The sequence below is a fragment of the Girardinichthys multiradiatus genome, chromosome 8 (genome assembly GCF_021462225.1).
Source record: "Girardinichthys multiradiatus isolate DD_20200921_A chromosome 8, DD_fGirMul_XY1, whole genome shotgun sequence".
Classification (NCBI taxonomy): Eukaryota; Metazoa; Chordata; class Actinopteri; order Cyprinodontiformes; family Goodeidae; genus Girardinichthys; species Girardinichthys multiradiatus.
The window spans coordinates 6,175,183-6,319,361 of NC_061801.1; the positions used below are offsets into that span (position 1 = coordinate 6,175,183).

Consider the following 144,179-nt stretch of genomic DNA (forward strand, 5'->3'; position numbering starts at 1 on the left):
TCTCTCTCTCTCTCTCTCTCTCTCTCTCTCTCTCTCTCTCTCTCTCTCTCTCTCTCTCTCTCTCTCTCTCTCTCTCTCTCTCTCTCTCTCTCTCTCTCTATCTATCTATCTATCTAAACAGAAAAATTGTGAAATATTTCAAAAGACATATACTGACTGAACTGGTTAGATTGGTATAGGTTTAAATAACACCAGTGATCAGTGTATTTTTAATGCTGGCTTTGTCTCCTCCTCCCAGAAATCAGCAGGCTCCTCCCTCTCCTCACCCCTCCCTCCTTCAGCTGTACCAGTCAGTCACAGCAGACAGCTGATGTGCTGTCGATCTGCACATGTGCAGTGGTGTCCTGTCAGAGATCCACTGGGTGTCCATTATTACCTTTGTGTGCTCTGGGCATGGGGTCTTTTCTGTGCAAGCAGTTCTCTAGAGTTGATCTGTCAGCTTCCATAACATCAGAACAATTTTAGCATACGTTTTCATGGGGCACTGGTGTTAGTGATGTGGTTGTTTGATCATATTTTCTTGGGATCTTTCCTTAAATATGGTTAAAAGTGTCTGAATAACTGATGCAGATAATCAACCATTTGTCTCCCTAAGTCGTGTTTTCCTGTGGATCCATATCACCCAGCTGTCCAAACAGGGTTGTATCCCTTTCCTCCACTCCGCGCCTGCAGATATTTATAGAGTGTGCCGGCCGTTGTGTGCTTCTTCTTTTCGTGTGTGTGTGTGTGTGTGTTGCTCTATTTCTGGTTCTATTGCTACATGCCCCCCTCATTCAGTCATACCCAGTGTAAGTCTGTGGTGGTGTCTGTGTGACAGCAGGACTTTTCATTTGGCCCTCACAGGATCCGCCATTAGCTTTCTGGATCTCTGAGAACTTTCTTTGCCGTTTTGGAAGGTTTCCAGCCCTGCAATCCTGTACCTGTTTTGCGTTCACTAAATTAGAGGTAAACAAATCTTTTATTCTGGTGGAGAGAGGGTCATTACAGAGTTATATTAAAATATGGGTCTGGAAGATCCCCAGCAGGAATTTTCCTACAAGAGCCACTTCAGAACATACTTATAGGTTCAGCCAGTGCGTCCCTGTTGTTTTAGCAGACTTCCCAAGGTTAAATAAGAAAGCTGAAACAGCTAAATGTGGATATGAGAAAGTGAAGAATAAATAAGAATGAAAGCCTGTAGATGGTTTGGTTGAAAATTGTGACATTTACCGCTAAGCTGCACAAGCTAGTTTCATAGATTCACTGGTTTAAAATGAGCCAACAGCTCTGTAGGCAACTTTGATTTAGAAACTGGGCATAGTGACCATTTATATCTATAGGCTGTTTTTATCCTTGCATCCTTTATGATTGCTGTTTTGGTTTGTGCTTCAATAATTAATTTAAAATATATATATATTCAAATGGGATTTTCTGAGTAGTGTAAAAACTGCACTAGCTATTGGAGGCTTTCAAGGTACCAGTCATAGCTTTCTGCAACAAAACAAAAGTCCTTTTTTTGTGGCTGACACACTTATTTTATTTTTTGCTCACATCTCTATGGTTTGCTACAGAACAACTGATAGCACTTTGTCCGCCTCAAAAGCCTTTTATTTTAGTAATATCTTAAATTCATGTTAAAATCCAATTTCTACAGCTGAGCTCTTCTTCTTAACTTCTTTAATTCTCTCTGACATGCTGGTTTTAAACCTCTGGACCAAATCCTGAATGGTGATGATCCATTCTTTTCTTTCTTGGTGCTTAGTTTGTTCGGTTCTGTTTCTCCACTTGAACTGACCACAGGTTTTCTATGAGATTAAGATCACTAATTTGGATGAGAAGCAGCCCCACACTGTCTCAGAATGACTGCACACAAGGCTAGTGGCGGTTCTCGGCTTTTCTTTTCTAGACAAATAATTTACAGATGTTTCAAATAAGCAGAACCTTTACTGCCTGCAGAACATAGGTCTCCGCTGGAAGTTTTGGACAGAAATAGCTTATTTGCTGCCATTTGTTTCACAATGCTGCTGTTCAAAAGCCCTTGATTTAAACAGATTTTTTGAAGTTCAGTTTAAGTTTAATAATATTTCTGTCTCATTGTGAGTCTGTTAAAGACTGAAAAAGTCCTCCGAGCAGTTGATCCATCTAAACAAGCAGACTGAAAGAGCCCAGAGCCTCCATCAGTCCAAATTAACAATTAATTGGCCTTTCTGCTCTACCATCACAGGCATGTGGAGTTGGCAAAGCTCTACTGGGAATTTAACTGGAACTGTGTACTGAAGCTTAAATTGAGATTTTAAGCAACAAACTGTCCAAGTGGGTTTGGTGTGAAACAAAAGATGAATAATTGAAATAGCAGCTCATGCCCACTTATAAGTATGGTGGAGGATATATCATGCTGTGGGCTTTGTTCTCTTCTGCAGACCCTGGGAACTTTCCTGGAGTTCTTGGCATTACTAATTGTTTAAAATAGCAAGACATTTTGAATAATGTTTTGATGGGTTCCTCCATTAACCTGAAAATGGATCCTTCTTAAAGCTTCTTAGAAACAAGGTTGGAAAATGCTTTCTTAAAAACGGGACTTCTCCGCAGACAAAAAGAGACTGTGAAACATCTCAGCAACAGCAAACTTAATCTCAGTGATGGGTGCATTTGTTTTTTACCTCGGCTCCTCTCTGACTGATATAGCCCAAGAGGCATAAAAGCTCCATAAATTCCATCTTTCTAATTTCTTCTCTCCCATATTAGGTTGTCTCACACACACACCACCACTGGCTGACATCACTGTGATCCCTCCTCCCCACGACCACCATCACACATCCCCAAACACTTCCCTCTTCCTTGGAGCAACCATGGCATTGTCTTCACGCTTAAAGCTGTGGGAGCAGAAGGGAGGTGCAGAGCGACTGCATGCTGTGTTAATTCTAGCTTTAAAATCTAATCTCTGCCTTTGCGTGTGTGTGTGTAGTGGGATGAAGCTTTGATCACACAGTCAGTAGGAGCCTCTGTTCTGATCCTGAGTCACTGTGGCATGTCACTGGGCAGTTTTAGTGTTCTAGTCATCCTGCATGTTCACTCCTCCATTTATAGCTTTTTAAAGCTGCAACATATTTGGGACAATAAGTGTGACCTAAACTGGTTCCATCCATGAAAAAACACCTATGAAGAAATAAGTGAGGTAATTTAGAGCACAAACTTAATTTTCCTTGGTCAAGATCTGATGCATGAGTCAGTCAGAGTTCTGAACAATTACTTAGAAGCTTATGAAGCTGTCAGGAAAATCTGACCGACAAAGAACATAAAACCGGTCATAAACCCACTGTTAAGTTAAACCTAATCAGTGAAATTGTTCTAAAAAAAAGGGTGTGAGCTGGTTTGAAGTGGAGCTACACATAACATTCCAGCCAAACATTTGAGTTTGCCCTCATTCCTTTGCAGTATAGGCTTATTTACTCAGAAACATGATTTCCATGAATTTAACAATTAATTCTGCTGGTTATTCATAATCTTCCTTAAAAAAATCTTTGAAGGTACGGCATGAAAACTCTTGACCTCTGGCATGCACAATGTGTTTTAAGCTGCGTGGTTGATTTTTTATATCTTGTTACATCACAACCACAAACGTCTGTGTATTTTATTAAGATTCCATAATGCAGTCCAACACAAAGTAGAGTATAATTGTTAAGCAGAAGGATCATGAATATTTTTCTAAATGAAAATCTGAAAAGTGTGGCGTGCATCTATATTAGCCCCCCTGAATTAATACCTACATTGCTAGTCTTTTTGGGGTGAGTCTCTACCAGCGTTGTACATGTAGAGACTGATGCTGCCACCACCAGTATGTTTTACCATGGGAAAGGTGCGTTCTGGGATCTTGTCTCTTCCAAGCACAGCATTTTACATATTGGTTAAAATCTTCCAGCACCCACTTTCTTGATGTGTACCCTACATGGCTTGTGGCAAACTGCAAACAAGACTTCTCATGACTTTTTTCACAACTGCTGTCTTTTTGCTGCTCTTCTCTGAAGGCCGTATTTCTCGAGTGGGCAAATAACAATTGTTAATTGAATAGCTTTTCCCACCTGACCCATGGATCTCTGCAGCTCTTCCAGAGTAACCATGGGCTTCTTGGCTGCTTCCGTGAATAATGCTCCCCTTGCCCAGCATTCCTGTTTAGGTAGATGGCCATGTCTTGGTAGGTTTGCAGCTTTGTCATTTTCTTTACATGTTCAGACAATGGGTTGAATGGAGCTCTGTGAGACGTTCAATGCTTAGGTTCTTTTTCTATAACATGACCCTGCTTTACACAGGTGGACTCCGTTAACCAACTAAGTGACTTCTCAAGAAATATTCTTTTTGTTTGGGGTTGTCAGTGTAAAGGGGGCTAAATACAATGCTTGCCACACTTGTCAGATTGCTTTTTGTAACATGTCGGAAATATATATATATATATATATATATATATATATATATATATAATCAGTGGCGGATGCTGGTCGCTCAATTTCAAGATCACTGATTCGCTCATTTTGCTGTGAATCCCTTTTTGATTCACAGCAAAATGAGCAAGATCACTGATTCGCTCATTTTGCTGTCAATCAAAAAGGGATTCAGCCTCAGACAGATCATCCAATCATCATGCAGAAGCTGAGCGTCCGGGCCAGCCGAGGCCAGCCCACTGCCCCATAGACCCCCAGAGACGCTGAGCGTCCGATGGGCGGGACAAAGCCCAGCATTTTTGCTTCGCTATTGAACTCACTGTTTAAATAAATAAAATATCCTTTTCTTTTCAGCCTAAAATTGTCACATAAAATCCTGAAGAAATATGTGGGACAGGTGGACTAAATGTACTTGAGCACTGTACAAAGTGCGCATTATGACATCATTTAACATTTTAAACACACTAGTGTAAAAAGGTGGAACACAAAATAATTTTTCAGATAATGTACATCTTTGTCAGCATTGTTACCTTTATATTTATTTCCCCCCCCAAAAAAGCTTTAGTATCCTTGACCTAGTGGACCTAGCAGCATAAATTATAAGAAAAGATAAGAACTTGCTTCTGATTAAACATTTGAGTTTATTTGAAGTATTTATTTGAAGTATTTAGAGAAAGTGACAGGATGATTTTAGGTAATCATGTTTCATTTAGATGCTATTACAAACCGTTGTGTGTAATCTTTTACAACTATCTCAATAATGGATAATGCCTATTTTTTACTTTTGTTTTTTGTCTAATAACATTCCATTTAACGTTGTTAATCAGAATTCATTCCAGGACCAGTTTCCTTTGGACGATTTTTCTAAAGACTAATTTAGAGCAGGATCTACATGAAAGTGCTTGAAATACCTTTCACCAGACTGTTGGAGCACTTAGATTCCAGTTAAAGCCAAACGCTTTATCTGCAAAGTGGTAGACATATTCAGACTCCTGATAGCAGATTAAGACAGCTTAGAGCAGTGGTTCTCTAAGTTGGGGTTGCAAATCAACAAGTCAACAAGGTCTCAATATTCTTTTTCAGAAATAACACAAATTAACAAAAAGGATAAAACATCATACTGAGCATTTTATTGTTAAATGTATGCCTAAGCAATGTCTTAATGCCCCATAGAGATCTGGACTAAATTTGGTACACATTTAGTCTAAAACTGAGAAAGATTTGTGTCTTTAAATGTTTGTTTGAAATCTAAATGAAGACCCGTTTTTTTTTTACAAATACTAGTCATACAATATATATATATAGATTTATAGAGATATTCTTACCAAAGATATTCTTACCAGTTACTAAGGAGCCTTGCAAAAGTATTCATAAATCTTAAACTTTCTCATATTTTGGTGCATTACCAACACAAATGTCAGTGTATTTTATTTGCATTTTATCTGATAGACCAACACCTAATATTGCATAAAATGAAGTGGAAGTAGAATTGTACATGGTTTTTAATAGTTTTTTATGTAAAAGTATCTGTTAGGGTTTGAAAACTTTTGTATTGTTTATCACTCATGTCTGCTCTAAGTGCTTTTCCCTCCTTACATGTCACAGAAAGGGAGATGGGGAGAGGAATGAGTTATGCTTTTATCAGCAACATCTAGGGACTGGTACCGAGTCCTCATTCCCTCTCTCTGTTTAAAATCCAGACACATGAACCCTAACCTTTCTGACCCCCCCCCACACACACACACCCTGAATGTTTGTTGAACTGTGTGTGAACCAGCATGTATAAATAAAGAGAGAGGGTGCCAACACTTTGTAGTCTGTACTGCAGAGCTACCCTTGCCAGTAAATTGACTGTATTGTTCTTGCTTCTGAGTTGACTAAATAATACCTAACAGTATCCATAAACAATAATTTTCAAGTATTGCTAGAGATTCTCAGTTGGATATAGGCCTGAACTTTGACTGGGCCATTTTAACACATGACATGCTTTGATCTGAACCAGGGGTGTCCAAAGTCTGACTCAGGCACCAATTGCAGCACCCAGACTGATATATATTTTTTTTACTCTAACTGCAATTCAAGAATTATACATATTTGGCCCAACTGCACTAGTGTTGGATGCAGATAGAGACGTTTTATTTTATTTTTAATAAATGTTAAATTCAACACAGTATTCATCTTTGACCACATCTATCCAGTGACTTTTACTTCATGTTGCTGCTTGTTCTCTAATGTTATATAACAAACCTCTGCGGCCAGAAACAGAACAGCTGGATTTATACAAATATTAAATTACACACGTGGACTTGATTCACTAATTAGTATGTGATTGTAACATGACAAAATATGAACAGGTTTAAGTCGTATAAATGTTTTTGCAAGGTACTGTAAATTTTATTTTTGTCTGTTTAATTGCTTTTTGTCAAATGTGACACAAATGCATTTAATTTGATAAAACTTTCAGCCAAGCATGCTGATTTGTGCTGTCAGTATACATTACACAATGACTTCCTGTTTTTGTCCATTTCTGTCTGATTCTATTAAATCCTAAAACTACAGATAAAGGAGGAGAACAAACCGGTGGCCACAACTATCCCACCACCACCACTGTCAGTTCTACCAGGAGGCATCATAAAACAGCTCGTCAGAGATTCAGAGAAGGAGACCAAACATAAAGAGCCAGAGGTCAAAGAGGTCAAAGAGGAGAGAACAGTAAGTCAATGACTACTTGTACAAGCTTTAGTTGGTTAATGCACTCCCAAAACACTAAAAGACAGCTAATTTGATGACATAATAAATGCAAAAAAATATTATTTCAAATCTCATATCATTGTGTGTTGAATTCCTTTTACCTTCTTTATGTGCTACTTCCTGAACCTGTGCTGTCTCGTACCCAGGTTTATCTGGGTTCGTTCTTTGCAAATGAGAAAATCTGAGCTAAATGGTGCAAAACATGAAACACCTCGATATTGTCTGTTAAGAAAACGAATAAAAAAACAACTATGCTGTTTACTATAACTTGTGTTTTTATGGGTAAAGAAAAACGGAGAACTACAGGACGAAAAGGAAAAAAAATGGATAACAAGAGCTCATTTCAATAAATTTTTGAAGTTTTGTTTTTGACAAGTGGTCTGACCAGGAAGCTCTATCTGCCTAGCATACGCCACGTAGAGAGCCGTTCGTGTACACAAGTGTTCATCAACTCTTAATTTCTTCCTCAATTCAGCCGAACAAACTGAGCGACAACCTTGTGCAACAGTTCCTTGTCCCAGATCAAACTCCACCGATCCTCGAGGCAGAGATGGCTCTGCGGGCTGAACAGGTCAACAACAACAAACAGAAACGGTCCAACTCTGTCCAATCGGATGGCAGGCCCTCATCTCAGCGCCACATAATGACTCCGGAGTCTGACAATAAACTGGAAAGCAGACAAACTTTAACGCCAGAGCCCCCAAAGCAAAACCAGCAACAGGAAAAGAAGCAAGAAATCATCAGCAAGAAGTCACTGCATCCCGAATGGAACACGAAGAGGATAGAGGATGTTGAGAAGGTGGAAAGAAATGAGAACGGGATTGAAGAGAGACAAGTACCTGAGGGAAGACAAGCTGACACAACTGTAAAAGAGCAGGATAGGAAAGAGGTATGTAAGTCTGTTACATCATTTTAAAACGGACATTTTATCTTATGTATTTCTGGTGTTTTTACTTATGTTCCAGATCACACCAAATTAAGACACTATTACTACTACGCTCATGACTACGTCATTGAGTTTTTCAGGCTGCAATTTAAATGCAACAAATACCTGTTAGGCTGTCAAACAAAAGCATTGTATTTAATGATAAAGAAGAATAATGAGGAGGAACAAGCACACAGTTTATAATATACTGTAGGTTAAAAAGGATTGCGCAAGAGCGTGAGGCTCTGGCTTTGAGATATGCTCCAAGCCCAATCCGAGTCCTCGACATCTAATGTGTTAACAGACACTACAACATATTCCGCTACAGCCCATCATGCTGCTGATTATCTGAAAAAAAAAAACAAACAGAAAAAACACTGATGGTGTTTCCTCCTCTACTACTTCAACACTGGAACTGATTGTGGAATTCAGAAAACGTCCACAGGGAAATTCCAAAGATGCTCACAAGATTATGCAAAAATTATGTTGAAGTGGTACCTTTGATGGTAACTTTATATACTATACTAGCTATACTAGCGTGCTATAATCCTCTTGCACATAACTGCATCTGAGAGAGTCCTATCATGCCTGGGCGAGGATGTGCGCCTGCTGGGTAGGATCATCATGAGGATGTCCTGCTAAGGGTATGGTGAGGGCTCAGAAGAGTAATATTGTTTATGCAGAAAATTGACTTATATAGTGTACAAGGGCACATGAAGGTTTCCACGAAAGTGAAATAAGCTGTGTTGCGTAAGCTGGGCAACTCATCCTGAAAGTTCACTACAGAAAGAATATGACAGATTCATCTGCTGCAATATGATTTTCTATACCAGCTTGTTATTTCAGGGTTGCAAGGGAGGAGGGGGGGGTGGATGCCTATCTCTAGCAGTCTAGTGGCAGGGTACATCCTGGATAGGTTACCTGTCCATCACAGAGAGATACAGGAAATATTCTGTTGACATGTTTTGGAGAGTAGGAGGAAGCTGGAGTGCCCAGAGGGAACATACACATGCACCAGGAGAATATGTAAACTCCATACAGAAAGACCACAGGCCTGGATTCGAACCCAAGACCTTGCTGCAAGGCAACAGTGCTACCACTGTTTAGCTGCCAAAACCTCAACTTACATAAATGAACAGAAATGTTCACTCTGGTGTTTCAGCTATGCTTAGATGTATGTTGTTCAGTGAGACAAGTTAAGTGTTAGAATCCCTTAAGGCATCAGCTGAGTTTTCAAGGTAAAGGCATGAGGTTATAGTGAGTACAAGTTTAAAGCAAGGAGAAAGGCCAGTATTACATCACTAATGATCCCCTCAGGAGAACACAGGAAGGTTTTCCACATAACTGGTTCTAACTTGATATTATATGTGAAAAGAACAAATGATTTCTGAATCTAAACTACAGTTAAGCTGGACCTAGAGAACCTGCAAGGGAACATGGGTAATCTAGTAAACTAGTTCTTCGGCAATTATGTCGTTTTAAATTACAAAATGTGCATCTTTTCTTGCCAAACTGTTAAATGATGAACTTCTAAAGTTTGACAGTCCGGGGTGTATTTGAATTTTTATGTGCATCTTTCTGCAATCCACTTATTGCTTATCTTTCTTTTTGTTGATTATCATTCAACATCTATAACAAAAATATTACTGCCCAGATGCTTTATAGAAAACATGGCGAAGAACAACAAGTAATCAAGAACTGTTAAAAATCTGTATCTCTACAATGTTTACATTTTTTCCAACCTTATTTTGATTTTATTCCACATTTTTAACAAATATAACTTAGAAACTTAAAAAGGAAGTCTCTTTGGGGAATTTGATGATATTTCAAATTAATGAAACCATTAGAACTCTAATTGAACAATACATTATGTCAAAGCATAACCGTACAAGAAATTTATCTTTTGCATATTGAAGGTTCAAGGTGTTTAAATGGACTCCTACAAATATCCAAAGAAGAAATACATAAATAATATGAATGGTTGTGTTACATATTTTATGACTTTTTTTCTTGATTTGCTATTTTTCCTGTCAGGTGAGGGACATGTGGTATGAGGTTGGACCAGTGTGGTATGTTCACAAGGATGGTTTCACCCACGGTGAGTTGCGAAGACAACAACTTACACATGTGAGACAGTCATGATTAAACAGTATTTTTTGATGTATGCATAAGAATGGTAAAAAGAAAACTCTTATGTAGCAGGACATACAGAAAATGGTCTGGTTTTTAACAGGTTAAAAAGTATTTTCAGTGTAACCTCAGGTGTACAACACACAACTGTTTATGTGTAATGTTTTAGTAAAGCTAAAATGGAAAAACTGTGTGTGAAAACTATACCCTTTAAACAGAAAGTAACCCCCACAATCCAAGAAACTGTGGAACCACATTTGGCAACAATAACTCTCAGTAATCTTTTTCTGTCTAACTTTATCGATCTTTAAAACATTTCTGGAAGGAGTTTTGGCTAACTCTTCTTCATAAAACATTGTTTCATTGTTTCCATTACCTAACCATGGCCAAACTCCGGCTCTCTTTTTAGAGAAATGAATCTTTCTTCTTTTCTTCCAAATAAGCCATACTTGTTCAGTTTTGTTCTAATTGTATGGTCAGAAACTTTCACATTTAACAAGCCAACTGACTGTGCGTAAACAGAGACATTGAAAGTCAACCTTAGCCACCTTTCAAACACATTTAGACCCGAGTAGATGTCCGTGTATAGAGGTCTTTTTCAGCCACGATGTTAGATGGAAGGCTGCTTTGTCTATTCTGTCTATCCAATAAATCTTTGTTCAGGGGATGTGGTCTGTAGATTCTGAGATGGAGCGTTTAGTTTGGTTTTGCATTTTCTCTGAGCATTGAACAATTTGCACAAATCTGATGGGAAGTCCACCCATGGTGCTTAAAGAATAAAAACAATTTTACATTCTTAATATTTTGATTATTTTATCAATGCTGCTATAGGTCAAACAAGTCTATGAAATTGAGTCAAAATATATGTTTTTGAACAAGTACTGCTTTTTCATCATTGCAGTGTTTGAAAAGCAGCTAATTGGTGGAGAATTACCTTACATCATAGTCCCAGGGGCTGCTATCCTAATCTTTCCAATAAAGAAACAGTGTTAGAAATGTATCTACAATGTATGTAACATCCATTGCTTTTTTATCATTACAGTGTTTCAGAAAAGGCTAAATACCCATAGTCCCACAGTCCCATGACCTTCTATCCCCTTTTTCACTATAAGAAATCAGTGATACACATTAAACTTCGACAAGTTTTTGAATGACTATTGCTTTTTCATCATGCAGTGTTACAAATACAGCTAACTACTGAAAAATCATTTTAGTGTACAATCACAATAGCCTTTATCCCTTGTTTCATGATAAAAACCTAGTGTTAGAGTATGTAATTAGTTATTAATTCAAAATAAAGATTCATTATTTTGTCATAATCTAATATAATAAATTGATTTAATGTTGCATAATAGAAATAAATGCACAGAATTTACCATTTCTACAATTGTACCCAAATTATACATATTAGTAATTAATGCTAATATTACTCATTCCTCAATGGCCTAGTGTTGCTAAAAATCTTCAAACCCAAAATTTTGAAATAACGTTTTGAATTTTGGTCAAATTCTGTCTATTCTGATATATCAGCTGTAGAAGAGACTATTAAACCTATATATTTTTGTTGTTGCACAGCCTAGTTTAGAATCAGACAATTTACTGCATTTACCTGCGAAACTTAATGCAGTCTGCCCAGTACACACATCCGCTTATATGAACCAGATGAATAGTTCATACACCAACCACTAGATAGTGGCAAAACACTTCAAATAGTATCCTTAGTATGAGAGGCATATGTATAAACCAACATTTGTGGCATTTATACCCCAATAAAATATATTAATATATATCAATGTATACACCACCTTGGCTTCATTCAAACTGGAACACTCATGAAGCTAATTTGCGTCACTTGTCCAGGGGGTTAGAAAATGCTAAAAATGGGTTCCAAATAATGACAAATACAGCTATATTGTTTTTGTATGAATGTTATGCTTTCCAGATGTATTTATTCAGTGAAAAGGTTTATCCAGATGTTATGTGTAGTGATTTCTTTGATTGCCAGTTAAGAAGAATTGTTTTCTTGTGGATAATTAGAGAAACAAGGAGTGGATAAATTTTGATAAATTGTATTTTAGCAAACAGAGGCTCGGCAAACAGAGGCTCGGTGAAACAAGAACACTGCCGGTCAAATTGGTAGAGACAGTTTTTTTTTTTCTCAGACTGAGCTGTACATTTGATCCACCAGATTTAGTCTTTATTATATAAATAATTGTTCTATTGTCCAAAGTTAGCACAGGTTTGAAAATGTAGCTGTCTTATGTGAAGTGCTAGCTAAACTTGATTAAAGCAGTATCAGTGTTACAATTACTTTAACACATTTACCACATTTTCACTCACAGCTGTTCTATTGAGATTTTTCTGTTTATTAAATAATTGTTTTGGTACATTTGGAATTTGACTAAAATAATAACTATTTCTGCTGTTAACACGATTACCTAATAATGCCATGGTCTGATTGTTTTCTTACACTAGAACAATACTTATGAGCAAAGAACGCTTGAAATTATTTGAACTTGAGGGGGATGTTTTCCTGCACATTTGCAACATCTGCAAATGCGACAAGTACTTTGGTCACTTTATGTGAATGATTTATGACTGAGCAGTAGCAGTTTTGTCACAAGGCTCAGTATGTCATCATATTTTGTTTAGATAAAAAAAAGAAGGTTCATCGGCTTAATAAATAAAAATCCATTAATTATAATTTATCTGGTAATTTGGGGAAACAAATGGTTAGAACCAATCTTAAAAACATCCCATTTATTATTTTGATGTCAACAACAATTATTTGACAGGATTTGTTTATTGTACGTTAACAACATCAAAGTTTAGTAAAAACTTGTTGTTGCTTTAGTGGACTAATCATACAGCTGAATGATGTTAGCCACCTTGTCTAAACAGACTCTATATCACCGGTAATGTGATTTGGGATTACTAAAATCATCTGTTAATCCACACACAATCTGCAGTGATCCAGCGTTTTGCATTGGCTGGATACCATGTTCTAGATTAGTTACAGCTGCTCTTTTTATCCAGCCCTGCTCTCGTGTCAGGGTGCCCATCTACGCACTGAGCCAGTTAGAGCCGGGTTGGCCTGACCTGTGAGCCCAATTCTTACTGTGCAGAACATTCTGATGGAGGCTCACCTACAGACGAATAAAGCCACCTGCTTGTTTGTTTATGTAGGATTGTTTTTTTATTTATTTTATTTTCTGTTGGTGACAGAGCCTCACTTCTTTTCTTTTTAGCCACTCAGCTGAAGCCAGATGAAGGCACACCTGAACTTCCAGATGGTCGGGTGAGAGTCCGCCTTGAGACAGACAGGTCGCTCCATGATGTCACAGAGTTTGAAGTTGAGAAGGTGACCTTTTTTTATTTTGAAAGCCTACATTTTCAAATGTCCACTTTGTACTTTATGGCAGGCAAGTTAACAACATCAACATATAGTGTATGGAATGCCAATACAGTGATGTGTTCTCCATATCTCCCAATAATTTGCTTTAAAGCAGCCAGAACTTCTTTTGAAGGGGTTTTGGTCAATTGCTTATCAAATGTTCTGAAGGTCCATTAGGAGCTTTTACACAAATGTTCACAGTAGCCAGTCTTGGTCAGGTATAAGTACTAACCAAAAAGAGGTAAATACAAAAAGCAGTTTTTGTATTGTACCTGGCCATCTGTAGCCTAACCCTAATACTTGGCTGTACCATTCTTGAAACCCTTAATTCTAGAATTGGGCCGCTCAAAGTGTCAGCAGGATGGAGTGGCTCTGTTACATTTAATTCTGCTTAATTCTCAAATTCCTCTTGTGGTGGATCCATATTTATTTTTTTTGGATGATTGTCCTCTCTGGTATCGGATGCTGTGCAGCTGGAAGGATTTTTGCAGAACTTTTTTACTTTTGGACATTTGTTATGATGCATAACCATGGCAACGGAGTTTTTTTTTTTTTTTTGCTGTTTGGCTTCCTCAGACCTGCTGTAAGACAGACCGCTACAGGAGATCCTTCCTGGCCACAGCCATCAGCATCTACAACGACTCTTGAAGAGACCTATATGAGCTATAACAGCATTTAATTTCCCCCTTTTGAATTTGATTTAAACGTGGAGGAATTGTGGCCCACATTGTTTTAATACAATGTTGGGTTTTCATGGAATGACCAGTCTGTTTGAGGTCATACCACAACATCTCAATCTGATTTAAGTCCAGACTTTGACTAGGCTACAACAAAACATTCATTTTTAGCTATTCAAAGGAAGTGACCTTATATTCAGTGTATTGCTGCATACTTCCAATGTGTCTGAGCTTAAGACCACCAACTGATGGTTAGACAATCTCCTTCAGGATTGTGTGGTAGAGAGCAGAATTCATGATGTTATCGATTACAGCAAGTTGTCCAGGTCCGGAAGCAGCAAAGCAGCCTCAGACCGTCACACTACCACCATTATGTTTGACATCAGTATTCTTTTTCTGAAATGCATCTAGTTTTTAGCAATTAGTTTTAAGCTGCATATAACAGGACACACACCTTCCAAAAAGTTTCACTGTTGCTACATCAGTCCACATCAGTCCACTTTCCTAAAGTCTTCAGGATTATCAAGATGTTTTTTGGCAAATGTGAGATGGGTCTTTGTGTTGTTTTTGGTCAGCAGTGGTTTCGGAGCTGGAACTCCCCATTGAAGACATTTATGCCCAGTCTCTTATTATTGAATCATGAACATTAACTGAGAGAAGTGAAGCCTGTAGAATTTTAGATGTTGTTCTGGGTTGTTTTGTGACCTCCTGGATGAGTCAATGTGTTCTTGGAGTAATTTTGATAGGCCGACTACTGGGAAGATTTGCCATTATTCCATGTTTTCCCTAATTGTGGATAATGGTTCTAACTGTGGTTAACTGGAGTCCAAAAACATTAGATACAATCTTGGCATGATGTGTTGCTTTTGAAAATTGTTTAGCCTACTTAATGCTGTCAGACAGGTTCTATTTAAGTGATTTTTTTGATTTTACAGCTTGGGTCTGGGTGTGACAGGTAAAATGGAACTAAAAATACGTAATTAGCCACAGTTAATTCATGATTTAACAATGCGTTAGAACAATTTGTATGATGATCTGCAACAGATGATTTAAAGTAATTTTTTATAATCTACTCAATATTTTCTGTATAAAATGCGTGTTTAATATTTTAATAAATATCTACCAGCAGAGGGGGGTCGCTTAGAATTATTTTGGTTTAATCGGGATTCAAAATGTGTCAGATTTCATAGGAGTCAAATGGTCCAAATGTGGATCGTAACCAAACTAAACTGAAAGACAGCATTTTAAGAAAATGATTTACAATCAAACTAAATGGGACATTTGAGCATTTATTATTATTTTCTTGGAAATCCATAGCTGCAAAAAAACTCATAAAAAACTGATATACAATGTTTGAAGAACATGCTACAAAATGGTTTGTTTACAAAATAGAACAACATGCCTGCAAAATCAGGTACAAACTGGCAAAGACAGGCTGAACTAGAATACGCCCCATGATAAACATTAAAAGTATTATGAATAACTATATTATAAACCATAACCTGAACTCCTGTAAGGCCTTATGAGGTAGGATTAGGTTAAATTTGCCATTTGATTATTTTTAAATGCGCAATCTGCAGAACAAAAAAGTTTTAGATACATCATTTAACCTAAACACTGCCAGACATCATTTTGGCTTAGTGCTCAAATTAAAATTGACAGTTTTTTTTTTATTTCAGCACCCCAAAACTTACTATAAAATTTTGCACTACCATCATGGAAATGCTTTGTAGCACTCCCAGTCCCATTGAAACCTCCTACATTGTGCAGAAGAGGGTTCAGTAGCCCTTTAACACAGTGTTCCTCTGCTTTCCCAGTGTAACCCACTAGCGCTGGACCTGTGTGAGGATCTGAGCGAACTGCAGAGTGTGAATGAAAGTGGAGTTCTGCACACACTGACCAGTCGAGCTAAAGCCAACATGCCCCTCACTCATGCTGGACCCAACCTGATCAGTTTGTGGCCTCCAATTCAGACCCACAGCAAGGTGAGCTCCTAAACATTGTCCATTAGGTGAGCACATTAACATGAAGATCTACTTTCAGCAAAGCATGTTGGAGTTTTGTTCAGATGGTGATAAAATTAGTAACAAAATGTCAGCTGTTTGTATAACAACAATTCTACATATGTCTATTTTCATACACAGTTTTCTCCCTCTTTCTTTTTCTTTCAGACGCCGAAGTCACGGCGAGGGGAGTCTGTGTGGGACGCCCCTCCTGCTCTGGCTTCACTTGTCAAACGGGTGTATTTGTCCATGGTTGGAACCAGGAGGGACCACAGTGTGTGTGCACTGGGACGCAGCGGCACAGGCAAGACCACAACATGCCAGGCTTTCACACATGCTCTCCTCAAACAAGCTGGTACAGCTGGAGAGAACATCAGCGGTGAGCACCCTGCCTCTAAAACTGATATAAAAGAATCAAATACAAATATACAGCACATTCCACAGTCTTTTAATGCAAATGTTTGTCTCACCAGTGGACCGTGTGCATGCCATGTTCACCATCCTGAGGTCTTTCGGCTGTGTGAGCTCCCAGCACAGTGATGCCTCGTCTCGATTTGCGATGGTCTTCTCTCTGGACTTTAACCACGCCGGTCAGGTCTCCGCTGGACACCTGCAGGTATGCATCATGGACAAACGCAAAAACTAACAGTCAAACCTACCAAAGCTGATTTCCTTGTGCTGTTTGGCTCTCTGCTGAACAGACTATGATGCTGGACAAATGGAAAGTGTGTCAGATAACTCAGAGCGAAGGCAATTTCCTGGTCTTCTCTCAGATGCTGGCAGGACTCAGCACAGAAATGAGGTAACGTTTAAAATCACAGAGCTCATCACATGTTATAGAAAGGATTTATAGAAAGGATTAAGTCTCATGTCTTCTCTCTGTTACCATAAAGTTACATTTTCTACTCTCAGATTCTGACAGAAGGAGTTTCTCACTACATGCAGTCACAAAATACACAAATCAACTAATTAGATTACACATTAAATCAGAATAAAGTTTTACTGTTTTAGGTCGGTTGATTATTTAGATTTTGTAAAAATATTAACAAGAATTTGTCAGATTTTACTTTCTGTAAAATTAGAAGTTTACATACAGTGGGGAGAACAAGTATTTGATACATTGCAGATTTTGCAGGTTTTCCCACTTGCAAAGCATATAGAAATCTTTCATTTTGGCTGGGTGGGGTGGGGTGGAGGAGGGGTATATATGAAATATAACATATTTTATACACTTATGGCATATAGAAAAAAAACTGACTCTGTGAGTCTAGAAGACCTGGATTTGAAGCATCTGTAGCACCTGCCGGAGGGTGTGCAGTATCCTATGCACCTGTTTGCAAAATACTTTAAAGCTTTTAGAAAATGTCAGAACTGAGAGCCTGACAGAATTTGGAAGTACTGTCCTTTTATTTTGGGATTACTTGAACTTGTGCAAAGAATCTAAATTCTGAAGGTCCCAGACCTGTTTTACATCTGTCTTTGTATACCTTCCACTATTGCTCCCCTTGAGCATGTCCTGAATAACTTCCTGTATATTGTTCCCCAGGACAGAACTGCAGCTGCACCAGCTCCCTGAATCCAACTCTTTTGGTATGCTGCAGCCCACCAAGGTACAGAAAGTGCAACTGCACTGTGCGCTTCATTCTGTGTTAGATGATGCACACAGATGATGTCTAATACAGAATTGGGGAATGTGTATGATATAGGGATATGATACAAAGCAAGGACAGCAGTAGGAGCTGCTAAGTCAGGTGCAAAGAGAGCAGAGACACCGGATGCCCTTCTGACCTGAGAACTATTTTGGTCATAACATGTTGCGGATGGCACATAAGAACTCTGCTTGTATTTAATGCCCTGAATGCATTTGGACAGTCTGGATGAGAAACGTGACAGAAAGCTCAGTCAGATATAAGGGAAATCTTTTAGACATATGCTTATGATCAAAATATTAAAACTGAAAAAAACCTGCAAGTATTTAAACTCACACTGATGGGTCTTAACCAGGTTTTAAGCTTTGCTTTGAAATGCAAAAAAGAAGAAGCTAGAAACAAAAAATAAAATTATTTAATGAAAACCTTATTTTAACTCAAACAGATTGTTCATCAGCTGATTTTTGGGGCTTTAATTGTCCTGGAAGACATCCTCTAACAGACAGATCATCCAAAACAGCAGCGGTGTCTGATAGCATTTATTGTTCTTCGTGCCTTTCTCTCACAGATGCCATATTTCGGTAAGTAGGCTGCAGTCAGTATCAATATTTACCTTAGTCTGGGTTGAGGATCTGCTTGTGTCTTTGGGAACACTATTGGATCGTCATGCCCAGTACAGGTGACGTTTTCTGGATATTACTAATTGTATGTTTTATCCTTAACCTTGCATGTGTAGCTGAACAATCCTACTACATCAAAAGACAGCAAGCCATTTTGCTCTTTGTGAAAGCCAAACAGGAAGAACAAGAAAATCTGATTGATGCACAGATTTTGACTTTTAGGGCATTGGTCTTCAACTTCTAATAAGCTGATAAATATTCTGTTTGAATGCGCTTTTAAACAATTTGCCGACTCTATTTTTTTCTCTCCTTTAGTTTTTTATGTTTGCACATTGTCGCTCTACTTACAAACCTGGTTACTATCCACCACCATGAAATGCAATTATCTTTTCCCCAGCTTTAATTTGTTCAGTGAGTATATAATAAGGACATTTGTTTTGGTGAATACTGTAAGATGTAATTCATGTCCCTTTAATTCCTCCGAATGCACACGTAGACCGTGATCTGAGTGAATCTATTTGTATGATATGACACGGCACAGTGATCTGTAATAGGGGTTTGTGGTTGCGTGTTTAAAAATTATATGGGGGGAAAGAGATCTGTAAGGAGAAATCTGCTTTATCTGCACTGCACAAAATTTTGTAGACATAGTAAATACCCAGAAGAAACTTTTCCTAGCTCTGCGGTGCCCTTGTAAAAGATTCCTACAGTCTGCTGTAAAGTACAGTTTTTATTTCCCATACCAGATCGCTCTCTGATGTGTAACAGGTGCCTTTTAAAAATAAAACTGGCTCTGTGCTATAGTCAACTAGCACATTCAACCAGCTTAATCCACACCATTCATTAGCAGCTGGTGTGTCACTGCTCTAACCTCAACATGTGAAACACAGCTGCAGTCTGTCTCAGTGAACCTCAGCAGCAGCAGGCGGTTGGAGGACCAAGGAAATCAGCTGTTAGCTGTTCTCATAGCTGCACCGATTACAGCTGAAGATGACGTGGCTCCCACTCAGGCTGTACCCACACCCATGGCAATAAGTGACTTGTTTGGATGGGAACAAAGAAGCTGTGATCACTGATTTTGTGTGATCTCAAAAATTAAAGATCTGCAATTGTATAAAATGTTTCAGAAATGTATATATGTATTTTTTAAATTAATTTTCTTTCTTTCTGTTTAACTGTGCAACATCAGTAATATAAGTTTTAATCTTCTAATGATGTAACAGCCAGACGATGCTTTCAGGGTGGATTGATTCATTTTAATTCATTTTTTACTTATTATTTTGAACTTTTTATTGACTGACATTTAGGACTGGATCATATGCATAAACCTTTATTGCTATTGTTTTGTAATGATGAATACTTCATGAATGTACGTTTTCTGGCCCAATCACCATACCAGAATATCCCTTGAGATAAACTTCTTATCTGATGTAAAAGCTTCACTGACAAAGAGAAGCTGCGGTATGTCTGCCTGCAGGTACACGGATTATGAAAAGATCCATGAGGTCCAAATCAGACATCACCCATGTTATTAAATCTGAATTTTGCTAAAAAGCATTTCTGTGGAATAGGTTTTCTAAATATATACTGTATTACAGAAAGAAATCGTTACTAGAATGATGAAAATGATTTTAGTGTCAAATTTTAAAAAGGTTCTGGTTTTAGTGCTACTAAATGGTACAACTCTGCCCCCTGCTGGCAGAAATAAATATGAACAATAGAAAAAATTTCGTTACGTAACCAGACAAATACTGTTATGTCACTCACTGGATTTTGCCACTTCTTTAAAAGAAATACCAGTAACTAAAATATGTTAAAGATGTTATTTTTTATAAACAAACATAGCTTAGAATGTGTTGTCAAGTTAGGTGCTACTTTCATAAGTATAGCGCGAACAACACTAATGAATGAAATAGTAGTCTTTGTTAATTTGCTGATGAGTTTAAAGTGTTTCTGTAAGTATGATGTACAGAAAGAATAAAACTAGGAAAAATCACTAAGGAGATCTATTTGGTCTGTGATGTGACTCAACCGTTCTTTCACCTTATTAGGCAGCTGAGTTTCAGAGGCAGCCTTGACAGACCACCAACAACCTTCTCCTGTCCTTCTCTGGGTATGTGCTTACAGGTTGAGGAAAAACAGCGAGCATCTGTTGCCTTCACCAAGTTGCTGAGTGCCATGGAAACACTAAGCTTCTCATCCAGAGAGCAGAAGGCGATCTGGCATGTTCTGGCTGCTATTTACCACCTGGGAGCTGCTGGGGCCTGTAAAGGTGACACATTAAATAGGCAGCATCAACAGTCACACACTAAGCATCTCCCTGAGGTAATCACAAGTACAGGTACATCTAAAAAAATTTGAATATTATAAAAACGTTAAAAATTCATCAGAAAGATTCCAGGTCAATTACATATATTCCAAACTGATCCTAGTCATTAATAAATATAGTCAAGTTCAGTTAATTATTTAAATAATATGAGGTCCACGGGCCCCTAGATGTGCTTAACAGGTTAACCACAGTTAAAAGGCTATGAAAAATAATTGAGATGCCCAGAAATCTACACCAAAGAAAATATTAGGGATCTGATTTGGTCATTTTACCATTACATATGAGGTTGTCCTTAATGTACCTATCTGGGTCCATTCTTTGAGACAGAGCTGACTGACATCATGTCAAAGAAGTGCTGAAGTTAAATATGACCTTTCATCTTAAATCCCTTAGGACGTGAATAATAATATGTTGATAATTGCAAACATTGTTTCCGATCCCCAGCCTGAAACAATTAACGCCCAACCCCAAGAGACTTTCCTTGTTATTAAACATACTTTTTATTAGGTCTATTCTACTGTACAAATCACATGTCTTCACAAAAATCTTCTTAATCTAATATAACTTTATTCAATCATCCATTAAAAATGGACTTTAAAGAAAAACCCGAGTTCTACCAAATGACCAGATAGAAGTTGCTGAACTGAGCAACATGTTGTCTGTAAGCACACTTTATGATATAGTTTTCTCTCTTTGTCTGTGCAGTGGGCAGGAGGCAGTTTGTGAACTTTGACAGTGCTCAGGCAGCCAGCAGCATCCTCGGATGTGAGGTGGAGGAGCTGGACACTGCTGTCTTCAAACATCACCTGCGACAGCTGCTGCAGAAAGCCACCGGAGTCAGCAGAGAAAGGAATGAGTCTGAAGAGGGTGAGAGTCACAAATAGAGGATAAACACTCACAAAAGGCGTTCCTGCTGAAAAGCAGAATGATGAAGGAAACAAGGGAGAGAGTTTATCTAAGAGTGATGGTAACACTGTGGGTCACCAGTAGATCAATCCTGAGAGGCTTTTTCTCTGAAAACCATGAAACAAAGATGGTTGAGACGTGGAACTCAAGAGATACTGTTTTACCTGAAACAAAGAAAATACACGTGTCATTAAACTCATCTACTTATTTGGCACCGGTTTGTGCAGGTCCCCGTTTAACAGCTTCACAGTGTGTGGATGGAATGGCTGCTGGACTCTATGAAGAGCTCTTCACTACCATAGTCTCACTCATCAACAGGTATGAATGCATCTCAAACCTAACCCAGGTCTTTCTGAACACATTATTACAAAGATGTCTTTTTTGTTGTAAACACAATGTGATTGTCAGGTACCAGTCAGTAAAGCATAGAGGACACAGGTGTTTAATTCAAAAAGGCAGATTTTATTTACCCAAAAATATGAAAAATGGTCAACAAACCCAACACCTAGACAGGCAGGCCAATAAAAGAGGTCAACTCAACAAACTAGACAAAAAACCATGACTAATAAAACCTCAAACAAACATAAGATGAACTGATCTACTGAACTAACACATGAGGGAACTTAAATATCGGTTTAGTTAAACTATATTACACACAAGGGGAAGACAAAATGGCTGCCACATAACAAACTAACACAAAACAATTAAATAAACTCAAAACACCCCTCAGCAGTACTTCAGGTCCCTTAGCCCTTAACCACACCTTTTACCAACCAGGAAGGAGAAGCCAAACCCTAAAGTAACTCAAAGAGAAAGGTATTAATACAACAAAAGGGCATTTTGTTGATATGTGCACACTCCATATAAACATTGTAAGGTGTGATGGAAAAATAATCTAGTTTAAAAAAACAAACAATATATTGAATGATGAGGAAAATATATTTGAAGTAGTGACTACAAAGTAAAGTAAAGTGAAAAAAACTAGTGGTGAGGTGTGGATCTTACCATGTGTGGCTTGCCATCACAGTGATCTAATCTGATCGCTAAAACGACTGTTTTGTAAGTTTCTCTAACTTAACATTTATTTTCACCATGTGCAATTTTTGGTAAAAGTTAAGTAAAACTTGAGACAGGTTGTGTATTTCCTCACTTTATGGACTGAATGCATTGAAATGAAAAATGTTTCCACTGTTGCCATGCATCAATTGCCTGTTTGGTTAATTTGTTCTGACAACTGGAGTACATTTCTTGCAAAAACTTGAGCAAATGGGATGCTGGTTATATTTTGTGGTCAGAGCTCTAAACGGTGAGCAGCTGGCATTAGCCTCTGTGATGGTGGTGGATACCCCAGGCCTGAGGAACCCCAGACACTCTGCTGAAGAGCGAGGTGCCAGCTGGTCCGAGCTGTGTCACAACTACCTGCAAGAGCGGCTGCTGGAGTACTACCACTCACACAACTTCATACACTCACTGGAGAGATATGCACAGGTAACATGGAGCAATAAAACCACAAATTTATTTTAATTCATGTGATTTTATGTGATAGACTGACACATAAAGTAGTACATAATTGTAAGCTGGAAGGAAAAGGCTGCAAAGGTTTGCTGCAGTTACAGCTGCAAACCGTGTTGGGTACATCTTCACCAGCTTTGCACATCTAGAAACGGAAGTGTTTGCACATTTTTCTTTGCAAAATGGTTCAAGCTCAGTCAGATTTGATGGAGAGTCTCGGTTTTCAAGTCTCTCAAGTGTGTAGCTCTACCAAGACAACATGTGAAAAAGCTGAAGGGGTGTGTATACATTTGTAAAAGACTGCATGTGCTTTTATAGTAAAAGTTTTATGTCTTCTATTTTCAATATTTAACATAAGCAGCTAAATCTGCTGCTTTATGACATTCAGTAAAGTCGGTAATGAAAGTTTGTCATGTAGAGGCATTAAGCTAAAAACATCTAGTATTCAAAATTAGAAAAAGGGCACTGAGATGTCTGTTAAACATCTGGCTATGAAAACTGTAGGTAGTAAACACTCACTGGCCACTTTATAAGATACAAACTGCTTGTACCAAGTTGAACCCCCTTTTGCCTTCGGAAGATCAGAAGATGGTTATACTGTGGTCATAAAGGGATGGACATGGTCAGCAACAATATTCATGTGGGCTGTGGTCTTTAAATAATGCTCAGCCGGTACTAAAGGGCCCAAAGTGTGCAATGATAATATCCCCCGCAATGTTGCAGCCGAAATCCAGACTCATCAGAGCAGGAAACATTTTCTCCCGTTTTGATCAGCCTGAGAGAATTATACTTCAATTTTGTGCTCTACGTATTTACTATCTGTGTTAACAAGCTAGTGAGTGTATATACTGTATAGCCTAAAATGGACACATTAAAGAAAATGGACAACAGTTACTAAGACCTCATGGTATATAAACTGTTGTTAAAAGTTATTTCTCATGGATTTTTAGATTGACTTTTTTTTGAGTCTTCTGCATGTGTGCTCATTCAGCATTTTAGTCTTTTTTAACCTGTAGGTGTTAGAATCTACCAAAGAAATAAACACACAAAATGTGCATCTTTTGGCCAAAATGATGACTAAAATGTGTGAGTGCATTGACAAGAATGCTGTGACCTAAGAGCTCTGTGTTTTTGGTGCAGGAAGGGATTCATGTGGAGTTTGAGTGTCCTGAGAGCAGTTCTTCAGAGGTTGTGTCTGCCATTGATCAGTCGCCTCCGCAGGTACAGCTGCATGTAAAACACAGGAAAAATTAACTACACAGTTTCTTACCCTGCTCCCTGCACTTCATACATGATGTCTATGAAAACCCTCAGACACAAATGCAAATCTGTGACTTTGTTTGACCTTCCATCACATAAATAGAAGATAAACTGTGTTTTGTAAATTATATTTACTAATGTCTTTAAATAATTTAAATTATTGGTTCTCTTTTTAGAACTAGTTTCACCTCACACAGTTTTCCAAGTGGCACCATGCTGTTAAGACTTTATGAAACAGTTTTACTTTTTTATTTGTTTTGTTACAAAAAAGGTGTAGAAAAAGGAGTGCAGATGTTTAACTTTCCAAGTTGGAAAAACACACAGGAATGTCCCCTAAAGACACAACTCAGAGATAAAGAAGGGGGGTTTATCACAAATCTCCCACCTCAAAATCCAATATGGCTGCCCTTTAAAACATTGACAGCTTATTTTCCACTTCTGGTATTTTGTATCTTCTTAAGTCTTTCATGCCACAAATACATGTGTAACCTCTATTTTTAAGATTGTTCTTTTAGTGTTTGAATTCATAAAATGCTGAGACATTTATTGTTATTAGCTTGTTTGCTAACATAAATTAGCCCTGGCATTAAGTCCAACAGTTGGTAAATTCCACTCATTTTCTTGCTTCAAACCAGAAGATGGTTAAATTTGATGTTATTCTGTGATCTAAATTACGTATTCAGGGACAAATGGAACACAGTGTAAGTAGCCAATACTTGTTCTCAGTATTTATTGTATTTATTTACCTTTTGAAGAGCTGAATCCCAAAACCTACCTTTGATTCCTACATCATACCAACAGACGTGTAAGTGCGACCAGTGGTACTTGCATCATTGATGGTGAAGAGCCCTTCACTTCTTAGATTTGCTGTTCACATCTGAGAATATCTAAATGATAATGAAAATAAAATGACCACAGAAGACTCAAATTGTCAGACAGTCCTAATTAAATAAAAAAAAGCTGTCTAGTTGATTTTGCAGTGTGGTTATGTGTTTTAGGTCCGGGCAGCAGATGCGGACCCTCGAGGTCTGCTGTGGGTTCTGGATGAGGAGATGGTGACACCTGCCTCCTGTGAAAGTGTAGCCCTGGAGAGAGTCTTTCAGTATTACAGCAACACTGGTAAATATGAAACACACACACACAGAAACATACAGAAAGCCAGAGAGGATCCCTGTGTGTATGAGGAGAGCAAGAGCTGTCTGTAGCAAGTGTTTTCATTCAATGTTACATAATTCGAGTGTGTCTGTCCTTGCAGTACGTCAGTGTGAGCAGCCACTGCAGTGCGAGGTGAACCACCTGACAGGCTGTGACCCTGTCCGTTATGACCTCACCGGGTGGTTCAGTCGGATCCAGAACAACCCGTCCTCCCTCAATGCCATTACTCTGCTCCAAAACTCCACCATGTGAGTTTGGAAACCCAAAATTATCTGTGTTATGTCTGAATGTGGCTTTGTATTATATTTACATGCTTGAAGGCCAGTAGAAGATGGACAACCTGCCCCCATCTTTACTTATTTAGACAATATTCATTCATTATTTAAAAATCTCTCTGGCAGTTATTAGTACCCTAAAATATTTATTGTCCTAAAGATAGAATATTTGAAAGCTTGTTCCTGCAAGGTAATCCCTTATGGTCTCAAAAATAGATAGAAGTTTTCTGTTATTTATTGTTTTTGCTCTTTTTTTGTGAGATGTTTGGCTAGTAATGTTGTGATGAAATGACTCATTGTTCACCAAAAGGGTCCCAGCCTTACAGTACAACGTGCAAACTGCAAACAGAAAACCGACTGAAATTATTATGTCCCTTTGCGTATCTGCAATGAGCTTCCTTGGAAAGATTTGCTGCCTTAGGGAAAAATAATGTTCTTCCTACACGTTTAAACTGTAACAGAGACTTTGATCATTAACTATGCACTTTTTTTTTGACAGATTGAAAAATTCTGCAGCATAAGTATTTAAACATTTGGGCCACTGCTTCAGAATCAACACCAGTACAATTCAAGTGTGGCAGCAATGACCCAATAATAACATTGCTTAATCCCATGCTGTGCTATGCAAATGCTCTGTCTGCTCCGATGACGATTCTTTCACCTCGGCTCCAACTGACAGATTTTGACTCACATATTTATTCGTTTAGCTGGCATTTATTTGACCAGTTAATAATTCTCACAGACTCTTGATAGGGCATTGGTATTTCATGTCTAGATCGTTAAGTATAAAAAACATGATGATGGCATCACAGCAAATGCTCTCTGTCCTGACTCACCAGAAGTTTCACATTATTCATCCTTATAAACGTGTGTTATCCAAAACAGGGGCACATGGAAACATACTTTATTTCTTTATGTTTTGACCCACATAAGATGTTTTTAGATGTGCCACCATAGATGTAACAGTGAAGTGTGACAATGGATTTACTTACTTGTAAAGTGACATCCCCTGTTCTACTTGCAGTGTCTCCTGGATACACAATCTTAACATTAGTTTATATACAACCATTTATATAACCTGAAACATCACTTTATTTTATTGGGATTTTATGTTATTGATCAACAGAAAGTGGTGCATAGGTGTAAAGTGGAAGGAACGTAGAACAAGGTAAATCTGAAAAGGGTGGTGTGCATTTGTTTTCAGCCCCTCTGAGTAAACACATTACCTTTTTGCTGCAGTTACAGCTGCCAGTCTTTGGGGGTATGTCTCTACCAGTTTGCACATCTACAGATTGAAGTTTTTGCTCATTCTACTTTTCACAACAGCTCAGTTGGGTGGAGACTGTTTGTGTGCATCATTTTTTAAGTCTTGCCAGAGATTCTCATTTAGATTTAGGCTTGCACTTTGACTAGGCCGTTATGGCATATGTATATCCTTTGTGCAAAGTCTATTCCATTGTAGCTCTGACTGTATGTTCAGGGTGGCTGTCCTGCTGGCAGGTGAATCTCTGCTCTGGTCTTCACATCAACTCTGACCAACTTTTTTTTCCCTGCTAAAGAAAAGCACCCCACAGCATGATGCTGCCATTAGCATCAGCAGGGATAGGGTGTTCAGAGTTATGTGCACACCCAAATATACGGGTCCTTCTCAAAATATTAGCATATTGTGATGAAGTTCATTATTTTTCATAATGTCAAGATGAAAATTTAACATTCATATATTTTAGATTCATTGCACACTAACTGAAATATTTCAGGTCTTTTATTGTCTTAATACAGATGATTGTGGCATACAGCTCATGAAAACCCAAAATTCCTATCTCACAAAATTAGCATATCATTAAAAAGGTCTCTAAACGAGCTATGAACCTAATCATCTGAATCAACGAGTTAACTCTAAACACCTGCAAAAGATTCCTGAGGCCTTTAAAACTCCCAGCCTGGTTCATCACTCAAAACCCCAATCATGGGTAAGACTGCCGACCTGACTGCTGTCCAGAAGGCCACTATTGACACCCTCAAGCAAGAGGGTAAGACACAGAAAGAAATTTCTGAACGAATAGGCTGTTCCCAGAGTGCTGTATCAAGGCACCTCAGTGGGAAGTCTGTGGGAAGGAAAAAGTGTGGCAGAAAACGCTGCACAACGAGAAGAGGTGACCGGACCCTGAGGAAGATTGTGGAGAAGGGCCGATTCCAGACCTTGGGGGACCTGCGGAAGCAGTGGACTGAGTCTGGAGTAGAAACATCCAGAGCCGCCGTGTACAGGCGTGTGCAGGAAATGGTCTACAGGTGCCGCATTCCCCAGACCTGGGCTACAGAGAAGCAGCACTGGACTGTTGCTCAGTGGTCCAAAGTACTTTTTTCGGATGAAAGCAAATTCTGCATGTCATTCGGAAATCAAGGTGCCAGAGTCTGGAGGAAGACTGGGGAGAAGGAAATGCCAAAATGCCAGAAGTCCAGTGTCAAGTACCCACAGTCAGTGATGGTCTGGGGTGCCGTGTCAGCTGCTGGTGTTGGTCCACTGTGTTTTATCAAGGGCAGGATCAATGCAGCTAGCTATCAGGAGATTTTGGAGCACTTCATGCTTCCATCTGCTGAAAAGCTTTATGGAGATGAAGATTTCATTTTTCAGCACGACCTGGCACCTGCTCACAGTGCCAAAACCACTGGTAAGTGGTTTACTGACCATGGTATCACTGTGCTCAATTGGCCTGCCAACTCTCCTGACCTGAACCCCATAGAGAATCTGTGGGATATTGTGAAGAGAACGTTGAGAGACTCAAGACCCAACACTCTGGATGAGCTAATGGCCGCTATCGAAGCATCCTGGGCCTCCATAAGACCTCAGCAGTGCCACAGGCTGATTGCCTCCATGCCACGCCGCATTGAAGCAGTCATTTCTGCCAAAGGATTCCCGACCAAGTATTGAGTGCATAACTGTACATGATTATTTGAAGGTTGACGTTTTTTGTATTAAAAACACTTTTCTTTTATTGGTCGGATGAAATATGCTAATTTTGTGAGATAGGAATTTTGGGTTTTCATGAGCTGTATGCCAAAATCATCCGTATTAAGACAATAAAAGACCTGAAATATTTCAGTTAGTGTCCAATGAATCTAAAATATATGAATGTTAAATTTTCATCATTATATTATGGAAAATAATGAACTTTATCACAATATGCTAATATTTTGAGAAGGACCTGTATTATATTATTTGTTCTATTTGACCCATTAAAGTTTGTGATTGTAATTTCAAAAAATTTGGAAAGGTGGAAATTGAATACTTTTGCAAGGCACCATGCCTTCATACCAGATGTCTTTATTGAAGCATATGTTTTCTGGTTTATCATATATACTGTCCCATATAAAATGTAGAAATGTTAACTAAATTAAAAACAGACTTTTATAAATGTCACTAAAGTGATTTCCTGTAAACCATAAAACAATGTTCCTTTGATTTTTACTCATCAAGTGTTACTGTGTCACTGTACAGCCAGCTAAAATATACCAACAGGACTGTCCGCATTGTTTATACATCGTTCCATCCTTCATTTAAGTCCGTTTCCCACAGAAATGCCTTCATCAATTTGGATTACATCACTCATTGTTTTGTCAGAAATGATGAGCAGCTTCTCTCATTGCCTTTCTTAGAGAGGTTGTGAAGACCATGTTCACATCCAGAATCTCCCTGCCCCCTCTATATCGAGGCCTGGGCGGGTTGGAGGGTAGCAGTCAGCGTGCTCTTCAGAGAAATGGGACCATCCGGAAAACCTTCAGTGGCGGGATGGCAGCAATACGCAGACACTCCCAGTGTATAGCTGTGAAGCTGCAGGCTGTAAGTGTGACATTACTGTTGATATGTTCTAGGAATATTCCAGAAGTATTAGAACTTCCATTGTCTCACGTTTTGTCCTGCAGGATGCTCTGGTGAACCTGATCCGTCGAGCCAGGCCAGTGTTCCTGCAGTGTGTGAGTGCAAAGTCAAACGGTGGCAGTTTGGATGTCCCAGCTCTCAAAGCGCAGCTGCACTCCACTCAGATTCTGTCAGCCCTTCAGCTCTACCGCACAGGTTGGCATGCTCGTCTCAAAGGAGCTTCTGTCACAAACACAGTTCAGAGTTAAATGATCATGGCCAGCCAACAAAAATTATAATCAACAAGTATTATTCTACAAATAGTGCAACCCAGTTTGTTAAGTGGTTTTGGCCATTCTAAGTCAGTCATACTATTCCCCAAATACTCACTGCCCTTCCAAATATGGAAAATAGCATTACATTGACAAAATGGCCTGGCTGCACTTGTATATTTATCAAGTACGAGGACTCCTAAGCGCTTTACACTACAATCAGTCATCAACCCATTCATACAATAATTCACACACTGACAGTGTGCCCTGGGGCAAATATTTGGGTCCAATCTGTGGTGTACTAAAATTCAGTTATGACAAAAGTATGATAGATAAAGATAATTTGTAAAATTTAGCTTGATTCACATGAATATTGTCAAGAATTCTGTACGATGTACAAGAATCTATTAAGAGTACTGCACAAACATTAAGAATCAGTTAGGAGTCAGTTAATATGGTGAATGCTAATCATTTAAATCCATTACTATTCTTTAACATTTGTCGGATTTTCCATTAAGATTTAATAAAAAGTAATGAGGGACTAGCAGGAGTGAATATTATTTGAATGGTGACTGTTGATATTTAGAAGTTAAATGTTTTAAATGAAGTGACTGTTTTTGCCAATAAAATGTAAAAACTAAGGTGCTTGTGTTTGGGACATAAAATAAAAAAAATGTTTAATTTAGTTTCTGTATACATTTTACTGTTATTTTTGTTTGTTAGTTTTTTTTAACCTTTTTATTAAATATTTTCACTATTTCTTATTTTGTCCCTGAGTGGTCAAAATAATGCTTCACGAATACCCGATTTAGTTAAGAACATAAAGGACTGCCTAAAAAAACGATAATAATGTAAGAACTAACTGAGATATTTTGGATTTAGGTGTTCTGCAGAAACTTTTTGAGCAGCTCAAAATGTTTGCCATGAAATCCAGATGGCTCAAGCATTAGAGAACTGACTAAGAATAAAATATGAATCAGTTACGAATTCAGGAACTTGTTACTATTCAACTAAGAATCCTAAAATTTTGACATTCTTCGTGATTCATGGTAATCGTCCGGGTGCAATAGTCCAAGCCCCTCTAGACTGGGCACAGATTAAATTAGTTTCAATACATCTATACTGATAATAGTGAGCACAATATTACTTAATTCAAGAAGATATAAGCCAAAGGAAATTCATTTACCCACCAGTGCTGTAAGAATTTTACTCTTGATAAAATGGGTCCAAAAAAAGGACTTCAGCAAGAAGTCTAATATAAGGTGAAAATTAGTACTGCACAATATATCAATTAATCTTTACTCCAATATTAATATGTGCGATATCCAAATTGCAAAGGATTGTTTGGAGGTAAGTCATAATATTTCAAATGCCATGCATTAATACTTTGCATGCCAATAAATGACTTTGAAAGGACTCTCAATCTGCAAATGAACAGTAAAGAAGTCCTAAAAATAGTGTAGATTTATTGGTAGCTATAAAGTTACATGTTTTGGTTAGGAAAGGAGTTTTTGATTATTTTTATGATAACATAAATACAGACTTGCATAACTCCATAAAACACTACCCTATATACAGTACATATAGAAATAGCAACAGATTCTAAACCAATAAAAGAATTTAAGTATTCATCTAAAGTCCATATTTTCCAGTGTCTCTCTTTGTCTACAGGTTATCCAGAACACATGACAATCAGTGACTTCAGGTGCCATTTTCAGGCGTTATCTCCTCCGATTATGAAGCGTTACGCCTCAATCTTTGTCAGCCACAATGAGAGAAAGGTAGGAAAACAGGTCGCTGGAGTTCACATTTACAAAAAAAATCCAAACTCAAAATGAATCGACTTTTTTCTGCTCTATTAGGCGGTGGAGGAGTTGCTGGTTGAGCTGGACGTAGATAAAAAGAGCATCGTGGTTGGTGCCAGCAGGGTGAGAACATGTTTCAAACCATCAGACCTCAAAACAGGAAACAGTCAATAGTGATTTAAAGATATTTTTCTCTGTTGGGTCTAAGGTCTTTATGAAGAGAGGTATGCTACAATACCTGGAGCAGCAGAGGGATCAGCAGGTCACTGGTTGGCTGGTTTACCTACAGGCCGCCTGTAAAGGACACCTGGGACGTCAGAAGTATCGCAAGCTCAAGGTGAGTGTTGCTTCTGTCTAGCTCACTATGTTGGAGCTCCAGTCTGTATTCTAACACTATTCCACATAAATATCTATATTCTGTCAAATTACATCCACAAACTGATTGACCAACATGAAGTATAACATCTGTAAAGAAGAAAGGAAAATTTAACATGGTTTTCATTTTTTTCAAATATGTACATAGAAATGTTTTCAGCCTTTACTCTGACACCTCTCAATAAAATCCAGTGCAACAAATTTACTTCAGAAGTCACCTAATTAGTAAGTCCAGTCCACCTGTGTGTAATTGACCTTCAGCATGAATGCAGCTGTTCTGTGAAGGTCTCAGAGATTTGTTAAAGAAAATTAGTGAACAAACAGAATCATGAAGACCAAGGAACACAGCAGACAGGTCAGGGATGAAGTTGTGGAGAAGTTAAAAGCAGAGTTAGGTTATAAAACAGTATCCCAAGCTTTGAGCATCCCACAGAGCTCTGTTTGTCCATCATCTGAAAATGGGAAGCTGATGGCAAAACTGCAAACCTTCCAAGACATAGCCACCTATTGTATCTCTAAAGGAGCTGCAGAGATCCACAGCTCAGGTTTGTGAATCGCCCTGAATACACAATCACCACTGTGACACAAGGTTTTGGCACCATCATGCTTTGAGAAAATGTTTTCTTAAAAATTTTTAGGAAAGGCCCAGTCACATATATTAGGTGCAGGTCAGTTGCAACTGCCTCAGTGGCGGACTGTGGGGACACCCGCCTCAGGCGGCTGGCATGCCAACAGCATGCCATCATTGAAAGGAGTTCCACGATCTGCTGTGGTGCATACCAGAATGACAGTCCAATCCAGTCTGACACTACAAACACAGAGCATTTTTCCCGATGTTTCCTGTCGAATCACTACTTCATCATGCGTCAATGCTCCATCTATCTGTCACCTGGAGAGGGAGCTGCCTGATGGAGGGCATAGGTGATCTAGAGGAAGCTGAAGCTCACATCCCAGCATCAGGAGGGTTGTAAAATGGCCTGTCATAGTGTGTGCCGTTGCTGTGTAATGATGCAGAGTGCTGTTCTGATGAAAATGGGAGGTAATCTGCCAGGTATGCTCTGAGCCCCTTATTCAGGGTCTGGTTAAACTTCTCCGCACCGTCGTTGGCTTGAGGGTGGTAAAAGGTGGTTCTGAGGTGTTTGATATATCTCTCTTTCACAAAGGCAGCAAAGTCTGCCAAAATGAATTAGGGCCCAATTTCTGTGTTGTTGGCATCGGGCACACCCTAAAGAGGGATGGATGTTGTAAGCCACCAGGAGGGAGCGTTGTTGCTTAGTTTGCCACAGATGTTCACAGGGATGTGTGCCCACAGAGTCGATGGCCATGGCAGGGGTTGCAAAGTTGGCGGTGGTCGTACCACTGATAAGGCAAGCTGTGCAGTCTTTCACCATCATCACTCCCTGCCAGGCATAAAGTGTGTGGTGAAGTTATATGCCTTCAGCCTCTCTGATCCAGTGGTAAAGGTACTGTGGCTTGTGTCCGGATCCAAGCTGGGCAGGAGGGCTCAGGTGCAGGATGACATCGACATTCGAATAGAGTGGGCTCAGGGCATCTGCGGTCAGGCTGAACCCCACAAACTCAATTGCAGGTGTTGCGAAGATGCACTTCTCCCTGTTTAATGTGAGATTGTGACAAGCGAGGACATCAAGCACCCTGTAGAAGCAGCAATTGCGCCAAGGGCACATTGCTCCATGCACCACGATGTCATCCAGATGCACAACCTTGCCTTTGATACTGGCAAAGATGGTGTCCATGATCTTCTGGAAGAGGCTGGGGGCCTTGGTAAAGGTCGAGCTAAGAGAAGAATGTTGAGCCATTGAACCGGAGAGCTCCTCCACTGTGGGCAGTGGATTTATATCCAGAATCACTGCTTTATTCACCTGCCTGAGATCAACGCAGGGGTGCAGGCTTCTTGTCTTCTTTTTTGCCACCACCAGATTGGAGATCCAGGGCAAGGTCTCAACGTGCTCGATGATGCCAGCATCCAGGAATTTCAAAAGCTCAGCACTGATGTTATCACATACAGCGAGGAGCAGCTGATGCAAAGGTTGAATAATGGCACACAGCGTGATTGATGAGTGGCTGATAGTTGCAGGTAGTGAGGCAGCCCAGCCCATTAAATAGCAATGGCCAGCGGTGTTGCCAGGGTTTGTTCACCGACAGTATGGTGGTGTCTGTGTTGTCTGTTATGGAGGAGCCCAGGGCACAGAATAGGTCAAACCCGGTGAGATTGGCATCATGGCGAGACAACTGGGAAGTGAATCGCCAGGACAGTTCTGTAACCATAGCATACAGAGAAGGTGACGGTGTCAACCATGCTGATTTTGGTGTGTCCATTGCCATTCAGCGCCTTTGTGCCCACCTTGATTGTCTGTCAGGTAAAGAGCTGCCGGGCTGTCAACTCGAGCCGTTATGAATGTCTTGAATGACTCTTTCCAGTGGGGCTACAGAATTGGAAGCTCACAGGGCAGAACGAGGAATAGAGACAGAGGTGAGAACGAAAGCTCAATCTTCATCACCAAAGTTATATTTAGTAATACATGGATGACTGTGTGCCTACAGTATATATATATATATATATATATATATATATATATATATATATATATATATATGTACATATGTATGTATGTGTGTGTGTGTGTGTGTGTGTGTGTGTGTGTGTGTGTGTGTGTATGTATGTGTACCTGGACCTGTAATACTTTCAACCTGTTATCTGCTGAGCATCTTGGTCTTCAGCTTCACTGTAGCCTAAATAAGCAACAGACATCCTTGCTTTGTATATAGGTTTGTACATATCTATGCTTCCTCTCACTGTCTTTTCAACAGCTTACCTCAGATACATAAAATGTACAGCCACCTTTATTTATTATTTTCTTCTGTTGCCATAACAACATCTTCCTAGGTGGACTTCTCCGGCCCTCCACCCTGTGCTAAGATAAAAAAAAAAAAAAAAACTGATTCTGATTTATATTAACGCTGAAAAAAAAAATTTGTTGATCGATAAGGCGATAAATACCATTTAAATAAAATGTATTATAACAGAAATGAAGAGTTATTGATTCAGTACAATTCAGTTTATCTATATAGTGCCAATTCACAACACATGTCGTCTCAAGGCACTTTACAAAGTCAATTCAATCGAATCATACAGATTTCAAGTCAGGTACATTCATTCCAATTAATCCTAACTATCAAACAATGCAGTCAGATTTAGTTTATTATTCAAACTGGTTAAAAAGTTTCCAATCAAATGAAACACTGCAGATTGCATTGAGTCGGTGACTTGCAGCCTTCAATCCTCCTGGATGAAGATGTAGAGAGAGTGGACAGTCACTGTTGTTGACTTTGCAGCAATCCCTCATAATGAGCAAGCATGTAGCAACAGCGGAGAGGAAAAACTCCCTTTTAACAGGAAGAAACCTAAAGCAGAACCAGGCTCAGTGTGAGCGGCCATCTGCCACAACCAACTCGGGGTTTGAGAGAACAGAGCAGAGACATAAAAAGAACACAGAAGCACTGATCCAGGAGTACTTTCTATGGGAAAGAAAAGTGAAACTTATACAACACAATTTAATTGGTTATATACACGATGAACATCATTACATCTGTCCAATAACGTGTTATATTGCCTCTCTCAAACCAGAGATTTGTAAGACGTAAATTTAATGAATGCATAGAGCATTTTACAACACCTTGAGTTAAAACTCTGAACTTATAACCTCCTCTGGGCCTGTGCTTGTTTCCCCGGTGGTTTAGTTGGGCTCCAATAGATCCACCCTCTTAACATTAAATCTCAAATGTTCAGCTTATCATAGCTAATGCATGTGCGTTATGCATGTGCGTTTTTCCAGGTGCAACAAATGGCAGTAAGGTGTCTGCAGAGGAACCTGCGGGTTCTGAAGGTTGTAGCCAAATGGGGCTGGTGGAAACTCTTCTGCAGGGTGCGTCCATTACTTGATGTCAACATGGACAACGAAAGGCTCAGAGCCATGGAGGTAAATCCATCCATCTATTGTCAGTTCACTGTACTTTTTTTGTTTACTAGTTATTTTGTTTGTAGGCATATACAGATGACATGCAGTAGCATCATTGTATGTGCACAGCAAAATAAAACCATGTTTTACCAGGCAAATAAAGAATGCCACTGAGAGACTCTAATGAGTCCTCTCTCTCATCACATACTGTAGATGGGGCACTATCAGTTTTCTTACCCAGCTTTCCGTTAAGGTGCAGAGGATCATGACCTTTGAAGCTGCTGACAATGTAATTACCATTTTTGTTCAGTTAGCCTTGGTCCTAATGAAAACATTTCAGTTTATTAATCATGAATTCTCCACTGTAAAAACATGCAGCAAGGACAGGATTTTTGAAATAAGCCATCCACTGTACTTTGACATTTCTACCAAAGGTCCAGCTGATAGAGTTGCATAGTTAGTAAAATAAATCTTGCCTGCATTTACTGTATTTAGTTTACTTTACAACAATCTCACATAAAAAGGGCACATTGGTTCTTGGAAACTAGACCTTAGACTATCTATTTGAACAATAAAGCTGTTAGTGAGGGTTGGTGGTTTTACTCCACTGCCTCTACAAGAACAAATTACAGCCTCTCAAAAAAAATTCTCACTCGCTTTTCAGGTCAGAAAAAACAAAACAGATCATTGAAATATTTTTCTCTAGATTTATTTTACACGCAGCTAACTCATAAAGTCAAGAGAAACCACATGAGCTACTAATTTGCCAGTGTGATTTGGATCATTGTCCATTTGGAAGACCCATCCTTAACTTCCTGGCTGATGTCTTAATATTTTTTCTTCAATATTTCCACATAATGTTCTTTCCTCATGACGTCTTCTATTTTGTGAAGTGCACCAGTCCCTCATGCAGTAAAACTCCTCCACAACATAATGCTGTCATCATTATACATCACACTTGGGATGTCTTTCTCAGGCTTTAAAGCGTCTCTCTTTTACCTCAAAATGTAACAATGGTTATTTTGACCAAACAATTCAATTTTCATTTCATAAGACCACGGAAAATGTCTCTTTTTTTATTCTGGCACTCAGCAAACAGTAATTATTTTTGTAATCCTAACTGACCTAATATAGCAAACATTCAGTTGGATTCATCTGCGTTGAAAAGCTGGGCTCCAGGGGTCCCAGGCCTGGAGATATTTCGAAAAGCCCCGGATCTTATGAAGGAAGGCAATTAAGCCCCTGCATTACAGCCCCTAAATATCATTAGCATTCCATATGTTTATAAGTTGATTTGTTTGCTTTTATTTTTAATTTTATATGAGACTTCTACTGCATAAAGCCTGTTACTATACACTCTATAAACCAATAATAAATCAATGATTTCACCAATGATAAAAAACAAAAAAGAGCAGGTAATTTACTCTGATGTGGCCCTACATGATATGAACCCTATTGGTTCAGGATGCCTCTGCTTGGATTTAATGCCAAATATTTGTGACATAAGACATAGCTATTGTTCTTTAAAGTACTCGTATTCATCATCTTCCGCTTTATCCGGGACCGGGTCGTGGGGGGAGAAGACTCAGCAGAGACACCCAGACATCCCTCTCCCTAGACACCTCCTCCAGCTCCTCCGGGGAAGCCCAAGGCGTTCCCAGGCCAGCCGAGAGACATAGTCCCTCCAGTGTGTCCTGGGCCGTGTTCTGGGCCTCCTCCCGGTGGGACGTGCCTGGAACACCTCCCAAGGAAGGCGTCCAGGAGGCATCCGGTATAGATGCCTGAGCCACCTCAGCTGGCTCCTATCTCCCAGCCCGGCCACCCTACGGAGGAAGCTAATTTCAGACGCTTGTATCGGGGATCTCGTTCTTTCGGTCATGACCCAAAGTTCATGGCCATAGGTAAGGGTAGGAACGTAGACCGACCGGTAAATCGAGAGCTTCGCTTTTCGGCTCAGTTCTCTCTTCATGACAACGGACCGGCACAACACCCACATTACTGCGGCAGCAGCACTGTCTGTTGATCTCCCACTCCATTCTTCCCTCACTCGTGAACAAGACCCCGAGGTACTTGAACTCCTCCACTTGAGGCAGGAACTCCCCTCCAACCTGAAAAGGACAAACCACCCTTTTCCTGTCGAGAACCATGGCCTCGGACTTCAAGGAACTGATCTTCATCCAAGCCACTTCACACTCGGCTGCGAACCGCCCCAGCGCACGGAGCACCCCCCACAGAACACCACGAGGGACAAAGTCGTATGCCTTCTCCAGGTCCACAAAACACATGTGAACCGGTTGGGCAAACTCCCACGAACCCTTGAGTACCCTGTAAAGGGTATAGAGCTGGTCCAGTGTTACACGGCCGGGACAAAAACCACACTGCTCCTCCTGAAGCCGAGGTTTGACTATCGGCCGGACTCTCCTCTCCAATACCCTGGCGTAGGCCTTACCAGGGAGGCTGAGGAGTGTGATCCCCCTGTAGTGGGAACACACCCTCTGGTCACCCTTCTTATGAAGGGTCTGTCAGTCCACAGGCACTGTCCCCGACCGCCACGCAATGTTGAAGAGGCGTGTTAACCATGACAGCCCCACAACATCCAGAGACTTGACGTACCCAGGGCGGATCTCATCCACCCCTGAAGCCCCGCCACCGCGAAGCTTTTTAACTACCTTGGTGACTTCAGCCTGGGTGATGAAAGAGTCTAACCATGAGACCCCAGACTCTGTTTCCACCATGGAATGCGTGATGGCAGGATTGAGGAGATCCTTAAAGTACTCCTTCCACCTCCCGATAATGTCCCCAGTCGAGGTCAGCAGCCTCCCACCCCCACTGTAAACAGTGGTGGCGAAGCACTGCTTCCCCTTCCTTAGGCGCCGGATGGTTTGCCAAAATTGCTTCGAGGCCAACCGGTGGTCCTTCTCCATGGCCTCACTGAACTCCTCCCAGGCCTGGGTTTTTGCCTCTGCCACAGCCCGGGCCGCGGCATGCTTGGCCTCATGGTACCCGTCAGCTGCCTCAGGAGTCCCACAAGCCAACCACAGCCGATAGGACTCCTTCTTCAGCTTGACTACTTCAACTACCTTCGACACCCTTACTACTGGTGTCCACCACCGGGTTCGGGGATTGCCACCGCGACAGGCACCGCAGACCTTATGGCCGCGGCTACGGGCAGCAGCATCGACAATAGATGCGGAGAACATGGTCCACTCGCACTCTATGTCTCCAACATCCCCCGGAATCTGGTCAAAGCTCTCCCGGAGGTGGGAGTTGAATACATCCCTGGCCAAGGGCTCTGCCAGACGTTCCCAGCAGACCCTCACTATGCGCTTGAGCCTGCCCAGTCTGTCCGGCTTTCTCCTCCTCCGGGGGATCCAACTTACCACAACAAAGTCGATCATCGACCTCCTGCCAAGAGTGTCCTGTGCCAAGTGCACTGATGGACACCCTCATGCTTGAACATGGTGTTCATTATGGACAATCCGTGACTAGCACAGAAGTCCAACAACGAAACACCACTTGATTCAGATCAAGGAGACCATTCCTCCCGATCACGCCTCTCCAAGTGTCACTGTCGTTTCCCACGTGGGCATTGAAGTCCCCAGCAGAACAATGGAGTCCCCGGGAGGGGCACTATATAGCACTCCTGACAGGGACGCCAAGAAAGCCGGGTACCCCGTACTACCGCTCGGCCCGTAGGCCAAAACGACAATCAGAGACCTGTCCCCAACCGGAAGGCGCAGGGATCCGACCCTCTCATCCACTGGGGTAAACTCCAACACGAGACGGCTGAGCTGGGGGGGAACAAGCAAACCCATCCTAGCACGCTGCCTCTCCCTGTGGACCACTCCAGAGTAGAAGAGAGTCCAGCCCCTCTCGAAGAGATGGGTTCCAGAGCCCACGCTATGCGTGGAGGTGAGCCCGACTATTTCTAGTCGATATCTCTCAACCTCCTGCACAAGCTCAGGCTCCTTCCCCCCCAGCGAGGTGACATTCCATGTCCCTAGAGCCAGCCTAAACATCCGGGGATCGGGTCGCCGAGGTCTCCACCTTCGTCCGCCACCCAATCCGCTTTGCACCGGTCCCTCACGGTTGCCCCTGCAGGTGGTGGGCCCACTGGGGGATGGCCTCGCGTCTCTCATTCGGGCTTGGCCCTGCTGGGTCTCGCGAGGAACCCAGCCACCAGGCGCTCTCCGACGAGTCGCGACCCCAGGCCTGGCTCCAGGGTGGGACCCCGCTCTGCCGTACCGGGCTACATCACGTACCTTGATGTAATAGTCCTCATGAGGGTGTCTTGAACCGCTCTTTGTCTGACCCGTCACCTTGAGCCTGTTTGTCATGGGAGACCCTACCAGGGGCATTTAAGCCCCAGACAACATAGCCTCTAGGATCATTCAAGCACTCAAACCCTCCCACCACGTTAAGGTGGCGGTTAAAGGAGGGGTGTTCTTTAAAGTGACTGTCTAAAACATGCAATGACTTTAGAAAACCAACAAAAAGATGCTTAGCTTGAAAGAAATAACAGCACTCAGCTGCAGCAACGTCTGCATTTCCTGACAGATACGTCTAACAGGTAATGTTATTGAAAGGCAGAATGAAGAAGTAACAATAAAAAAAAGCAATTTATTCAGTAAATGTTTGCGACATACTTTAAAAGATGTTTCTGTCTCTGTAAAAAACTTCTCTTTCATTTTTTTAAAGGATGAGGTATCAGCTCTGAGGCGCCGCCTGGAGAAATCAGAGAAGGAGAGGAATGAGCTGAGGCAGACAGCAGACAACCTGGAGACCAAGGTTTGAGCTGGAACACACACACAACATACACACACATGCACACACACATACACTCATTGCTATTATTGTGATCTAAATGTGTAGGTTACAGCTGTGACATCTGAGCTAAGTGATGAGCGTTTTCGTGGAGATGCAGTGGGTCAGGCTCTGGATGTGGAGAGGACAGAGAGACTTCGACTAGGCAAAGAAAACAAAGACCTTCTGGTGGGCCCTCTAACAAAGTGTTCTAATACTGAATACCTGGGAGATGACATTTAGCTAAATGACGTCCTCCTAGGTGTACTGATCGCTGTTTACTTTAATTTCATGATACAACAGATATCTTAGTGATTTCATTCTATTTGCTGTTCAATTTGTGACTTCCTAAGGCTCGACTGGACCAGTTTAAAGTTACCATGGAATCCCTTGAGAAGAAGCTGGAGGAGGAGAAGCAGAAAGCTCAAGTTGCTGCAAGTCACAGAGGAGCTGCAACAGGTATAGGAGAATCCCCTGCTGGCAAAACAACAACAGAAACTACTTCCAATGAAATACATTGAAGATTGGTTGTTTAATAACAAAATGTGAAAAAGGGAGAAAACCTTTGGATGGGATCATGGAATCTAAAAAAAATTAACTGAGGTATTGTGAACAAACAAATTTAGTAGTAGAAAAAAGGCAATTTTTGAATGAAAAAGTAGGTTTTAACACAGGCATTTTGTTCCTGTGGCTCAAGGTATAAATACTAAAACTTTCTTACTAAAAGGTTTTTGACCTGACCTGTGGAACACCTGACAGGACAAAGTTATAATGAACTGAGACTCAGACATCTCAGCCTGACAAATTCAGACCCATGTGCCCCATCATTCAGAGAGTGAACTCGCCATGGAGCTGGATTGCTGCCAGACAGAGGTGGAATTTGTCCGCAGACGACTGAAACAGACGGAGGAAAAGCTGGGGACTGAGAGGCAGACCAGACAACAGCTCGATACCAAGGTGAGAAAGGACATGTTGACGTACATGGCAGCACTGAAAGCAGATTAAATGTCTCAAGGTAATAGCCCTTGTGTGTGTATGTGTGTGTAGGTGGGAACGCTGCAGGCCCAGCTGGAGCAGTCCCGCAGGAGCACTTCAGATCTAAAACGTCACTGTCGCCGGGTGACCTCCGACCTTCAGGATGCCAGAGTACTCAGTGACGCTCTGCAGAGTCGCATGCATGAACTGGAGCGCAAACAGAGAAGGTTCACCTTCTCCTCAGTGTTTCTTTTTTGTTAAACTTATAAGAAGAAGATATCCTCTTGTTGCCATACATTACTCTGTATATAATCTCTGGTTGTTTAATGAAGAAATATTGTGTGTTAATAGTGTTTCATAATGACCTAATGTTCCCTGGCTGATGATCTGAAAGATGTTCACTTTGTGTCTCTGTCTGCTTTTTATGTGTGTTTTTCGTATTGGTGCAGATTTGATAATGAGTTGGCCCAGGCTCTGGAGGAGGCCAACAATGAGAAAGAGCAAAAGGACAAAGCCTTGCAAGAGAATTCAGCTCTGGGGACTGAAGTATTCAACCTGCGCCGCAACCTACAGGTATGTTTGGATGCTTTTGTTTTTATAAGAAGCCTAATGCTCTACATACAGTGGGGAGAACAAGTATTTGATACACTGCCAATTTTGCTGATTTTCACACTTGCAAACCATGTAGAAGTCTTTAATTAGTATCATAGCTACTCTTCAACTGTGAGTGATGGAATCTAAACAAAAATCTGCAAAATCACATTGTGTGATTTTAAGGAATTAATTTGCATTTTATTGCATTACAAGTATTTGATACATCAGAAAAACATATCTTAAAATTTGGTATAGAAACCTTTGTTTGCAATTACATACATCAGACGTTTCCTGTAGTTCTTGACGAAGTTTGCACACACTGCAGCAGGGATTTTGGACCACTCCTCCATACAGATTTTCTCCAAGTTTTTGTCTCATCAGACCACATGACCTTCTCCCATTCCTCCTCCGGATCATCCAGATGGTCCTTGGCAAACTTCAAATGGGCCTGGACATGTGCTGGCTACAGCAGGGGCACCTTGAGTGCGATGCAGGATTTTAATCCATGGCAGCGTAGTGTGTTACTAATGGTCTTACTTGACACTGTGGTCTCTTCAGGTCATTGACTAGGTCCTGCTGTGTAGTTCTGGGCTGATCCCTCACCTTCCTCATTATCACTGATGCTCCACAAGGTGAGATCTTTCATGGAGCCCTAGATTGAGGGAGATTGACCGTCATCTTGAACGTCTTCCATTTTTTTATAATTGCGCCAACAGTTGTTGCCTTCTCACCAAGCTGCTTGGCTGATTTCCTGTAGCCCATCCCAGCCTTGTGAAGGTTTACTATTTTGTCCCTGATGTCTTTGCACAGCTCTCTGGTCTTGGCCATTTTGGAGAGGTTGGAGTTTGTTTGACTGTGTGGACAGGTGTGTTTTATACAGATAACGAGTTCAAACAGGTGCAGTTAATACAGGTAATGAGTGGAGAACAGGAGGGCTTCTTAAAGAAGAACTAACAGGCCTATATATATATATATATATATATATATATATATATATATAATCTGTGATAAATTCAAGCTCCTCTGGCTCTTCCCAGTAGTCCTACAGCCATTTGCAGAAATATACCGGTACCGATCAGAAACAACCAATCAGAGCCAGGGGGAATGTCTTAGCAGTGTCAGTCATGTACTCGCTGCTCACACCCCTACCCCTCTGGGCGCGTCCATGGTTTAAACTATAGATTGCTGGTGTGCTGCAGCCATGCTAATGGCGGAGAAACAACTAACGTTACAGGAAAACTGCCAATTTCTTGAGTGGCATCTGCCCAGAAAACAAAGACAGGTAAACAGAAGAAGACAGATGACTAAAAGCAAGCTGTGCATTCACGATAAACTCCGCTGTGGGGGAGGAGCTGTGGAGGGAGGGTGTAGCACAGGAGACACCAAGGGGAGGGACCTGTAAGGTGTGCTTATTTAAATTTTCAGGCTAAGTCCAGGGTTTTCTCAAAACTCCCTAATGCAGCTTTAAAGTATTTTTCATTAAGGTCCACATTTCTGTAAAAAAATTTCTTTTACTGGTTTGATGTAAAATTCTAATCTTAAATGTTGTGTTTTCAATAGCTGTTAGTAGAAAATCATCATAATAAAGGAATAAAGGCTTGAAAATGTGTGTAATAAATCCATAAAACGTGTTTCGCAAGTGATGGAGTTACTGAAATAAATGAACTTTTCAATATATATTGAATATGACTGTATTTTTACATGCGCAGGTATGTTTTTAGATTGTAGTACAGAGTGATGGTATGTACAGGTCCTTCTCAAAATATTAGCATATTGTGATAAAGTTAATTATTTTCCATAATGTCATAATGAAAATTTAACATTGATATATTTTAGATTCATTGCACACTAACTGAAATATTTCAGGTCTTTTATTGTCTTAATACGGATGATTTTGGCATACAGCTCATGAAAACCCAAAATTTCTATCTCACAAAATTAGCATATCATTAAAAGGGTCTCTAAACGAGCTATGAACCTAATCATCTGAATCAACGAGTTAACTCTAAACATCTGCAAAAGATTCCTGAGGCCTTTAAAACTCCCAGCCTGGTTCATCACTCAAAACCCCAATCATGGGTAAGACTGCCGACCTGACTGCTGTCCAGAAGGCCACTATTGACACCCTCAAGCAAGAGGGTAAGACACAGAAAGAAATTTCTGAACGAATAGGCTGTTCCCAGAGTGCTGTATCAAGGCACCTCAGTGGGAAGTCTGTGGGAAGGAAAAAGTGTGGCAGAAAACGCTGCACAACGAGAAGAGGTGACCGGACCCTGAGGAAGATTGTGGAGAAGGGCCGATTCCAGACTTTGGGGGACCTGCGGAAGCAGTGGACTGAGTCTGGAGTAGAAACATCCAGAGCCACCGTGCACAGGCGTGTGCAGGAAATGGGCTACAGGTGCTGCATTCCCCAGGTCAAGCCACTTTTGAACTAGAAAAAGTGGCAGAAGCGCCTGACCTGGGCTACAGAGAAGCAGCACTGGACTGTTGCTCAGTGGTCCAAAGTACTTTTTTCAGATGAAAGCAAATTCTGCATGTCATTCGGAAATCAAGGTGCCAGAGTCTGGAGGAAGACTGGGGAGAAGGAAATGCCAAAATGCCAGAAGTCCAGTGTCAAGTACCCACAGTCAGTGATGGTCTGGGGTGCCGTGTCAGCTGCTGGTGTTGGTCCACTGTGTTTTATCAAGGGCAGGGTCAATGCAGCTAGCTATCAGGAGATTTTGGAGCACTTCATGCTTCCATCTGCTGAAAAGCTTTATGGAGATGAAGATTTCATTTTTCAGCACGACCTGGCACCTGCTCACAGTGCCAAAACCACTGGTAAATGGTTTACTGACCATGGTATCACTATGCTCAATTGGCCTACCAACTCTCCTGACCTGAACCCCATTGAGAATCTGTGGGATATTGTGAAGAGAACGTTGAGAGACTCAAGACCCAACACTCTGGATGAGCTAAAGGCCGTTATCGAAGCATCCTGGGCCTCCATAAGACCTCAGCAATGCCACAGGTGCAAAAGGATTCCCGACCAAGTATTGAGTGCATAACTGTACATGATTATTTGAAGGTTGACGTTTTTTGTATTAAAAACAATTTTCTTTTATTGGTCGGATGAAATATGCTAATTTTGTGAGATAGGAATTTTGGGTTTTCATGAGCTGTATGCCAAAATCATCCGTATTAAGACAATAAAAGACCTGAAATATTTCAGTTAGTGTGCAATGCATCTAAAATATATGAATGTTAAATTTTCATCATGACATTATGGAAAATAATGAACTTTATCACAATATGCTAATATTTTGAGAAGGACCTGTATATCAGTTTACTGAGAATTAATTTACTTAAAGTGTATTAATACAGACACTTTACATAGGCCAACCGGAAGTAAGTGGGGTCTGAATAAAACATTTTCAGAAGATGGAGAAGAGATTACAAACAGTAGTTTGAATTTGACTGCATTTGCACGTTTAAGCAGAACTGCTAGAGAGATTTGTACGTTAATGTGTTACTAGTTGAAAAATCCAAATCATTAGTCCAGAATTCTCAAGATATTTCAGTGTTTAGTTTATCAAAATGTTAAATAAATCTGTTATTATTAATGTTTTATTACTTATTCTAATTTGTTAAGGCAGATGAAGCTAAATTTTAATTTGAAATTATACTGGGATAATTATCGCGAAAAATTGCGATAGAAAAAGATTTTTACCCATATCGCCCAGCCCTGCTTAAAGAGTTTACTTTATACCAAAATCTTGTTTGTACTGCATTTCTGTAGTTGGAGCACCACCAGCCTCCAAATTTCTGTGTGTGTGTTTTTTCCTGTATTTACAGGACAGCCAGTCAGAGGTGAGTCGTCTGCAGAAGCAGAAGGAGGAGTTGTGCGCTCAGATCAGAGACCTCAGCCTGCCGGTTGATCTTGCCTCAGACTCAGTCCCTGACATGAAGAAACAGATTCGCCTCCTTGAGAGCCAAGCAAGCGATAGAGCTGAAGAAATGACCAAACTCTCTGCTCAAATTCAGCAGCAGCAGCAGGTGCTCAGAGTGCACACTGAAAGGATAACACACACCTTTCTGCTCACTATCTCACCTCATCTGCATCTTTTATCTAACAGATCCACATGCGGTTTGAGATAGAGATGGAGAGGATGAAGCAGATGCATCAGAAGGAGTTGGAAGACAAAGACGAAGAGTTGGAAGATGTCCACAAGTCCTCTCAAAGACGGGTGGGTGTAACATATAGGTGGTGCATATTTAACTGTTAAACAGACGTTGACTCAAATGTCTCCTCCGGATTCAATAAAAAAAACATAACCAGAGTCTTTTTTATTTTGTATTGGTTCTTATGTATACTCATGACAATCACTTCTTCCAAAAAGTACTTATTTACTTATTGGAAATTGCTTGCGATAGTTGCATATGGTATTATATCATGTTAGAATAGATGATTTCATCCCACACTACTTCTAATTCTTTATCAGAACCCAACAATATTCTGAATTATTCACACTTTTAAAAGGCTAACAATGTTTATTAGCCACCTGTATGTTGTCAGAAGCCTTGAAAACTCTTTTGTTTTGTCCGTCCATCATCAGTATCCATTCATTTGTTTACAAGTTTTTTATTCATATTCAAAGGAAATATCTGCAGTAAACTGTGAGGTGACCCAGACTGTTTCCATTAGTTAGACTCTACATCCACAGCTTGGATGACACCAAACCCTGAAAAACAGCACCACACCATAATCACTTGGCACATTTTAGGCGGCAAGTACAGTTCTTCTGTTAATCTGCCAGACCCAGAGTCTATCAGATCACTTGATCACTCTAGAGAACATGTCTCCACTGCTCTAGAGTCCAGTTGTGGTACGCTTTACACCACTGCATCCAACACTTTACATTGTACTTGGGTATGTACAGTTTGCTCTTCTTTGGAAACCCATTCCACAAAGGTCTCTACACAATGTTTTAAGCTTATCTGATGAAGTATGTGCCTCTGTAACTATTGACTCTGCAGGAAGTTGGTGTCTTCTGCACACTGAGTGCCTCTGCATTTGCCCACTAGGATATTTCATGAAAGGATTTATTGCACAAAGGCATCCTACTATCTACCACACTTGATTTCATTGAGCTCCTGAGAGCAAGCTTTTATTTAACAAATGTTTACAGAAGCAGTCTGCATGTGTAGGTGCTGGATTTTATACAGATCTGTGATCACCTCAGCAGTTTGGCCTGCCTTTTTATTCAGTTTTAAGTTTACTTCTGTTTTTCAGCTCCTACTATAAAACGTTAAAGACTGTCTTGGAGTTCTTTATAATTTTTCATTTACAGGTCCTTTTCAAAATATTAGCATATTGCGATAAAGTTCATTATTTTCCATAATGTCATGATGAAAATTTAACATTCATATATTTTAGATTCTTTGCACACTAACTGAAATATTTCAGGTCTTTTATTGTCTTAATACGGATGATTTTGGCATACAGCTCATGAAAACCCAAAATTCCTATCTCACAAAATTAGCATATTTCATCCGACCAATAAAAGAAAATTGTTTTTAATACAAAAAACGTCAACCTTCAAATAATCATGTACAGTTATGCACTCAATACTTGGTCGGGAATCCTTTGGCAGAAATGACTGCTTCAATGCGACGTGGCATGGGTTTTCATGCTAATTTTGTGAGACAGGAATTTTGGGTTTTCATGAGCTGTATGCCACAATCATCCGTATTAAGACAATAAAAGACCTGAAATATTTCAGTTAGTGTGCAATGAATCTAAAATATATGAATGTTAAATTTTCATCATGACATTATGGAAAATAATGAACTTTATCTCAATATGCTAATATTTTGAGAAGGACCTGTATATTCTATTAAGCTTTTAGTCAAAAAACAGCAATGCAGCTGGAAGAAAGTCATTAAAGCTCAGTTTTTTGTAGATTTCCTTTCTTTATCCAAATATGTTATGTGATGCCATCCACTCCTACATCTAAAACTGCTGAAAACATCAGGGTACATAAAGAAAGGTCATTAATTGAATTTGGATGATTAATCTAAAGGCCTAGGAGATATTAGGTTGTTTTTATATACACTTCTCCAAAGACCCAAAGACAATGCTTTTTTTTAATCAATATGTAACTTCCATGTGGGAAGGTCATCCATATTCATAATGTATGTTTGTGTGTGGATATGTACAGCTGAAGCAGCTAGAGATGCAGTTGGAGCAGGAGTATGAGGAGAAGCAGATGGTGATTCATGAGAAGCATGACTTGGAGGGACTCATTGCAACTTTGTGCGAGCAGGTAAGCCCCCTCCCAAACACATATACAGATACCCCACAAGCCTATCAGATTCAATATAACACAGATACCATGTCTATATGTGAAACCTCACACTCTTGCAGACGTTTTTTGTCGTAAAAGGGTTCCATTGAAGCCCTGAAAGGCAAGCAAAGAATAATGCATTTTTAAGAGGGTAATCTTAGTGTTGCTTTATTTTGCCACTAGGGGCTTTTTTGTCAATTCAGCCCTGTTGTTTTAGAGTGTTGAATCTTAGAGTTTCAAGCGACATCAGTCATATTATAACTGATACATGGAATTAATTTTGAAAGTAATGTTTCATTTGTATATCATTAAGGTCTGTAACGATATTTTTTTATCAAATGATGCTGGTCAGTTTATGATCCTTGTACTGCTGGACCTAACAGCAGCTTTTGCTACTCTTGACCACAGTATCCTTATATTGCAGTTTGACCACTGGGTTTGGATTACAGGAGCAGCATTAGAGTGGGTCCCCTTGAGTGACAGATGCTTTTGTGGTAATGTTGGTCATTTTTTTCCACTTCAGCACCTCCTGCCTGTGGGGTCCTGCTGGGCCTGATTCTTGGGCCGCTTCTGCTTTCATTGTACCTTCTTCCTTCGGGATCTGTTCTGAGGAAACTTGCTCTTTCTTTTTGTTGTTTTGCTGATGATAACCAGATTTATCTGCCCTTAAAAGCTGTTAATAGTTCTGGATCTGTCCAATCTCTGTTAAAATGTCTTTCTAAAATGAAGGCCTAGATGGCTTAAATTTTTTATTTATTTATTGATTAATTATAAGATTAAAGTTATTGTGTTCAGCCCAACTCTACTGGTGGTACTCTTCCTGTGAACCTTGGCACTCTTGAGCTGTATATTAAGCAGTCTGTTATGAGGCTGGCTTTGTGCAGGGACAAGAGGGGGCAATGCCCCTTCAAACAAATGCCTGGTCCCCTCAAATCAACTCTCAAGCACAAGCCCCTGCCTTGCCTTTCCCTGCTCCTCCTACACTGAAGGGTAAAATACAGTCTTGCATACTTCTCTCCACAGACTCAAAGTGGACATCAGCTGGACATGTCCACGCAAAGCTCAATTTTTATGACTGCGTACGCGGTGTCACAACAGCGTATGCTTAACATTATGGCCCTGTCCCAATACTCGCACTTCCACCCTTGTGTCCCTGAATTGCGCGTTCCCGTTGATGGGTTTGATTGCGTAATGTGTCCCAATTCTCCTGAGTGGTCTTTGGCACTGCCCCCTTTGCGACCTCATATATTACCCACAATTCATTGCTGCATGTTACGTTGGAGCCAAAACCAATCACAACCATCAATGTAATCAAACACCAAATCAGAATAATAAGAACTGTGTAAACTTTAGACAGCAAGCCGAGGATATATATTTTTTTACTGGTTTTCCAGGCTCAACATTGTAAGACGCCACCATCTCCAGGGTGATTCTGGGCAGTCAGTTGCCCATAACATTTAAAATTACCTTATAGACAAACAGTTCTGCCGCGTCAAAAGTCGGGTGTAAAAGCCTCCTTCGATTCCTATACTTTCTTCTCCTCAAAACAATTGCTTGTTGCAGTTTTAAATAATTTTTTAGCAGCAAGACCGCAAAATCAGCAACAGGTCCCACCATTTTTGATGTCGCAGTTACAGCGCAGAGGTGCAAGTCAATGATATAACCCCTACTGTCCCAATTCTCAAATTTTGCATGTAACCTACGCTAGTACACACTTCATAGAGGGGAGTAGGGTGTAGTATATGCATTGGGACAGGGCCTATAGCGCTCCAGAAAACATTACCCGGCTTCTGGCCCAATGTTTCTTTAAAGAAAATGTCTGGAGAGAGGGGCCTTTCGGTGCGATACTTGCTGAAATACGCTTGCGTTTTCTTTCAATCAGCATCCATGCTTGACTGCATAAAGCATTGCCTACGTTTGTACTCGGAGAATCTGTGATTTCAAAGCTTTGTCCAGCTGTTGAGCGATGTTTGTCAGGTTTAATGAAGAGACAAAGATAGGAGATATACAAACAAACAGACAAATTAGACCATTTCATTAATTTCACTTAATTATTTTGATGTTAAAGTCTGAAGAAGAAAAGAAAAAGCATGGCCACAACCATTCTTCTGAATGTCTAGCAGCCCAAGTCTCATAATAAAGTGTTGAAAATTGAAACAAACATACAGGATTTTATAACTGCACCATGCTGGTTGTTGCTGGTCTGGTTTTAGCTTTATGGATATCTTTTTGTATTTCCCCCCTTCAGCATGAAGCTGTCTCTCAACATCAAGTCAAGGCTTAACAAAGTAAAGGCTGCATGTCAGTGTATATTAAATTACTCTTAACAGCATTTTGGGTGTTTACAAATGACCAATTTGATTTATTTTGGGTTAGGTTAGTTATTTGGCCTCATTAGTGTGACTTTTTTAGCTGTTTTTACAGGTCTATCCAAGATTAAAACTTAAGCAATAATGATTCACTATGTGTTTTTATTTGTACGTGCATATGCTGGAAAAAACAGACATGCTTTCAGACTCTACCTCGCTACTGTTCCTGTTTGGTGTGCACCACTCGTGGACTCTGGGACCAGCCCTCTGGACCCCCCCCAGCAACCCATTCAATCAGTTGCTCACACAGCACCGTTAATTTCTTGTGTTTGTCAACATGTTCTTTTTATGTTTCAATGCATTAAATGCTGAAAAACTGTTAGTGGCTCTTGTCACTAATTATGTTTAACCTAAGAACAGCAGATCCTACTAGTTTTCTGGCTGAACTAGAACACAGTAAAGGTCAGAGTAAGGTCAATCCCAGCTCAGAGTTTATACCTCCCTTGTAAATGAAATGCATCATAAGAAGGTACTGGTTAATTTTGTGCTGCAACTGATACACTGTACACTCTTGGAAGAAGTTAATTTAGAGAACAGCTTATCATTCAAACTTTTTAATATATATAACTAAATATTAATTGTAATTTGCTGTAATTGTTGCAGTTCTATTTTATAATCAATGTGACGCAATACAATCCTCTTTCCAGCACCTTAACAAATATAGATGTTCAAATGGGTCTGCAGGTCAAAGAGAGTCCTTGCAGACTATAATAAGCTGATATATTAGGCACGGCTATAAAGACCTGTCTGTTGAGAAAATAGGAAGAAATGTTCAAGTTATTGGAGACGGTCATTCACCAGACTGTAGCAGAAAAACATGCTGATTGTTCCCAGTCAGCCGTGTCTAACTTTTGATGCAAGTGCAAACAAATTGGCAAAGTTGTAAAGGAAACAAACTCATAGGTAGACCAAGGGAGATATTCAGGTGTCAAAAAAAAAGCTATTCCATGCTAACAAACCATAAAACAGAAAATCCACAGCAACATATACAGAATTAAAGGTGTAGGAGTCTAAACTAAATGTTATGAAGACAATAAATGCATACTTGAAACTATTTGCTAATTTACATTTTGTGCAAATCATTAAATAAGAATGCACAAATTGCAAAGATGCAAAATTGGTGTAATAAATGATATATTCAGTTTCTTTTTGTTTTTTCTTTTACTTGTTAAAGATCTATGGAAGGAACACACAATCCAGGGGTTTGAGTGAACAGTAACAATTGCACAAATGAAATGAGCTCTTCCTCTGAATATGTAATATTAACTGCTAAAGAGAAGAAGCAATAAGCTTATTAGACAGGCAGTCTAAATGGATTTAATAAAAGGTATAGTGGTGAATTGTCAATCTGCATTAAAGATAATGAAATTTGGTTTGGACTAGATTTAATGAAACGTATAAAGATGGCTGCCATAGTAATACAACCACATTTCCACAGTCATTTAAGATTATAGGACTGAATACCAAGTAAATGACCGAGAGTTTGCCACCGCAAAAAATGTTCAGATGGACTTCTATAGAAAGCTGTTTAATATACCAAAGTCTTTTAAAAAAAAACGTTGGCATTAAGAGTATTTCATGTTTGACTCAATGATTGAAAGTTAATTAAACTTTGGAGGTTAATTAAATTCTTCAGATGCCAAATGTTACAGCCAAAGTCCCACAGTCTGTCAGCAGTCCATTTCCTGCCATATTTCTGTCATAGTTCACTCTTATAACAGGTTAATGCTCTCATGGTGGCTGGGTGTTTCGATGCTACAACCCAGGCACCATGAAACAAAGAAAATGCAGCCCAGAGGAGCGAGCTAATTTAACACTTATTCACATCAAGGCTATAGTTATACCAGGACCTGGTGTGTGGGCAAGCTGTCAGCTGTTCAGGAACAAGTAATCTGCAGTCATCTAGTTTTAATAAATACTCAAATGTTGCTGCCGGAGAAGACAAGCAAGATTTCTTAGAAGATTTTTTTTTTTATAAGAAAACAATAGATTACATCCTTGAGCTGTTGGGACAACAGATTATTTTATGAGTTCTGTGGTATTGGGTACCAAGATGTTTGTTGCACAGCAGTTCAGTCATGTAGGAAACAATTCATCAAACAGATGCTTGAAGATTTTAAGATCTGATTGCTCATTATTTTTAATTGTATCCATTTTCATGCTTTACAAAGGATTGCATTAGGCAGTGTTTGTACCTGCCACCCTTCGCTTCAAACATCTGGTCTGCTTTCAATGTGATTTGAGATGATATGTAGCTGGATAACCAATTGCAGATGATGTAAAAACAAGTTTAACTGTTTGGCATACTATTCGATGTTCATTCATCCAGATTTATTTAGTAAGGGACAGCCCAAAGTCACTGTTACAAAATACTGGTTGCCCTTCACATAGGCATTCTACCATTATTTTACACACTCAGTCTCTGATGAGGAAAAATATATTCCAAGATATGTACATATATATATATATATATCAGTAGAGACCAAAAGTTTGGACACACCTTCTCATTCAAAGAGTTTGCTTTATTTTCATGACTATGAATATTGTAGCTTCACGCTGAAGGCATCAAAACTATGAATTAACACATGTGGAATTATATACTGAACAAAAAGGTGTGAAACAACTGAAAATATGTCTTATATTCTAGGTTCTTCAAAGTAGCCACCTTTTGCTTTGATTACTGCTCCGCACACTCTTGGCATTCTGTTGATGAGCTTCTAGAGGTAGTCACCTGAAATGGTTTTCACTTCACAAGTGTGCCCTGTCAGGTTTAATAAGTGGGATTTCAAGCCTTATAAATGGGGTTGGGACCATCAGTTGTGTTGTGCAGGAGGTGGATACAGTACACAGCTGATAGTCCTACTGAATAGACTGTTAGAATTTGTATTATGGCAAGACAAAAGCAGCTAAGTAAAGAAAAACGAGTGGCCATAATTAAGAAATGAAGATCAGTCAGTCCGAACAATTGGGAAAACTTTGAAAGTGTCCCCAAGTGCAGTCGCAAAAACCATCAAGCGCTACAAAAAAACTGGCTCACATGAGGACCGCCCCAGGAAAGGAAGACCGAGACTCACCTCTGCTGCGGACGATAAGTTCATCCGAGTCACCAGCCTCAGAAATCGCAGGTTAACAGCAGCTCAGATTAGAGAACAGGTCAATGCCACACAGAGTTCTAGCAGCAGACACATCTCTAGAACAACTGTTAGGAGGAGACTGTGTGAATCAGGCCTTCATGGTAAAATAGCTGCTAGGAAACCACTGCTGAGGACAGGCAACAAGCAGAAGAGACTTGTTTGGGCTAAAGAACACAAGGAATGGACATTAGACCAGTGGAAATCTGTGCTTTGGTCTGATGAGTCCAAGTTTGAGATCTTTGGTTCCAACCACCGTGTCTTTGTGTGGCACAGAAGAGGTGAACGGATGGACTCTACATACCTGGTTCCCACCGTGAAGCATGGAGGAGGAGGTGTGATGGTGTGGGGGTGCTTTGCTGGTGACACTGTAGGGGATTTATTCAAAATTGAAGGCATACTGAACCAGCATGGCTACCACAGCATCTTGCAGCGGCATGGTATTCCATCCGGTTTGCGTTTAGTTGGACCATCATTTATTTTTCAACAGGACAATGACCCCAAACACACCTCCAGGCTGTGTAAGGGCTATTTGACCAAGAAGGAGAGCGATGGGGTGCTGCGCCAGATGACCTGGTCTCCACAGTCACCGAACCTGAACCCAATTGGGATGGTTTGGGGTGAGCTGGACTGCACAGTGAAGGCAAAAGGGCCAACAAGTGCTAAGCATCTCTGGGAACTCCTACAAGGCTGTTGGAAAACCATTTCAGGTGACTACCTCTTGAAGCTCATCAACAGAATGCCAAGAGTGTGCGGAGCAGTAATCAAAGCAAAAGGTGGCTACTTTGAAGAACCTAGAATATAAGAGATATTTTCAGTTGTTTCACACTTTTTTGTTCAGTATATAATTCCACATGTGTTAATTCATAGTTTGATGCCTTCAGTGTGAAGCTACAATATTCATAGTCATGAAAATAAATAAATATATATATATATATATATATATATATATATATACAGGTCCTTCTCAAAATATTAGCATATTGTGATAAAGTTCATTATTTTCCATAATGTCATGATGAAAATTTAACCTTCATATATTTTAGATTCATTGCACACTAACTGAAATATTTCAGGTCTTTTATTGTCTTAATACGGATGATTTTGGCATACAGCTCATGAAAACCCAAAATTCCTATCTCACAAAATTAGCATATTTCATCCGACCAATAAAAGAAAAGTGTTTTTAATACAAAAAACGTCAACCTTCAAATAATCATGTACAGTTATGCACTCAATACTTGGTCGGGAATCCTTTGGCAGAAATGACTGCTTCAATGCGGCGTGGCATGGAGGCAATCAGCCTGTGGCACTGCTGAGGTCTTATGGAGGCCCAGGATGCTTCGATAGTGGCCTTTAGCTCATCCAGTGTTGTGTCTTGAGTCTCTCAACGTTCTCTTCACAATATCCCACAGATTCTCTATGGGGTTCAGGTCAGGAGACTTGGCAGGCCAATTGAGCACAGTGATACCATGGTCAGTAAACCATTTACCAGTGGTTTTGGCACTGTGAGCAGGTGCCAGGTTGTGCTGAAAAATGAAATCTTCATCTCCATAAAGCTTTTCAGCAGATGGAAGCATGAAGTGCTCCAAAATCTCCTGATAGCTAGCTGCATTGACCCTGCCCTTGATAAAACACAGTGGACCAACACCAGCAGCTGACATGGCACCACAGACCATCACTGACTGTGGGTACTTGACACTGGACTTCTGGCATTTTGGCATTTCCTTCTCCCCAGTCTTCCTCCAGACTCTAGCACCTTGATTTCCAAATGACATGCAGAATTTGCTTTCATCTGAAAAAAGTACTTTGGACCACTGAGCAACAGTCCAGTGCTGCTTCTCTGTAGCCCAGGTCAGGCGCTTCTGCCGCTGTTTCTGGTTCAAAAGTGGCTTGACCTGGGGAATGCGGCACCTGTAGCCCATTTCCTGCACACGCCTGTGCACGGTGGCTCTGGATGTTTCTACTCCAGACTCAGTCCACTGCTTCTGCAGGTCCCCCAAGGTCTGGAATCGGCCCTTCTCCACAATCTTCCTCAGGGTCCGGTCACCTCTTCTCGTTGTGCAGCGTTTTCTGCCACACTTTTTCATTCCCAAAGACTTCCCACTGAGGTGCCTTGATACAGCACTCTGGGAACAGCCTATTCGTTCAGAAATTTCTTTCTGTGTCTTACCCTCTTGCTTGAGGGTGTCAATAGTGGCCTTCTGGACAGCAGTCAGGTCGGCAGTCTTACCCATGAAAGGGGTTTTGAGTGATGAACCAGGCTTGGAGTTTTAAAGGCCTCAGGAATCTTTTGCAGGTGTTTAGAGTTAACTCGTTGATTCAGATGATTAGGTTCATAGCTCGTTTAGAGACCCTTTTAATGATATGCTAATTTTGTGAGATAGGAATTTTGGGTTTTCATGAGCTGTATGCCAAAATCATCCGTATTAAGACAATAAAAGACCTGAAATATTTCAGTTAGTGTGCAATGAATCTAAAATATATGAAGGGTAAATTTTCATCATGACATTATGGAAAATAATGAACTTTATCACAATATGCTAATATTTTGAGAAGGACCTGTACAGTGCCTTGCGAATGTATTTGGCCCCCTTGAACTTTTCAACCTCTTGCCACATTTCAGGCTTCAAACATAAAGATATAAAATTCTAATTTTTTGTGAAGAATCAACAACAAGTGGGACACAATCGTGAAGTGGAATGAAATTTATTGGATGTGTCAAACGTTTTAACAAATAAAAAACTGAAAAGTGGGGTGTGCAATATTATTCGGCCCCTTTACTTTCAGTACAGCAAACTTACCCCAGAAGTTCAGTGAGGATCTCTGAATGATCCAATGTTGTCCCAAATGACTGATGATGACAAATAAAATCCACCTGTGTGTAATCAAGTCTCCGTATAAATGCACCTGCTCTGTGATAGTCTCAGGGTTCTGTTCAAAGCGCCCAGAGCATCATGAAGACCAAGGAACACACCAGGCAGGTCTGAGATACTGTTGTGGAGAAATTTAAAGCCGGATTTGGATACAAAAAGATTTCCCAAGCTTTAAACACCCCAAGGAGCACTGTGCAAGCAATCATATTGAAATGGAAGGAGTATCAGACCACTGCAAATCTACCAAGACCCGGCCGTCCCTCTAAACTTTCATCTTGAACAAGGAGAAGACTGATCAGAGATGCAGCCAAGAGGTCCATGATCACTCTGGATGAACTGCAGAGATCTACAGCTGAGGTGGGAGAGTCTGTCCATAGGACAACAATCAGTCGTACACTGCACAAATCTGGCCTTTATGGAAGAGTGGCAAGAAGAAAGCCATTTCTCAAAGATATCCATAAAAAGTCTCCTTTAAAGTTTGCCACAAACCACCTGGGAGACACACCAAACATGTGGAAGAAGGTGCTCTGGTCAGATGAAACCAAAATCTAACTGTTTGGCCACAATGCAAAACAATATGTTTGGCATAAAATCAACACAGCTCAAATACAGGACCATTCTGGAAGAAAACCTGTTAAGAGTCTGCAAGAGACCTGAGACTGGGACAAAGATTTATCTTCCAACAAGACAATGATCCAAAACATAAAGCCAAATCTACAATGGAATGGTTCACAAATAAACGTATCCAGGTGTTGGAATGGCCAAGTCAAAGTCCAGACCTGAATCCAATTGAGAATCTGTGGAAAGAGCTGAAGACTGCTGTTCACTAACGCTCTCCATCCAACCTCACTGAGCTCGAGCTGTTTTGCAAGGAAGAATGGGCAAGAATCTCAGTCTCTCGATGTGCAAAACTGATAGAGACATACCCCAAGCGACTTGCAGCTGTAATTGCAGCAAAGGGTGGCACTACAAAGTATTAACGCAAGGGGGCTGAATAATATTGCACGCCCCACTTTTCAATTTTTATTTGTTAAAAAAGTTTGACACATCCAATAAATGTAATATCACTTCATGATTGTGTCCCACTTGTTGTTGATTCTTCACAAAAAAAATTTATTTTATATCTTTATGTTTGAAGCCTGAAATGTGGCAAAAGGTTGAAAAGTTCAAGGGGGCCGCATACTTTCGCAAAGCATTGTATATATAAGAAAAGGTTATACAAAGAAAAGACAAAGGGAGTACTCAACCACCTCTTAATAGATTAACAGAAAACATGTCAGGTAAGCAGTTAATCTGTTCCAAATCCTTCCTCCTTTAACAAAGAAGGCTCTCTAGGCAAAATATGTTTTACAGGATGGTTTGGAACATTACTATTTGGAACAGCACCAGTCGATCTGTTGGTAAGTTCTGAACGTAATCACACAGAGGTGTTGGCACATGTCCATTCAAACATTTAAACAAAGATTTTTGGAAATAAAAAGCTTTAAAGTTTGAAAAGAAAATTATTTTAAATGTGGCAATGATGATATATTTCCTTTATTTCTGTTAATTATGATTTGCTGCTAACAGCTATTGAAAACACAACATTTAAGATTTGAATTTTACATTGTACCAATAAAAGACACAAATATGGACTTATGGAAAAGTATGTTTAAAGCTGCAGGGAGTTCTGAGAAAACCCTGGACTTAGCCTGAAAATTTAAATAAGCACACCTTACAGGTCCCTCCCCCTTGCTCTCAGCTGCTCCCCAACAGGAACGCACAGCTTGCTTTTAGTCATCGGTCTTCTTCTGTTTACCTGTCTTTGTTTTCTGAGTGGATGCCACTCGAGAAATTAGAAGTGTTCCTGTAACATGTTTTCTTTGAAATTACCACAGCTGCAGCACATTGGCAATTTTTAGCTTGAAATACGGTACACACTGTGGAGGGGAGGGCTGTGAGCAGCGAGTACATGATTGTGAATGACACCCCGAAGACATTTCTCCTGGCTCTGGTTGGTTGGTTCTGACCGGGAACAGTGTATTTCTGCAAGTTGCAGTAGGACCACTGGGAGGAGCCAGAGGAGCTTTATTTTATTTTATTTTTTTCCACAGATCATCCGTCTCATATTGTACTGTCAGGACATACTGACCGTTTTAACAAATATGTAAAAAATAAATTTTTACAAAAGTTACCTACCGCAATAAATAAAGAATTTCTTTCCACCCAAGGAAAGAAGTAAGTAAAGTGAACTTAAAGTGCTACCTACCACGGTAACAATAAAACAACTGAGGTAAAACTTACAGATGCTCAGAGATAAACTATGGTGGAAAATGACAGTTTGCCTAAAGTCAGCTTTAATTGTTTTTTCCACATTCATTGCTCCAGTAAAAGGTTAACTGGGTTTAACAAAGCTTCTATAATGTTCTAATATTGCGTCACTTAGAGCACACATAGCTTTTGAGATAATTTCAAAAGTACAATCTGACTTATCTAACACAGCTACAAAATAATCAGTAAACATGCATCTCACTCTAATCAGGGTCTTTGCTGACTGAAGCGTTAACGAGAACAGTAGCTAACATTAGCTTGTTTTCTCTCTATGCTGACAGGTTCTGGTTGATTGTTTGGCTCATAACATAGTCTCTCTGTGGTTCCTATTATCTCTGTGTGGACCAAACATACCAGTTCTGCTGCACTGCAATCAGGTCTCTCCCACTGGGCCGTGGGTCTGAGGGAGAGATTGGCCTCAGCTGAGCGGGTGACTGACTGGCTGTCAGAGGGAAGCAGGCAAAGCACCCTCTCTTCAACTGATTTTTCACGGAAAACATTAATGCAAAGCTTACACTTACAGCATGTGTAAATGCACAAGTTATATAATTCTGTGATATTCCATGTTTTTATATATCCGCAATTCAGTTCACATTTTCTGAACCATGGACTGGGTCCGGATGAGTTGCTGCAACATCCAGATCAGAGCACGAATTTGAAAAAGGCTTATGTAGGCATTTCTGGGTTTGATTCCATTACGATTCAGAAGTAAAAGAAAACAATCTGTACCACGAACTACAAACTCTGCTTTGTCTTTTCCAAGTTAGGGGGCAGTTTTGACATTGTCTGCTCGATGGTCCTCTAGTTGATAGCTGCAGAGCATGATCAACAGTTTTTCGTCCTCCTCTGGGTGTAACCATACAGTAAAGTTCCTCATTTATTGTTGTCTTTCAGGTTATTTTTACACAGCTGGCATATGGTGGGCATCTGTTCTCAATCACTTTATTTTTAGAGCAGTTTCTTGATCAGCCATTTTGCCATGACTACGTTATTTATCCAACTGTCCGGATGCCATACTTATGCGTTTCTGTTTGCTACCTTTAAAGTTTGTCAAAATTTGGTCACCCATAACACAAGCATAATTGAGTTATGAAAATTGTTAATAGATTCAGACGTGTCCATCATAATGCATGTAAAAACAGATTAACCCCCCACTCCCAGTTATTAGTGTTCATTTCCCTCCTTTGCTAATTTTTAAATATAACAAGATTGTCATTGATACCCCTGTTGCCTAAAACTGAACAAAATGAAAAACAAAAGTTTAAAATAACTGTACAAGTTTGAAACTCAGCTTTCTTAACCTCTTAAGCTAAGCCAAGGGTTTTTTGTGAAGTTTGTGCTTGAAATAACACGTCCAGATGTATATTTTTCTCAGAAATTCCAAACTGTATTTAAATAATCATTCTCTTCATAACTATATTTTCCAAATGTGACTGAAAATTTTGATCCTCCTTTGTTGCTGGTTAAGTGGATTGTGACATATATCAGCAGACATACTGGTTGTGTGTGTAGCAGCGTTTTTGCTTGAATTTTTGATGCCATTTTTTGGAATTTGTTTACTTTCTGATTCAACTGCTTGTAGTTTTAATTGTGTTTGTAGAAATGGTTTATACCACCTTTTAGCCAAGATTCTAAAATTTCTGTGGATAGCACACGTTTATGTTTAACTAAGGAAACTTCCAGTAATGAAAGTAGAAAAAAGAATGTTCAATTGTTCCCCAGTATTGGGGTTTAGGCTCAAGAAGTTAAGAGTTTTTTTTTGTCATTTTTGAATCAGAATAGTTTGAAGGTGATCTGATAGCAAATAATTTCTTTATCTTGGTCTGGATATGTTTCATTGTAATCAAAATTGATGGCAGACATTGTGTTAAAACAATTAAACTTCTTGAAGATAGTAAGACTTTTGTTAAATTAAGTCCATTGCTTTATTGCATACACCCAGATTGCCACAAAATATTTCACACCCTGCCTGAACACTATAGTTAATATCATAAAAAAGAAGTGTGGAATTTGTGTTGACAGAGCTGTGAATAAACTGGAAGTATCCAGTGTCCAAGCATTCGAGAGTTCTAAGTGTGAAGAACCTCATACATAAGACAAGAATTGACATGTTTGATCATGATTCCCAGCTCAACAGGTTTGATTTTTTTAGTATTGAACAATGATTAAAACAAGCTCATTATATAAAGATTATAATGGTTTTAATGCAGTAACATGTGCTTGTGATAAGGCAGTTAAACATAAAATGGTATGTGAAAGAATCATAAAGTGCATATTAGCTGTTTCTATTTACCTGTGTTATAGAGCCATGTGGGACATATCATGCTTTTAAATCCTTCCTTTTCACACTTAAATCATTCAGTTGTGGTCTATATAAAGTGGAGCTGCAATGCTTTGGTCTGAACTCCTTGTTATTGGAGCTCCACAGCCTCCTCTTTTACCCCTATTCTAAGGTGCGTCTGAGAGCAACTTGTTTTGGTGCCGTCTCTTTAAATGCTCTTAAGGCACTTCACACCCGGCCCCCCTCGAGGTTAAAGAACGTTTCATTTTGACACGTTCGGCCATTTTTGTAGTTTAACAACAATTATCCAGCGCTGCAGAAACAAGACAAAAACGGCAAAAACAATCAAAAACTGTTTAATGTAATAATAATAATATTCAAAATACACAGTACGGTTATGTCCTCAAGGAGCTAAAAGGAGCACACAGCACTAACATAAACAGAAGGCACTGCTACTGCTAACAGAGCAATGGCAGGACGTCATATCAACACACAATAAATTCATGTCTAAAATAACGTTTGTTGTAATTTTTGCGTTTTTTGCATCTTACCGCTTTGCTGTGTCCGTTGTTTACATAGACAGAAGGAACTGACTCCTTAATCAGATGACGTCTTTAAGCAAATCCTTCTTAATACTGGCAGGGGCTGCTAACAACATCTCAGCGAGAAATAAATATGGTGAATATACGCAAATTAGTCAGCTGGAAGTCCATGACCTTGTTTAGCTGTTCTGCAGCAAATACAGTAACGTAAGAGTTCAAAAAATTTAATAGAGGATGGAGAAAACTTGACAAACTAAAAAATATGACCCAAATAGAATATAAAAATATCTATGTAGCTCCTCTAGATACACAACAAAATGTATTAAAGAGCTGAAAAAGTGGATTTTGCATGATACGTCCCCTTTAAACTTGAGATAAAATCTGACCCCATTAAAAAGTTTTTTCACTTGAGCCTTAAATGTTTTGACTAAATTACCACTGAAAGATTCTTGTATTCTTAAACAACTTGTAGGGCCTCATCCGATGCAAAATCATCGGTTACAATGCATGTAAGCTACAGTATCATCTGCATACCTTTGAATGTTACAGTACAAATGTATTAATGAATGGTCTTTCATATAAAGCATCACAAACAATGATCCAAGGATAGGTCCCTGTGGGACACCTTAAGAATAGCTTCACAGAAGATGATTTATGAGTTTGCAAACAGACAACCTGTAATAATTTGCCAAATAGTATTCTGTCCATTTTTGTGTTGTCACATGCTTTTCTGAGATCAAGACATGTGGTGCCAAAAGATTATTGTCCCATTTTCTTCTCCTGTGCCCTGTGGGATTCTAAATGCGTTCTTTATAGAGATTATGACTCCAAGTTATCTCTTGTTGCAGGTGGGACACAGAGACTTTGATGTGGAGAGAAAGCTGAGGAGAGACCTGAAAAGAACCCACGCTCTGTTGGCCGATGCCCAGCTGCTCCTTGCTACGCTCGACAGCTCAGGCCAAAACCTTCCCAACAGCAGCAAAGATCAAATAGAACGTCTACATTTCCAGGTGTGTGCCGCCATTAAGTGGAGCTTAACTGGGAGCCACCTTGTGCTCTGTGTGAGAAATAACAGTTTGCCCTCCATGTTTCTGTTTAGCTGGAGGAAAGTGAGGCGAGGAGGCTGGAGGCTGAGAACATGCAGAAGACCCTTTCCATGGAGCTGGAAAACAACCAGTTGGAACTGGAGAATATTTGCAGGCAGAAGAGTGTGGTGAGTGTAACTTTACATTGGTCCAACTGAAGACAGCCCAAGAGATTGGTAAAAGCTATCTCCACCTATGAAGTTATTTATTCTGAGCTGTGTTTATAAGACACTCAAACCTGAGTGAGTTACAGTACCTGCTGAGACCCTTTACATTAGTCCATCTGAAGACAGCCCACCATACTAAGACACCAGATGCAGGAAAATGCAGTACTTTGGAAAGTCTGATTCTACCCTTTTATCTTTGTTTGTTCTTCCACTGCGCCAGTCTCCAATGGTCTTGGGACCTTCGGAGACTGTATTGTTTAATAGTTTCTCTAGCTTCCCATGGACATTAAGTGCTTTTCATACATTTTTCAGTCCAGTCCTTTTACTGGGCAGTCTTAGAACAAATAACTTATAAAAGGCTGATTAAATCAAAGTGATAATTTTGCCTATTGCCTAATAAATTATTTATAATTTCCAGACTTTAAGCACTGTATAAAGTAAAATATGTATCTCTTTCACAGCAGCCGCTTTTGTCATGACTAGAATCCCCTGTTTAACAAAATATAACCATTTGTAACTGATTAGTAACCTTATACAGCCTTGGTCCAAACAATACTAGAACGAGAACAGGTTGTTTTAAACAGTGATTTTCAGCACAGGTATGCAATAGCAGCAACAGGTGTTGTTGAGGGGGAACAGTGCTCTGTCCTGCACAGGAAGCAGAAGATAACTCAGCCCTCTAGCTTTTCATTAAAATGAATTTAAACTATGTTATTCAGATATAAAACATATTAAAGATTACAATTTGGGTTTTGTCTACATTAAAGGTAAGAAAACAAATGACTATTTTATGTGTGTGAGTTCAGGTGGAGGAACAGTTGGCCCTGTTGCAGCATGAGAAGATGGATCTGCTAAAGAGGCTTGAGGAGGACCAGGAAGACCTCAATGAGCTGATGAAGAAACACAAGAGTCTTATTGCACAGGTATATTTTTTTCAGGAATTGCAACATTAACAACCTGAACAGAAATAAACAGTCATTGTCCCTTTTTGTGCCTCTTCAGTCCTCCAGTGATATCTCCCAGATCAGAGACCTACAAGCTGAGCTAGAGGAGGTGAAGAAACAGAGACAAACTCTCAAAGAGGAGGTAATATCTGTATGGCAAGCAGAAAATAAACACAATGCTAAGAGCTTCATGAACTGAATGTGCGGCTAAAGGTACTGGAGATGAGATTAGAATGGGTTTCTCGGTCATTTAACATACTTGTTGCTCTTTTTAATGTAACCGCAAGCTGCAGGTGGAACAATGTCACGCTCACGGAAAGGTCTGTGTTGAATTTAAATCGGCTCACCCGATGTCTTCACATCTTCCCCATGCAGCTCCAGCAGTGTGTGTTGAGGGTGCAGTTCCTGGAGTCGTCCACTGTGGGGCGCAGCATAGTCAGTAAACAGGAGGCCCGTGTCTGTGACCTGGAAAATAAATTAGAGTTTCAAAAGGGGCAAGTCAAAAGGTTTGAGGTGAGATCAGATAAAGCTTTTCCAATTCCAACACATAATTATCACCATGTCTGATACTGTAATCCCTGCATTGCTCTAGCTCAGTTTTGACCCAATTTTCTGTAATATGCAGGTGCTGGTGCTGCGTTTGAGGGACAGCGTCGTTCGTCTGGGAGAGGAGCTGGAGCAAAGTGCCCAGGCTGAAGCTCGAGAGAGGGAGAACGCCCGCTACTTCCAGCAGCGTGTGCAGGAGATGAGGCTGGAGATGGAGGAACTGAGCCAGAGAGAGCAGGACAGCAGCCGCAGACGCATGGAGCTGGTAATGTGTGCTCAGACTAACAAATACTTTCACTGTACTCATCTTTTACTGTTTACACACTGTATCTACTCACAGTCCTGCTCCGAGATTCTAGAAGCAGAAAGCCTCTTCAGAAATTATATTTTCACGGGATTTTCAACACACTGATCTGTTTCAAGGCTTTATGACCTTTAAACCCTGTTTCAAAAAGGGTCTTAATTTTTTTTCTCCTAACCTCTTTGCAGGAAGACAGAGGGCATGTAAAGTGCAAGTGACTTCTGAGCAGCTACAGCCATTCTGGGATTTTACTAAATGCAAAAATGAAGCCCTTATGTGGGAAAAAAGAGCCAGAGAGTGCTTTTGAGTTTTGTTGGCTTTGGATCATCTTAATGGAACATTTTGCTGAAGCTGAGTGGTTATGGTCACAAAATGAGATGACTAATGGCTTAACCTCTGGAAATTCTGAAGACAAACCTTCAATCTTCACTTAACCTGCAAGCTCCCTTTTTCTGAAAAATATAAAAAGGGTCAACCTCTTGAACTTGGTCTTTCATTTTACCAACCTATGAAGTCATTTATTCTGAGCTGTGTTGAATCTATCTGTGCCTGGATAGTTTTTCTCCATAAAACCTGAGTGAGTTACCTGCTGAGACCCTTAGGTAATGGCTTCACCTGTGTTTTCCTAAACAACACATCCACCTTCAAGTTGGACTACATCTGTGGCCTGTTGCACCTTCGCCTCTCACATTTAGAATATAATGGTAGCATTTGCTGACAGAAGCAGGGTTGTGCAATGGATTCTTTTTTTTTCCACCAAACCTATTCCAGTCCCAAATAGGTGCACATTTTCTCTTAGCACTAGTTCTTCCTGTTTTGATCAGTCTAACACAGTAAAAACTAGAGATGTGCCAATCTATCTGCCAGAGATTGGAATCTGCCTATTTTTCCTTGATCGGCTCTGATTTGTAACCAGCAGGTAATATACTGGAAAATATGAGTGTTCCTAATCATTAAATTGATCAAAACCCCCTCTATTTTCAGTAGATAAATACCTCTACCATCAGCATGGACTTTGATGCACTTCATTTGAACTTAGTTAAAATCAGATAAAGATAAGGAAAATATGCTTTGCCTTATTAATAAGGATAATTTTATAATTCCTTTATTTCCTGTTGCATTCAAACCTTTTGCTATATCAAAAAAGCTGCTGCACATTTTTCTTTTATATGCTGTCAAACCCAAGATGAGTTTTTTAAGCAGCGGGATTTTCCAACTTGCACAAGCAGGTTGATGTATGTTTCCTGCCAGTGTTTAAACACTAATAGAAAATGCTCACAAATACATGTTATGTAGTACCACATGTACTACACTCTATTTTAACTAGATACAGCCTATCAGATATACTCAACTTCAGGGGGTCTTGTTTGAAAAAGTTTGAATCAGTCACATTTTGCATTGACAGGTCATCCTTCAAAGAAAATCTATATCAGAAAAAAATCTGGGTGTCTGGCTGTAGAGGCCTAATCGCTGCATCTCTAGTAGAAATTGTTCTATTAAAACACCAACTCTGTGCTGGCCTGGAAGAAAACAAATACTTTCATGAGGACATTGGGAAGAAGACCAACAACTCATTTGATCTTTAAACACCATGTTTAAAATCTGAGTGAGTTTTTAGCCTGGAACAACCTGTGTTTGATGGTTGTTGGTTTATCCATACTACAACCCCATGGGGAGTAGCTAACATGACTCCGCTCTTGATCTCGAACCCTGATCCCCGGCTGTGTTGCATACAAGCAACCATTTAATTAATCTAATACTTAAAAAAATTAAACCGGGCAGGGATGCATGCGGAAAATGGGTTCAATCATAACAGGCGAAGTAGAATTTTTGTAAAGGTTGTTCTCTCTGTAGAATGACATCATCTAGCTTAACTTCAACTGCATGAAAACATATGGAACATTTTAAAGCAGCTAGTACTGAGTCCTCAGCTGGAATCCCCTGATAATAACAACAAATATTAACAGCAGAGAGAAGTCCAGTAAGCTTCTTGATGTCTACAAGCAGCAATTACATATGTTATTATCCTTTTATATCAATTGGCTAACATACCAAACTAGATTTCTTTAGCTTTGTAATGAGGATATTTTTATGTTTTTACCAACATAGGGCTCTTAGTACTTCTATGCAGGACTGTACTGCAGTACAAACACAATATTTTGGGCCTACTGTGACATCATACATTGGTGGTTCTTGCATAAGAGGCACTTGGGTTCATTACCAACATTTGAGAGGCAGTTATTCCCATTGACTGGACATGCAAATACATCACCAATAGAAAACTCTTTCAGAACTGAACTGACAACATTGTGGTCCATCATCAGGGCATGCTGTCCCAGCCAGACAGCCATATTGCCCATATCAAAAACAGCCACTGATGCTGAACAAGGAGTGGGAATAGGCACTAGCTTTGTATTATGTTAAAAGCTTCCCACACCAGAGGTTAAACATGAGCATTTAATTCCCATTGCCCATTTTACAAGTGTGCTGCTAAATAACCACTAACCCTTCCCCAACATGATCAATTATTATTAAAATTGCCAAATTTCTAAAACTTAGATCACACTGAATTAAAGTGAAAAGACCCAGAGCTGCATTTAAATTCAACATGTATTATAACTTGTGTCTTAATGGTTCATCATCCTCAGCCCTGTCCCGAAGTATTTTATGTCCTGCCTTTCTAACGTGTGTAGAATCTAAGAAGACCAGAACGTGCTGAATTGATCAGACATACCTGGGCAGCACATAAACTGCTAAAAAATGAACCCTAATTGGCGACACCCCTATCCAAGCTGTGAGGTAACTTATTAAAGGCGGACTGGCAGGAAACAGTTCCTTCAGGCAAAGAGTGAAGTAAAGTACACCTCCGAGGCAATTGCAGCTCTGCTGTTCTCATTAACAAAAACAGCAGCTGTTCTATTATCTGGGACATTTGGAAAACATCACTGTCATTACTGAGAGCGTGATCATAGCAGCACTGATGGCATAAAGAAGAGTATCTACGCACTCAGTCAAGCGCTTCATTCTACTTGGTTTCAAGTATATTTTCCTTGCAATGTCACTGGAGGAGTTTCTCTGAGGCAGATTAACATGTATGTAAACAACACACCCATAAATGTGCTGAACTTGTTTCTTTTGGAATCATACCCAGATATATCTGTGAAGGTGACCCATCATATTGCCTCCTAGGTCAAAATAATTTTTTAACTCTTGACTTTTTATTAGCTTAGTAAAGACTGAGAGGAGGCTGCAGTTATCATCAAATCCCCTGCAGTAACACTATATAATAATAATACCTTTGAGATTTGTTAAAATGTTCTGCTCCCAAAACTTAAATGAGGAATGTGCAACCTTTCTGCTTTTAGGGTTGTATTCACCTAAATGTTAGACCAGAGGGCTATGATATAAATCAGAAGTAAAGGTTCTGATTTATTGAACTGTTGTTCTGTTAGGAGGTTATGAGCAGTAAATGTTAAATCAAAGCAGATTTCTTTCATCTTTAAACATATTCACATGTGTTTCTACCAAACTGTCATGGTCCCTGTAGAAGGGGAACAAGCTTTCTTCTAGAACTGCCTGGTGATTAGTTCCATCAATCTTACTGTCAACCCATACCAGTTTCTTGCTGAAAACACCATTCCCACAGGATGATGTTGCCACCACCATGTCTCACTGTAGGGTTGGGGCCTTCAGGGTGGTGTTTTTGCCACCCAACGTTTTTTGCAAGTAGACCAAAAAGTTACAGTTTGGTCTCATCTGACCAGAGCAATGTCTTCAACATGTTTGCTCTGTCTTCTACACGGACTCAGACTGCAAGTGGGACTTATTGCACCCTTCCTTCGGCAATTGCTTTCTTTTTGCTGCTCTATAATGGCCATCGTGTGGAGTTAACATCAGTAGTTGTCCTGTCAACAGATTCTGCCACCTGAGCTCTGGATCTGTGCAGCTTCTCCAGAGTTACCACAGGCCTACTGGTTGCTTCCTTGTTTAATGTTCTCATAGCTCCATCTAGGGGTTTGTTGCTGTGCTATACTCAGATGGATTGAAAAGAGCTCTGCCAGACGTATGAAGCTTTTGATGTTGTTTTTTTTAACCTAATCCCGTCTTTAAACTTGATATCTTTCTTACTGACCTGTCTCCTGTGTTTCTTAGCCTTCGCAGAACAGCTGGATTTATGCTGACATGAAATTACACATTATTGGACTCTAATTATGAAGGGACAATCGTAGAAGTGGGTAGCACTAGATTTTAAATAGGGATATCAGAGTAAAGTGGGGGCTGAATACAGACTCATGCTACACTTGTCAAATTTGAATGTAATTTCAGTTCACAATTATGGATCCCTGTGGTTTGGTCTGTTGCAAAAACCCCAGTAAAATACATTAAGGTTTTGGTTTAAATGTGACAAAATGTAAATAGTAGGAAAACCTTTGCATGGCCTTGTATGGTAAGCCAAATGGTCACATATTTACTAGTTTTGAAACACGTAGTTCAGTCTAATACATGATATTGAATACACAACAAGGCTTTTAACAAGCCCTTTGGAGAAATTATTTAGTTTGGCACTGGAGAATAACTGAAACAAAGACTGCTTACTTCTACCTCTTATTCTACTGCAGTTAAGGTTTAGAATATTCAGTTTTGTACATTCATCTTCAAAATGTGGAAAAACTCAACTTTGCGCTTCACTGCAGCCAGAGCGGGGGATGGTGTTTTTCGGACTGGACTACAGCCTACCTAACATTTTGCTGCCCAATTAACATGATTTAATTCTCCAAGAATGCCAGTTCTCTTCAGCATCTCGTTCTCACTCTCAGCAGATTTCTTTGTGACCTCTGAGGGAAAGAAAAGGCCCAGTAATTATTCAGTCATTAGTGCAAAGATATTCACATGCACAGAACTGCCCTTTAAGAACCTATCAACTGGCCTTTCACTCCCACACATTCAATCAAATTCAACTCCCATTCAGAAATACTTTATTAACCCCAAATGGAAATTAATTGTTGTTGTAGCTCATATTATGTAGGTTTCTTTAAAGAGCCGTTGTAGATGCTGCAGGAAGGACCTCCTGTAGCTCTCTGTCTCACAGCAGACCTGAAGAGGCCTCTGACTGAAGATGCTCTGTTGTTGTAGGACAGTCACATGAAGAGGATGCTCAGGGTTCTCCATAATGTTCTTCATCTTATGAAGTATCCTTCTTTGTACAATGATCTCCAGAGGTTCCAGAGGAGTCTCCAGAACACAACCCTTTTTTTCACCTGTTTGACCTGTTTTAAATCCCTGGCTCTGATAGAAGATATGCAGCATCTTGTTGCAAACACTGAAGGACCTAAGCTTCCTCAAGAAGTACAGTCTGCTCTGTTCCTTCTTGTAGACAGCTTCACAGTTGCATCTTCACTCCAGTCTGTTGTCCAGGTGAACACCAAGGTATTTATACTCCTCCACCACCTCCACTTCTTCTCCCATGATGGAAATAGTGTTTGACCTATTCCTGTTTCTCTTAAAATCTACAATCATCTCCTTTGTTTTAGTCACGTTCAAAATGAGATGATTGTTTCCACACCATGCCACAAAGCGGTCCACCAGCCCCCTGTACTCAGTTTCTGGTCCATCTCTGATCCACCCCATGACTGCAGATTCATCTGAGTATTTCTGCAGATGACAGGAGTCTGTCTTGTACTGGAAGTCTGAGGTGTACAGACTGAAAAGGAATGGTGAGAGTACAGTCCCCTGTGGTGCTCCAGTGCTGCTGACTACCTGGTTAGACACACAAACCTTCAGTCTCACAAACTGTGGCCTGTTTGTCAGGTAGTCTTTGATCCAGGAGATAGTTGAGGCCTCCACCTGAGTCTTCTGGAGTTTCTGACATAGAAAATCAGGTTGAATTGAGTTAAATGCACTGGAGAAATCAAAGAACATGATCCTCACGGTGCTGCTTGGGCAACATCCCATATCATTGAGGACTGATAGGAGAGTTTTCTTTGGTACAGGAAATAAGACAGGTCTTCCACAACACTGGAACATTCTTCTGGGACAGGCTAAGGTTGAAGATGTTCTGCAGAATCCCACAGAGCTGCTCTGCACAGGCCTTCAGGACTCTCGGGCTGACACCATCTGGACCTGCAGTCTTATTTCGGCTCAGTCTCTCCAGTTGTCTCACCTAACTTCTTGAGACACACAGGAGGAAGGTGGAGGCAAAGGGACCATCAACATCTTCTGATTTGGCTGAAGGCAAACATATAGAAGCAGAAGGGTCCATAGCTAAGGTAGAAGATAAAACATTTGAGGTGTGATAAGAAAGCTTTGGGTCAAAGGAGGGTGGGATCTCTGTTTGGCTGTGAGCAGGAGAGGAGGATGCTGAGCTTTTTTCTAAACTGAACTTATTGAAGGATGTTAGTTCATTGGTTAGTTCATTGTTTCTGCCCAGACCTCCATCGTTCCGATCTTCCTTCTGCTTGAAGCCTGTGATCTTCATCCTGTCCACACATCTCTGATATTGTTTTACTGGAGCTTGCTCTCCAGCTTTTTCTTGTATACCTCCTTGCTGTCTCTTATCTTGACATTAAGTTGCTTCTGTATACTCCTCTATTATTCCCTGTCTCCCTCTCTGAAGGCTCTTTTTTTCTTTTTAAGCATTCACACACAAATGTTTCACGAATAAACACGTTTACCCTCCTCCCACTTACCCAGCACTGTTCTTTAGTGTCATCTCTCCTTCATCCAGCTTTCTCTCTCTGCGACTGTGATTAACTCATTGTCTATTGAAGGTTATGGACACGCACACACTCATACATGCTCATGTGTCTCTATGACAACCACTGCACCCACACCCATCTCCTCAAAGCCAACAAAGCCAATAACTTTGAAAGCTTTAAGGTGTTTGCCCATGTGAAAGATCCCATGTATGTGTGTGGAGACGGGTGACAGGATACCAGAGAGACGGGAGAAAAGGAACAAAAAGATAGATTAATCAATCACTCTTGTTTTCCTAGTGTCAATGAGAGTATAGAACAATTTTTAGGACAAACTGGGCAGAGTACAGATAGGATTATGTCAGTGTTTAAAAAAACTTTGGATATTCAGGCTTCGACTGATGAGGTTATAAGAGCTTGGCTAAAAGTAATAGCTGTGGCAAATTGGAAGCCTGGGGTCTTTACAAGTTGCAAGGGGAATACAGCACACAGATGAGCAGTTAAAGGTGAACTGAAGGGGATTGCCACTTTATCCCTCATGTCCTCAAACATCCTTTAATCTTATTTGTTTACAGGAAATGCAGGTGGAGGAGCTTTCTGCCGTCCGACAGACGTTACAAGCTGACCTAGAGACATCAATCCGCCGCATCGTCGATCTGCAGGCCGCTCTAGAGGAAGTGGAATCGAGCGATGACAGCGAGACTGAAAGGTAATTAGACTCAGGCAGGGTAATTCTCTGATCAAATCATCATATTTATGTATTTTTACTGAATCTTTGACCACTGTGCTTCTAAATCCAGTGTTCAAACTGCTGTGGAGTCATTTACTCGAAAAAAAGACCTGTAAGAAACTGACGAGTGTGTTTGAGGTGGTAGTGTGTGGTTGTGCTTTACAGGTTTGTTCATGTGACGCAAAAACATTCCATCATAAAGAACAGTTTTAGACTGCATATGACTTTGAGAAAGAATATAAACTGGTAAAGGATAATTCTTTATTTTACAATTTATTTTGGCTACAATTGCATAACTCACCATACAACTCACCAAAACTGCTTCACAGTTGACTATGTACGATTGCATAGGAGAGTCTCCAATTTTAGGCTAAAGCACGGTTTGTACCGCAATTTCAAAAAGTCACCGTTTCAAAATCATAAAAATATTCTAACATAATTTTCCTGAACTCGAACTCTTCAAAAGCGGTTTAAAATCCAAACACATTTGTTCCAGCTTTAAACAAATCAGCCTGATATCTTAATACGCTAATGCCTTTTTTGGGTTTAAGTAAATGCGTTTAATGAACTTCACAGCTGATTTATAATGTCAAATAAAAAACAAACAAAAAGCTACTTTGGTCCTAAGGAGACAAAATAATCAGCTTCCCAAAAACCATAAGTACTGCAGTATCTTTACCTTGCCGTTTTTTAAATAAAAAATTTAAAGAATTTCTATAAAATACATAGACTTCTTTAGCCACACCATTACCCAATATTAACAGTAAAATACTTAACATTTCAGTAGCAAGCCACCCATATAAAAAATGGTATTAATTTTGCTGCTTGTTTTGGGGAAAAAGCGGCATCTTATGAAGAAACATAAAGGTTAAAATTGGAAAACTAAATTAAATCTTAACATAAAGCTTATTTTTTTTAGATCAGGTTAGGTCAAATGTGGGATCAAAAATGGGAATTTCCAATATTTCTGACAGGGACATTTTTGTTTTTAGGAACAAATATCTGTTTTTGTGTAGCAAAGCCATTTTAGGTTAATTTAAGGAACTCCGACAACAATTTTAATTAAAAATTTTTTACATTTGAGCTATATTCATTCATTTAATACAGCTAAAATGACTTGAAAATAAAACAACAAAACAACGATCTCTCTCATCTGTCACTGGGACCACCCACATCATCCCCCTTTAAGACAGTTCTCAACATAAAAATCCTGGCTTGGCCACCCTGGATGGCACACTTTTTTAAAGAAACATTTTACATTTTCACTAAGCAGAAAGTCCTGTAATAAACAAGTAAATGCTCCAAATTCTAAGTAAAAGTAATTTGCTTGGAATTTGCATGAATTTAAAACATCTATCGGCAAACGTTTTATTGCAGATCTATTGCTTCTACACCGACATGTTGCTTTGATTTAAACAATAGTAAAAAAATATTCTTGAAAACTCAGTAGTGCAGTAAAATAGCTAAATTTCTACAGCTAATTACTCATCACTGATGTTCCACATCTCGTTTTTTGACAGATATTTTGTCCCAGCAGGAGATTCTGGAAGACAACCTTTCTAAAAACATATCTGACTCGACACATCCAGCTACCGTCTTTAATAGTCACTTTCTGCTCCTACTGACAAGCCAAATAGTTAGATGAAGCGCCACACCTTTTGGTATGACTCGACAGGAATTTAGCTTGTGAAATATGTCAGTTACATTCTTCTAATTAATCGTGGATGGTTGCTTTATAGAGGTAGTACTTTGCTTAGGATGTTAGAAGTTTTAATGTGCAGCTCTCTCCTGGTGGGCAGCTGTCTAGATAGCAGAGTGCAAAGCAGGTCACATAGCAAATTTTCATTTTTTAAAATTACCCTGGAAAACGTGGCGGAATATCCTGTTGGTTTTTCAGTAATAATACTTTTATTTATGGAAATGCCGAAATATTCAAATGTTGCAGAGGAATTGAACCATAATATTCTTCAATGGCAAACAGGTTTCATTTTTCGTTTTAGGTTATATATAACAAATCTATTTAGCACACTTAAGGAATTATGTCTGTGGTCTGTTTCTATAATCTAACATTGGTGAGTACAATTGTATTACTGAAACAAACATAGAACTTTGAAAATCAAATCAAAGTACCCAGAATTATCCTTCAAGAGACGTCAACTAAAATACCTGTGCATGGCTGCTAAGAGTTCATGTGCTACCATAGTACAGGAGCTGTAAAATTGTTTACTTTATGATAGTTATAAATGAGTGAATATTTGTGTGAATATTAAGTGAACAGTGAATATTTTAAGATCCTCATTAGTAAACAAACACAGTGCTGTGTAGCATTTCCCCCTTTATAGATTTATTCAGTGTACTCTTTCTTTGTTACACTTAAAATGTTTCAGATCATCAAACAAACTTTAATATCTGACACGAGTCTGACTTCATATTTTGTAGTAACTACAGTAAATACAAAAGGCAGAGCTCCGTCTCACAATTACCAAAAAACAAAAACCCCAAAGCATAATGATTTTTTGGCCTAGTCAAAGTCTGGACTTAAATCATATTGGTGACATGACCTTTAACAGAGTGCTCATGCTCAAGAACCATCTAAAGTGTCTGAATTTAAAACTAATCTGCAAAGAGGAGTGAACCAAAATTCCCCCACAGTGATGTAAACGACTCATTAACAATTATTACAAACCTGTTGCCTCCAAGTGTGGCACAACTTGTTATTAGGTTCAGGGGGGAATTACTTTTTGCCTTACGGCCAGGTTGGTGTATAAAGCTGCTGTGTAATACAGTCTGTGATTTTTATTTACTCAGGTTATCTTTGTTTAAGGATCTTGAAACATGAGTGATACAAAAAAAACCAAAAAAAATCTGAAGAAATCTCCAAGGCTGGCAAATACTTTTATTGCAGCGTGTAACCAGAAAAGGATCAAATATCAACAGGAATTTCTTTTAAATTTACAGTTTTAACCAAATCAAAGAATGTAGTGTAGTCCTAACTTAACCAACCCTGGCTTGTAGTGAAATCAGAAGCAGTTTTTTGAGTTGCAGTCATATTTATTAACATCTGTAATGTGCTTGCATGCGCGGTGCTGCTGATAATGCTTAGCCACTGGCTGTAAAAACAGAAGGGGAGCCAGTGTGTTAAGGTGTCATTTTCATTCTGCAGTGACTCTGTGTCCAGTGTTGGTTCTGTTGGCTCAAAGGACATCGGACAGGGCATTCGGTCCCATAGAGTTGGTTCTCCCTACAGCAGGCAAGACGGCCGTCAGTCTGTCACTGATACCATGAGCACCTACAGCTTCCGGTGAGTTTTTCAAACTAAATGTATCCAGGCTGCACAATTAAAGAAACATGGACCAACAAAACTACTAAATTTCCACAGACACTTTCATATTTCTGATTATTAAAGGCGTGATGTTCTTTTGTTAAAAACAATATTGTTTATTAATCAAGTTTCAAATTTATTTTGCAACAGTTGACAGATCAGCTTCCAGGATTAAGCTCTGTCAAGTGTTTTTTATTTTCATTTTAAAAGTTTTATTAAGTTGGGACTGATCCGACTGATCCGGAATCCATACTGGCTAACATTGATGATCATATTATTTTTGGATCAGACATAACAATGAAGCCTCCAATCCAGACTCACTGAGGGTGTATTGTTACAGATTACATTTGTTTCTTAGGCCTTATTAGATTTTAAAATATGTACATTTGATTTAAACCAGATATTTAAATACATTAAATAAAAAGACACAACAATTTATTGCTTATTGTTTGACATTAAGTCAAACTAAGCTTTACCTGTTTATCAGTCTGTTAGAATAACCAAAATTATGTTTACTTACTATTTTTCTCTTAAGCCAGTCTGTAACTAATTTGCAGGTATGCTAACAGTTTGTTCATTTGGAAGACTCATTTGTGCCCAGGCCTTAACTTTCTGGCTCATGGCTTGAGATGTCCAACATTTCCAGATAATGTTCTCTCCTCATGATGCCCTCTGTTTTTTGAAGGGCACCAGTCCTGCCTGTTGCAACACAACATGAGCCTTGTACTTTAAACGGATTTCCCAGGCTCGCAAGCGTCCTTTTTGTACCTCCAAATGTAAGGATGGTCAATATGGACAAATCATGTCTCCAAATAAGGTCTTTGTCACTAGCGCCTTTTACAAAACACTTTAAGGCAGGAATAAGATGCCTTCTTGTCATCTCCTTGTGTTTTCATAAAGGATGCGGTGTAGGTGGGTTGATGTCAGCCCACCTCTGTTTTGCCCCTGACTCGCCAAGCAAGTCCGTCACAGGCCTGCATTAGCTAACTTGTATAGGGGCATGCCAGCTTCACAGGTTGAGGGTTTAAAATTGTGGTGACGTATGGTTTGTGTCACCAGTCTGCAGCAGGATTTACAAGTCGAAACAAGACTCTGAAAACATTTCAGATGAAAAGAGTGAGAAGTTAAGATATATCGTTTAATTTTCAAGCATGTGCTTGGCCAACAACATAATCAGTACACTGAGATCATCTACCATTGTTTTCATAGGGACATCACCAGTGGAGATTTTCTGATGCTGATGCTGCACGACATCTCCTGTTGACCCACAATGCCGGTTTTATTTTTGAAAACACACAGCTGTGCAGAATATCAGGGTGTCCACTTGTGGTCAGTGGGAGCTCAGGCATGGCTTTCCTTTTCGATTTTATGACAGAAATGTTCGGCAAAAGAGGACGCTCAGTGCATTTACAGACCGTACTCTTCTTTTAATGTTGCTCTAGAAGTAATGGCCTTTTCCTCTGAGAGGGCTTTCACCCCATGTTGGTAAAGGATTAGTTCACTGTAGACAATGGCACTCTCTTACCAGAGGTCGATATGCTAGAGGTCGATATGCAAGGGCTGGGCTATAAATCGATATTTACAATATATCTGTCTCTGTACTGTAGCAGTGCCTCATCATCTTGTCAGAAGCAGATTTGCGTCTTCTTTCAGTCTTTCTGAATATTTCAGTTTTAAAACCAAACTTTTAAAAAACTTTAAAAAAAACAAATTTTTATTGGACTTGCTTCAAATTTTAGAAACATTGGGCTGAGATCTTTCCTATACTCCACAATTAATGAGTGAACAATCATTGTTGAGATCTCTCATGTCAATTGAAAACTAAAAAAAAAAAATATTTTGCTCTAATAGTAAATTTTTTATAATATTAGTCAAACTGTTTTACAGTGACCCATTTGTCTCAAAACTGCCTGACGTCTCTGCTCAGCTCAGGTGACCGCTCACAGCTAGAACACTTAAAAGAAAAATATTAGGACAAAAACTTGAATCAGCTAAAATCAAAGCTTTATGAAGAGTGGAATAAATTAAACCGGACACAAAACATAAGACTTGTATATGTTGTTAGTATTTTCAGATACTCTACTAAACATTGTTGTTATTATTCTGCAGTTCTTGTTTGGAACCTGATGACGAGGGCTCCCAGGCAGGAGGTGTTGGTGCCAGACATCTCAGTCGAGCTCCATCCTCTTCAGCGTTGTCTGAGCTGCTGGATGGACTTCGTAAACGCAGAGCAAGCACTGAGATGACAGACGGAGCTGGTAGCACCGTCTCACTTCCCATTTATCAAACGACTGGAGCCTCGACTCTCAGGCGAAGAGCCTCAGCTCTTTCCCTTGGTCCAGCGGATGTTCAGGAGCCCCGCCCTGGTCCTAGCATCCTGAAACCATCATCTCCTCTCCTGCCACGCTCTGCCAGCTCTCAGTCTGTCAACGACTCAGAGGTATCTGCAGGTGGAGCCAAGCTCTCTCGCTTTAACTCAAGTAGCTCCATTGCTTCCCTTCCATCCCTGCCCCGCCTCTCCTCTTTGACATCTTCTCTTGCTGCTCGCCATCCTCCTCCTTCTCTGTCCATCCCTGAGGAGGACCAAGATGAACCCCTGTGCTCAGCGACAGCTCCCATCCAACGTTCTCCGCAGCCACTCCGGCGGTGCATACTGGAGAGTGTCATAAACGCAGATGGAGGTGAGGGATCTCTGGCGTCAGAACCAATGGTCTTCCAAAACCGCCGTTTATCTGGTGGTTGTGATGACGCGGCCTCAGACATCCTACCTGCCATCCGGAGAGCTCAATCCACCAGCAGCCTGGCCAGCTCAATCCGAGGAACCAGAAGGGCGCTGAGTGTCCACTTTGGAGAGCTGCCACCTTCCACACGCAGCAGGAAAAGCTCTGAGACGGAGTCCTCCAGCTCAGGGGGTTCAGGAGGAAGCTCGCAGGGTAGCGGGCCTCGACGAAGATTTGAACGGCCACAAGGAGAAAGACTGGAGGCAGAGGGTAGTGAGGGGGGAGACCTGGCTTCTGTCATGAAGAAATACCTGAAGAAGGAGATTGACTGATGCTGACGAGGTGAGCTGTTAAAAGGAAATAGAGCAGGATCTGTATGTTTACCTACAGAGAGAACATTCTCATTCACACATCTAGTTTTTCATGCGTCAAATGACTTCAATATCTGGGCCACATTTCCCTTAAGCATCTTCAGCTGATTGAGAAATCCAGTCGAGGGGCTACAACTCGAGGCACCAGTGCTACGTTCAATTGTCCATGACTAAAAAAAAGGCAGGTCCCTTACAAAAAATTAAAACACCAGCTCTGATTTATACCAACCCCATGGCATAATCAGTCACTTTGTGCTAAATATTTTCTTTCTCTGTAAATGATTGAAGTCCCTCTGTATTAAACACACACACTCACACACATACAGTGTGTCTTATCAGTGTTAATGGTCTTAGTAAATTAGAATTAGAATTCTATTTTCTAATTTAGCTTCTACTAAAATTAGAACATTACTAAATACCACTAAATAATTTTTTTTTACAGAAATCTGATGTTTTGGCCATGTCATGGCTCATAGAATAATGAGGAAGGCTGCTGGCTCAACAGTTGTCCAGCTGAGAGACATTGGCAACCTCCACAAGAAGACACAAAAGCTCATTCCTAAAGAAACTGACTGTTCACAAATATGCTGTGTAAAAGTACATTAGTGGAAAGTTGAATGGAAGGAAAAAGTGTGGTGGAAGAAGGTACAGTGAACAGCGAAACTAGAAAGATTGTGCAGCAAAACGTTTAGAGTCACCAGATAGATTTGTCCAGGAAATAGGCCAAAGCTGGCACATCGTTTGTTTAGTCCTCGACCAGAAGCTTCTTACCTTGAAACAGTCATGCATAGAAAGAAACACATACTCATACTTTTCAGTAGGCCAACATTTTAGTACAAAACCTTTTTGTTATTGACCTTCAGTGTAGGGAGGGGATGGAAGGGAGTGTTGGAAATTCAAAGAGAGCATTTGAAAGTTGTATGTTACAAGTTGTTGACCAGAAAAATCAAGCCTTTTCTGTTTGCTTGGTTTAGGAATGTTGGAGCTTGCGCTGGCTGTAGCAGGGCTCGAGTTGTTAGCCACAAGTGTTGTGGAAGGTAGACACGATGTGAGGTGCTTCGTAAAGTTGGAGTTGCTGGTCATGGACATGGATCATTTCTTTGTTCCTGGACATAACTTGCAAATCACATGCACATTTTTGCCTTTAACTTCAGCGAATGTGAAATATTGCCTATACTTCCAACTATTGAATGCTGTCTTTGAATTTACATGAATCTCCTCCATCGTCACGTTTCTCTCCTGCTGTAGGTTTGCTCTGTCTCTGTGGTGAAAACCCACCTATCTCAGCCAACATTCAGTCTATCGTCTGCCAGCTGTGATAGAAAATCAGAGTGAGAAAACAAAAACACTGAGTACTCTTTGCAGATTAATTTTAAATCCAGACACTGTGGAGGGTTCTTGAGCATGAGCACTCTGTTAAAGGTCATGTCACTGATATCATTTTAACTTCTCAGCCAATTGACGTAATGTATGCCGCTGTTTGTCTGTGCCCAGAAAAACAGTTCTCTCTGCAGCAGCAAACTGTGCTCTTATTAAACCCTGCTTAATAAGTTGTAGTAACGTGTCGCGTTATGTTGTAAACATCATAACAGTGTTACGGAAATGAGAAAAGTAATTAGTTAGATTACTCCGTTACTGAAAAGGTAATGCAGTTACTAACACTGGTATTTTGTAACACCGTTACTCCTAACACTGATCATTTTAGATTCTAAAAAGTAACTGAATTGTTACTTTGCCTAGTAACTAGTTACTTTGACGGTGCAGTAACTGATTTACTAACTCAGTTACTTTTTGGGAGATGTAACTAGTAAGTATAACTAGTTACTTTTGTAAGTAGTTATGGTAAGATGTGATTGGTTCTAAAGAAAATACCTGGAAATGTAATGAATGCTGTTCCAGCAGCCTCAGATGTAGGCAGTCATATGATTATGTCCCACTTTTCCCTGCCCTGTTCACGGAAATGAATTAAAATGCATCATAGCCTTCAGTTGAAAGCAAATAGCCTTTTTTTTTTGCATTGGCGCAGTTTGCACACCTTAAATCAGGTATTATGCATTCTTTTTCCAAGAAAAAAAAAACCATTCTCGAAGACCAGCGCTGTTAGCGAATAGTTGTTAAGATATTACCATCTATTTACATTGATACCCTAGTAACAATGAGAAGTAGAGCACCCTGTTGCTCTGCTGGCTCTGGGTATAATACTCCAGTAAGACTGGAGTATTATATGGTCATAAATGCAAATGACAGACAGGAGCAGTTCGATGATTTGAAGAATTTAATAAATAAAAGGTGAAAATTTACATGCAGGCCTGAGGTGGATGAAGCATGGGGCAATGGCAAAGAAAACAGGCATGAACATGGCATGGAGCAGAACAGACGAGTACATGTGGAACATGGCACAGGTGAAAATAATGAGACTGATAGGCATTAGGCAGGAGGACTGAATGAAGCTTATTATGGTGGCAGTGTCAGAAATGAAAGCAAGAACATGACTGAAACTAAACAAAGATACAAGGAATACTTAAACAAGAATAACTCAAAATATAAGGAACACAAGAATAAACTAGGAGGCTAAATGAAAAGAAAAGTGTCAAAAACACCTAAAAATATAAACACAGAAAGGTGAACTGATATGGTAAAAAATAACCTAAACTTTTACAAATCATGACAGTTGTTCCTGATTTTATATTAGGGAATACAAAACTTTGTAAGTCTAATTAGTCCTGCAAAATCACATCTAGAGATATATAAACAGTGTTAAAATAAAAAATACCTGCTTGGAAGGCCTAGTCTTGGCTCAGGTACACTAAATATACTCTTTCTGGCCCAAGGCTTAAAGCAAGCACAGAAATAGATCAACGATAGAGCAAAATGACAGAAACTTGACATAAAACCAATTATAGCACCTTTCTGACCACCATGTATTGCCATGCACTACTGACTGTTATGTTTCTAACTTTAAGCAAGTGTGGTGGAAATTAATTAATTGCTATTCTGGGGTACAACCTCGATCCATTAAATTTGTAGAAAAAAGGGGGAAGCTTGCAAGCCTGAGAACACCATCCCAAGTTTAAAGTAAGGGGGTGGCAGCCTTATGATCTGGGATTGTTTTGCAGCAGAAGAGACTGGTGCATTCACAAAATAGATGGCATCATGAGAAAATGATATGTGGAAATATTAAAGCAACATCTCAAGACCTAAGCCCAGACGTTAAAGCTTGGGCACAAATGAGTCTCACAAATCGTCAATGGCCCTAAACATATCACCAAATTAGTTACAAAGTGGCTTAAGTTATTTTGTTGTCAGTATTTTGGTGTGGCTAAAAAGCTGTCAGACCAAGGTGCTTACAGATCTGAAACAGTTCCACCGGTTCTGTCTGAAGGAATGGGCCAAAATAATCCAGCAAACTATTGTGAGAAGCTTGTGGAAGCAAACCCCAATCGTTTGATCCAAGTCATAAGGTTTGAAAGGCAATTCTACCAAATACAGAGGATTTGTGTGTTTTTCTATTTGAAAAAAGTTAAAAAATTTCTAGAAAAGTCATGCAGTGAATGTAATATGGGTAGAGTTTTCATGTTTTATGGACTTAAAAAGTCACATAAAACCAAAAACAAAGCTTTTTTTGTAGATGTTTTTTTATCCAGCATCTACATGCACCTGTGTTTATTTTCTGCCTTAAGTATTATACTAATGTGTTCAGAGCACAGCTTCAAGGAAACAAAAGATGATCATTAGCAGGAAAAACGGCCATGATTATTTTGGCACCGCTGCGCAACAACCATCAGCCACGGTCATTAATCACATAAAACAGCACAAAATAACAATGTCATTTTCTCTCAAATGAGCTGCTCCTGCTGAGGGTAAGTGTAGCATGACTCAGGCAAAATTAAAGAGGTATTTTTTCAGTCCCAGCTGAACAACATTCTCAGGTGGTAGACAAATGCAGGAACAGGCTTGTATCTGCAGCTGAACATCATATCACACCCTTCTTTCACATCATCCTCTCTGTTCTGACCATCATGTTCTTTTATATTTTTTAATCTCCCATCAGCCCCCTCATGTATTGGCTTCCAGCTATGAGCTTCAAAGAGACTGCAGACCACAGGATGCTGAATGAAATGCTTTAGAAGTCAACACAGATTCTTTGGACCTGTCTTCCGGATATTAAAACCACTGAAAAAGCACACTCTGTATTTTCAAATAAGTTCTGTTTGTATATGATTAAAAATGAATGAATCATTTTTGAGTTGTGTCTATATGCTGCATTTCTTACTTTGTCATCTATAAAACATGTTACTGTCCTTTTTCATTAGGGCCAAGTAGTGAAACCGCTACGATGACCTGTTGGAACTGCTCTGTTTCTTACTTTTCTTTTCTGAAATGATGCAGCTTTTTGGAGGCCAAAACATATAAGAAAATGCACCAAACTTTACCCAAAATTGCCCCCTATGTGAAACTACAGTATTTTATTGGAATCAAAAATCGGCGTGGCCAAATGACTCTATAGTGCCCCCTAAGCTGAGATAGGCCAACTGGTAAGTCTTAGAAATGTGAAATTTGGTACATAGGTAGATCCCTCCAAATCATGAAAAATGTCTCCTAGAGGTATCCCCCAAAACCAACAGGAAGTTTGTCATTTTGGGTCAAATGGTCATTTTTAGGATTTTGAGTTATTAGCCACATATTTGGTCAATATGTCCTTAAAGCATGGGGGATTAAAAGTTATCAAAATTGTGAATTTTTAAGCATGCTGACGGGCCGTGGCCAGGCCACGCCACAAAGTTTGCCTTCTCTCCAAAAAATTTGAAACGCTGTAGCTTTCATATAGAAAGGCTGAATGAGACCAAACTTGATTGATCGCCCTCTGGTGACCAACAATGTGGGGTTTTCACTGAAGTCGCAGACTCACTTCGAGTCCGCCACCTTGGGTGTCTCCGTATCGCTTCACACTTTTCACAACACTGCAACACTGCATACTTTTTCGACCCTGGATAATGTATCTAGAGTCATTACAGCCTCCTGATGAGGCCATGTACCTCAAGAAAATTGCGGTCATCAACAAGGTGGATTCATATGTTGGTTTGTTTAGCGCAAATCCAGACAATTGGCCGCTCATAATTTTTAGACTTAAGTATGCAACCATTTTTCATAGCCACAACATCGGATAGACCATGGTAAGTTCAATATTGCCTTTTATTGGATTTTATTTTATTATCTTCTTAATACTTGCATGCGGATTTCACTGTATTTTATTAATATTGCTAAAATTGAATTATTCTTATTTCAATGTAGAAACAAATGCTTGTCTTGTAGTTTGTTTCTGTCAATAACACAGTGATACAGCTAATTGTTTCTGTTCTTTAAAGCAGTGTGAATACTTTTGCAAGGCACTGTCATATTTTTCTCCCCAACAGACATAAACTTTCTGGTTTAACCTATATGCATTTGGATATACTACAAAGACAAGATAAATGATTAACTTTATTGTATTTTTTTGCAAATATTCAGTCATTTTCTATACCGCTTCCTACATAGTGGGTCGCGGGGAAGCTGGTGCCTATCTCCAGCAGTCTATGGGCGGGAGGCGGGGTACACCCTGGACAGGATGCCAGTCCATTGCAGGGCAACACAGACAGAACAAACAACCATGCACACACTCATTTACACTTAAGAGTCATGTTGTTAGACTATGGGAGGAAGCCAGAGTACCGGGAGGGAGCCCACACATTCACGGGGAGAACATGCAGACTCCATGCAAAAAGACCCAGGACCTTCTTGCTGCAAGGCAACAGTGCTACCAAATGCGCCACCGTGCAGCCCAAATATTCACTCATGTGGAATTTGATGCTTACAACAGGTTCCAAAAAGCTGCGACAGGGGCAACAAAAGACTGGGACAGTTGAGGTATGCTCAGAAAGCACCTGTTTGGGACATTCCACAGGTCAGTAGAAACAGATGAGTTTCATGATTGGGTATAAAAGGAGCATCCTGGAAAGGCTCACTCTTTCACAAGTAAGGATGGGACGAGGTTCACCACTTTGTGAACAACTGCCTGAGCAAAAAGTCCAACAGTTTAAAAACGTTTCCCAATGTACATTGCAAGGAATTTAGGGATTTCATCATCTACAGTCCAAAATATAATCTAAAGATTCAGATAATCCGGAGAAATCTCTGCATGTAAGCAGCAAGGCCGAAAACCAACATTGTATGCCTGTGACCTTCGACCCCTCAGGAGGCACTGCAATAAAAACCGACGTCATTCTGTAATAGATATTACCACATGGGCTCAGGAACACTTCAGAAAACCATTGTCAGTTAACACAGTTCGTCGCTACATCTACAAGTTAAAACTCTTCCATGCAAAGAGAAAGCCATATGTCATCAACACCAAGAAACGGCGCTCAAACTCAAACTCATCTGAGATGGACTGATGCAAAATGGAAAAGTGTGCTGTGGTCTGACGAGTCCACATTTCAAACTGTTTTTCGGAAATCATGGACGTCATGTCCTCCGGGCCAGAGGAAAAGGACAATCAGCGTTATGCAGCGCCAAGATCAAAAGCCAGCATCTGTGATGGTATAGGGGGGTGTTAGTGCCCATGGCATTGGTAATATGCACATCTGTGAAGGCACCATTAATACTGAAAGGTACATAAAGGTTTTGAAGCAACATATGCTGCCACGCAAGCCGCTTATTTTAGCTAGGCAAAGCCAAACCACATTTTGCATGTGTTACAATGGCGTGGCTTTATAGAAAAAGGTTGCGGGTACTAGACTGGTCTGCCTGTGGTCCAGACCTGTCTCCTAAAGTTTCAACAATTAGCGTCCTGAATAGCTGAAAAATACAGGGTATAATAAATGACATAAAGATTATTAAAGGTTAGCTTGGAGATATAACATTTACATCAGAAACTAAAACATAAAGACTGGTAAAGATACCACAATGTCATGATGTGAAGGTGGAAAAGAAAGATATTAAGCCCGCCACATCCTAAATTTGCTCTTTTGGATTGAGATCTGGAGGTTATTAGAGTACAGTGAACTCATTGTCATATTCAAGAAACCAGTTTGAGATATTTTTAGGTTTGTGACATGGTCCATTATTCTGCTGGAAGTAGCCATCATCAGAAGGGTACACTGTGGTCATAAAGGGATGGGCACGGTCAGGAACAATACTCAGGGAGGTCGAGGTGTTAAAATGTTAATTAGTTTGTACTAAGACGCCCGAAGTGTGCCGAAAAAATGCCCCCAACATCTTTAGACCTCCACTACAAGCCTTAACTGTTGATGCAAGCCACGCTTTCATGTCGTTTACACAGATATCTGAACCTACCATCTGAATGTTGCAGCTGAAATAAGTCTAATCTGACTAGGCAACATTTTTTTCAATTTGTTGTTGCCCTGTTTTGGTTAGCCTGTGAATTGTTGCCTCAGTTTGCTGTTTTTTGCTGACAGGAGTGGCGGTCGGTGTGGTATTCTGCTGCTGTAGCGCATCTCCTTCAAGGTTCAACATGCTTGTGTTCTTCCACACCTTGGTTGTAATGAGGAGTGATTTGAGCTATTGATGCCTTTACCATCTCAAAACAGTCTACGTATTCTCCTCTAACTTGTGATATCAATAAGACATGTTTATTCATATAACTGCTGTTCAGTGGATATGTTTTTCTTTTTCGGAGCATTTTATGTAAACATGAGAGATGGTTGTGTGAGAATCAGCAGTTTCTAAAATACTCAAACCAGCTCATCTTGCTCCAACAACCATGCCACTTAAAATCACCTAAACCAAATTCCCTTTCTTCCATGTTCTGATGCTCACTTTGAACTTCAAAAAGTAAATCCAACATGTCCAGATGCCTAAATGAACTGAGTTGTGGCAATAATTAACAATTAAACAGGTGTGTGTAATAAAGTGGCTGGTGAGTGTGTACAGCACATTTGTGGCATTTGGCATCATGCCACACTGTCCTTCCAAAATGTGTGGCACCCTGGCTTACCTGCTGATGAAACTGTTTGCTACAGTGTCAAATGTGTAGTAAATAAACCCATATTTATTTAAGCTGCTCATCTTTCTTTTCAGATTTAATGTATTTTATTTATTTAATGATTTAATTTCAGTATAATGTAGTATTAGTTTGATTGTAACGCCTAGGTATGACTCCATGTTGAGTATAAGTGTAAATCATGGTTCAGTGAGTTCATTGGTGAACATGTTTCTGTGAGTGCCTATTTAATGATGGAGTGGGTGTGAAGTGTTGTCCAATTTTGCTCTTAACTTGGACAACCTGCTCTTCTGTGATTGTCTACTGAGGGTCATGTTCCACCAGCACAATGTTACTGGCCATTATATAATTTCATGGACTCTTTTTTCCCTCACACTTCTTCTTCAGAATGCACAAACTGATAAATAAAATACCCTGTTGGATCTCAGAGAGACTCGAGTCATCTAAATAAAAAGAGGCCATCTCTCCTCCATCCAATCAGTGTCAGATCCACATGTGTCTTCAATCAATCATCCTCCAAGGCTTCGCTTTTAAGGACCTCCAGTCATGGATTCCCCGCTCTTCAGCTGAGCTTCAACCCTCCTCCGCCCCACCTCTACCATCTCCCTTCCATACTTCTCCCGGCTCCCTTACCTTCTTAGGCCTTCACTCCACCACAAGTATCGGATCCCAAGGGGGGGAAGACTTATCTAATTCTAAGCCTAAAACGTTAATTCAAGCTCATGTCATTCTCAGCATTCATGTCTTCCTCCGGGGTCCGAGCGCCAAAGATAACTTTTATCAATAAACTTCTCTAATCGCCATCTTGTTTCTAATTGTGAGTCTTTTCAGGTTGAATTTTAAATGTCAAATTATCACATGATACAAACCAAGTTTGATCTGGAATGGTACACCAGTATCACCTGTGTTTCCTACTTGATTGAACTTTTTTCTTAGAGGTTTTACAAATTATGTGGCCTTCCACAAGTTAGAATTACACTAATCACTAAAGGTTAGGGATGTTCTGCTTTCGGATGAAATTTCAGGATGAACCTAAAATGCACTATAATCTTTACAGGTTAACCTAATGTGACCTTCTCCAAACTTTTGAAAGCACATGTCCAACTGTTTAATGCTTCAGTTCGTTTTGCACAACTTGCTGTCCTCTAACAAGCAGCTTAACGGCAAAATTCACAACAGGCGTTTGATCCATGAATCGAACAATACATTTCCTGGTTCAATCAGAATTTATATTTAAACAGCCCTCCTCATCATGCTGTTCACATTCTGACACCGAACATCTGATCAACAGTACCTCACCATTGGCTTCAAACAGTATGTTCTCAGACAGAAGTAACCAATGACCTTAGAGTGTCACAGAGGGTCATCAGCAGGTTGCAGCAGAGATACAGAGAGACTGGAAGAGTCACAGAGAGGCAGAGAAGTGGACGCTCTTTGGTCACATCCCACATTAATGACCACTTCATCGTGAACACCGCCCTGTGGAACCGGATGATGAATGCCCCTCAACATCAGCCTGGTCTGCATGCTAGATGACCTGCAGGGGGACCTGACCACACCACCAGACCCAGGCATCATCGTCTTGCATGGACCAGGGAGAATTTAAGCTGAACGAGGGTCCAGTGGAACTCAGTGCTGTCCTCTGATGAAAGTGGATTTACATTTAGCAGAAATGATAGCTGCCAACAATGTTGGAGACAAGGAGAGCGCTATGCATCAGCCACTGCTGTCACCAGATGAGTCTTTGGTGTTGGTGGTGTTATAGTGGGGACAGGTGGTTCTAGTTAATAGAGGACTGCCCTACACTTTGTGAATGGTACAGTGACAAGCCCATACTACATGAATAACAATAATCCAGTCATTGTACCTCTGCATGAACAACACAGGCCTAATTTATCTTCATGGATGACATTGCTCCAGCTCATCGAGGTTACATCATTAGGGAATGGCTGCTGGAGACTGGGGTACCTTCAATGGAGTCACCTGCACTTTCTTCAGATCTGAATCCAATAGGAAACCTGTGAGATCAGCTTTGTCGCCATCTAGAGGCTCGAAACTCTATACATCAGAACCTCAATGACCTGAGGGCCGCTCTTCAAGAAAAGTGGGATGCCATGCCTCAGCAGACAATAAGTCAACTTGTGAACATCATGAGATGGCGATGTCAAGCTGTAATTGGCACGGAATTGAGACATTAACATTTTTTGGTGTGGTATACCCACCACAGATTTTTGGCTTTTGTTTCAATAAATTGTTTGAGATGAGGAAATCACCATTACATGCTTCTACTTAAATTACCTACTTTCATGATATCACTGTAGCGGGAACTTTTTAAGTTTTCAATAAGTTTCACCTGAATGCCAAATATCCCTAACCTTTTGTGAGTAGAGTATATTGTGATTATCGCTTGAGGTTGGATGGAAGTGGACCTAAATAACAATTTCCCTTCTCACTATCATTTGAGAGCAGGACTAAATGAAATGGGATCATTACATATTTTAGATGTTTCTAACAGTCCCAGGTATTGGCTTGGGGTCCCAATCAAGGTATCTTAAATTATTCAATAATGAGATCCTGACAAAACTCAACTTCCATTCTCTGTTGGTGTATTATCATTGATTCAATCAGCTGCAGTGAGCCATGTCTTGTGCAACCTGTTTTAAAAAAAACATTGATTATTGTTTGTGTGCACCGCTTGCATTATACGGGGGTTGGACAATGAAACTGAAACACCTGTCATTTTAGTGTGGGAGGTTTCATGGCTAAATTGGACCAGCCTGGTAAGCCAGTCTTCATTGATTGCACATTGCACCAGTCAGAGCAGAGTGTGAAGGTTCAATTAGCAGGGTAATTCAATTCAATTCAATTCAATTCAAAAATACTTTATTAATCCCAAAGGGAAATTAAATGTTGTTATAGCTCATATTATGAAGGTTTCCTCAAAGAGCCGTTGTAGATGCTGATGGCTGTGGGCAGGAAGGATCTCCTGCTCTTACAGCAGATCTGAAGAAGCCTCTGACTGAAGACACTGTTGTTGTAGGACAGTCTCATGAAGAGGATGCTCAGGGTTCTCCATAATGTTCTTCATTTTATGAAGAATCCGTCTTTCCACAATGATCTCCAGAGGTTCCAGAGGAGTCCCCAGAACAGAACCAGCCCTTTTTATCAGCTTGTTGAGCTTTTTTAAGTCCCTGACTCCCTGATGCTGCTTCCCCAGCAGATGATGGCAGAAGAGATCACACTCTCCACAACAGACTTATAGAAGATATGAAGCATCTTGCTGCAAACACCAAAGGATCTAAGCTTCCTCAAGAAGTACAGTCTGCTCTGTTCCTTCTTGTAGACGGCTTCAGAGTTGCATCTCCACTCCAGTCTGTTGTCCAGGTGAACACCGAGGTATTTATACTCCTCCACCACCTCCACTTCTTCTCCCATGATAGAAATAGTTTTTGACTTATTCCTGTTTCACTTAAAATCTACAATCATCTCCTTTGTTTTAGTCACGTTCAAAATGAGATGATTGTTTCCACACCATGCCACAAAGCGGTCCACCACCTTCCTGTACTCAGCTTCTTGTCCATCTCTGATCCACCCGACGACTGCAAAATCATCCGAGTATTTCTGCAGATGACAGGAGTCTGTCTTGTACTGGAAGTCTGAGGTGGACAGAGTGAAAAGGAATGGTGAGAGTACAGTCCCCTGTGGTGCTCCTGTGCTGCTGACTACCTGGTTAGACTCACAACCCTTCAGTCTCACAAACTGTGGTCTGTTTGTCAGGTAGTCTTTGATCCAGGAGATTGTTGAGGCCTCCACCTGAGTCTTCTGGAGTTTCTGACAAAGCAAATCAGGTTGGATTGTATTAAATGTACTGAAGAAATCAAAGAACATGATCCTCACAGTGCTACTGGCTTTGTCCAGATGACAGGGGGTTTGTTGAAGCAGGTTTATGATGGCATCTTCAACTCCATCTCCACAGCGATAAGTAAACTGAAGGGGGTCCTGATGGTTTACTGTTTGCTTACTCAGGTGGGCCAACAGGAGTCTCTCTAGGACCTTCATGATGTGAGATGTCAGGGCAACAGGTCTATAGTCATTGAGGACTGATGGGTGAGTTTTCTTTGGTACCGGAACAAGAGAGGAGGTCTTCCACAACACCGGAACCTTCTTCTGGGCCAGGCTAAGGTTGAAGAGGTGCTGCAGAATCCCACAGAGCTGCTCTGCACAGGCCTTCAGGACTCTAGGGCTGACATTATCTGGACCTGCAGCCTTATTCCGATTCAGTCTCTCCAGTTGCATCTTCACTTGACTTCTTGAGACACACAGGTGGAAGGGGAAAGCAAAGTAAGCATCAGCATCTTCTTATATGGTTGAAGGCAAACATGTAGAAGCAGAAGGGTCTGGGGCTGAGGTGGAAGATAAAAAATGTGAGGTGTCACAGGACAGGTGTGGGTCCTGTGGGTCAAAGGAAGGTGGAATGTCTGTTTGGCTGTGAGCAGGAGAGGAGGATGCGAAGCTTGTTTCTGAACTGAACCTACTGAAGAATGTGTTCAGTTCATTGGCTCTGTCCAGACCTCCATCGGTCTGATCATCCTTCTGCTTGAAGCCTGTGATCTTCTTCATCCCTGTCCACACATCTCTGATATTGTTTTGCTGGAGCTTGCTCTCCAGCTTCTTCTTGTACACCTCCTTGCTGTCTCTTATCTTGACTTTAAGTTGCTTCTGTATACTCCTCAATAATTCTCTGTCTCCCTCTATGAAGGCTCTTTTTTTCTTGTTAAGCAGGTCCTTCAGGTCACTGGTGATCCAAGGTTTGTTATTGGGGAAGCATCTCACGGTTCTGGTGGGGATGATGTTATCCACACAGAAGTTTATATAGTCGGTTACACACTCAGTCATGGCATGGATGTCCTCTCCATGTGGCTGGCACAGTGCGTCCCAGTCTGTAGCCTGAAAGCAACCTTGCAGAGCTTCTTCAGCTTCCTGTGACCATTTTCTCACAGTCCTCTTTATTACAGGTTGCCTCTGAACAAGGGGCTTATATTGTGAGCAGAGAAAAACAAGATTGTGATCTAATTTGCCTAGAGGACGTCTTGCTGTAGAGATGTATGAGTCCTTGACATTTGCATAAAACAAATCCAATGTTTTGTTTTCTCTGGTACAGCAGCTGACAAACTGTTGAAACGTTGGAAGTGTAGCAGAGAGTGAAGCATGGTTAAAATCACCAGAAATTGCCACAAAAGCATTAGGGTTTTGTGCCTGTAGCTTAGCAACAACTGAGCTGATGGCATCACATGCAGTGTGGGCAACAGCGGAAGGTGGATCGTAAACTGTTGCCAAAATAACACTGGTGAACTCTCTGGGTAAATAATATGGACGAAAACTTACTGCCAACAGTTCAATATCTGGACTGCAGAGATGACACTTCACAGTTACATGTCCTGGATTACACCATCTGTTGTTCACAAGTACTGCCAGTCCACCTCCTTTACATTTGCCGCTCCTCTTTAAATCTCTGTCTGCTCGTATGGTTAAAAAGCCCGGCAGAGAGACGCTGGAGTCGGGGATATGATCCTGCAGCCATGTCTCAGTAAAACACATAATACTGCATGCCCGGTACTCTGGCTGGGTCCTTTGTAGGGCTTGGAGTTCATCAAACTTGTTTCCCAACGATCTCACATTGCCCATCATAATCGACGGAAGAGATGGTTTGAACTTCCTCCTTCTCTCTCTTCTCTTAGCTCCTGCTCTGCATCCACGGCGTCTCCTTTTCAACTCATCAGGAATTTGGGGTTGTAGATGAAGTATTATTAGAGCTTTTGAGATATTAATCAGCTGCTCCCGGTTGTAAGAAACAACCCTGTTGCCATGGCAATGCATCATAACAAATGTCCAAAAATAGGAAGTTTTAAGAAAAATCCTCCAAGCTGCACAGCATCCGACACTGGAGTGGACAGTCATCCAAAAAAAATCAACTGTATCCACCACAAGAGGAATAGTTCCCAAAAAAAGAATAAATCAGAATCAAAAGTAACAGAGCTACTCCAACCTGCTGCCACCTTGAGCGGCGCAATTTGAGCACAGTTTGGCTAAAAATATTGAAATGCACACAACATTATGGGTGACATACCAGTGTTCAAAAGAGGACAAATTGTTGGTGCATGTCTTGCTGGCGCATCTGTGACCAAGACAGCAAGTCTTTGTGATGTATCACGAGCCACGGTATCCAGGGTAATGTCAGGATACCACCAAGAAGGACGAACCACATCCAACAGGACTAACTGTGGATGCAAGAGAAAGCGGTCTGAAAGGGATGTTTGGGTGCTAACCCGGATTGTATCCAAAAAACATAAAACCACGGCTGCCGAAATCACGGCAGAATTAAATGTGCACCTCAACTCTCCTGTTTCCACCAGAACTGTCCGTCAGGAGCTCCACAGGGTCAATATACACGGCCGGGCTGCTGTAGCCAAACCTTTGGTCACTCATGCCAATGCCAAACGTCGGTTTCAATGGTGCAAGGAGCGCAAATCTTGAGCTGTGGACAAAGTGAAACATGTATTGTTCTCTGATGAGTCCACCTTTACTGTTTTCCCCACATCCAGGAGAGTTACGGTGTGGAGAAGCCCCAAAGAAGCGTACCACCCAGACTGTGCATGCCCAGAGTGAAGCATGGGGGTGGATCAGTGATGGTTTGGGCTCCCATATCATGGCATTCCCTTGGCCCAATACTTGTGCTAGATGGGCGCGTCACTGCCAAGGACTACCGAACCATTCTTGAGGACCATGTGCATCCAATGGTTCAAACATTGTATCCTGAAGGCGGTGCCGTGTATCAGGATGACAATGCACCAATACACACAGCAAAACTGGTGAAAGATTGGTTTGATGAACATGAAAGTGAAGTTGAATATCTCACATGGCCTGCACAGTCACCAGATCTAAATATTATTGAGCCACTTTGGGGTGTTTTGGAGGAGCGAGTCAGGAAACGTTTTCCTCCACCAGTATCATGTAGTGACCTGGCCACTATCCTGCAAGAAGAATGGCTTAAAATCCCTCTGACGACTGTGCAGGACTTGTATATGTCATTCCCAAGACGAATTGATGCTGTATTGGCCGCAAAAGGAGGCCCTAGACCATACTAATAAATTATTGTGGTCTAAAACCAGGTGTTTCGGTTTCATTGTCCAACCCCTGTATAGTTTATAGCATTATAGTTTATGAACAGTGTTTTGTTAATACTACGAAATTCAGGTTTTCCCAACGATTGAAGTGCTTCTCACCCTTTTACAATGATGCTGTTAGTGAAAAAGGAACTGCTGCACCTGCTGTCTGTGTAATGTGATTTACTCTGCCTGTTGCTGGAGACTCTGGTGATACCCAGACAGACGTCCATGTATGATGGAGAGCAGCTGCAACAATAGTCATTATGTTACATCATTCAAAGCAAGGCGCTAAGTTATAAAACAGAGGAATAACTTCTCTCAGTTTTAGAACAGTGTTGAAACATATAACATGCTGAGTTATTAATGAGTTATATCAAAACTGAGTAAACCTGTTAAAATTAGCACAAAATGAATGTCACAGGGGGAGGAGAGGTACAATAAAATAGCATTGCACATTGCCTTAGAGTCATGTTGGCTGATATGTAATGTATGTTATATCTTCCTCTGCATAAACACTATGAGCTTTGTACATGTGTTATACTGTATATACTGTATATTTTTAATTCACATTCATAATATGCAATGGACAATTGAACCTTAAAATGCCATTGATGATTCAGTCTCATCTCTGCTGACATTTAAGGTTTCTTTGCCATCAGCCTGTCAATTTCACAGATTAAAGGCACAGGGCTACAAGACTCAAATAAGCTGCACTATGGCACTAAGTCTAAAATATACTGAACAGCTTGAGCAGCAGCAAACAGACCACAAAAAGCAGCGATCCCTCTCAGAGATGAGGCTGTTGCACTACATATATTTCTTTACTCTTGCAGTCCTATAGAGCAGTTTATGAGCCTTTTTATCCTGCTTTACAGTAAGTCAAATGTTTTCACTTCAAGGGCATTAGTACACACTTGGATTATTCCTATAACTTAGGCATTACATTCTTCTAGAATTTTAAATACTGTTAAAAATTAAGCTTTTTGTGGCCTACTTAGCACCTCAAAGTGATGAAGAGTGTCATACAGCAGAGCTTGTTTTTTGGCCAAGAGTCTTGACCTATTTATCCAAAGAGATTTTTCAGGATTTCAAACACAGTGATCAGTGGATATACATGTTTTTTTACAGGACAGATTGAATCAAGAATTTTTCACAAATATAAAAACAGATCCAAAGCCAACACAAATGTAGGATTAATTTTAAGCTACAGTAATGTATTACAGACAGGATACCTTTAGATGGTGTTCTGCTGGTTTAAGGATGTTCAGTGTACTGTCAAATCACTTCTTCGGTGAAGGGAGTTTCTGTAGGTTTCTTCAAATCATGCCTTGCTGAAAGAGAAGACATAGTTTGAAAATGAAGCTTTTGCTTATCTTGTCGAAATTCTTGAAATTTTTTGAGTCATCAAAGTGATTTTAATAATTTCTTCCATGCTCAGCCTAATCACAAAACTGCAACCCCATCATCCATCCATATCTGCCATATACTGTATTTCTGCTGAATTTTTGAATGTATAGTTTCAACAATAGGCAAACAGGACTAAGAAATCTGTAAATGTGTGCTGAAAAAGTACTGAATTTCGACATAAAGCATGCATACGAGTCCAGGCAGTGGCATTTGGACCAGGTCTCTCATGAAGCAGATGAAGCTTGGTTGAATTCGAACAAAATAGCTTGAGTTCTTCCTTCTTGGCACCCAGGGTTACGTTGTGTAAAAAATGAAATTAATGAAATGAATTCCCACTTTTGCTGAAGTAAAATTTATCTTGACCTTAACTTTAAGCACACTTAGGTTTTGCAGTAGATCCACTTATAAATGGCTCGAAAATAATAATAATAAAAAATTATTCTGTGCCCTTGTCAAAGGCTGAGCAAAAGTCTAAAATAGCTACTCATGCTGGAAACCCTCCAATGTGGTTAAATTAAAAAAATTCTGCAAAGAAGAGTGGACCACATTTCTTCCACAGTTATGTAAATGACTTATTGCCAGGTCCAGGAGGGTAATATAGACACCCCCCTCCCCAAAGACTCCAACTAAGGCAAGATGGCGCCATTGTGTGTGGTTTGTTGTCTACCTCTGCTCCAGCTGCTGATTGTTTTTCTCTTCTACCTGACGTTTTTGTGGTTTGTGTCACCGTTAGTTGTGTATAATCGTCAAGCCCTTGTAAATCTTGGAGTCATGGTGGAAAACTTCATCCATTGAACATTATCGGACAATCAAATATGCCACCATCTCTCCGTTCCCCCATACCCTCCTAACTGGACTATGGGGTCCTCTCGTCGCATTACCTCGTAGTACTCACCGCTGTACAAGATGTGACAGTAGACGGATGACTTGTGAAACTGTGCTCTTGATGGGTTTTCTTACAGGATTCCCTGAGAATTCTGCCATTAACATGTGCGTCCTCCTTGCTATCTCTGGCTTGAATCGGTCAACCCGGACGCCAGCTGCGTGCTTCCCCGCCATCGGCACACAAAGATCTACAGACAGGGCCATATACAGAACTATCTCAGCCCACTTGGTGTCATACAGGAGACGGACCAGCACTTCATCTGTGTGACTTAGTTTTATTGCCAGATCCCTCTCAAATAAAACTTTTATTCTGAATGATTTTTTCTGTCTATAGGGACCATGTTAAATGCAGACTTTTGCCCTCAGTGACTTATTCCTCCTTTGAACTGCAGCTGTTTGTGGCTGAGCTCACTCACCCTGAATTATGTGCTCTAACCGCTGACCTTAATATAATATCGATTTCATCCAGCAGTTGCCTGAATTTGTATGAGATTTTATTCCAATATGTGATCATTTTTTAAATTGTGGGCATTTAAATATTCATTGTGATTGTCCTTCTGACTCCTTAGCCTCTGACTTTTCTAAGCTTTGGCACCTTTTAACTTAACGCAATCAGTAAGTGGACCAACATATCACGTTTGACACACATTGGACCTTTTTATTGCTTATGGGCTGTCCATCTCTTCGTAAAATATCTGAGACTGCCATCTCAGGTCATTTACTGACCTTGAAGCTCCTTCTCCTCCCACTGGTAGCCGGTTGTTAGTATTGCATCCTGACACCTGCTACAGCTAGACAGTTCACTGCTGCTTTTATAGACTCACAGCATTTTGCTTCAACTGGACTGGACACCCCATATTGTCCTGATAATTTTCTTAGTCACACTCAGGTGTGACTGAGTGTGTGCAAGGTTGGTTTTTTGTTTTTTTTCCGCACTAGTGGTCTTTATTTTTGACAGCAGGTAGACAGGAAAGAGGGGTAGAGAGAGGGGGAGACATTTGGTAAATGTTGCCGGGTCTGGGACTTGGACCCGCTTCGAGGACTGTAGCCTCTATATGTGGTCGCGCGCTTAACCCCTACACCATCAGCGCCGCGCCATGCATGGTTGTTTTTCACACCAGTGGCACCCTGTGTGTGTCTGTGTTGCCCTGCCATGGACTGGCGACCTGTCCAGGGTGTTCTCTGCCTCCCGCCCATAGACTATGGAATATACCCATATACCCACAATGGAAGAAGCGGTAGAAAATGACTGACTGACTGATTTTCTTTCCTCTGTTTTGATCCTTGGATAAATTATGTCACCCGTGCAGAATGAAAGAAAGACCAACTGCATGTATCTCTGTAAATACTGAGGGATAGTCTTGCTGAGTACCAGAGATCACTTAAAGAGGCTAAATCTCAATTTTTGTCTGATAAAATTTCCAACAGCAGTTATTGTCCCAGTGTGTTATTTAACTCAGTTAACTATGTTATTAATCCTCCAACCTTTGTTCCGCTTAATGCATCAGTCACTATGTGTGACTACCTTCTTTCATTTTTTACTGAAAAAGTGACATCTATAAGACATGTTTCTGGCACACCTAATATTGTAGATCTATCTATTGTTCCTGTTTCAGCTGTTTTGGGGCAATTTCAATCAATGTCCTTTTCTCGTCTGAATTAATTAATTAAACATATAAGACCTACTAACTGCCCTCTTGACTGTCTGCCATTTAAATTGATGAAAGAGGTTTTACTACTGTTGGTCCAGCACTTGTAATTTCTATGAGGTTCTATCTTAGCTCAGGAACTGTGCCAGTTGCTTTTAAACACTATATTGTTGGACCTGTATAATAAAACCCCCACCTTGACTAATCAGTTTAATCTAATTTAAAACCTTTCTCTCATTTACATTTTTGTTTTCAGAAAAAAAAATCATTTTTAAGAACCACAAACAAAACTACCCGACCAGGGCGGGCGGAGGAGTTCAGGCGGCCGGAATGGAGGCCGTCCCTGGCAGACCCAGAGTTCAGGCGGCCGGCCCTGGCCGATCCAGCGATCAGCAGGCCGGCGACATAGGGGCAGGCGGTCTGGAAGCCGGCGACGAAGGAGCCGATGATCTGACGGCCGGTGGCGAGACCAGGAGAACCCACGGTGGAGCTCAGAGGCACGGTGTGGAAACCGCTGGAACCCAGGCGAGCGATGCAGAGACCGCTGGGAACTTCAGCGAGTTCATGAAGCTCTGCGGCGTAGCAGAGGCACAGCAGGCAGAGAGGGTGCGTCCTCGCACCCCTCAGGGACAGGAACAGGAAGTGGAGACAGCACGTCCACGAACTCCTCCAGAACGGGATAGAGGCAGTTCGTCCTCGGAGCCCTCCAGGACAGGACTGGGAACAGGAGCAGGAAGTAGAGGCAGTCCATCCACGAGCCCCTCGTGGACAGGAATAGTGAGTGAGGGTGGCTCAGCTTGGGACCCCTTCGGAACAGAACCAGGAATAGGATCGAGGTGTGTAGGCGGTTCATCCAAGAACCCCTCTGGAACAGGAACAGGAACAGGATTGGGGTGTGGAGGCGGTTCGGTTTGGGAACCCTCCAGAACAGGACCGGAACAGGATTAGGAGTCAGGAACAGCGATGATGGCTGATCAGGAGCGAAGCCTTGAGCCGTAAAACCGCCTCCAGCTTCAGTGGAGAGGCGAGCGGGGGAGGGAGCAGGAGATCTCCTCATCTCCTTCATCTAGGGCCCTTTGTCGCTTGGCCTCGATGGTGTGGTGGATCCGAGGATCAGGAAAAAAAAATCTTTCCAAGCCTCCATCCAGTCTTGAAGGCTGCTGGCTATTTCCAACCTTCTCCAAGGTGAGCTGTAATATTCTAATTTTAAATGTTTTTTTATTGGCTGTAAGTGGAAAATAATCATGAAAACATCAGTCTGTGTGTTTTTAATCTATATAATGTCTTTCACCCACAGTGAATGAAGTTACTGATCCATTGACTCAACCACCTCAGCTGACCCCTTTCAATGCCGAGAAGCAGCGGCCCTGACGCAAGCTCACCTTGATGACAGAGTCCCCCCATCTCCAAGGCTGTGTCACAATCTGCCTGTGTTAGGTTTTTGAGTTTGTGTTCTGTTTGCCTTCTCTGCACAGCCAGGTTCTTCTCTTGCTTTATTTCTGTCCATTCAGGTTTATTAGATTTTTTGTGTTTAGTTTTGTTACCTTCCTGGATTCTGTTGTTAGATATATTTATTTATATTTCTTTGTAGATATGGTTCCTTCCTGTTTATGTTCTGGAGTTTAATCATTGTTTTCTTAGATGTTTTCCATTACCTCTCTGTACTCCTGCTAATCAGCGTTACTTAGTCACACTTCCTCAGTTCCCTGCATTCCCTTTGTCTCCAGCTGTTTTATTTTCCTACTGATTAGTTCCCCTGGTGCATTGGTCCACTCTCCTACCTACCTTAGTATTTATACTCCCAGATTATCATTGTTCTCCACCGGTTCCTCCTGGAAACTACCCTGATATCTCCCTGGCAACTACACTTATTTCTACCCTGTTTGCTACCATGTTCCTGCCCTGCCATGTATCCAGCCAGTCTGTAAGTCTTTTGTTCATTATTATTAAAACCATGCTGTTTTTTCGCTCGATTCTACACCTTGATCCTACAACAACCTCACAAAGCCTGACACGCTAAGTCTGACCACCCTACAGAGAAAGCTAATTTCAGTTGCTTGTCAAGGGCTGCCGTTCTTTCGGTCATGATCCATATCTAATGACCACAGATCAGGGTGGAACCTAGACAGACAAGCAAATCAAGAGCTTTGCATTTTGGTTCAGCTCTTTCTTCACCCTTACAGACTGGAGCACTGCCTGCATTAGTACAGATGAAGCCCCAATCTGTCATTCCATCTTCCTTTCCATCCTACCATTACTTGCGACCAAGACTAATATCTTGGTCACAAGACACATACTTGGTCACATACTTAAATTCCTCAACTTAAGACAGAGACTGTCCCCGAGCCCAGAGGAAGCAATCCACCTTTTTCTGATCGAGAACCATGGCCTCAGATTTAGAGTAGCTGACTCTCATCCCATCCGCTTCACAGCCGCAAACTGCTCCAGTGTACCCTAAAGGCTGTGGCCTGAAGAGGCCAACAGAACCACATCATCTGCAAAAAGCCAAGATAAGACCCGGTGCTTCCCAAACCAGACACCTTTCCAAGATTACACCTTGAGTTTCTGTCCATGAACACCATAAACAGGATTGCAGACAACATGTTCGCTGGAGACATGCTTGACTTTTTGCCAAGAATGTGGACAGGGCTCTCTCTTTGGGCATACAAGGACTGGACAGCCCTTAAAAGCCACAAAGCGCATGACCTAAACAATTTTTTGAGGTTAAAGATCAGGTTCACTGTACCATGGCCATGACGAAAGCCACATTGCTCAGCCTGAATTCAAGGAACCTCCTCTCCAACACCCAAGTATAAGCTGTTCCAGGGAGGATGAGAAGTGTAATCCCTCTTTTTTCAAATTAATAAATCAAATCATACTATCAAAACTGCATTTTGTATTTATTCAGATTATGTTTGTCTGATATTAAAATAAAAAAATGATCTGAAATATTTAAGTGTGACAAAATAGTAAACAGAAGAAATCTGGAAGGAGGCAAAAACTTTTCATAGCACTGTGCTTCTGTAGCAGCATTGTGTAGAAAGTATTGAATGCACAGCGAAACAGCGAGCGCTCATTAGGAGCTGTACAGCTTTAGGTATTCCATGTCCGTCGAAGAACGTCCTCTCTGATTACATCCCTGCCACATCAGATTCTAACAGCTTCATCTAGGACTTTCAGAAATCATGTATGCTGAGCCCCATTGTGCTCACTGGTAATTGCTGTATGAGTTACAGTAACAGCCGTGCATCCCAGCACTGGTGTTTCCCACTGTTTCAGATGGGTTTCATAACAAGTCCACCAATCAAACACTGTCAGCACTTAACAACTTCAGTTAAATCCTGTTTATGTTTCCTGAGACATGATCATAAAACTGATGAGACCAGGCAAATAAAATTAAAACCATGCAGTTAATGACTGATGTGTATACTGAATGCCAACTGAATGCTACCTTGGTTAGTATCAGGTTTTAAGTTTGATCTGACTGCTCCAGATCAGTGTAGCTAAACATTGCTTGTTAGAGAGTCTTAACAATAAGAGGAGCATCTCCTCTGCCTCAGGGCATCTCATGCTGAGAGCAGTAAACCACCACTGCCACAGCCTGGCACCCACAGGGTGTATGGAAGAGAGCTTGTCAATTGAAACAAAAATACAAGTATTATGTTTTGGTCTCTGAGCCAATATACGAGGGAATTAATGGTTCTTTTTGTCATAGGGAAGTCATAGTTGACCCAGATCCCAGTGTTTAAACTCTTCTGCTTGGTGACCTTATGCCCCTTTTCTATGGGCTATAATTTGGCTGTCGCCACTCCACTCAGCTCATTTTACGACCGTTTCCATAACTGGCTTTTCTGGCCCAGAACTGTTTTTCTTGGTCCCTGCTCATCAAAGGTCCCATCTGGGCTGAGCAGGGCTAAAATGCGACATAAACACACTGCTGTTCACTGATTAGCCATGAGCGTGGTCAACCATCTGTCAGCGGCATGAGAAAGTGATTGTTGAATTAGCAAAGAGAATGACAAGCCACAGATTATACAACAGATGGCAGGCCCGGGAAAAGCTAAAAAACCCAAGAACGACTATGAAAATATTAAGGACCACAATGGCCAGAGCAGATGAAACTGAAAGCCGTGGCGGTGGTTCAAAATCATGGACGCCTTGGCCACGTCCCATGAGTTGTGGACAGGAGGGTGGTCTGGATTCCGCAACAACTTCTCCTTAAAATAAAATAATGTATAACAAAAACAATTCAACTCCAAGTTAAACATATTTTGGTTAACAACCCTTGCTAGGCTAGAACAATTCAATAAAACTACCAAGTTTAATGGCTTGAAGAAAACTAATTAAACTATATACAAATAAAAATGGAGAAGGGAGACCCATAAAAATGATGCAATGATATGACAGTTCAATGTGGATATTTATGTTTGAGAACATAGATTTATCTTGAGAAAGTTGGGGATGAGGTCAGTTTAGTTTTAAAACTCATAAAGGACAACAATTTGTACATGTATGGCTTCAAACAACTAGTCACAATGCAAAATCAGAAGGTAAGTAAAACATTATTTTAACAAAATATAAATTTAAAGAGGGCTGCACAGTGGTGCAATTGGTAGCACTGTTGCCTTGCAGCGAGAAGGTCCTGGGTTTGATTCCCAGCCAGGGGTCTTTCTGCATGGAGTTTGCATGTTCTCCCCGTGCATGTGTGGGTTCTCACCAGGTACTCCGGCTTCCTCCCACAGTCCAAAGACATGCCTGTTAGGTTAATTGGTCAATCTAAATTGCCCTTAGGTGTATGAATGAGTGTGTGCATGGTTGTATGTGTGTTGCCCTGCGATGGACTGGCGACCTGTCCAGGGTGTACCCTGCCTCTCGCCCATAGACTGCTGGAGATAGGCACCAGCTCCCCCATGACCCACTATGGAATAAGCAGTAGAAAATGACTGACTGACTAATTTTAAAGAATGATTTGCCAAGTTAGAAATCAGTAATCTTTTTGGATAATTCATTCTTAATGTCATTTAAGACAGCCATTGTTATTTTAGTAAAATAATATTTAAGGAAATATTATTTGCCGAATTAGAAATCTAAATTCTTTTTGGACAAGTGACTAGCCGTCACATGGAGTAATGGACTATTAAAATGGCAGAGAGGAACGTCTATGGACTCTCACAAGATACGTTAATACGTTTAATTCATACTTTAAATACCAAACACAAATCAAAAACACAAAACTAAGGGTAAACTAAGGACCAGACCAGGAGAAATACACGAAAATACATACCCAAAACACAGACACTGCCTGGATATGAAAACCGTACATTATCTAATGACTACGGAGCAAATTAAACTAGCTATGTTGTCTACTGTGTGGTATAAGCAGACCTTTTAGCTTGTTAGCCGCTAGTGGAGACAATGTGTGGCAGGTTGTAAACAATATTCAAACCTCTTTTTTGCAGGTTAGTTCAAAGAGATTAGAATAAAACACCAATGAAATGGCATAGCTTATCCTGGCTTCGCATGCATCAGGCATGCAGAGCAACAGTTTCGATGCCTTCTTCTTCAGGTCATCGGAAAAATCTCTTTGATTAGAGACACGTCTCTTCTGAGGAAATCTGGCTCAGATTCCCATTATGAAGAAGCTCAGAAGGGTTTAAGACAGATTGTCTTAATTACCCATCTGCATGAATGCTGGATGCTTGAGTAGAAGGTCATTAATTAATTTTTGGTTGTCCTTCAATCAGTGGTACACAAACACCAGATCATAATCAACTTTGGATCCAAAGATTCTTCGAAGTAGTAGAGTCGTAGTCTCCAGCCAGTTACAAAGACATTCAGTTTCTTTGCGAGCTGGGGTTCCGTCTATGCTTCATCCCGTGGCAGGGACACAACAGGTGTGTGTCTTTATGTCAATAAAAAGTACTGTAACACAGTTGTCATCAGGGAGGCACTGTGTCTCTTTGGCCCTTTTATCCACATAGAGAATTTCCACAACCTTTTATTACAGTTATTATATCCATTCTAAGACAAATATGGAAGAGTTATTTATATCCATTCAAATAGGAAACTCACCCTAGCCTGGGCTGTATACAGGGCATTTCCCTGCATGCCATGAACTTTGTTATGGGAAATTTCAACCACTGCACACCTGGAACTTTGCTCAGTAATCTTTACCAATATGTGAAATGTCCCACTCAACTCTCATAATGTTTGGAAATGTGTTTTGAATCTGTGGGGATCATAAAGTTATCTATTTGGTTACATACTACAAATTGGTCATGAGGAAACACAAGCTGGAGTGACGTTTAGTTCTGGTTTGGTCAGAAGAATCTATTTACTGCCTTCAGGACTGCTTCAGTTGTACTGACTGGAACTTATTTAAAAGTGCATGCATGGGCCTGGATGAGCTCACAGCAACAATTTCTGCACATTGTTATGCTCATAGCATAATTGTCAAAGTGACTTTTTGGCTCACTGTTTTATTTAAAAAGTTGCAAGCAGCAGTGGGTGGCCCTTGCAGCTTAGCACCACTCGGCTTGTATCGCGACTGTGGGCATCCCACATCGCCACCCACTGCTTGATTCCGCAAATTGCCACTAAGCAGTACTGTGAGGAAGCTTTCACATTACCTTCGGTCATGCTGAGTTCTGCTCCTTTAAGAAGAGTTCAAAATTTTGACGAAATCTGACCTTCATGTAGTCACTTCCTCTTTGGTGGTGAAGGATTAATGAGAACTTCCTTTCGTGTTTGAAAATTTCATCTAAAATGTAATTTCAGATGAGATTATTATCTGTTATTAGACAAAGTTCGAAACGTCTACATACTGTCAAAGAGGGTCAATCAGCAAGTAAACCTGTCGCCTAGTTCTCCGTGGATGGGGCTAAAGTGATGTCATCAATTCACCACATAAAAGGGGTTGTCCACGATGAAGCACATAAAACTTGGTGCAGATCCGATAATGGATCAAAGGGTCGTTTGAAATATCCTAGGGGGCGCCGGTAATCCCATTGAGCTGTTTGTAGGTTGACCAAGATCATTCTTATCCAGTGTGGAGCAAATAGGATCATGCATGTGTTATTTAGAGCCAACTTTATCCGAATGGCCATAAAAAAAAACTGTTCAGGTGCCACACCCACACGGCTTAGTTAACATTCACTGTTCAGTGTAACAATCAACATCACCTTGTTCTGTGTCATCAGACACAGCTTAAAACGTATATCAGTCAGATTGTAAAAGGAGGACATCCACCAGTGAAACATGTTACGTCCTGTTCTAAGCATGCAGAGCTTAAGTGATATCAACAAAAACGTATGGGAATATGGGCAGTGCTGGTCTGAGATGACCTACACAAAGTTTTGTACAGCTCCAACTGAGAAGTCAGATTTCAAGGCTTTGCCTCACCCACATTCATACAGCAAAATGCTCTTCAGAACTTTTGATGTTTAATGCCTTAAGCAGATGTTGCACTAGACTGTTTCGTTGTCTGTCATTTTGGCTGACAGGGTCAAAGAAAGCACATTAAGTGTCCCACCAGGGATGAAAGCACTCTGGACCATTGCCACACAACTTTAAAGGATGTACAGGTGTTGGACAATGAAACTGAAACACCTGTCATTTTAGTGTGGGAGGTTTCATGGCTACATTGGACCAGCCTGGTAGCCAGTCTTCATTGATTGCACATTGCACCAGTAAGAGCAGAGTGTGAAGGTTCAATTAGCAGGGTAAGAGCACAGTTTTGCTAAAAATATTGAAATGCACACAACATTATGGGTGACATACCAGAGTTCAAAAGAGGACAAATTGTTGGTGCACATCTTGCTGGTGCATCTGTGACCAAGACTTTGTGATGCACAGCGTGGGCTCTGGAACCCATCTCCTTGAGAGGGGTTGGACTCTCTTCTACTCTGGAGTGGCCCACTGGGAGAGGCGGCGGGCTGGTGTGGGTTTGCTTGTTGCCCCCCAGCTCGGCCGTCTCGTGTTGGGGTTTACCCCAGTGGATGAGAGGGTCGTATCTCTACGCCTTCGGGTTGGGGAGAGGTCTCTGACTATCATTTCAGCTTACGGGCCGAGTGGTAGTGCAGAGTACCCGGCCTTCTTGGCGTCCCTGTCGGGGGTGCTGGATAGTGCCCCTCCCAGGGACTCCATTATTCTGCTGGGGGACTTCAACGCCCACGTGGGGAACGACAGTGACACCTGGAGAGGCGTGATCGGGAGGAATGGCCTCCCCGATCTGAATCCGAGTGGTGTTTTGTTATTGGACTTCTGTGCTAGTCACGGATTGTCCATAACGAACACCATGTTCAAACATAAGGGTGTCCATCGGTGCACTTGGCACCAGGACACCCTAGGCAGGAGGTCGATGATCGACTTTGTTGTTGTATCATCAGACCTTCGGCTGCATGTTTTGGACACTCGGGTGAAGAGAGGGGCTGAGCTGTCCACTGATCACCACCTGGTGGTGAGTTGGATCCGCTGGAGGAGGAGAAAGCCGGACAGACTTGGCAGGCCCAAGCGCATAGTGAGGGTCTGCTGGGAATGCCTGGCGGAGCCCTCGGCCAGGGATGAATTCAACTCCCACCTCCGGGAGAGCTTCGACCAGATCCCGGGGGATGTTGGAGACATAGAGTCCGAGTGGACCATGTTCTCCGCATCTATTGTCGATGCTGCTGCCCGTAGCTGCGGCCGTAAGGTCTGCGGTGCCTGTCGCGGCGGCAATCCCAGAACCCGGTGGTGGACACCGGCAGTAAGGGATGCTGTCAAGCTGAAGAAGGAGTCCTATCGGCTGTGGTTGGCTTGTGGGACTCCTGAGGCGGCTGACGGGTACCGTGAGGCCAAGCGTGCTGCGGCCCGGGCTGTGGCAGAGGCAAAAACTCGGGCCTGGGAGGAGTTCGGTGAGGCCATGGAGAAGGACTACCGGTTGGCCTCGAAGCGATTCTGGCAAACCATCCGGCGCCTCAAGAGGGGGAAGCAGTGCTTCGCCAACACTGTTTATAGTGGGGGCGGAAGACTGCTGACCTCGACTGAGGACATTATCGGGCGGTGGAAGGAGTACTTCGAGGATCTCCTCAATCCTGCCATCACGCATTCCGTGGTGGAAACAGAGGCTGGGGACTTGGGGTTGGACTCTTTCATCACCCAGGCTGAAGTCACCGAGGTGGTTAAAAAGCAAGGCTTCGGGGGTGGATGAGATCCGCCCTGAGTACCTCAAGTCTCTGGATGTTGTAGGGCTGTCATGGTTGACACGCCTCTTCAACATTGCGTGGCGGTCGGGGACAGTGCCTCTGGACTGGCAGACTGGGGTGGTGGTCCCCCTTCATAAGAATGTGTGTTCCAACTACAGGGGGATCACACTCCTCAGCCTCCCTGGTAAGGCCTACGCCAGGGTATTGGAGAGGAGAGTCCAACCGATAGTCGAACCTCGGCTTCAGGAGGAGCAGTGTGGTTTTCGTCCCGGCCGTGGAACACTGGACCAGCTCTATACCCTCTACAGGGTGCTCGAGGGTTCATGGGAGTTTGCCCAACCGGTTCACATGTGTTTTGTGGACCTGGAGAAGGCATTTGACTGTGTCCCTCGTGATGCCCTGTGGGGGGTGCTCCAGGAGTATGGAATCGGGGGCCCTTTATTAGGGGCCATCTGGTCCCTGTACGAGTGGAGTAGGAGTTTGGTCCGCATTGCCGGCACTAAGTCGGACCTGTTCCCGGTGCATGTTGGACTCCAGCAGGGCTGCCCTTTGTCACCGGTCCTGTTCATAACTTTTATGGACAGGATTTCTAGACGCAGCCAAGGGCCGGAGGGGGTCTGGTTTGGGGACCAGTGGATTTCGTCTCTTCTTTTTGTGGATGACGTGGTCCTGCTGGCCCCCTCTAGCCAAGACCTACAGCATGCGCTGTGGCGGTTCGCAGCCGAGTGTGAAGCGGCTGGGATGAGGATCATCCCAGTCCGAGGCCATGGTACTTGACCGGAAAAGGGTGGCTTGTCCTCTTCAGGTTGGAGGGGAGTTCCTGCCTCACGTGGAGGAGTTTAAGTATCTTGGGGTCTTGTTCACGAGTGAGGGAAGAATGGAGCGGGAGATCGACAGACGGATCGGTGCGGCTGCCACAGTAATGGGGGCGCTGTGCCAGTCCATTGTGGTGAAGAGAGAGCTGAGCCGAAAAGCAAAGCTCTCAATTTACCGGTCGGTCTACGTTCCTATGTCTTCCGCTTATCCGGGACCGGGTTGCGGGGGCAGCAGTCTCAGCAGAGACGCCCAGACGTCCCTCTCTCCAGACACCTCCTCCAGTTCCGTTTATAGGTGAGGACCTATGGCCATAAACTTTGGGTCATGACCGAAAGAACTAGATCCCGGATACAAGCGGCTGAAATGAGCTTCCTCCGTAGGGTGGCCGGGCACTCCCTTAGAGATAGGGTGAGGAGCTCGGCCATCCGGGAGGGGCTCGGAGTAGAGCCACTGCTCTTCCACATCGAGAGGAGCCAGTTGAGGTGGCTCGGGCATCTATACCGGATGCCTCCTGGGCGCCTTCCTCGGGAGGTGTTCCAGGCACTTCCCACCGGGAGCAGGCCCAGGGGACAGCCCAGGACACGCTGGAGGGACTATGTCTCTCGGCTGGCCTGGGAATGCCTTGGGCTCCCCCTGGAGGAACTGGAGGAGGTGTCTGGAGAGAGGGACGTCTGGGCATCTCTGCTGAGTCTGCTGCCCCCGCGACCCCCGGTCCCGGATAAGCGGAAGACGACGAGTACGAGTACGAGTACCTCAACTCTCCTATTTCCACCAGAACTGTCCGTCGGGAGCTCCACAGGGTCTGGCTGCCCTTTGGTCACTCATGCCAATGCCAAACGTCGGTTTCAATGGTGCAAGGAGCACAGATCTTGGGCTGTGGACAATGTGAAACATGTATTGTTCTCTGATGAGTCCACCTTTACTGTTTTCCCCACATCCGGGAGAGTTACGGTGTGGAGAAGCCCCAAAGAAGCGTACCACCCAGACTGTTGCATGCCCAGAGTGAAGCATGGGATGGATCAGGGATGGTTTGGGCTGCCATATCATGGCATTCCCTTGGCCCAATACTTGTGCTAGATGGGCGCGTCACTGCCAAGGACTACAGAACCATTCTTGAGGACCATGTGCATCCAATAGTTCAAACATTGTATCCTGAAGGCGGTGCCGTGTATCAGGATGACAATGCACCAATACACACAGGAAGACTGGTGAAAGATTGGTTTGATGAACATGAAAGTGAAGTTGAACATCTCCCATAGCCTGCACAGTCACCAGATCTAAATATTTTTGAGCCACTTTGGGGTGTTTTGGAGGAGCGAGTCAGGAGACGTTTTCCTCCACCAGTATCAAGTAGTGACCTGGCCACTATCCTGCAAGAAGAATGGCTTAAAATCCCTCTGACCACTGTGCAGGACTTATATATGTCATTCCCAAGACGAATTGACGCTGTATTGGCCGCAAAAAGAGTCCCTACACCATACTAATAAATTATTGTGGTCTAAAACCAGGTGTTTCAGTTTCATTGTCCAACCCCTGTATATCATTCTGACCACTTTCTGGTCCATCTAATCCCAACCTACAGGCAATTAAAAGCATCCAAACCTGTGGTTCGAACTGTTAAGAGGTGGACTGATAAGTCAAAGTTGGTGTTACAGGCCTGCCTGGACTGCACAGATTGGACTGCTTTTGAAACTTGAGCCACTGATTTAAACCAACTCACTGAACTGTGTGCAGACCAAGACCTTCTGCACATACAATAACAATAAACCTTGGTTCACCACTCATTTGAGACAACTTTGCAGGGATAAGGAAGAGGCTTGAAGCAGTGGGGACTGTGCCCTGTATAACCAGTCCAGGAACAAACTGACCAAGGAGATCCTTATAGTGATGAGTAGCTACAGGGAGAAGCTAAGAAAATTTTCTCATATTGAGACACTGTTTGGAAGGGTTTGAAAAACCTGACTGCCTACAGGAGACCTTCCCCCCACGCTGAGCAGAATCCTCGTCTGGCAAATCAGTTGAATGGCTTATACTGCAAGTTGGAAAAACACAGTTCACACCCGACTCCTCCAAATTCCATTCAGACACAAATTATTGCCATACACCAACCACTCCCTTACCTTCAGAGCCCCTGCCTGCACTAAGGATCTCAGAGGAAGATGTAAATGGCCTCTTTTAGTGCCTGAAAACAAGGAAGGCCTCAGGACCTGATAATGTCTCCCCATCATGACTGAGAGCCTGCGCTGACCAACTGGCACCCATCTTCCCTGAGATCTTCAACAAGTCACTGGAGCTGTGTGAGGTTTCCTCCTGCTTCAAATGCTCCATCATTATCCCAGTACCCAAGAATCCCACCATCACAGGATTAAATGACTACAGGCCTGTCACCCTGACGTCTGTGGTCAGTAAATCCTTTGAGCGACTGGTGTTGAAGCACCTGAAAGACATTAAAGGCTCCCTGCTGGACCCCTTAAAGTTTGCCTACAGAGCAGGCCAGAACAGGTTTGCAAATGATGGAGTCAATTTGGGAATACACTTCATCCTGCAATACCTCGACCACCCAGGGATGTATGCCAGGATCCTGTTTGTGGACTTCAGCTAAGCTTTCAACACTATCAACCCAGACATCCTCCAACTGAAGCTCATCCAGCTCAAGGTCCTGGCCTCCACCTGTCCGTGGATCACCAGCTTCCTGAAGGACCGGCAGCAGCAGCTGTGGAGCATCTTCTCCCGAACAAGAACCATCAGCACCAGCACCCCCCAGGAGTGTGTTATCTCCCCACTCCTCTTCTTCCTCTACACAAATGACTGCACAGTCTGTCCTGTCTTCGTCCATCTCATCCATAAAACAGGACAGATCCAGACTGCAATGAACAATCAGGTCTGCATAGAGAATTATCAGTGCTGTCCTTCCCTCTATCCAGGACTTATACAGGTCTAGGGTCAGGAAAAGGGCAGCTAAAATCTCTGCAGACCCCACACATCCTGCACACAAACTGTTTAGGCTTTTACCTCCAGGTAGGCGCTACAAAGCACTGTCTGTTAAAACCAGCCGTCACAGAGGCAGTGTCTTCCCCCAGGCTGTTTCTCTCATGAACAATTGACAGTCAGAGTTCCAAAACAATGCCATGCATACTTGGACTTATCTTACATAATATTATTTTGTGAAGTCTGTTGTGTAAATATGTACATTCAAGAAGATATACATAAAAAAAATAAAAATAAAAAATCCTCACTGAGAGCAAAGTGTACCGGAGTCAAATTCCTTGTTTGTCTGTACAAATGTAGCAATAAAGCTGATTCTGATTAGGATTCTGTCAAAATCTATTTTTATCGATCACTTTATTTTTTTAAATGATTAGAATTAAACATTCATATGCCTTTCTTTTTATTAATTTTAATTTTGGCATAACTGAGCTGGTTTAGGCTAAACCTGACTCTCCCTTACTCCATCCAACAGGGAGGGAGGAAGGCAGAGGTAAAAATAATTGCAAAGTGTTGTTTCCTGTTGCGTTGTGTGAAAGATGGGTAACTTTAAAATGGGCTAAGTCAATTTGGTTGAATCATATCGATTTCAAGTCAGGTACACACATTCCAGTTAATCCTAACCATTGAACAGTGCAGTCAGATTCAGTTATTTATTCAAAGTGGATAAAAAGTTTGTCTATCTAAGGAAACCTAGCAGATTGCATCCAGTCAGTGACTTGTAGCATTCACTCCTCCTGGATGAGCGTGTAGAGACAGTGGACAGTCACTGATGTTGACTTTGCAGCAATCCCTCATACTGAGCATGCATGTAGAAACAGTGGAGAGGGAAAAACTCCCTTTTAACAGGAAGAAACCTCCAGCAGAACCAGGCTCAGTGTGAAGGCCATCTGCCACGACCGACTGCGGGTTTGAGAGAACAGAGCAAGAAAGAAAGAAAGAACAAATAAACTCTGAGCCAGTTTTCAAGGTTAGAGTCTGAAAGAAAGCACAGAGTTAGTCACAGAAGAAGCTCAGTCAGTAGCTATGTCTAGGAGAGAGAAAGGGTTAAACACTGAAAGACAGAGCCATGTGGATCATCGGTAAAGGGTGAGCATTAAGTTGTTGCCAGCAGAAGCTTGGACGATGCCCCCCTCCAGAAAGGTGTCACAGGTAGACACAGAGTCAGGCCAGGTGTAGCTTCTAGGAAGAGAAAAGAGAGAGAACATGAAGTTAGAAGCTGAAATAATGGCAAATAATGCAAAATTGGAGAGTAGTGTGAGAATGTAGCAAAGAGGTTGAAAGTGGTCATTATGTCCTCCAGCAGCCTAAGCCTAAACAAACTGGAATCTGTCAGACAGATAAGATTTAAACCAGCCTAGCACTGTTCCCCTAATCCCTACAGCATATTCCAGCCTTTTTAACAGAATATTATGGTCGACTGTATCAAATGCAGCACTGAGATCTAACAGAACCAGTACAGACACAAGTTCATTATCTGAGGCAATAAGAATATCATTAGTGACTTTTAGCAGAGCTGTTTCAGTGCCATGATGAGCTCTGAAGCCTGACTGAAACTCTTCAAACAGGTCATTGCTGTGCAAATGCTCACACATTTTATTAGCAACTATTTTCTCAAGAATTTTAGATAAGAATGGAAGATTGGATATAGGTCTGTAATTTTTCAAGTCATCTCGATCAAGCAAAGGTTTCTTAAGTAAAGGTTTAATTACAGCTACCTTAAAAGCTTGTGGTACATGTCCATTTACTAAGGATAGATTAATCATATCTAAAATGGGGCTGGTAATCAGAGGGAACACTTCCTTAAATAATTTGGTCGGGATTGAGTCTAACATACAAGTTGAAGGTTTAGATGAAGCTAATATTTCTGATAACTCAGGAAGTTCCACAGGATCAAAACAGTACAAATACAGATCAGGTTCTACAGTTTCTTCCAATGTTATCTCACTTGCTGAGGATGAAGTAATCATCTTCGGGCGTATGTCAAAGATTTTATTTTTAATAGAATCAATTTTATTTAAAAAGAATCCCATAAAGTCATGACTGCTGAGAGCTAAGGAAATGGATGGCACAACAGAGCTATGACTCTGTGCAAGTTTAGCAACTGTACTACAGAGAAACCTAGGATTATTCTTGTTCTCTTCTATTAATGATGAGAAATAAGCTGTTCTGGCTTGGCGAAGTGTCTTTTTATACAACAGTAGGCTATTTTTCCAGATTAAGTAGGAATCCTCTAGGTGTGTAGACCGCCATTTTCTCTCCAATTTTCTAACATTGTGCTTTAAAGTATGCAACTCTGAATTAAACGAGGGAGCCAGCCTCCTATGAATAATTATCTTCTTTTTCAAGGGGCTGCATTGTCCAATGCACCACGCAATGATGAAATAACACTATCAACAGAGAATCAATTTGTGAAGGGGAAGAAACAAAATTATTGCCCTCCACTGAGTTTTTCTGTGATAAAGAGGAAATTAAAAGTGGAACAGATTCTTTAAAGGTTGTTACAGCATTTTCTGATAATGATCTACTATAATGAAATTTTCTTTCAGGTGTGGAGTACGCGGTTAAGTTAAACTTATTATTGAGGTCATTAAAGAATGGTCAGACAGGACAGTGTTATGAGAAAATATTGTTATGTCTTTACACTCAATACCATATGTCAGCACAAGGTCCAGAGAATGAAGACAAAGGTTTGTTAATGTTTTGAGTGAAGCCAATTGAGTCTTAGATAGCATTAAAGGCTATATTTAGGCTATCACTTTCAGTATCAACATGAATGTTAAAATCCCCCACTATAATAACCTTATCTGTATTTAACACTAAATCCATTAAAAAGTCTGAAAACTGATCTAAAAATTGAGAGTAAGGGCCTGGTGGACGGTACAAAACAACAAACAGAAGTGGTTTCAGTGCTTTGCAATTTGGATGAGGAAAACTAAGGATTAAATATTCAAAAGAGTTGTAGCTATTGATTGGTCTGGGACTAATCAATAACTCGGACTGAAAGATGGTTGCTACTCCTCCTCCTCGCCCAGTATTTCAAGGAATGTGAAAATTTAAATACTTAGTAAGAGTTGACTCCTTTATAGTAACATAATCCTCTTGCTGCAGCCAGGTTTCTGTGAGGCAAAATACGGGGGTTGGACAATGAAACTGAAACACCTGGTTTTAGACCACAATAATTTATTAGTATGGTGTAGGGCCTCCTTTTGCGGCCAATACAGCGTCAATTAGTCTTGCGCCAGCAAGATGTGCACCAACAATTTGTCCTCTTTTGAACTCTGGTATGTCACCCATAATGTTGTGTGAATTTCAATATTTTGGGCAAAACTGTGCTCTTACCCTGCTAATTGAACCTTCACTAACTAGCAAAGTCTTTGAAGAAAGATGTCTTATGTTCAGTAAGCCACATTTAATTGTTTTATTTTTCTTTTCAGTCTTGGTTGAGTTTATTTTTAGGAGATATTCATGATTTCCTCCTTTTACATTATTTTTTTTAATCTATTCAATTTTGGCTGTGGGCGAGACACTGTCTTAATAGGGTAATGGGTGGGTAGCAGTACAGAAGTTGCAGAGGAGTGTTAAGCTGCAACCCCTCTTCCTGGTCTGAACCCTGGGTTGTCAGAGTTTTGGAGAACTAATAAAGTGGGATTGATGCCGTCTCTCCGGATCAGACCAAGTTTTCCCCAAAATGTTCGCCAATTATCAATGTAACCCACGTTGTTTTCTGGACACCTCCTAGACAGTCAGCAGTTGAATGACAGCATGCGGCTAAACATGTCGTCACTGGTCAGATCAGGGAGGGGACCAGAGAAAATTATGGAGTCCGACATTGTTTTGGCAAACTTACACACCGATGCAACACTAACTTTGGTGACCTCCGATTGACGTAACCGGGTGTCATTACCGCCAGCGTGAATAACAATCTTACTGTATTTACACTTATCCTTAGCCAGCAGTTTCAGGTAGGATTTGATGTCGCTTGTTCTGGCCCCTGGCAGACATTTGACTACGGTCGCTGGTGTCTCTAGTGCCACTTTTCTGACTATGGAGCTGCCAATTATCAGAGTTGGCTTCTCAGCGGCTTCTCGCAGACGGGTTGGTGATGACCTGTGGGCTGGGATCTAGGACTATGCTTTCTACGTACCATCACCCAGCCGGCCTGAGGCCCCAGCTGCGCGGGCTCTACTGAAGGACTGCAAGGGGAGCTACCCTCGGTGGCTCCGCGCTGGCTAAGGGGCCTCGGCTATCTGCTGGTTTTTCAACAGCGCGGATCCGAGCCTCCAATTCCGACACCCTCATCTCCAAAGCTACAAAAATGCTACATTTATTACACGTACCATTATCACTAAAGGAGGCAGAGGAGTAACTGAACATCTGACACAGAGAGCAGGAGAGAGGAGGAGACTCAGCGAGAGAAACAGCAGAGCGGGTAGCCATGGTGGAGCTAAGCTAGCGACCCTTTACCACTACTAGAAAAACCGTGCAAGACACGGATAGTCCCCAAACATTAAATCCAGCAACAGAAAGTACGTGTTTTAGCGTGCTTATTATTATGCTTATGTATTAGAACAAGTTGTTGGGATTATGATTATTGATTAATTAATATTTATCAAGAATTATAATTAAAAATCAAAATTTGAGAAAATTAATTTCTGAACCAAAAATCCTCATTTATGAATCGAAACCAGAGATGTCCTCTGGTGTTGTAATTGTGGCCCAAAGCCCTTGATAATTACAATTATTGAATTCTCAGTAATAGTTGATAACTATTATTAGATGTCACTGTTTAATCAACCGTTTCTGCCGAAACGTGGGGAACTTTAACCTTATTTTGACTGACAAATCACTCTTGCACAAAATAAACACAACGCCTTCTCTTTATCTATGTGAATTTTATTAAATCAACAGCCCTGATACAACTCGCTCTTCCCATTCAATAATCTTCACCTAATCAAACATGCAAAGTTCTACACGAAAGGGTAAAATATCTAACTAAACAAAATAAAACAACAGCATTGCGTGTGTATGAAATCAAACCAGCAGTTATGGCAGTTATGGCAAAAATACAAGAGGAATATGTCATAAAAACATCGCCCACCGCTGTGGATGTCCAAGCACACAAAGCATTGTAAAATCTTTGGCGGCAACTAATAAAACATGAAGTTGAAGACAAAGAATATGGTTGATTTTCACCATAAGGTTATTATAGGAGTTCAGTTCCACAGCACACCTGCGTTCAGGTGTCCAGACAGTAAAAACACAACTTGCGAGACTCGGCGGCCTCCGAAATTCAACAGCTATCAAGTTTAAAAAAAACAATGGCACGCACATACAATTCAGAACACATTAGACTATAAGTGGCGATCCTAAATCACACTAAAACCCTACTCTACCCTCCCAAAGCTATTTCTAATAATGAAATGAAAATAAAAGAACGGATTTTATTTGATGTTGTCTCCTCTGAGCAGAGGGAGAGAGAGAAGGGGGTGAAGAGTTTTTCAACGCGTCCGTGGATAACTCAGAGAAGAACGGTCCGTTTTCCTTCTTTGTGGCCTCCTTGGCAGAAAGGTGAAGAATATGACGGACCGTCACTAGTTGACTGGAACCAAAAAAAAACAAGGAGGAAAAATTGCGTCTCCTTGAAAACTACGTTTTTTTTGGTTATGTGTTAAATCCACGCCTTCGATCCGTAAAGTTGAAAACTTACAAGCCTTCTTATTCCTGTAAGCTTAATTCGCTTAGTTTTCTCGTTGGCCAACGGGTAGAATGAATGAAAGTCCACAAGGGGTTTTCTTCTCCAGAATGATGCTCCAGTTGCGTGGTAACCGCGTCTCGGTTTCCAGCGTGAAAAGCGCCTCATTAAAGGGCTCACCTTACTATATAGCCCACTGTGACATCAGAGCTGGGACGCCCCGTCCTATCAACCGTGGTGCCCTCTGTGATTTGTAGTAGCGGACTATCCTGAGGTACAAAATGGCCGATAACGCCGGAAGGCCTGGTGGCGTCCAGCAACGTGCAAATGGTCCAATATTCAGCAAAACATGGTCCAACAAAGTAAGAGATATAACACTAGAGAGAAATCAGATCAAATGAGAGAGCCTTCACACACCAAACAATCCACCGAGTGCAACAGTGAAAACAGGAAGTGACAAATACGCCTTACCACCAAACAACCATGTACAAACCCATTCACATCCTAAGGGCAATTTAGAGAGACCAATTTACCCAACGGTCATGTTTTTGGACTGTGGGAGGAAGCCGAAGTGCCCAGAGAGAGCCCACACATGCATGGGGAGAATTAATTTTTGTACCGTTCAATCCCCCACGCCTTAAGGAGAAACTGACAAATTTGAAGCCGATAACTCAAAATCACTAGTAGGAGTTTGTTAAAGTTCGACATATATGAAATGTCAAAAAACGCCCATAAATTACCCTTTGACCCAAAGGTTTAGGAACATATCTCCAAGAAACTTTTTTCATGTTTTGGAGGGATCTACCACATTTCAGATCAATATACCAGTTAGCCTATCTCAGTTTAGGGAGTTCTGTAGCTGTTTGGCTACACCCCTTTTTAATTCCATTAGAATACTAAAGTTTCAATTGAAGGACAATTTTGTGCAAAGTTTGGTGGGTTTCTTAAAGGTTTAGGCCTCCAAAAAGGCACTTCATTTAGTAGAAGAATAATAAGAAACATTCAATCAGAAAAGGCCAAAATATAATATGCTAACTGAAAATGTGTTGCTTCTTATTTTTGGAAAACATTCAAATCTGTCTGCGGGCAATTATGCAATGAGGCTACTGATATGTAAATTTTGTGAGGAATCAGTTATTCCCAGGAAGTTCATCACTATGTTTCCTAATAATAAACCTTTGATTTCCAAGTTGGTTAAAAATCATACTATCTGATAAATAATATTTTTAATAATATCGATATGGCTCAATACCGATCTAACAAGAAACAAGTAACAAAAGGACTGAAATTAGCTGGAGTTAAGTACAAGGAAGTTTGAGAACATGTTTAGGTCCAAAGATTTTCAGCTGGCTTGGGAGGGGGTATGTGCAAAAAATGACTCAAATTGCTTTTAGGTTCTTGACTGTGAGTTATCTAATGCTTTAACCTTTTTTATAGTCATTTTAACATTCATAATTTTATCGAAGATCTTTCTGGGTTTAAAATGTGCTTTCTGTCCTGACCTGACTGTGGAACTATTTTAAATCTGTTTAGAAAGATCAAAGAGAGGAAATGTCCCGATCCTGATGGCATAGTAGGCTGTGTTGTCAGGAGCTGTGCCCTGCAGCTGGCTGACATTTTTAGTTTTCTTTTTAATATGTCTCTCAAGTCCCTTAGGGTCCCTCAGCTTTGGAAAGAATCCATCATTACTCCTGTCCCCTGAAGTAAGGTCACCAAATCACTGACTTTAGCCCAGTTGGTTTTATCTCTTTAATAATTAAGTCATTTGAAAATATTGTCAAGAATGTCATTTTATAAGTCTTTTGGCCCACTTCAATTTGCTTATAGATCTAGTAAAAGGGTTCCAAGATGCAACAGGAACTCTTTTAAATACAATTTTAAGGCATCTAGAGGGCTCAAAAATGTTTGTAAGATTACTATTTATTGATTTCGTTTTTAACTGTATTCAAACACATATTTTAGCCAAGAAACTGTAGTGTTTTGTGGTATTAACCTTGGCCTCATATGATGTTTGACTGACTTTAAATGGATGATCTCAGAGTGAGAGTTGATGGGGTTGTCTCTAATGTTCTCTTTCTTGTACTGGTTCACCTCAGGGGTGTGTCCTTTTGCCCCTTTTATTTATTTTATATACCGACGATTGTCACAGCCAGCATTCACAGCATCACATTTGTATTTGTAAGCTCGCTGATGATTTTGTCACCCTGTCCCATCTCAGCTTAGGATCCTGATCACGAGCCAGTGCTCAAAGATTTCACTGACTGGTGTGAGTCCCCTTTTTTTAAAGTTTATCTGCTGGTTCAGGCTTTTAACTTGCAAGAACAAAATCAAACTGCTAGTGGGCGGCAAAATTGCCGGTGCAGCCTTAAATACTGAACTGTACAAGGTGAGGTCAGTCAAAAAACCCAGAAAGCTCCTGGCAGATCCAGATCATCCGGTGCACAATGATCACCAAGCTTCTTCTGTCTGGGTGCAGATATTTGCTGCCAAGACGAAGAACTAATAGACAGAAAAACTCATTTGTTCCTACAGCTCTAAGATTTTTAAATGAGTTGTTGTGATTTTCAGCGGTTGCCACATCTTGCTTTTGTTTTTTAACTGGATAATTAAGATTCTTGTACTTGGAGGTCAATGCACACACTAAATTTGGAGGAAGAATGCTTCTGCACATCACCACACAAACACCAAGCGAAAAGGGAAGTTTCAGGTGTAGGCAGTCTTAAAGCATATGGTACTGACAGACTTCATATACAGTGAGGAGAACAAGTATTTGATACACTGCAGATTTTGCAGGTTTTCCCACTTGCTTTGCCACCGTTTTAGATTCCATCACTAAGTGATGGAATCTAAAACAAAAATCCAGAAAATCACATTGTGTGATATTTAGGTAATTGATTGGCATTTTATTGCATGACATAAGTATTTGATACATCAGAAAAACAAAACTTAATATTTGGAACAGAAACCTTTGTTTGCAATAACAGATATCAGACGTTTCCTGTAATTCCTGAGCTTGAGGTTTGCAAATACTGCAGCAGGAATTTTGGACCACTCTTCATACAGATCTTCTCCAGATCTTTCAGGTTTCAGGGCTGTCACTGGGCAATACTAGGAGGGGTCAAAGTAAAAAAACTTAACTTCAAATGAATTAAAGGTGTGAAATATTTGATTAATATCACCTCTGTGAAAATGAGAATCCATGAATTTGGAGGTCATTAAAATGATAAAATAGTAAATATTACTGTTATAAATTTTAAGGTTATTAAATTTAACATTGCCTGTTTTCATTTACTGCCTTGATTTTACTATTACTTGTTTCATCATTCATCCCGTTGTAATGGAAAATTATTTCAAAGTGCTCTGATATTCCCTTCACCTCTCTCATTTGATTCTGTCTTTTATCACCCACAGGTGACCTTCCATCTACCTCTCACCTCTGACCTCTGTGTTTTATTAGTGTTCTGTTATTTAGAGCAGATGGACTCTAAATTCAAATGCTGGAGAGTTTTATGGTTAACACTTCCTGAAGTGTATATTTCAAGGGAAGGTAGATGGGTGCCCTCATAAATAACTTTGTTAACTCTGACCCGGGGAGGGTCTAGGGGCCATATTTCTAAAACTCTTTGCAGTTGAGATAACACTGTCATGTTCTGGTATAAATACTGTGTGTAAATGTTGATCGGGGCTCTGTTTCACTGACTAACCTCAGTGTCAGGGTCTTCAAACGCTGAATGCCTTTGAATAAAACTTATAAGACAAAGTCCGGATTTTCTCTTGTTATGAGTCAACTTCTACCCACTTTGATAAGAAAATTCCACAACAATTTTGGCGTCATGAACAGGATCTAACGTGCCAGAGGAGACCGCAGGATGGGACACGGACGCCTGGCCAGCCTGGAGACGTTGTCCTCAGTCCACTTCCATTTTACGGAGGGGAGTCCTCATGTCCGCCTGCGGCTTCTGGCTGATTAGATCCGAACAATTTGTCTTCAAATATATCTGGGTGAGAAGTTGCTCTGTATGATATAATGTATATTATTATTTTTATTACACATTAACCATCATCTCCTAACTAATTAATTAGGTTCCAGAGTTGCGAGAGGGAGGACATCAGCTGAGGGCCCGGTTACCCTGCAAAAGGAATTGCAGGGAGGTTCTTATTGGTAACAATAAGATAAAGCAGAACACAGGGTTTTGCGGGTGGTTTTTAGCAATTTTCTACACCTCATAAAGGAGAAAAGCCAGTGGGCAGACGTGCCGCTGAACAGGTAAAAAAAAATGGTTCCGGAACCTTGAGGCATCAGGGGTGTCTCCTTCTTCAGACTCTGATTTATAAAATAATGAAAGGAAAAAGTGGGGATGATTGTGTTAAATGTACTTTAATTTGGAAGATAAGTTTGGTTTTTCACAGCGTGGAAGTTTGAGTGTAAATAAGTAAAATAGTTTAAAAAGTTTCAAGTAAAACAGTTGATGGAAAAATAAATAAAAAAACATAAAAAAAGATTAAAAAGCACAGAGTGCATCAATTGAGGGGTTAAAGAGTTAAAACTTTCCTGAAGGAAGTTTTGTTTGTCTTAAATATTGCGATCAGTCGGAAAAGAAGGTAAAATTGAAAAGGGACATTAGAGATGCGAAAAGAAAGTTGTTTTAGAAAGGAGTATAGTTCATGTTGTGGAAGGAAGTGACAGGCAGGGGGACAACTGACTGACTGACTGATAATATGTATTTGTACAAAATCTGAACCTATACTAAACTTTTCTTTTGCCTCTCTCACATACAAATACACACATATATGGGATTTAAGTTCAACATCTGCGTTTTTGAGTCTGGACCTTAGAAACCTGCCCTTCTCCATGGCTACTCCACCAGAGACGCTTCTTCAGAACGGCCTGAAAGAGAGAGATCTGCCTTCCTGCATGTTGAAAATCGCAGTGTGACTTTCTACAAGGAAAAAAAAAAAACGAAACTCAGAAGAAGTCTGGACCCACTGAGATGGACAACGATCCATGTTGTTTGCAAGAGCCAGAAGAGTGATACACTGGATTTATATTGAAAGCACATCTTATGCGGGCAGAAGAGAAACCGGAGCAAAGTTTCTTCTTTCTCCCTCCTGGAGAAGTTAAAGTGGACAAAGAATGATTGAATGTCTCACCAACAGACCGGGGAAGGGCCTGGTTGTTTTTTGGACTGATAGAGGACTGTGTGCCATGACAGTCTGACTCTGGAGCGATTTAGAAACTGATGGGGGTAACGTACAAACACACACATTTGCATAAATCTTTTCCTATTTTCTGCAATGAAGAACGCTTATTAACCGCTGCTCATGTGACGCTTGCTTGACGTTGACAGATATAGCGGGTTAAAATATTATTTTAGGGTTAGAAAAGTATCTTTAAAAGGGTGATAACTTAACTCATTTGATACTTTCCAGTTAATTCTTTTAGAGAAACAAGTTCTCTTTCGTCGTGGAATATTCAGGGTCAATTATTCTAGTTATTAAAAGTTATTAAAAAGCAGAAGAAGTTACATCTCCAAAACTCAGCAGTAACCATGTGTTTCTATGTTATTCTCAGGACAGATCTCATGAAGGAGCATTTTTAAAACCCAGCGCATGCGTAACACCTGATGGGTTTCTCCTTCAGATATTATTTTCTGTTGTCAGAGTTTGTATTCCATAAATCTAATGGGTAGAGACCTCATTAAAACAGGCTTAGTTCTACTGCAGATGGTCTTCATACAGTTTCTGACACAGTATTTACAGTTTGGTGCAGTTTTTGTCCGCAAGTGTTAACTGACGCTTGTGGAAAGTACAAATTCGTTGTTTTTCACAGCAGCTGCTGGGAAGAGGTTATATTAGTGTTTTTTTCTTCCCTCTTCTGATTCATGCAGCGTGTTTATTTACACTGTACCTTATATCAGGTCCTGACAAAAACTATGAAAGGTTTGGTTCTGCAGGTTCTTTTTTCTCCCTTTGGAGAAGGAAAGGACACCTGATCAGTTCTGTGTTGCATAGAAATATTAAAACACTTGTTGTTTTCTAAGATATTACCAGCTAAAAACTTTTAAAACTTTTGAGAGTAATTGGTTTTGTTAAACACATTTCCCTTGGTAAAAACAAACCTTTAAAATGAGTATGAAAAAATTGGGTTATTTAGAAAGAATCTGATTGGACAGTGGTACCACAAAAAATTAAACTAATCTCATGCTTCCTAAAAGACTCTGCATGAAAAGGCCTTCAGAACCGTGGAGTTATTTTCCACCACAGTACCAAGTTTTTTAAGCATGCTTTTTCTTTATTTTAAAACAGATCTGGTTTTTGTTTTGTTTTTTGTTTTTTAGCATAATGTTTGTCTGAAGCTTCTTATGAACTGGGTTCGAAGCAAATATGATCTGAGGTAAATTAGGAGCTGTGAACTAATAATTTTAAATCTGATTATGGTCCAAGCAGAAACAATATATTTAACCAATCCTTCAATCTCTGCAGAAAGTTAACACCATTGTTCAATGCAGTAGTATTCAACTTGTGGTTCCTGGACTCCTGAAGCCTGTAAGCCATAGATTTTGGGTCCATGAAATTATAAGACTTAATTAAAGGTAGGCTGATTACTTATTAAAATAGATCTAAGCCAATGATGAGTTCCAGTCATTTTGGTGACTTTGAAATGCAATAATACTCAAAATTTCTACTCTGGGGAACACAGATTGGGTTGAAGAGTTTAGTTTTGGAACCAAGGTTAGGACTTGTATAACGGAATAAAGACAAGTAAAATCCTTTATTTTAGGAAAAGAAAAGAAATAAAGGCTCTCTTAACAGTAAGAGGATGGTCGGCTCAAACTCAAGTCTCCTTGTTTGATTTCTTAGGGTTTAAAGATTAAAGGAATACATAGGAGTACAAAGGTACACAAGGTGATTTCAGATTACTAAGAGATAAAATATTGAAACATTTATCAGCATTTGGATTATTAAAGAGGGGTTCTAGTAATAAGTTTTCCCCAACTCTCAAAATTTAAATAGCCAAATTAAAGAAAATGATGTTTGTTCTTCTTTAAACACTATGTGGGAAAAAGTCCAGTTTGGAGACAAGCTTCTTATCTTAATTTCTGATTAAGTCAAACACTGCAGTTTTGTTTAGTTTGGGTATAACATAAAATGTCAACGCTGACTTTTCTAATTTCCCCTCAGGGATCAATAAAGTATCTTTGAATTTGAATTGAATTAAATAAAAAATACTTCTTTGCATTTAAGTTGAAATTCTGCAATGCAGCTGCGATCAAATTGAGCCAAACAAAAAGAGAATTATAACAATAACTCTCAGGATTGTAGTTATTATTACAGAGTTACAGTACAAAGAATTAGCAAAAGGTTTCAGCATCAGTAAATTTGGATTCATATAAGAGAAAACTGTTGCTGTGCTTCTAAATACTTTGAGATCTCTTTGGACTATGTGCACTCATTTTTAAAAAGGATCCTGACGATTGTCATAACAAAATTGATCAATTATAGCATTAAAAGATATGGCTGAGAAAACATATTCTGAAAAGAGATTGTTAAAAATTTCTTTGAATTCTTGAAGCTTCAAATTTGGCCATTTGTCTGTCTTTGATGTTTTGTCTTTGTTTTGTTGGAATTAATGTTTGTTTATATGTTGCATGACAATAATTCATGTTTAGAATAATGTTTCTAAATCCCAGATTGATTAAAACTTTGAGTTTTCAGGAGAGTTAAGAAGCAGCTTGTTTCTCAGGTAGGTGCATGTTAATAGCTTTGCAGTTTAAGTTACACTAATGTGGGATGGGATGAAGAAACTGTGGGTCCGCCCATAGGCTGTCAATCAGAGGTTAGTTCTGCCTGACTCCGCCCACCTACTAGGTTGGTTCATGCCTTTGTTGTCATGGTAACGCTCAGCACCTCCCTTCCTGAGTTTTAACATTGTTTAAGAGACAATAGAGTCAAAATGCTTGTAGTGATTGTTGCCTTAAAAACATGTTTTTTTTGTATAATAATTAAGGATGTAGCATGACTTTTAGATTTATGTGTTTTATTACTAAAAGGTTAATGAAATAGTTTAAACTAGTTTGAAGAATTAGTTTTGCATGCAGAATCATTGGTGATTTATTAGATTGAAAGTTTTCCCTGGTGCCATTAAGCTAACTGACAGTTCAAGATATGCAAAAGTAAGGAATATATTTTTGATAAAGAATCAGAGTTATGACTTTATACTTGGTGGGAATTATTTATTAGATTAAATTTGTAGTGTTTATGCATCTGAATTACATTGGATGTCCATTAATCTAATACTCATCTTCTTACAAGACAAATTAGGATGATGTGTGACTAATTTCTAAGTGAGACATTGATGACGTGAATAACTAAAGTTTGTGTTTAGTTGTTAATGGAACTGAATTGCAGTTAAAAACATCTGGATTTTCTTTATGTTGCTTTTCTTAAATTCATAGTGACACATAGTTATGTCAGAATTCATTTCTTTGGTTCTATGTAATGTGATCTTGGTTACTAGAACATTTTTGTACAAACTTTTTGCTGGATTGTCGCATGGGTTGGACCCTGCGCCAGAAGAGGGGAATGTCAGAATAAAGTAACATGGGGTTCCAAAAGTTTTAGCACTCATGGGAAAAAGGGTAGCTCAGACCTCCAGTGAGGACTTAGTGACAATGCGAGAGAGACGTTGTACTTTGTTTATATAAATGGTGCATAGCTCCCTAAGACCACATTATGATAACCTCTCTGAAATTATGGTGTTGACCATTTTTGAAATTCTTTTTGGGTTTTCTGAAACTATGAAATGTTGACCTGTAATCAGACCTTCCTCAAACATCATGTCACATTTTTGATATTCAGAATATTTAGCTGATGGTTACTGCTAGTATATCAGGTGAAGTCAGAAGATCAATTCTTTGAATTTTGTTGGATGTTTTGATGGAGTTCATGTAGTTAAGCACTTAAGTTTGAGAATGGGACTTTGAATTGAAAATTAGCCAAGCGTTATAAGGCTCTACCTATTGTTCTCACTTATATGAGATTGAGACAAAGGACACAGGCAAATCTCAGTCCTTTTGAAGTGCTGTGTGGCAGGTCTCCTATTTTGGACATGGGGATATTGCCAAGATAATTTTCTTCCACATCTTTGTGTGAAGATAGGATGTTGTTTTACTGTCAAAACCTGTCCACTGTGTTTTCTCAAGTTTCACAGACGGTGAAGGCTGCATTACCAGAAACAGCCACTTCCACCCTCCAGTCCTTTATTCCTGGCGACTGGATTCTGGTCAGAGAATCTAGGAGAAAACACAGGAAGTCCAGGCACTGGAATGGCCCATATCAGATCCTACTAGACACCCAGGAAAGCTGCAGGAAAGCTGCAGGAAAGCTCCAGCTCCTCCAGCTTCATCTGGCTTCCAGGACACGAGTCATCTTCCAACTGGATCATCCACGGCCTGAAAGGTGTGAGGACAGCGGACCACCACAAGATAAAGAACTGTAAGCTGATCACTGGCGAGTGATTGAACAGGTGGTTGAAGAACACTGTTCTTACAAGGGCACAATAATCCCTTGGGCAGTGCAACGTTATTTCAGAATCTACTTAAGGCCATCGCATTGCCTGAAAGTTAGAAATCATAAGTTGGACTATGGAAGCCTGACTTCCAGCAGGTTAGAGTTTCTGTTTCTAAATATATTTCTAGAGGAGCTTCCTACGACCGCCCACCTGTACCAGACTGGTAACAGGGCAGCTTGAAGCGCAGAAGCCACTCAGGAGAGGCAGCAGGATTTTTGTTTTTTTTAAAGTTGTTTATAATTTGTTTTCTTTGAGAAAAAAAACTGTTTGCTTTCTGTACCAGAAGAAAGGACATTCCACTTCAAGGTCACGATGCAGTTAAATGGAAGATTGTCTGTTCTGATGCTAATGATTGGTATTTCAAGTATTTTTATAACTCTTGTGTTCATTTGGGAAAAGGTACAGCAAAGACAATGTAGGGCTAATTTGAGGAATTGTGTTAATAATACTCATCAGCTGATTCGAAGAGAGATCCATCACTTTTCTGACTACTATGATCATGCTGATAATGTCTGGTGGCAACTGATGCATCAAACCGTGAGGAAGATAAGAAATGATAGTTGCTATGTTTGTTGTTTGATTCCACGTGCTATTAATGATCAACCATTTTTGGTACCAGTTCCTATTGATACTACTTATGCTCTAGCTACTTTCTTTCCAGATAACCGGTTGGTGGAGGTCATTTTTCCTTGGGTGATGGTTTTGTAGAATTTTCTTTTAGTTCTGTGATTATCTTGTAATCAGAAGAAAGGAGTGTAATGGAAAATTATTTCAAAGTGCTCTGATATTCCCTTCACCTCTCTCATTTGATTCTGTCTTTTATCACCCACAGGTGACCTTCCATCTACCTCTCACCTCTGACCTCTGTGTTTTATTAGTGTTCTGTTATTTAGAGCAGATGGACTCTAAATTCAAATGCTGGAGAGTTTTATGGTTAACACTTCCTGAAGTGTATATTTCAAGGGAAGGTAGATGGGTGCCCTCATAAATAACTTTGTTAACTCTGACCCGGGGAGGGTCTAGGGGCCATATTTCTAAAACTCTTTGCAGTTGAGATAACACTGTCATGTTCTGGTATAAATACTGTGTGTAAATGTTGATCGGGGCTCTGTTTCACTGACTAACCTCAGTGTCAGGGTCTTCAAACGCTGAATGCCTTTGAATAAAACTTATAAGACAAAGTCCGGATTTTCTCTTGTTATGAGTCAACTTCTACCCACTTTGATAAGAAAATTCCACAACACCGTTCAGTGTAATTTTTATTACTTCCATTAGATCGGAATACGGCAGCAGCCTCGGCGCGACAGCAGGTTACTTCACATTCACATGCATTTTCAATAGTGCGGCAGTGATTTGCTGGAAGTTCTTTAGGATCCAGAACTCGGCATACAGCACTCTCAAAAATTGCCAACATGAGTGGGACGCTGTAGGATTATTTTCAGGCTATGTTTGGTGACTATCTGTCAAAGGAAACAAGCCAACCAAACTAAGGACTTAACTCAAATAATGACTGATGCGCATCATGAATTTGTGGTGTAGGCAGTAGCCTGTTATTCAAATGAGTCCAATATACAGACAAAAGTATCTTTTCAAAGGTTTATTTCAAGGAAAAAGGCAATGACAAATGTGGGTTCCACCGTTCCACCCAGTAGTTAAACCCAGCGGCAGATTCAACACAATGACCTGGGAATCAGGCACCTTCTCCGGAAGAGGGAGAGAACAGTGCTCGGTCGGCTGACAGCTGCCGAAGCGAGATGGCGCAGAGAAGCGCCGACCTCTTTATTAAGATTAAGTGGAATCTTAATAAACCGAGTAGATATCTGAGTTCAACAAACCTACATTCTCGCCTAAAAACATCTTAAAAGTGTATTTGGGGTCACAGAAAGCGTATTATTGACATTTGTATTCAGAATTTTTGCCACCATCATCTGTCATTGCTGCTCGAGCTTCGACGCGCAATGAATCATGGAAAATTGTGGGTCACGCACTACAAAACCCGCTGTCGCGCCTGGGCTGCTGCCGTATTTTGATCTACCAGAAGTAACAAAAATTACAACGTGAACGCGATGAATGATAAAACTGAATAAAAATGGAGGCACTAAAATCAAGGCAGGGAATGAAAACAGGCAACATTAAATTTGATAATCTTAATATTTATAAAATGAATATTTACCATGTTATCATTTTAATGACCTCCAAATTCAGATTCTAATTTTCACAGAGGCGATGTTAATCAAATATTTCACACCTTCAATTCATTTGAAGTTAAGTTTTGTTACTTTGACCCCTCATACAATACGGACTTTCAGCTCCCTCCAAAGATTTTTGATTGGGATCAGGTCTGGAGACTGGCTAGGCCACTCCAGGACCTTGAGAAGCTTGTTACGGAGCAACTCCTTAGTTGCCCTGGCTGTGTGCTTCGGGTCGTCATGCTGGAAGACCCAGCTATAACCAATCTTCATTGCCCTTACAGAGGGAAGGAGTTTGTTGGCTATGTTGTGATTATAAATATGAAATATAATATTAATAATTTAATCTTTTATTAAATAATATTTCGGTCTGTCAAGGGTTGTCCTGTGAATACCAGCCCAACAAGGCGGTGGTATTAGGACAAAATTGAAAGGAATGAGCCAAGCTCTAACATTATTCAACAGCAAAACTCTGCACACACACAGAATGAATTCACACAATTTCTTAAAATACAAGAATTTATTAACAAAAATAAGGCAACTGAAAGTCAAACATATTTCAATCAACAAACTCTTTGCTATGCTTAAACAATCCAACGAAACTACCAAGCAGAATGAAAGAATAAGGAAAATTAATGGGCTATGTACAATACAAACAAGTTGATCAAAGATGGTTAAAACCATGACCAAAAGAGTGATGCAACATTACCATGCAATATGTATGTTTGAGAACAAAGGATTATCTTAAAGAATCTGGAAATGAAGCTAAGTTAGTTTTGGAACTAACTTAGGCAATAATTGGTATACCTTCAAATAACCATTCACAATGCAAGATCAGATAAAACATTTTAATAAAATAACATTTTGAAGAATGATTTGCTGAATAAAACCAACCTTCTGGATGACTAATTCAATTAAACGGTGTTTAATTAGCTGCCTTTATTTATTAAACAAATTGAAGGAAATATTATTTTGAATAAGAACCCAACCTTTTTGATAAATGGGTCTTAATTGTGTGTAATTAGTTATCAGGTTTAGTAAAATAATATTTAGAGAAATATTTTTTCCCAGATTTGAAACCAACAACCTTTCTGGGTAAATGATCTTCAGCTGACTCATGAAGTGGACGAGCACCCGTTCTTAGCCGTTAGTGGTTGGAGCTAACAAAAGAAGCTTATAGCTGGTTACCAGAATCAAACACATACCTTTAAAATACCACTAATAAAAGGGTTGAAATGCATAAGCGTAAGGGGGCATTCTGGTTAAAACCACCCTTTAAATAAAGTTTGTCTTAACTTTAAAAACACAAACACAGAACACATCATTAGCTGGGTTTCTAAACACAAACAAAAACAAACGTCATTAAAAGAACATTATTTAGATTATTTAATTCTAAACTAATCTTCTCTGCCCAAACACTACCTCTTACATGAGCTGTGCTGAGGAGACGTTGTCCTGGGTGTTGAGGAAATATCCACGTGTGGGTAAAAAAAGGGTTTGCTTGCAGCTAACCTCCGTAGCTATGGGGTTGGGCTCATTCTTCGATTAGGGCTGCTTCTGGAGGCCTCAGAAGAAAAGTCAAGTCACGCTTGTCTCATTACACCCTTTATATAAATGATTGCCGGATACTCAAACAGCAAATCATTACTTAACTTTGTAGCATGTGATTGTAGTTACTTTTGGATCCATGTTGAAGAGTTATGTCTGTTTGTCAGCAAGGAGACATTAGCGCGCTGTGTGCATCTCCTGTCCAGTTCCCGTCTGGAATCCACATGGAAAGAGATCTGTTGTTGTAATACGGGGTTTTTATTCAAACAGTGACGTCACGGGAAGTCCGCTGTTAGCCTCCTGTTCCTGGCTGTGCTGGAGCAAGGCTAATGCGTTTTATTTTGAAAGTTCCAGAAAAGTTCTTACTGGCCTTTAATGTTGGCTGGGATCCCAACAGCTAAGATCTCTCGATACATGGCCCCATCCATCCTCCCCTCAAGACAGTGCAGTTGTCCTGTCCCCTTTGCAGAAAAGCATCCCCAAAGAATGATGTTTCCACCTCCATGCTTCACGGTAGGGATGGTGTTATTGGGGTTTGTTAGGGTTTTTATATATTTTGTATTGTTTATCACTCATGTAAGTGCTTTTCCCTCCTTACATGTTACAGGAAGGGAGATGGTCACAAGAATGAGTTATGCTTTTATTCTTTTATTCTTTTATTAGCAGCATCTGGGGGCTATTCACCAGGTCCCCACTTCCCACTTCCTCTGTTTGTTTATAATCAAGACAAATGAACCCTAACCTTTTTGACCCTAACCTTTTTGACCCCCCCCCCCCCCCCACACACACACACACACACACACACGCCCCACACACACCCACCCTGAATGATGTTTGAATTGTGTGTGACCAAGCATGTATAAATAAAGAGGGAGGAGTGTTAATACTTCGTAGTTTGTATTGCACAGCTACCCTTGCCGCAAGTAAAACTGACTCTGTGTCGTTCCTTACCTCTGAGTTGATTAAATAATACCTAACATTAATTTGGTCCTTCGAACTGGATATTATAAGAACTAAACTGATTTTATCTTTCTTTGCAGTGACTGGCGGATCTCCGGGAACAGCCTGACGTCGAGTTAAGCGCTGCCGTACAGCCGCATCTAGGCCTGGTGGCTGAAAGTCCCGGTGTGTGACATTCGCACCTGGCCAGTGGGTTATTGTCTTGCTCGATGCCAGGTGACTCTGGAGGTCCGAGATTGAGGTGGAGGATTTCTCTGTTTTGGGATCAACATACAGGTGCTGTATGGTAACAGTATGATTATTTTCTCTGTGAAAAACAGTATCATACTGATGATCTGGCCCTGAAGTATTTTTATATCTCATGGTTACATGGAGCTCAGTATCTGGCATGTACTGTGCCTCATGGGAGGTTTCTTTTTCTCTGGTTCTCCTCAGCAGTTCTCGAGCTGTTGGTGTGGGGCCTAGATTGAGGGACCAGTAATAATGCGGCTGTGATAGTTCATTTAGGACTAGGGCCCCTTCTTCCACTACAGCTTTCATACCTGATTTTGTTGATACTATATTTATATGCAACTTTTGCATAAGATCTCTTCCCAACAGGTTTACTGGACATTTTTGACTTATCAGAACGGGAGCCTGACAAGTAAGTTTTGTCTCAGATTCTGTTATTGTTACTGGTGCACTTAGGTAATGTACCTCTGATGTGCCAGCTGCTGATCTAACATACACTGCGGTGTTAGAATATTTTACTCCGGGTGGAGGTTTAGTTAGCACAGTTTTACATGCCCCTGTATCACACAAACAGCTATATACTTTGCCATTTATTATTATGTTTTTATCTGGCAAATCTTGCATCCTACTCAGTGCTATAAGTTCCAATGCTGCTTGTATGTCAACTTCCACTATTTCACTACTGTTTCTCTCTGCTAGTGGGGGAGGAGGTGGAGGCTGTGGCTGTAATTGTCAATTCTGGGTAGAGTTGGGGTTATACACCCGCTTTTCATTACATTCTCTTGCAAAATGTCCTGGCTCATTGCAAATCCAACAGTTGTCATCTCTTGTGCCAGGATTTTGTAAAATTATCCTACATTCTCTAGTATAATGCCCTATTTTTCCACACCTCAGACACACATTGCTCTGTGTGTAACTGTGTCGTGGCCCTCCTCCTCCTCCTCTGTGACCTCTAAATTCCCTCTGTCCTCTTTGCCCGCTTGTCCCTGAGCGATGCAATGCTATTAAACTGTCTTGCATTCCAAACGTATCGGTCTTCCTATTTTGCTGTGTTTTATGGGCATGCTGCGCATACTCTAAAGCTTGTGTAACCGTTCTTGTATTTTGATGAACCCAGTGTTTGTCTATATACCGTCTGAGTTCAATTTTAAGGCCTTGCAAAAAGGCTCTCTTCAACTGTTGCTGATAGGCTCATGCCTCTGCTTCATCATATGGTATAGCAGAGTTTGCTCTAAAAACACGTCTCATCCTATCCAAAAAATCTTGTGGGTCTTCTTCATCCTTTTGTTTGCATTGTGAGATTTTACCATAATCTGCTGTCTGTATATAAACTCCTCGAATTCTTTCAAAGAGTAAACGTAAGGCGTCCCTTAAATCTAGTGAATTATGTGCTAATGTGTCACCATTGTCATCGCATCCAGTGAAACCTCCTGCTACTCTACACCAGCGGTGGCCAAACAGCTGGGTAAAACACTGGAGCATTTCTCTGCCATTAAGATGGAAGCATCCTCTGAGTTCTGTAATAGCTTCTAGGAACTCTTCTACTCCTTCTTGTATCTGTGGGATACCTTTTAAAGCAGCAGTTCTGTCTTCCTGTGTCTATGGTCTATATACTAGAATAGTTGGCGGCTGTCGGTGATTAGCGTCATCCAACGTTTGGATTTTCTACCTCAACTAGAGGGAATGTGTCTCCCTCTAAATTTATTTCAGATGGATGAAATTTCTGTTCGTGAGCCATTAAGGCTTTGCCTGGGTATATGGTAGGAATTGTTTTCTTATCTTTACTCCTAGTTCGCACTCCTGTACCCCCCCAGGAATTAGGAGACCAGGACTCACTAGAAGAGCTCTGTTCTTCTGTTTTAGAAGGATTGCTTAATTTTTCTTGCTTACTTATAGGAGTTTTAGGAACTGCTACAGCTCCTTCTATCTCTCCTCCAATTTGTTGTGCTGCAGCCTCCTGTCCTGCAGCTGTCTGCACGGCAGGGGGCTGAACACCTCGCTGTCTGGATGCGACCACTGTTTCCTCATGTGGGCGCACCAAGACTGCAGCTGTCAGCTTCTCCTTTCGTTTCTCCTTCTTATCTTGCCTCTGAATATTTCGTTATTTACTTTGTTCCAGCCATTTGTCTGAGAATTTATACTCGACCTTTCTCTTTTCCTTTTAGTTGGTTTCTTGGTTTTCATTATTTCTAATTTTAAATCCCCTTGCAATTTTAAGATATCGTTAATATTTAGTTTACTCAAGAAACCATGATTTTTATTCCATCTATGACAGATCATACCTGCTCCTTTTACCTAATTCTCCATAAATTTTACATCCCCTTCTAAGTTAATTAGTTTACTTTGCTTCTTCCCCATGATGTTTAATTTTAGTTCACAATACTATAAATGTCCCAGATAGAAGTTCACTGGCATGAGATTCAAGGAGAGGACATTAACACGCACTTCTACTGCGACTAATCCGCAGCGGTGTTAATTTTCTGGGATTAAACCCGACCTTTATCTCTAAAAATCACCAATACGTCTTTCTATTCTGGGCAAAAGAAAACACAAGACCAGCAGAATCCTACTAAGATTCTTCAAAATGCTTAGTCTTCCAAACACACACAACAGCACTCACACAGTTAGTATTTTAACATATTTATGTCCCTTCGGCAATATGTATGGTCGACCTAGTTTCGTTGATGAGCTCTCTTTATTATTCAACACTTAATTTCATTCCCTTCCGGCGGAATGTTACCAACCAAATTATCCAGTTCACTTTACGGCGCCTAGTCGTTTTTAATCTCCTTGCAGCGAGATCCTACCTAAATTTATCACTATTTCTTTGCGGCGAAATAAAACCTATCCAATGCAGTGTCCTTACGGCGACACACTACCAAACAACTTTTAAGTACTTTTCTTCTTTCATTTATATAGCGCTTACTCTTATCTCATGTACTGTATTTTAAAACTGTCTCACCTCGGACTTGACTTCTTTACAGTACCACTGCATGAAGAGTCACAGCATTTATTTGGCTTTCAGTTTAAAGGGAAAAGATACACTTACACCAGACTACCACAAGGCTTCAGTGAAAGTCCACATGTATATACACAAGCCTTAAGATACTCTATGAGCACCTGTGAGGTGCCTGAACATAGTCAAGTCCTGTTGTATGTAGATGATATTCTTATAGCTTCAGACACTCAACAACACTGTGTGGAAGCTACCATAACAGTTCTGAAACATCTCTACCAGACGGGGCACAAAGCCTCTAGGGATAAACTGCAGTTTTGCAAGGAGAAAGTGATTTATTTGGGACATATGCTATCACAACATGGTCATTCCCTCCTAAGTAGTAGAAAAACAGCCATACAGGAAACCCCCAAACCACAAACTAAACAACAAATGATGTCCTTTCTGGGACTGTGTAATTTTTGCAGAGAATGGCTACCAGACTATGCAGCCATTGTACAACCCTTGCAATCTATGATCTATGGCAAAGACATGACATTAAAAGACAAAATCACATGGACTAAGGAAGGAGAAGTAGCATTCACAGAGCTAAAAAATCAGCTTCAAACAACAGTCGCCTTAGCTATGCCAGATTATAGCCAGCCTTTCACACTTTGTGTACAGGTCCTTCTCAAAATATTAGCATATTGTGATAAAGTTAATTATTTTCCATAATGTCATGATGAAAATTTAACATTCATATATTTTAGATTCATTGCACACTAACTGAAATATTTCAGGTCTTTTATTGTCTTAATACGGATGACTTTGGCATACAGCTCATGAAAACCCAAAATTCCTATCTCACAAAATTAGCATATTTCATCCGACCAATAAAAGAAAAGTGTTTTTAATACAAAAAACGTCAACCTTCAAATAATCATGTACAGTTATGCACTCAATACTTGGTCGGGAATCCTTTTGCAGAAATGACTGCTTCAATGTGGCGTGGCATGGAGGCAATCAGCCTGTGGCACTGCTGAGGTCTTATAGAGGCCCAGGATGCTTCGATAGCAGCCTTTAGCTCATCCAGAGTGTTGGGTCTTGAGTGTCTCAACGTTCTCTTCACAATATCCCACAGATTCTCTATGGGGTTCAGGTCAGGAGAGTTGGCAGGCCAATTGAGCACAGTGATACCATGGTCAGTAATCCATTTACCAGTGGTTTTGGCACTGTGAGCAGGTGCCAGGTCGTGCTGAAAAATGAAATCTTCATCTCCATAAAGCTTTTCAGCAGATGGAAGCATGAAGTGCTCCAAAATCTCCTGATAGCTAGCTGCATTGACCCTGCCCTTGATAAAACACAGTGGACCAACACCAGCAGCTGGCACGGCACCCCAGACCATCACTGACTGTGGGTACTTGACACTGGACGTCTGGCATTTTGGCATTTCCTTCTCCCCAGTCTTCCTCCAGACTCTGGCACCTTGATTTCCGAATGACATGCAGAATTTGCTTTCATCCGAAAAAAGTACTTTGGACCACTGAGCAACAGTCCAGTGCTGCTTCTCTGTAGCCCAGGTCAGGCGCTTCTGCCGCTGTTTCATAATAATAATAATAATAATCATCTTTATTGGTCATTGCACATGTACATTACAATGAAATTTGTCCTCTGCATTTGACCCATCCCTTACAGGGAGCAGTGGGCTGCCATTGTGCGGCGCTCGGGGAGCATTCTGGGGCTAAGGGTCTTGCTCAGGGACCCAGAGTGGTAATCTGTGGGATACGAACCTGGCCCCTTGTGTCCCCTCTGGAACACAAACCTCCTGTTCTAACCACTAGGCGTGATGAACCAGGCTGGAAGTTTTAAAGGCCTCAGGAATCTTTTGCAGGTGTTTAGAGTTAACTCGTTGATTCAGATGATTAGGTTCATATCTCGTTTAGAGACCCTTTTAATGATATGCTAATTTTGTGAGATAGGAATTTTGGGTTTTCATGAGCTGCATGCCAAAATCATCCGTATTAAGACAATAAAAGACCTGAAATATTTCAGTTAGTGTGCAATGAATCTAAAATATATGAATGTTAAATTTTCATCATTACATTATGGAAAATAATAAACTTTATCACAATATGCTAATATTTTGAGAAGGACCTGTACATGCATGTAAGGGTTATATGAAAGCTGTATTAACCCAACCATTTGGCTCCAAAAACAGACCTTGAGCATTTTATTCTAAAAAATTGGATTCGGTGGCATGCGGATTTCCAAATTGTTTGCAGAGCTGCATCGCAGCAGCAGAAGCTGTGAAACAGACAGCTGAAATTGTGTTGTGCCACCCGCTCACACTGAAGGTTCCTCATTCAGTGTCACTTGTATTGCTACAAACTTCACTTCCTTTCTTGACTCATGCAAGGCATATTACGTTGACCTCATTGTTACTCTCACAACCAAATATAACTCTGCAAAGATGTGGTCCACTAAACCCTAGCACATTAATTCCAACAGCAGAAGATGGGAAACCACATTCTTGTAAAACAAAGGTAGAGGAAGATACAAAGCCTAGGCAAGATATCTCTCAGACTCCTCTGGAAAACTCACAAATAATCTTTGTAGATGGATCAGCATCAAAAGATGAATATGGAAAAAACAGAGTTGGTTATGCAGTAACCACTGAAACTAAAATTATAGAATCACAGGCCCTGCCCCATACATGCTCAGCACAGACTGCAGAGCTGTATGCTGTTATCAGAGCTTGTGAATTATATGAAGGAAAAATCCTAACCATCTACACAGACAGCCAATATGTATTCAGTTCTGTTCACCATTTTGCTAAAATATGGGAAAATAGAGGGTTCAAAACATCATCTGGAACAGAATTGACACATTTTAATCTGTTAAAACGACTGCTGTTAGCTATCCAGCTACCTGCTAAGATAACACTTTGTAAATGTAAAGCGCATCAATCTGATGAAACCATGGAAACGAAGGGGAACACCTTTGCTGATATTTCTGCTAAAATAGCTTCGAGACTTCCCCTCACTTTGAAAATGTCAGATCTCCTATTTATAGATACAGATGTGCTGAAAGATTCACAACAATCTGCACCAGCTGCAGAAGTAAAATCTTGGCTGAATAGAGGGGCCATAAAGAAAGATGACATTTATCATTTGGAAAATAAGCCAATATTACCAAATAATTTATACAAGACGGCGGCCCATGCGACACACGGGGTTTCCCATGTGTACGCTTAGTAAATCTACATTTTCATACCATAAATTTTTCTGAATATGCAACAAACTTTTGTAGATCATGTATTATCTGCTGCAAACATAATCCACAGGGAAACATGAGACCCAAAAGAGGCCAGTTCCCAACAGCTATTCATCCTTTTCACACGATACACATGGATTTCATAGAGTTATCATGGTCAGGGGGAAATAAATATTGTTTAGTGGTTATATATGCATTTTCAAAGTGGGTAGAAATGTACCCTGCCAAACAATGTGATGCGCTCACGGTGGCAGAGTTTAGTGACACATTTCTTCCCTACATATGGTATCCCACAAATTATAAGATCAGATAATGGGACTCATTTTGTAAATAATGTAATAGAACTGTGCTCTAAAGCATTAGGGTTTCAGTTAAAAAACCATTGTTCTTACCACCCACAATCTGCTGGGCTGGTTGAACGAACAAATGGAACAATAAAAAATAGATTAAGGAAAACAATGGAAGAAACAGGGATGCCATGGCCTGAATGAAACAGGGAGGCCATGACCTGAATGCCTATCCCTGGTAAATTATGGATGAGAATAACTCCAAATCAAACTGGTCTCACTCCATTTGAAATAGTACATGGCAGACCTTTTCCATTGCCATCAGAAATGGATGACATAGGAAAAGCACAGCAGGAAATGTCATTAGCTGAATGGATGAGTAAAATGTTACAAACAAAAGAAGTACAGTTGTCCAGTAGTCTGCCAGTAAATTCTGCTCCGATTTCACAGAACAACCTGAGGCCTGGTGACCTGGTCCTGATTAAGACACTTCACAGAAAGGACTGGAGCACCCCCTGCTGGAAAGGGCCATGCCGTGTTCTCCTGACCACACTGACAGCTCTGAAAATCGCAGAGAGACCATCCTGGATCCACAAGAGCCACTGTAAGCTAATATTGCCGTTACAGGAGCCAAACCAACCGACGGGGTAACAGGGGAAAGACCAGGTACAAAGGGGTTGGAAACCCATATGGCCCAACATCTCAAACCGGCGAAGAAAACAACTGACCTGTGCCCAATTTAGCATGGCTTTTTGTAACGTGTGGACAGGACTGATAAGCCTGAGCTTAATCCTGGTAGCAGGGCTCTTTCTCTGTTTAAGACAGGATCCACAGGATGCAACATCACACGAGAAGAGATGGACAAGATGGACACTGGACCCAAAAAGCAGATGATTATGATGACATGTTGTAAATGAAGATATCTTCAATGCCTGAGTGTATTCATACTTGTACTTCATAAAATGACCTTATAGCAGAAAATCGAAATAAGTTGCTGTTTAAGTGAAATGAGAAAAAGTACAATGATGATATGAACAAGGCTTGTTTTAATTATTTTATTTTTTATTATTACATTTTGTTTCTTTGTTTTATTATATTGTTTCACTCTGCCATGATTGGTGGTTGCCTAGGGGCGGAGGAACCGTGTGAGTGTTTCCCACAAAATAATCTGCTTTCTGTCCTGTGAGTGTTTCATTTTACATGTATTTACTCATGACTTATTCGTGATAAAACAGGGGGGACTGTTAGGGTTTTTATATCTTTTGTATTGTTTATCACTCGTGTAAGTGCTTTTCCCTCCTTACATGTTACAGGAAGGGAGATGGTCACAAGAATGAGTTATGCTTTTATTCTTTTATTATTTTATTATTTTATTAGCAGCATCTGGGGGCTTTTCACCAGGTCCCTACTTCCCACTTCCTCTGTTTGTTTATAATCAAGACAAATTAACCCTAACCTTTTTGACCCCACACACACACACACACACACCACACAAACCCACCCTGAATGATGTTTGAATTGTGTGTGACCAAGCATGTATAAATAAAGAGGGAGGAGTGTTAATACTTCGTAGTTTGTATTGCACAGCTACCCTTGCCGCAAGTAAAACTGACTCTGTGTCGTTCCTTACCTCTGAGTTGATTAAATAATACCTAACAGGGTTGTACTCATCCTTTCTTCTTCCTCCAAACACGGCGAGTGGAGTTTAGACCGAAAAGCTCCATTTTTGTCTCATCAGAACACATGACGTTTCTACCATTCCCCCTCTGGATCACCCAGATGGTCCTTGGCAAGCTTCAGACGGGCCTGGACATGCGTTGGCTTGTGCAGGGGGACCATGCGTGTACTGCAGGATTTTAATCCATGACGGCATAGTGTGTTACTAATGGTCTTCTTTGAGACTGTGGTCCCAGCTCTCTTCAGGTCATTGACTAGGTCCTGATGTGTAGTTCTGGGCTGATCCCTCACCTTCATCATGATCACTGATGCCCCACAAGGTGAAATCTTGCATGGAGGCCAAGACCAAGGGAGATTCACCGTCATCTTGAACTTCTTCCATTTTCTTATAATTGCACCAGTTGTCTTCTCACCAAGCTGCTTGGCTATTTTCCTGTAGCCCATCCCAGCCTTGTGCAGGTCTGCTATTTTATCCCTGATGTTCTTACACAGCTCTCTGGTCTTGGCCATTGTGGAGAGGATGGAGTTTGTTTGATTGTGTGGACAGGTGTCTTTTATACAGATAACGAGTTCAAACAGGTGCAGTTAATACAGGTAATGATTGAAGAACAGGAGGGCTTCTTAAAGAAGAACTAACAGGCCTGTGAAATCTGGGATTCTTACTGGTTGTGCAAATACTTATGTCATGTAATAAAATGCAAATTGATTACTTAAAAATCACACAGTGTGATTTTCTGGATTTTTGTTTTAGATTCTGTCACTAACAGATGAAGAGTTCCGATGAGAAAAATGAAAGAATTCTACATGCTTTGCAAGTGGGAAAAACTGCGAAACTGGCAGTGTCTCAAATACTTGTTTTCACTGTAGTTGAAGAAAGGATGAAAGGAGTCATGTACCGGGGCATTCTAGATAAGAATCAGAACGTAAAACAAGTGAGGGTTTCAAAATAAGACAATAGTCAACAGTCAGCCAAAGAAACACCTAATTGGTTTACCTGACTTGAATCCAGTTGAAAACTGTGGAAAGAACTGAGAATCAGAGTGCACAGAAAGCACCCCCAGAATCTTCAATGTTTGAAAGCAGCTTGTGTGGAAGAAAAGGTAATACTTTCCTCCAAGTATTTAAAGGGGACATATGCAAAATCAATTTTTTTGCCCTGACATACATTTTGTTGTGTATATGGAGTCTGTAGGATTGCCAAAAAGTTGAATTTAGTCTCTCGAGGTGCTGCATAGATATCTTTATATTCTGTTTGGGTCACATTTTTCAGTCCATTCAAATTTCTCTTTCTTCTATTACATTTTTTGAACTATTACATTACAGTATTTGCTGCGGAACACCTAAATAAGGTCATGAACCTCCGGCTCACTAATTCGCATATCGACCATATTTATTTCTGGCTGCAATTTTGAAGTCCAAGTATGCAGACCCTGCAAATAGATCTTACAGTCTTAATGTTTGGTTGTTGGGTTTCTTAGCCCACACAATTCAATACACCGTCCCCCCAGCATCAGAACCTCTTCAAAGTGCATGGTTAAATTTTATTTTTCAAGGAAATGTACCCATGGTGGGGAAATTCTTATTTCCCCTACTTCAAGGACTAGTGCCTTCAGCAACCTCTGCCAGTATCAAGAAGGATTTGCCGAAAGACTTCATCTGATTAAGGGTCAGTTTCTTCTGTCTATGGAAACAATGGATGCAGCAAAGCGGTAAGCTGAAAATAACACTGAAATGACAACAAACTTTATTTTAGACATGAAATTATTGTGTGTTGATATGACGTTCTGGCCATTGTGTTGATAGCAGTAGCATCGTGCCTTCTGCTTATGTTAGTGCTGTATGCTGCTTTTAGCTCTTTGAGAACAGAACCGTACTGCGTGTTTTGAATATTATCATTACATCAACAGTTTTTCATTGTTTATGCCATTTTTGTCTTGTTTCTGCCCCGCTAGATAATTGTATCTCTGCTATGAAACTACAAAAATGGCCGAGCGGGTTAAAGTGTACTGCTATGTAACCTGGAGGGGGACGGGGTTTAAAGTATTTAAAGAGATGGCACCAAAACAAGTTGCTCTCAGACGCACCTCAGAACAGAGATGAAAGAGGAGCCTATAGAGCTACAATAACAAGGAATTCAGACAAAAGCAATTCAGTTTTTCTTTTTATAGACCACAACTGAATGATTTAAGTGTGAAAAGGAAAGATTTAAAAGCATTACATGTCCCCTTTAACAATGAATTAAGTAAAAAAATTAAGTTGTTGCACTTCCAGCTTCAGCCATATTGACATAGGATCACAATTTTCATCTGCTAGATCAGGGATCTTTCGCCTGCAGCTCCAATCCTGCAGCCTTTTGTTTTTGTTTAATTGTTTCGTTCTGTGCCCTCATAAAAAACACTGGCCCCACCCAGGCCCCCTACATTTGGTCTATGACTGCCACTGAAAACAGTTCCTCTTTATATAGACCACAACTGAATGATTTGAATGTGAGAAGGAAGGACTTAAAAGCCTGATATGTCCCCTATAATCAATCATTTAATCAATCATAGTTATGTCATGTTACCCATAATTTCATTTATGGACTAATTTGCTTTAATTTCTTTGAATGTGTGAGGTACTTGGAATGCTGCCAACATCTGCTTTTAAAGTGGAACTAAACTTGATGTAAAAACATTACTCTGCCTCCAGACAATTTTTGAACAATTCCACCAAAGTGGGCAGTGCCAAGGGACACTAAGGGGCACGCCCAAGCATGGGGAAGAGCGAAGAGGATTAAGCGGGGTTGTGGTCAGGATGATGAGGAAAAGTGGCATCTAACTTAATTTGACATATTGAAACCTGGAGAGTACACAGCTATGCTGGTAGTTTTGCAACAGATCAGTCTTTTGAGGTGGATTTTTACTAACCACCTCGGCACCAGAGGTTGAGGGAGGCTTTGTGCCGCCCATTGGACCTCAGCCTTAACAGTTTGAGCCGCTGGCTCAAGTCGCTGGCTCAGCAATGCCCGAAGTCAGCGCTGCTGAGGCAGAGAATATCAGAATGGGCATGTTTTTAAGGTTTTGTACCTGAACAGGGCTGTGACGTAGACATGATCCAAGTTCTACTGTTTGAACCAATAAGATAATTCAACTGCAGCAACCACGTTCAACCGAAAGAGGGCAGCACTGAGATGGTTTTTGGACAAATATTGCAGAATTAAACAAGTTTACTTTAAAATGTAAAAAGTTGCACAGTAACACAAAGATAGCCCCCTTAAGGTCCAACGTCTACAGTTTATCTGCATGAAAAAGTTGATTTGGGGTTTAGTTCTTCTTTAAAAGCATCACTGTGCTGAACTTACATTTCAGCCACTCTAGTCAGCTTCCAGCTGCAGGTGTGCTTTGTGTGACCAGCAATGCACCACTGGCTGTCTGTTCACAATGAATAATTACATGCTGGTTTTCAGTTCATGATAAAGCAGAATGGTCCAAATCCTAATGCTAAATATAAGCAAAAAATTTTACTAGTATAAATGTGCTTCTGTGCATCTTTGAAGTCTACAAACTATTTCCTTTATTCTGTTTCACTTATTTGTGCTTTGCTATCTTTTGCCACTAACAATAAGCTGTGACCTGTACGCCTCTGCTGTGCAATGCCGAGGAGCAATGTGCTATCAGAGCATACATCTCACTGCAGAGGCTTAGGCCTCCCAGCACACCCCCTCCTCCATCCCAAACTCCTGACTCCTCTACTTCTCACAGGATTCTGTAAAAAAAAAAAAAGAGTACTACAGCAGGAGAGCTAGGGCCAATGGCTGTAAAGTAAAGAGATAAAAGAAATGAGATTGGGATTAAGATGGAAGAGAAGGAGGGATTATAGATTACAAAGAGAATAAGACAGGATGAAGATAGATGAGACAAGGACTGAGCTGTGGATGGTTGGTAAGGGTAGGATGGTGGGGGAGGCACTGATGCTTCTCAGAAATAATGATATCTCTTCTCCTTCTAAAGCTGTTGTCTAATCATTTCATTCTTTGTTTGTCAAAGACAGAAGAGACAGTGCTCTGCCACTAACATGCAGCCCTGACTGCCTCAGCACATAAATGCAAAAGTTTAGGAGTGTACCCACAGAGGTCCACCAGAACATTAGGAATAACATAATGCTACTATTGTGGCAACAATGTTTTTTTTTAATAAATCCTAAAGTACAGAATGACAAAAAGGACATTTTTGATGATTAATGTATAAAATACAGTTTGTATAGAAGTATTTATTTATGCTTTTTTAAAATACCTAAATGAATACGTATAAGCAATATCAATCAATATTAGACAAAGAAAAATTATAGTATTCTTTAGAGACAAAAAGCTATCCA

The 144,179-nt window shown here is 40.7% G+C and overlaps 1 protein-coding gene across 2 annotated transcripts; it reads left to right on the plus strand.

The window, feature by feature from the left end:
* The first annotated feature begins 802 nt into the window (after window positions 1–802).
* On the plus strand, window positions 803–83,612 carry LOC124873001 (unconventional myosin-XVIIIb-like). 2 transcript variants are annotated; one of them, XM_047373458.1, is made up of 44 exons: window positions 803–945; window positions 2,725–2,867; window positions 6,975–7,127; window positions 7,642–8,055; window positions 10,126–10,189; window positions 13,470–13,582; window positions 16,110–16,277; window positions 16,464–16,674; window positions 16,769–16,911; window positions 16,997–17,097; window positions 17,842–17,905; window positions 20,692–20,836; window positions 21,599–21,760; window positions 22,027–22,117; window positions 23,095–23,287; window positions 24,452–24,532; window positions 25,570–25,690; window positions 25,827–25,974; window positions 29,656–29,839; window positions 29,923–30,073; window positions 31,801–31,910; window positions 31,992–32,057; window positions 32,143–32,271; window positions 36,164–36,307; window positions 40,985–41,074; window positions 41,159–41,278; window positions 41,443–41,548; window positions 41,922–42,046; window positions 42,137–42,291; window positions 42,514–42,637; window positions 46,493–46,693; window positions 46,774–46,884; window positions 48,859–48,963; window positions 63,342–63,503; window positions 63,593–63,706; window positions 64,552–64,668; window positions 64,748–64,831; window positions 65,065–65,202; window positions 65,315–65,500; window positions 72,804–72,937; window positions 73,029–73,070; window positions 76,122–76,259; window positions 78,390–79,342; window positions 83,423–83,612. In XM_047373458.1, exons 2-43 carry the CDS (start codon window positions 2,829–2,831, stop codon window positions 79,330–79,332), a joined length of 6,390 nt encoding a protein of 2,129 aa, XP_047229414.1. In that variant the 5' UTR covers window positions 803–945; window positions 2,725–2,828; the 3' UTR covers window positions 79,333–79,342; window positions 83,423–83,612. The 2 variants fall into 2 exon arrangements, with proteins under 2 accessions (XP_047229414.1, XP_047229416.1); XM_047373460.1 differs by lacking the exon at window positions 73,029–73,070.
* The last annotated feature ends 60,567 nt before the right edge of the window (window positions 83,613–144,179 follow it).

Coding starts and splice junctions, on each gene's coding strand:
- LOC124873001 (XM_047373458.1), top strand. CDS start 2,829: ATGGCATTGTCTTCACGCTTAAAGCTGTGGGAGCAGAAG. Junction 7,128..7,641: donor AGGTCAAAGAGGAGAGAACA/GTAAGTCAATGA, acceptor TCCTCAATTCAG/CCGAACAAACTGAGCGACAA. Junction 10,190..13,469: donor CAAGGATGGTTTCACCCACG/GTGAGTTGCGAA, acceptor TTTTCTTTTTAG/CCACTCAGCTGAAGCCAGAT.